General features: G+C 44.8%; 3 protein-coding genes across 3 annotated transcripts; 1 reads left to right on the forward strand and 2 right to left on the reverse strand.

The window, feature by feature from the left end:
- Nucleotides 1-10,069: 10,069 nt before the first annotated feature.
- Nucleotides 10,070-11,725, reverse strand: LOC143775174 (tripartite motif-containing protein 75-like). Its single transcript, XM_077263016.1, has 2 exons — nucleotides 10,460-11,725; nucleotides 10,070-10,081 (listed from the first exon to the last, which is right to left on the reverse strand). Exons 1-2 carry the CDS (start codon nucleotides 11,723-11,725, stop codon nucleotides 10,070-10,072), a joined length of 1,278 nt encoding a protein of 425 aa, XP_077119131.1.
- Nucleotides 11,726-23,128: 11,403 nt separating this feature from the next.
- LOC143777004 (E3 ubiquitin/ISG15 ligase TRIM25-like) lies at nucleotides 23,129-25,593 on the reverse strand. Its single transcript, XM_077266889.1, has one exon. The coding sequence runs from the start codon at nucleotides 25,580-25,582 to the stop codon at nucleotides 23,732-23,734; it is 1,851 nt and encodes a 616-aa protein (XP_077123004.1). The 5' UTR covers nucleotides 25,583-25,593; the 3' UTR covers nucleotides 23,129-23,731.
- Nucleotides 25,594-47,173: 21,580 nt separating this feature from the next.
- LOC143777020 (uncharacterized) lies at nucleotides 47,174-97,552 on the forward strand. The gene is made up of 9 exons (XM_077266913.1): nucleotides 47,174-47,299; nucleotides 58,061-58,140; nucleotides 71,257-71,383; nucleotides 77,372-77,412; nucleotides 88,239-88,339; nucleotides 88,472-88,580; nucleotides 89,267-89,316; nucleotides 89,548-89,614; nucleotides 97,030-97,552. The coding sequence occupies exons 2-9, from the start codon at nucleotides 58,081-58,083 to the stop codon at nucleotides 97,117-97,119; spliced, it is 645 nt and encodes a 214-aa protein (XP_077123028.1). The 5' UTR covers nucleotides 47,174-47,299; nucleotides 58,061-58,080; the 3' UTR covers nucleotides 97,120-97,552.
- Nucleotides 97,553-131,577: the final 34,025 nt, after the last annotated feature.

Raw genomic sequence — 131,577 nt, forward strand, 5'->3', positions numbered from 1 at the left:
CCTGTATGCATGGCTCATATTCACCCCCCTGTATGCATGGCTCATATTCACCCCCCCCATATGCATGGCTCATATTCACCCCCCCCGTATGCATGGCTCATATTCACCCCCCCTGTATGCATGGCTCATATTCACCCCCCCTGTATGCATGGCTCATATCACCCCCCCCATATGCATGGCTCATATTCACCCCCCCCGTATGCATGGCTCATATACACACCCCCCGTATGCATGGCTCATATTCACCCCCCTGTATGCATGGCTCATATTCACCCCCCCTGTATGCATGGCTCATATTCACCCCCCCCATATGCATGGCTCATATTCACCTCCCCCCCGTATGCATGCTCATATACACCCCCCGTATGCATGGCTCATATACACCCCCCCCGTATGCATGGCTCATATTCACCCCCCCTGTATGCATGGCTCATATTCACCCCCCCCTGTATGCATGGCTCATATTCACCCCCCCCATATGCATGGCTCATATTCACCCCCCCCCCCGTATGCATGGCTCATATTCACCCCCCCCCCCCCCCCGTATGCATGGTGGCTCTGGCTCATCTCCCATCCCCCCCTGTATGCGTGGCTCATCTCCCCCTCCCCTCCCTGTATGCATGCATGGTGGCATTGGTGGCTCTGGCTCGTCATCTCCCATCCCCCCCAACCCCCATGCGTGGCTCATCGGCAGCCTGGCCCGCCGCTCCCCATCTATCCTTGTGGCTGCCGCCTGCCGGGCTCCCCGATTCCTCCTCCTTCATCCTCCCCGGCTCCCCCCGTCCCTGGCTGTCATCATACTCACCTGGCTGTGTCACCTCACACCGCGCACGGTGCACAGAAGAACGGGATCCTCCACCTCTGTGCTGTGTCCCGGCGCAGCACCCTCGTCGGCCTGTATGAGCGGTCAGGTGGTACCGCTGATTTAAGGTCATGACCTTAATCAGCGGTACTATGTGACCGCTCACACAGCGAGGGTGCAGTCACTGCGAGCAGACCAGGCGTCGCTGGAGCAGGTGAGGTGAGTATGCATCAATCATAGTGTGTATGGAGTATGGGCAAGGAGGCAGCGGCGGGGGGGCGGCGGTGGCGGGGGGGCGTCGAGGGGGGAGGGGCTTAAGCCTTAAGGTGACCCCGGCCGGACCGGACTTTACATAAAAAAAAAAAAAAAGCACACACACCTGCTCAGGTGCCGCCCCCCCGCATGGCCCCGCCCTAGGCACGTGCCCTCAAGTGCCTAGTGGCAAATACAGCCCTGTATGGAGCGCAAATACTTGTGAAGTGTCTTCAACCAGTAGCGCCAAAAATTCCTCTGGACTTTGTTATAATTTGCCTAGATGCCCATGATTTCTTCTGAGCAGCTGTTGCAGCTGGCCTCTCCTGTATTTGGACCAACTCCATAGTCGGACGTCCCCCACCACGCCCCGCGCCATGACTGCTCACTGTGCAATTCCTCCAAAGTGAGGTTTCCAGGTTGGTATTACCAAAGAGTTACAAACCCATCTTAAAGTTATTGCGTTGGAAGGTTCCAAGATTATTTTTTCTGTGACGGCTTTGTGAAAACTATCTTTATCAGTCTGATAAAAGTGAATGGCGCAGTGGTCACACGTACACTCCTGCTCAATGTCCAAAGAGTACATTAGGACCCCGATCCCAGCAATCGGCTCTCCAACATTCATAAGTTAATCACTTATCCCGTAGATACGTGACAAGCCCTCACCTACTGTATCCTCACCCATCCCTTGTATACTGTGAGACCTCGCGGGCAGGGTCCTCTCACCTACTGTATCCTCACCCATCCCTTGTAGACTGTGAGACCTCGCGGGCAGGGTCCTCTCTCCTCCTGTATCCTCACCCATCCCTTGTAGACTGTGAGACCTCACGGGCAGGGTCCTCTCACCTACTGTATCCTCACCCATCCCTTGTAGACTGTGAGACCTCGCGGGCAGGGTCCTCTCATCTACTGTATCCTCACCCATCCCTTGTAGACTGTGAGGCTTTGCGGGCCGGGTCCTATGACCTACTGTATCCTCACCCATCCCTTGTAGACTGTGAGACCTCGCGGGCTGGGTGCTCTCATCTACTGTATCCTCACCCATCCCTTGTAGACTGTGAGACCTCGCGGGCAGGGTCCTCTCACCTACTGTATCCTCACCCATCCCTTGTAGACTGTGAGACCTCGCGGGCAGGGTCCTCTCTCCTCCTGTATCCTCACCCATCCCTTGTAGACTGTGAGACCTCGTGGGCAGGGTCCTCTCACCTACTGTATCCTCACCCATCCCTTGCATACTGTGAGACCTCGCGGGCAGGGTCCTCTCACCTACTGTATCCTCACCCATCCCTTGTAGACTGTGAGACCTCGCGGGCAGGGTCCTCTCACCTACTGTATCCTCACCCATCCCTTGTAGACTGTGAGACCTCGCGGGCAGGGTCCTCTCTCCTCCTGTATCCTCACCCATCCCTTGTAGACTGTGAGACCTCGCGGGCAGGGTCCTCTCACCTACTGTATCCTCACCCATCCCTTGTAGACTGTGAGACCTCGCGGGCAGGGTCCTCTCTCCTCCTGTATCCTCACCCATCCCTTGTAGACTGTGAGACCTCGCGGGCAGGGTCCTCTCACCTACTGTATCCTCACCCATCCCTTGTACACTGTGAGACCTCGCGGGCCGGGTCTTCTCTCCTCCTGACCAGTCGGAGACTTGTTTTTTTCTAGATTATTGCACTTGTTTTTATTATGTATACCCCTCCTCACATGTAAAGCACCATGGAATAAATGGCGCTATAATAATAATAATGTATAATAATAATATTATAATACAGGATACAATCTTTTACTTTTCAGTTTATATATCAAACACATTTATTGGGGTTTTCTTATAATGATTCTAAAATTGGAAAGCTAGTAGAAATCAGAAAGAGGAGGTGGAGGCATTTATTTTGTCTTTTTCTTCCTTCTCTCCTATAAAGTCACATTAGGAGATTAGATTGTATGATACATTTTGTTATTGTTACCGTGAAATATTATATAATGCTTTTTGTTTTAACATTTTGTAAATCCGCATTATGGAAGCAGAATGGAGACATGGGGCAGAATGGAGAGACATGAGGCCAGAAACGAGACATGGGGGCAGAATGGAGAAATGGGGGCAGAATGGAGAGACATGGGGCAGAATGGAGAAATTGGGGCAGAATGGAGAGACGTGGGCAGAATGGAAAAATGGGGGCAGAATGGAGAGACATCTGGGCAGAATGGATAAATGGGGGAAGAATGGAGACATGGGGCAGAATGGAGAGACATCTGGGCAGAATGGATAAATGGGGGCAGAATGGAGATACAGTGGGGCAAAAAAGTGTTTAGTCAGTCAGCAATAGTGCAAGTTCCACCACTTAAAAAGATGAGAGGCGTCTGTAATTTACATCATAGGTAGACCTCAACTATGGGAGACAAACTGAGAAAAAAAAATCCAGAAAATCACATTGTCTGTTTTTTTATCATTTTATTTGCATTTTATGGTGGAAAATAAGTATTTGGTCAGAAACAAAATTTCATCTCAATACTTTGTAATATATCATTTGTTGGCAATGACAGAGGTCAAACGTTTTCTGTAAGTCTTCACAAGGTTGCCACACACGGTTGTTGGTATGTTGGCCCATTCCTCCATGCAGATCTCCTCTAGAGCAGTGATGTTTTTGGCTTTTCGCTTGGCAACACGGACTTTCAACTCCCTCCAAAGGTTTTCTATAGGGTTGAGATCTGGAGACTGGCTAGGCCACTCCAAGACCTTGAAATGCTTCTTACGAAGCCACTCCTTCGTTGCCCTGGCGGTGTGCTTTGGATCATTGTCATGTTGAAAGACCCAGCCACGTTTCAACTTCAATGCCCTTGCTGATGGAAGGAGGTTTGCACTCAAAATCTCACGATACATGGCCCCATTCATTCTTTCATGTACCCGGATCAGTCGTCCTGGCCCCTTTGCAGAGAAACAGCCCCAAAGCATGATGTTTCCACCACCATGCTTTACAGTAGGTATGGTGTTTGATGGATGCAACTCAGTATTCTTTTTCCTCCAAACACGACAAGTTGTGTTTCTACCAAACAGTTCCAGTTTGGTTTCATCAGACCATAGGACATTCTCCCAAAACTCCTCTGGATCATCCAAATGCTCTCTAGCAAACTTCAGACGGGCCCGGACATGTACTGGCTTAAGCAGTGGGACACGTCTGGCACTGCAGGATCTGAGTCCATGGTGGCGTAGTGTGTTACTTATGGTAGGCCTTGTTACATTGGTCCCAGCTCTCTGCAGTTCATTCACTAGGTCCCCCCGCGTGGTTCTGGGATTTTTGCTCACCGTTCTTCATTCTGACCCCACGGGGTGGGATTTTGCGTGGAGCCCCAGATCGAGGGAGATTATCAGTGGTCTTGAATGTCTTCCATTTTCTAATTATTGCTCCCACTGTTGATTTCTTCACTCCAAGCTGGTTGGCTATTGCAGATTCAGTCTTCCCAGCCTGGTGCAGGGCTACAATTTTGTTTCTGGTGTCCTTTGACAGCTCTTTGGTCTTCACCATACTGGAGTTTGGAGTCAGACTGTTTGAGGGTGTGCACAGGTGTCTTTTTATACTGATAACAAGTTTAAACAGGTGCCATTACTACAGGTAATGAGTGGAGGAAAGAGGAGACTCTTAAAGAAGAAGTTACAGGTCTGTGAGAGCCAGAAATCTGGATTGTTTGTTTCTGACCAAATACTTATTTTCCACCATAATATGCAAATTAAATGTTAAAAAAACAGACAATGTGATTTTCTGGATTTTTTTTTCTCAGTTTGTCTCCCATAGTTGAGGTCTACCTATGATGTAAATTACAGACGCCTCTCATCTTTTTAAGTGGTGGAACTTGCACTATTGCTGACTGACTAAATACTTTTTTGCTCCACTGTACATGGGGGCATAATGGAGAGACATGGGGGCATAATGGAGAAATGGGGCAGAATGGAGAGACATGAGGCCAGAAACAAGAGATGGGGGCAGAATGGAGAAATGGGGGCAGAATGGAGAAATGGGGGCAGAATGGAGAGACATCTGGGCAGAATGGATAAATGGGGGCAGAATGGAGACATGGGGGCAGTATGGAGAGACATGGGGGCATAATGGAGACATGGGGCCGAATGGAGAGTCATGTGGGCAGAATGGAGAGACATGGGGGCCTAATGGATAAATGGGGGTAGAATGGAGACATGGGGGCAGAATGGAGACATAGGGGCAGAATGGAGAGACATGGGCAGAATGGAGAAATGGGGGCAGAATGGAGAGACATCTGGGCAGAATGGATAAATGGGGGCAGAATGGAGACATGGGGGCAGAATGGAGAGACATGGGGGCATAATGGAGAGATATAGGGGCAGAATGGAGAGTCATGTGGGCAGAATGGAGAGACATGGGGGCCTAATGGATAAATGGGGGTAGAATGGAGAGACATGTGGGCATAATGGAGAGATAGGGCAGAATGGAGAGTCATGTGGGCAGAATGGATAAATGTGGGCAGAATGGAGGGACATGTGAGCAGAATGAAGAGTCATGTGGGCAGAATGGATAAATGGGGGCAGAATGGAGAGACATGTGGGCAGTATGGAGACATGTGGACAGAAAGGAGATACATGGGGGCATAATGGAGACATAGGGCAGAATGGAAACATTTGGACAGAATGGAGAGACATGAGAGCAGAATGGAGACATGGGGCAGAATGGAAAGACATGTGGGCAGAATGGAGAGACATAAGGGCAAAATGGAGAGACATAGGGGCAGAATGGAGAGAAATCTGGGCTGAATGAAGAAATGGGGGTAGAATGGAGAAACATGGGGGCAGATTGGAGATGACATGGGGGCAGGATGGAGTCACATGGAGCCAGGATACAGTCACATGGGGAAGAATTAAGACTGTAGAGACGACATGGGGCAGGAGAGTGACGACATGGGGGCAGGATGGAATCACATGGGACCAGGATGAGAGAACATATGAGGCCAGGAAAGGGAGAAAACAAGGGCCAGGAATGAAACATGTGGGGTCCAGAATGGAGTACATATGGGAGCAGGATGTGGAACATTATTACTGTAGGGGCTAATTAAGAGATATTAAGAGACTATGCGCTATATACATAGCTCCTGTGTATAATGCCACCAGTGATCCCTGTATTACCTGTACACTGACACTGTGTACAGAGATTCTGTGTATAATGTCACCAGTGATCACTGCATTACCTTTACATTGACACTATATACAGAGCTCCTGTGTATGTCACCGGTGATCACTGTATTACCTGTACACTGACACTATGTACAGAGCTTCTGTGTATAATGTCACCAGTGATCACTGCATTACCTTTACACTGACACTATATACAGAGCTCCTGTGTATGTCACCGGTGATCACTGTATTACCTGTACACTGACACTATATACAGAGCTCCTGTGTATAATGTCACCAGTGATCACTGCATTACCTTTACACTGACACTATATACAGAGCTCCTGTGTATGTCACCGGTGATCACTGTATCACCTGTACACTGACACTATGTACAGAGCTTCTGTGTATAATGTCACCAGTTATCCCTGTGTTACCTGTACACTGACACTATGTACAGAGCTTCTGTGTATAATGTCACCAGTGATCCCTGTATTACCTGTACACTGACACTATGTACAGAGCTTCTGTGTATAATGTCACTGGTGATCACTGCATTACCTGTACACTGACACTATATACAGAGCTCCTGTGTATGTCACCGGTGATCACTGTATTACCTGTACACTGTTTTGCTTTAGCTTGGCTGGTTGGTTGTCAAAAATGGGGGGAACCCCATACCAATTTTTAAAATTATTTATTTAGATAATAAAAAAACAAAAGTGGGGACCCCTCTATTCTTGATAACCTGCCTTGCTAATGCTGACAGCTGATGTTTGCTGCCCAAAGCTGTCACTTTTGCCCAGCTGGTTATCAACAATACTGGGGAACCACCGCCGATTACTTAATTAATTATTTTAATTTATAGCGCAGGCAGCAGCTGATGACTACTCCCATCAGCTACCACCTGCTCTCACTGTTATTAGCAGCAGGAGGTGTAGGCTGATGGGAGTAGAAGTCCCAACAGCAACTGTCTGCTCTCACTGATGTCAGATAAATATGGCTGTCAACATTCTCCCCTACTCACACTGATCGCAGCGGGATCAGGGGAGAATAATGAGAGGTGTTTTCAGGCACCCAGCGCCGGTGAACAGTACCACTGCTTCCCAAGCGCCGGTATGAATCACACTGATAACACAGGGATGTCATCATCAGTGTGCATGTGTGCGGGACGTTTTGCGGCCCGTGATGCTGTTAAAAAATGGACATATCAGCTTATTTTGCCCACGGATACATTTTCCGTAGAAACACACTGACGTGTGCACAGACCCATTTGCTTGTATGGCTCTATACGTACCAGACACACTGACATCTGACAGAGGCCTAACAAGTAGCAGAGATCTTGACAAAAACAAAGAAAGTTGTAAAAGAAAATGTAATTGTACAGTGACTGTTATTTAGAAAGACATAAGACCCGATTTCCATTGTGTCAGCTCCACTTTACACTCATCAGAACATAGAGACGCCATGTTTTATTATCATTTTTTTATGGCATATAAATCAAAATAACAATAAATCGATCATTGATCTGTAATGATAAATCACACAAGTACATAATAACTGTTTGTAACATGGTGGGTTCTGGTGACATTTCCAGGTATTGTTTGGCAATCAAAGACAAGGTAAATTCTGGCAATGTTCCCGCACTAACTTTTTATCAAGTTATCACTGTGCTCCATTATATCACAACCAGGACCACATTATATAATTGTGATTCTACAATGGAGGGGCTGCAGGGGACACATACACAGCTTTCACCATTATGTTGCTGTTGATTTATAAATAATCGACCGTGGCCCGAATCTTTCTTACTAACACTTCATTGTACATTAACACAAACGCACAAAACAATAGAACAAAATTGCAATTAACAATAACTCCCACCACCACAAACTATATATAAATGCATGGTATCACCATAATCACGACCTGCAGAATAATGATATACTGTCATTTACAGCACATAGGTATAGACACGAAACCTCATAAATTGCTTTAAACCTCATAAATTGCCAAATGTGCTTTTTTTTCATCACACCTGACCATCAGAACATTATTAAAAAAAAAAATCAATATAATGTAAATACTCTAAGAATATTGTAAAATGCAACTCTAACCACCAGTTTAGTATATGTTCTACCGTGGAGGTGTGTATTAAGGACTTCCTGTGAACTACAGTATTACATCAAATCGGCATAAAATCCATCTTGGCATCTCTTTAACCCCCACTTTCTCACCAAACTCCACTTTTTTTACTTCTTTGTATGTCTGAAAATTGCAAAATTTACTGACATACCAATATTATCAGTCAGTTCTGTAAAAAGTACCTCAAAAAGATTGAGTCTTTGCAAAACCACATCCAATCTTGTTAATTTGGGGGACATTGAGGGCGAGGCTTAAATGTCTAAAGTTTTGCCTTCTCAGTGTTGGTATATATACATTGCATACAGTGCTTCTGAAATTCAGTGATATAGTAGGTGAATGCATAGAACTATTAGTTGCATATCTATAAAATGTAGCCTCACATTGTTCAGATCTGCCAGAGAGACACTTATTACAAGCAGGAGGCGGGGAGACAGTTTGAAGCTGTATCACATGGGTTAAACTGAGACTCTGCAGTGTGAGTGAAGAGAAGTTTTATGGCACTGATCTGTCACTGTTCTTACATAGGAGAAGTCACGGGTGTGTCAGAGGATTCAGACAGTCGCACTGCATCTAGATGCATAAGGTCTCTGTGTTTGGCCCTACAGACACCTTCTTAAACCCTTCTGACTCTTTAACCCAGTGGCAACCTTTTTTTGGCTCTAGTTGACACACCTGGACCTGGGTGTTTATAGACTCCCTGCCTGCTGCTGGGAGTTACCGGTGATACTTTAATTTCCCCCTATTGAGGATTGGAGCTATAGCCAGTCGGCTATCTTCCTATTTAGTATTGCTGGAGGACATCTTTGTTACATCTCTGAGTCAGCTAAAGATAAGTGTTCCTTGTATTCGTCTATCCCACCTGTTTTTAGTGGTAGTGGGGATCGACTAGTGCTCTCACTCCCAAAAAATAACAGATAGTTGACAGCACGTCAGACACATAGATGCAAGTCCTAGTTCCAATGGACCCCCATGGACAGCGTACATACCAAAGAAGCAGTGAAGGACAGCATCCAGTCCAGGTGAAATATCAAAATCAAATTCTTTTATTTGTTATATTTGCCACGTGCAAATAAAAGAATTTGATTTTGATATTTCACCTGGACTGGATGCTGTCCTTCATTGCTTCTTTAGTGCTCTCACTCCATCATTCCCTAAGTAGGGCTTATCGCCAGGGTCAGGCAGGGATTAGGTACCTGCTCGGCGATAGGTGCAGAACCTATATAGGGACATTTAGGGCAGAAAAGGTGACTTTAGATCTGCCTAGGGGTCTCCACTCGCCCCCCTTCCCTAGTGTTGGGTTCTCTTCCCCTCATCTCTTCGTGTTGCACTTAGTCTTTACTACACTGTGTGTGACAGGAACTATTATTTTTTTAACCAGTTTCCTTGCCCTCTACAATTCAGTAAAATGGCAGTCAGCTGGTCGTCATTTTGCAGAGTTGAAAAAAACAATATTCTGGAGATGTTGCACAAACCAATACGCTCATCTCTATTTATTTCCAGGAATGAAGCTGTGTTGATACATGAGAGCTAGCGATGACAGCAGGAGCCTGGATATAAACACGTCACATTAAGCCTGTATTACTAAAAGGGACACGAAGAGTCTGAAACTAGGAACAGATTGTAAACTTCAAATCAGAAAACATTGAGAATGAATGCGAAAATGAAGGTGGAAGCCTCAAACCTAATGTAACTCAATAACTACACCTAACCTGTACAAATTAGTTTTATCATGTCCTTATCTTTTAAGTGTTGAACTAGAGAAAACAGAAAAACATTAGCTCCTCTCACTATTAATTCCTGAAATATATTCTGTACCAATCAGATTTTTTAAACCCTGCTGCTTGATTTGATATCTTTATAGAACCTTCGTCTACAAATAACGCAGCATGTAGAGGCTCGGTGAAAGTGGCAGTGAAGGTGTGTAAGTGTCTGATGGGGTCACACAGCTCATAAAAGGACAACTGCCCGGCCTCATAATCCAGATATATCCTGACTCTACCACCGGAGATACAGTAAGGTAAATGTTTTGTGCGACCATCATACATCACTGTACTCTTGGAATTTTCGCTCCCTCCAGATAAACACCAGGACTCATAATGTCCAAAGAGAGACAAATATCCCCTTCTGCTTACACTGGGGTAACACATCCCCACCCTCCATGAATCTGAACTACTGATGTCCACATCCCAGTAATGTCGCCCTGAAGAAAACGTAGTGCTGCTTAGCACCTGGGGATGATATCTGAATCTTTCATCTGTATTATAACGATACCTTTTAATCTCTGTATAGTCTACACCTCTCAGGTCTTCAGATATATTAATGTTCTCATTTGCTGTCTTTACATCCAGTAATATGTCTGTAGGATCCTGATCATAGAAGGTCAGATTTACACCTGTCATTATATCAGATAATGTTTGTGATATGTGTGAGATCAGCTCCTTTCCCCAATTTTCTCCATGGTTTACGCAAAAGCCCTCATCACTTCTCGACTCCCCGAAACCATACACATCACCCTTGTCTGATTCCTGTAAGACAGTCAGTGGATCCGTCATGTTACACAGCTCTTCAATATCCTTAACCGTCTTGGACAGCTCACGCTTCTTGATTTCCAGCTTCTGGATTACATCAGACAGTGACATTGACACCTCATCTTCCCACCTGGAGAGTTGACTCAGGACCTTCTTCTCCAAGTCATCCACTTCTCTCCTTATGTCTACAAACAGGGTAGTGACTCTCTCGTTTGCATTTTCTTTGGTTTTTCTAAAGTGCTCCTCCAGACTCAGGACTTTTTCCTCAGTCTTCTCCTTCTTTGTTATCAGATTCTGCAGAACATTTCTCAGTGCTGCCTTCTTCTTCTCAGAGGCCTCATCCAGGGTCTCCACCTTGTGTCCTCGATGTTCTCCTGCTGAACAATAAACACAGATACAAGCATTGTCCTCAGTGCAGTAATATTCCAGGATCTTCTTATGGAAAATGCATTTCTTGTTCTTCAGGGAAGTGGTGGGATCAGTGAGGACGTGTTCTGGTCCTTTGCTGTGAGCTCTCAGGTGATTATCACACAGAGAAGCCTCGCAGTGTAGACAGGATCTAACAGCAGGTGCAGGAGAGTCCATACAGTAAGTGCAGCAGATCCCGGTGATCTCCTCCTGATGTGGCCGAGTAGACAGGAAGTTCTCCACCACATTACATAGAGTTATGTTCCTCTTCAGTGTCGGCCGCTCCTGAAACTCTTCTCTGCATTCAGGACAGGAATAAACTCCAGATCCGTCCTGTGTATTCAGGACCTGATCAATACAGACCCGGCAGAAGTTGTGTCCACATCTCAGGGTTACAGGATCTGTATACAGGGTCAGACAGATGGAACATTCCAGCTCCTTTCTTAGACCTGCAGTCGCCATCGCGGACAGCAGAAGGAAGTAGAATTCTCCAGCAAACACACTGTGTGTGATCCACTGTTATCAGAAAGGGAGCAGCTGAACCTGTCCTTCCGGTTGTATTTTCATGCTGCAAGTCCAGTGACACAGAGTATTTATTCTATGGTTTCACCAGGTTCTATGTGCTGTAAAGAAGTGTGTCCTTTGTAAAAATTACCAGTGTGTAGGTCATTAATTGTGAGAACTGTTTTAGACTTTGTCCGGTTTAATAAGTGTAGGTGTAAGTTGCCGGACTGTTGACCTTATACCCTTATATGCTTTCAGTAGTCATGATGACCTTATACACTTTTATGGTGTTACCGTTATTCACTTACTTTTTGTAAATTCCTGCAAGGTTCGGAGCTCAAGACTCGGTATAGGTACTATGGAGAGTGCCTTATCCTCTGGTGTACAGGGAATAGATGTGAAGGAAAGGTAACGGACCCTGGGTGCACTTCAGGATTGGAAGGGAAGTCTCTGTGGCTGAAGGAACCAGTAAACATAAGGGAAAGTCCAGGAGGAACAGATAGGAATGCTGAGAATGTACGGTGTTAAGGAAACAAGAAGCGTTGTGCTCGGTACTGATGAACTGTCCAGTAAACTTTTGGTTGTTAAAACAAACAGGGTACCCTTAATCTATATGCCGCGGATCCTGAAGATGGAGGTCTGAAGATGGTGAAGGTTTCCTGTAAAGTGCCAAGGCGTTATGGAGCCACAAGTCAACCACGGCTTCTGCCCTCGGTCACTTTACAAAGCTATTACTTTATTCTTCCAATTCCAAACTAAACTGATCTTGGATGAACATAAGAAATCAAGAGGGATCAAACACCACCGAAGACCATCAGCAACAGGAGGAGAAACAAATCAAGAATCAATACTTTAATTAATATAGTCTAAGTGAAAAAATTGTATAATTCACACCTTCAAGAATTGTTTTCTCACCAAGTAAACACCTAAGAACTGGTTATAACCTTTTTTTTTCACATTGCAGGTGGGGTCAGGAAATTCAGTGTTGTCTGGATGTAAGCAAGAATATTTTCCTCAACTGAGAGCAAGCAGAGATTTTTATTCTGCAATGATTAATTGTCCATCACATAAACCCCTCTAGAGAGACCTGATTCCGGATGTGATAGCTCGACCCTCCACTCATCAGAATGCTCAGACGCCATAAATTCTTATCATTGGTTTATTACATATAAATGATAATAACAGGAAACCAATCATTGATTTGTAAGGGTCAATCACACACAAGCTGTATATTTATGGAGCTAATGAAAACTACAACTTGTCCTACGAAAAACAGGTCCTAAAAGACGATGAATGAAAAATGAAGCAGCGGCACAAAAGCAAATGTAAAATATTGCTATTAATATATATACTCACACATAGTGAGAATAGACTTCTGATCAGACCCCAAGGCCTGATGCCAATAATGCAGTCGTCCAAGTGCTGTGTGCAGATTCTCCAGTGTATTTCTATGCTATGTAACTTCACATTGCTAAAAACTGACAAAGAAACTTATCTCAAGCAGGAGGCAGGAACACAGGCTAAAGCTGCATTGATTATAATATACTAGGACTCTGCAATGCGAAACGGCAGAGTGCCCTTTTATAGGACTCAGAGTAGATTAAGTGCAGTAACGCAAGTGCAAAGCCAGCGGTATCGCAGGAAACGTAAGGGATGATAACACTGGACATATTAGAAGGGGAAAAGGAGCCAAGATTGCAGACAACTTTTTTATTACACATCAGCTAAAACAGGAATACACAAGTGTATCTATATTATAATTTTGTAATAATCTATAAAACAACACAGTATCAAGTAAAAAATTCTGGAGTGCCCTTTTAACATTTTTAGTCACCTCCACACTGATTTGTCAATTTTCAAAATGTACTGGACCACGAAAGTGGAAGTGCGATGCTGATGAGCAATCTATCCCGAAGTACTTGAGATTGCCTGTGGAATTATTCAATAAAAGGGAGGGATATGGAGTCTTCTGCACATGTAAGTAAATACACAGCAATTTTTCAACATTTATTGAGTGTGGCTGTTCCTTCTTCTCTATTCTAATTACTGAACGTGTGCGCCTACCCTAAAGAGGCCGGGGAACAAGAGTCGAACGACTTCAATATTGTCGATCACGCTCGTTTAGCGGCCCGAGATCAGCGCAGATAAATACAACTGAAATGTTTCTGAAATGTGATAGTACAATATGTCAGCATTTGGGGCCCCACTTCAAATTTTTGCCCAGGGTCCCACTTTGTCTAAACCGGCTCTGGAGTCAGATTAAGGGTCTGTACCTATTCTGGGATAAGTATTAGTGTAGGGAGTCTGGTCTGGGGTCTTAAATTATTCTGAGATTTATTAGTGTTAGCATCAGGTATGGGGTCGCTATTATTTTTTGGGGGGGCCTGTCTGGGGTATGCATTCATTCTGGAGCCTGTATTAGTTTTTCGGATCTGGTCTGCAGTCTTGTTATTTTATGGTCTGTATTCTGGGGTCTGTGTTCTGTGGGTCTGTATTAGCTTTTGGGGTCTGGTCTTAGGTCTGTACCTATTCTGGGGTATGTATGCTATGGGTCTGTATTAGTTTTGCGTTTTGTATCTCTGGTCTGTAGTTATTTTGTGGTCTGTATTACTTTAAGGGGTCTGATCTGGGGTCTATAGTTATTCTTCAGTCTGAATATATTCAAGCAAAAACCTACGGCAGTTTAGATTATGTTAATGCAAATTAACGGTTTTATTGATGTGTCATAGACAGTCCTATGTAAGTTGAAGGGTATGTAAAGTAAGTAAAATATATGTAATAATATTGGACCTTTCAGCCCTCTTGTGCCTTGGTCACCCAAATAGCTGTACCACGTGGCACTAAAACCTCAAAAATATTTGCTTTTTTTCTCAGAAGTGCTGTTCAAAAGGTCTACTATAGCATTAATTCTGCAGGAGATGCATAGGAGGGTGTTATAAGTTTTGGTACATACGTATTTAAAGGAAACCTGCCATGAGATTGCCACTGCTTGAATCCCAGGCTGCCTATATTTGCCACTGCCTACAATATATGTTTTACACTGAAACAAACATACTTTAAAGTGGTTATCCTGGACTATTTTTATTTTCTTATGGGACTAAGACCTAGCATGCAGATAGTTGCTAACTACGTGCCTGTTGTGCCCGATGCCGATCTCTGCAAAGCGTTCAACGACTGCTCCTGTTGGGGATTCTGCGGCTTACAGTAACATCATGACGACAGAGTAGCTTCTCCTTTTCCCCTCTGCTCTGTCGACAGGTCATTGTAAAATGTTAAATTATTAATGACGGGCGACCCCCTGGATGTTCGGGTCCAGTGGGTTCGGACGAACATTTAACCCCTTCACCCCGAAGCCTGTTTTCACCTAACTGACACGGCCAATTTTTACAATTCTGACCACTGTCACTTTATGAGGTCATAACTCTGAAACGCTTCAACGGATCCTGGTGATTCTGAGATTGTTTTCTCGTGACATATTGTACTTTATGATAGTGGTAAAACTTCTTCGATATGACTTGCATTTATTTGTGAAAAAAACAGAAATTTGTCGAAAATTATGAAAATTTAGCAATTTTCAAATTTTTCGTTTTTATGCCCTTAAATTAGAGAGTTATATCACATAATATAGTTAATAAACAACATTTCCCACATGTCTGCTTTACATCAGCACAATTTTGGAAACATAATTTTTTTTTGTTAGGGAGTTATAAGGGTTAAAAGTTGACCAGCGATTTCTCATTTTTGCAACAAAATTTGCAAAACCATTTTTTTTACGGACCACCTCACACTTGAAGTGACTTTGAGGGGTCTATATGACAGAAAATGTCCAAAAGTGACACCATTCTAAAAACTGCACCCCTCAAGGTACTCTAAACCACATTCAAAAAGTTTATTAACCCTTCAGGTGCTTCACAGGAATTTTTGGAATGTTTAAAAAAAATTGAACATTTAACTTTTTTTTCACAAAATTTTTACTTCAGATCCAATTTGTTTTATTTTACCAAGGGTAACAGGAGAAATTGGACCAAAAAAGTTGTTGTACAATTTGTCCTGAGTACGCCGATACCCCACATGTTGGGGTAAACCATTGATTGGGCACATGGCAGAGCTCGGAAGGGAAGGAGCGCCATTTGACTTTTCAATGCAAAAGTGGCTGGAATTGAGATCGGAACCCATGTCGTGTTTGGAGAGCCCCTGACGTGCCTAAACAGTGGAAACCCCCACAAGTGACACCATTTTGGAAAGTAGACCCTCTAAGGAACTAATCTAGATGTGTGGTGAGCACTTTGAACCTCCAAGTGCTTCACAGAAGTTTATAATGTGGAGCCGTAAAAAAAATTAATATTAATTTTCACAAAAAATGATCTTTTTGCCCCAAATTTTTTATTTTCCCAAGGGTAGCAGGATAAATTGGACCCCAAAAGTTGTTGTGCAATTTGTCCTGAGTACGCTGATACTTCATATATGGGGATAAACCACTGTTTGGGCGCATGGCAGAGCTCGGAAGGGAAGGAGCGCCATTTGACTTTTCAATGCAAAATTGGCTGGAATTGAGATCGGAACCCATGTCGTGTTTGGAGAGCCCCTGACGTGCCTAAACAGTGGAAACCCCCACAAGTGACACCATTTTGGAAAGTAGACCCTCTAAGGAACTAATCTAGATGTGTGGTGAGCACTTTGAACCTCCAAGTGCTTCACAGAAGTTTATAATGTGGAGCCGTAAAAAAAATTAATATTAATTTTCACAAAAAATGATCTTTTTGCACCAAATTTTTTATTTTCCCAAGGGTAGCAGGATAAATTGGACCCCAAAAGTTGTTGTGCAATTTGTCCTGAGTACGCTGATACTTCATATATGGGGATAAATCACTGTTTGGGCGCATGGCAGAGCTCGGAAGGGAAGGAGCGCCATTTGACTTTTCAATGCAAAATTGGCTGGAATTGAGATCGGAACCCATGTCGTGTTTGGAGAGCCCCTGACGTGCCTAAACAGTGGAAACCCCCACAAGTGACACCATTTTGGAAAGAAGACCCCCTAAGGAACTTATTTAGATGTGTGGTGAGCACTTTTAACCCCCAGTTGTTTCACTAAAGTTTAGAATGTAGCGCTGTGAAAATCAAAAAATCATTTTTTCTTTCCACAAAATGATGTTTTAGCCCGCAATTTTTTTTCCCCCCAAGGGTAACAGGAGAAATTGGACCACAAAAGTTATTGTCCAATTTGTCCTGAGTACGCTGATACCCCATACATTGGGGGGAACCACTGTTTGGGCGCACGGCAGAGCTCGGAAGGGAAGGAGCGCCGTTTGAAATGCAGACTTAGATGGATTGGTCTGCAGTGTCATGTTGCATTTGCAGAGCCCCTGATGTACCTAAACAGTAGAAACCCCCCACAAGTGACCCCATATTGGAAACTAGACCCCCCACGGAACTTATCTAGATGTGTTGTGAGAACTTTGAACCAACAAGTGTTTCACTACAGTTTATCACGCAGAGCCATGAAAATAAAAAATATTTTTTTTTCCACGAAAATTATATTTTAGCCCCCACATTTTTATTTTCCCAAGGGTAACAGGAGAAATTGGACAACAAAAGTTGTTGTCCAATTTGTCCTGAGTACGCTGATACTTCATATATGGGGATAAACCACTGTTTGGGCGCACGGCAGAGCTCGGAAGGGAAGGAGCGCCGTTTGAAATGCAGACTTAGATGGATTGGTCTGCAGTGTCATGTTGCATTTGCAGAGCCCCTGATGTACCTAAACAGTAGAAACCCCCCACAAGTGACCCCATATTGGAAACTAGACCCCCCACGGAACTTATCTAGATGTGTTGTGAGAACTTTGAACCAACAAGTGTTTCACTACAGTTTATCACGCAGAGCCATGAAAATAAAAAATATTTTTTTTTCCACGAAAATTATATTTTAGCCCCCACATTTTTATTTTCCCAAGGGTAACAGGAGAAATTGGACAACAAAAGTTGTTGTCCAATTTGTCCTGAGTACGCTGATACTTCATATATGGGGATAAACCACTGTTTGGGCGCACGGCAGAGCTCGGAAGGGAAGGAGCGCCGTTTGAAATGCAGACTTAGATGGATTGGTCTGCAGTGTCATGTTGCATTTGCAGAGCCCCTGATGTACCTAAACAGTAGAAACCCCCCACAAGTGACCCCATATTGGAAACTAGACCCCCCACGGAACTTATCTAGATGTGTTGTGAGAACTTTGAACCCCCAAGTGCTTCACTACAGTTTATAACGCAGAGCCGCGAAAATAAAAAATATATTTTTTTCCACGAAAATTATATTTTAGCCCCCATGTTTTTATTTTCCCAAGGGTAAGGCTGGTTTCACACTTGCGTTTTTTTTAAAAACGCATGTGTGAAAAAACGCATGTAATCGCGGTAAAACGCATGCGTTTTTTTAGACGCATGCGTTTTTATAGAAAAACACAAGAAAACAAGAAAAAAACAAAAAACCCTAACCCTACCCCTAACCCTACCCCTACCCCTAACCTGAAATACGTGGCACTGAAATACGTGGCACTGAAATACGTGTATATACGTATATACGTATATAAGTGCCACGATATTTCAGTGGCCACGTATATAAGTGCCACGTATTTAAGTGCCACGTATTTAAGTGCCACGTATTTCACGTAAATGCCACGATATTTCAGTGCCACGTATTTCACTGAAATACCGTGGCACTTAAATACGTGGCACTGAAATATCGTGGCACTGAAATAACGTGGCACTGAAATACGTGGCACTGAAATACGTGGCACTGAAATACGTGGCACTGAAATACGTGGCACTGAAATACGTGGCACTATGACTGTCAGAAAATGTTCATTAAACGGTTAGGGATGAGTTTAGGGGTAGGGTTAGGGTTAGGGTTTGGATCCCTTTATCACCTTGATGGTGGTGGGTGACTTTTCAGTGTGTGTTCTGTTTTTTTTCTATAAAAACGCATGCGTTTTTAACGCAAACAAACGCGTTGAGATCGGACGCCATGTCGCGTTTGGAGAGCCCCTGATGTGCCTAAACAGTGAAAACTCCCCAATTCTAACTGAAACCCTAACCCCAACCCTAACCCTAGTCCTAACCCTAGCGCTACTTTCACACTAGCGTTTTTTTGCATACGTCGCAATGCGTCGTTTTGGCGAAAAAACGCATCCTGCAAAGTCATCTGCAGGATGCGTTTTTTCCCCATAGACTAACATTAGCGACGTATTGACACACGTCGCAAGCGTCGTGCGACGGTTGCGTCGTGTTGTGGCGGACCGCCGGCAGCAAAAAACGTTACATGTAACTTTTTTTGTGCTGACGGTCCACCATTTCCGACCGCGCATGCGCGGCTGGAACTCCGCCCCCACCTCCCCGCACCTCACAATGGGGCAGCAGATGCGTGGAAAAACAGCATCTGCTGCCCCCGTTGTGCGGCGCTTGCACAGTATGCGTCGGTATGTCGGGCCGACGCAGCGCGACGGCCCCGTACCGACGCTAGTGTGAAAGTAGCCTAACGGGAAAATGGAAATAAATATATTTTTTAAAATTTTATTATTTTTCCTAACTAAGGGGGTGATGAAGGGGGATTTGATTTACTTATATAGCGTTTTTTTGGGCGGATTTTTATGGTTGGCAGCCATCACACACTAAAAGACGCTTTTTATTGCAAACAATAGTTTTTGCATCACCACATTTTGAGAGCTATAATTTTTCCATATTTTGGTCCACAGAGTCATGTGAGATCTTGTTTTTTGCGGAACGAGTTGACGTTTTTGCTGGTACCATTTTCGGGTACATGACATTTTTTGATCGCTTTTTATTCCGATTTTTGGGAGGCGGAATGAACAAAAACCAGCAATTCCTGAAATTCTTTTAGGGGGTGCGTTTATACCGTTCCGCGTTTGGTAAAAAGGATAAAGCAGTTTTATTCTTCGGGTCAGTACGATTACAGCGATAACTCATTTATATAATTTTTTTATGTTTTGGCGCTTTTACACAATAAAAACTATTTTATATAAAAAATAATTGTTTTTGCATCGCTTTATTCTGAGAGCTATAACTTTTTTATTTTTCTGCTTAAGATGCTGTATGGCGGCTTTTTTTTTGCGGGACAAGATGACGTTTTCAGCGGTACCATGGTTATTTATATCCGTCTTTTTGATCGCGTGTTATTCCACTTTTTGTTTGGCGGTATGAGAATAAAGCGTTGTTTTTTGCCTCGTTTTTTTTTTTTTTTTTTTACGGTGTTCACTGAAGGGGTTAACTAGTGATATAGTTTTATAGGTGGGGTTGTTACGGACGCGGCGATACTAAATATGTGTACTTTTATTGTGTGGTGTTTTTTTTATTTAGATAAAGAAATGTATTTATGGGAATATATTTATTTTTTTTTTCTTTATTTAGGAATTTTTTTTTTTTTTTTTTTTACACATGTGGAAAATTTTTTTTTTTACTTTTTTACTTTGTCCCAGGAGGGGACATCACAGATCGGTGATCAGACCGTGTGCACAGCACTCGGTCTGATCACCGATGTGCCAGGCACATTGCAGGGGCTTGCCGGCGCCTGCTATGAGGATTCTCAGCAGACGCCGGCAAGCAGGGTCATCTTATGACCCGGAAGGAGTCCCGCGGCCATCTTGGATCCGGGGACTCCTTCCAGGTCACCGGAGCAGCGCGATCTCATCGCGCTGCTCCGGTGGGAGAGCGCAGGGAGCCCCCGTCCCTGCGCGATCCCCCTCTATGCCGCTGTCACTATTGACAGCGGCATCAGAGGGGTTAAATGCCCGCGATCGGCGACAGCGCCGATCGTGGGCATTGCTGCGGGGTGTCAGCTGTCATATACAGCTGACACCCGCACCCGATCACCGCGGCGCTCAGCGTGAGACCGCGGTGATCGGGGCGCCGTACTAGTACTGCGGCTGTCAGTAACGCAGTGCCGGCAGCGCAGTACTAGTACGGCGCATGTCGGGAAGGGGTTAAAAAGCATTCTGTTTGGGTACCACAAATGTACCCAAATCCGGAACCCATTCATATGAATAGGTGGGTCCGAACATCTGTTGTTTGCCACACTGTTATCTGCATGACAGTGCGGCAAACACTACCTCTGATCGGTGGTAAGATTATTACCAGCGGTCAGAGCGCTGCAGTTCCCATACTGTCAGATGACTGCATGAGCCAGCAGCTGTGACTGGCAGTAAAAGTTTGCCTCTGGTCACAGAGGCGTTCGGCTGATGAGAGCGTACTACTCCCATTAGCCTATGCTTGCTGCCGCTAATAACAATAAAAGCAGGCGCCATTGATGGCAGTATTCATCAGCCAGCCAATGGGCTACAAAGAAAAAAGAAACAATATGACGTGGGGTCTCTTCTAGTTTTGATAACCAGCCAGATGAAACTGAAAGCTGCAGGCTGCAACTCTCAGCGATCAGCTTTATCATGGCTGGATATTAAGAATAGAAGGGTCCCCATGCCATTTTTAAAAATTATTTAAATAATTAAAAAAATGGTGCAGGGTTCTCCCATTTTTGACAACCAGCCAAGCTAAAGCAGACAGCTGGTGACTGGTATTCTCAGAGTATAACTGTCTTTAGGAAAATAGAAAAAATTGGAGTCCGGCTCAACAGGACGTCTCCTACTCCCACCTGGGAGAACATCTTGCTATCACGGTTCCTCCTATCATTGTGTCTGGATGTTGTGAATGACAATTCTGTTGTCAATCTCGGACAGGGGAGTGCTGAGCTGTGTGTTGAGTTACAGTTTAGCCGTCCAATCAGGACCAGGGTGTATTTATGTGTCTTCTGTTCGGAGTAATTACCTAGCTATTTAGCCAGCTCTCTGCCAAATGTAGCTTTGCTCAAGAGGTGTGTGTTTGCTCTGTGTTCCTAGTCTGGTATTCTGATCTTTGCTGCTCAACCTTGGATACACCTTGACCATCCATTTGCCTAGCCCCTTTTCGTGATCTGCTACCTTCTTAGAATTCTGACCTAGGACTGTTACTCGACTATGCCTTTTTCTCACCCCTCTGTTTATGTTGCATCCTCCTGACTTTTGATCTCGGACCTCTTGACTACCCAGCCTCATGGTTTGTCCGAGAGTAATGACTTGCGTCACACTTGCCATATGTAAACTCGCTTTAGTTACTAGACCTCAATTTATTTTAGGAATTTCTTTAACTTTTTATCATCTGTTTCCACTTGGAACTAAGGGTGAATGTTCTGCCATCAACTATTGTATAACCCCCATTAGAAAAACAAAGTTCCTGACTCCCGCAGAGCCAATTCCACCCTCCACTCACAGGACAGATCATCACAATGCTCAGACATGTCTTCTTATCACTGGTATTTATTTAGCATAAAATCATAATAATAAAGCATCACTCATTGAAATTTAAGGGTTAATCACACAAGAACAAAACAATACTCTTAGCCTGCAGTAGAGATATAAGGGGGATGTCCACTGCTGGACAACCCCTTAACTATCGGCACAGAAAGGTGGGAAAAATAAAAAAGATCAACACTTACCTCCCAGACTGGCACCACACCTTCACACTTACTTCTGGACTTGTGAGGGCTTCAGCCATCATATGGCAGGGCAGGACATGGCAACCAGTGCAAAGGAATAGTGCCAGTACAGTAGTTGAGTATTGAGGGTTTTTTTTTATCTCCCTGTGCCAATTGATAAGGTTTTACAGTGGTGGACACTTCCTTTAACCAAGACCAAATGACAACTTTGACAAATCATGCTTTTTTTCTAATTGACTTCCTAAAACCTCAAATTCTTGGGCCTTGTTCAGACATCCATGATTTTTCTCATACATTAGAACATGGATTGTTGTTTGTCAGTGTCCTGGTTCAAAGTTTGGTCAGTTGTAAGTTTTCACTGATGAAACCATAAATCAATAAAAGCTAAACATCCCCTGTACATTGCTATGTTTATCATGGACGGAGCGAGGATTGTCTCCTGGTCCATCTGTGTCACATCAATGATTTTTATGGATTCATATGTATTGGTAATTTTTATCAAAAACAGAAGTGTCTCAGCAAAGAAATGCGTCATAAACTATGATGAGTGTTTCATAAGTAAAAAACACAGAGCACGGTCATGAAAAATGGATGCCTGAATGAGACTTAAGGTACCTTCACACTAAACAACTTTCCAACGAGAACGATAACGATCCGTGACGTTGCAGCGTCCTGGATAGCGATCTCGTTGAGTTTGACACGCAGCAGCGATCTGGATCCCGTTGTGATATCGCTGGTCGGAGCTAGAAGTCCAGAACTTTATTTGGTCGCTAGATCGGCGTGTATCGTCATGTTTGACAGCAAAAGCAACGATGTCAGCAATGTTTTTACATGGAGCGTGAACGATAAGTGAGTCGCCGTTACGTCACTGGATCGCTCCTGCATCGTTCTGGAGTTGCTGTGTTTGACGTCTCTACAGCGACCTAACAGCGACGCTGCAGCGATCTAGTTTAGGTCGGATCGTTGTCTATATCACTGGAGCGTCGCTTAGTGTAACGGTACCTTTAAGGTATAGTCCTAACTCAAAACATCTCTGACTACAAGGTCCAGTCTTACTGACATCACGCCACTACAACCGCCAAAACAGGGACCATCAGATTAGAAAATATATATGAACTGGAGCTATGAACATCCCACCATGAGGTTTATCGATGAAAAAGCACAATTTGTCATTCAGAAAATGTAATTCTACAGCTAAAAAAAAGGTAAAAAGTCATCACTCTTGCCAAGCGGTAACCGAACAGTATGTCAAAAAAATAGTAAAAGAAACATGTACTGTATATTTTTTCATTTCCCAAAAAAAAGTAATTTAGACTTAATTAAGCCCTACAATGGTGGTATCAAAAATAAAACTCTACATCCCAAGAAACAAGCTACAGCTAGAGAAAAATAAAACAAAAATGTATAGCCCTTGGAGTAGATTTCTTTCATTTCATCCTGATATCTTTATAGAACCATCACATACATATAACGCAGCATGGAGGGGCTCGGTGAAGGTGGCAGTGAAGGTGTGTAAGTGTCTGATGGGGTCACACAGCTCATAGAAGGACAACTGCCCGGCCTCATAATCCAGACATATCCTGACTCCATCACTGGAGATCTGGTGAGGTAACGGGATCTGTTCACCGTCATGCATTAATAAATACTGATTATAGTTATTGTATGCCTCCCCTCCATATAAAGCCCAGGATTTATTATTACAGCCATAGAATGACTTATAATGCCTCCTCTTTATACTGGGGTAACACATCCCCACGCACCACCGCCACGATTTACTCCTCTCCACATCCCAGTAATGTCGTCCTGAGGTAAATCCTCTTATGCTCATCACCTGATATTTCTGGAATCTCTCCGCTTTCCCTGGATAGTTTTCTGATATTTCTGTCCAGGTCGCAGTTTTCAGGTCATCTAATATAAGAATATCTTTACTAGCTGTGTTTACATCCAGTAATATGTCTGCAGGACCCTCCCCATACATCCCTATCGTTCCTTCCACCATTACTCTCCCTCCAGGACCTCCAGGCCTGACCATTACATCATCTCCTCTGTACTTTGCACCTGGTAAAGCTGGTCTGTGTCTGGAAGGAAATTGGAAGCTTGAGGAGCAAGGCCTTTCTCCGCTTTGTTTTGCAGGTGAGACAGTTGGTAGAAAAGTCATTATATCTGAGAGACCTGCATGTAACATCCCTCTAATTACATCGAACTCATGAATGTTAGCAGATCCCCCTGTATTCATATCACCTACATCATGTTTCTCTGTGTCCTCATCACCTTCGTTTTCTCCACTGGTAATGTCATCACCTCCATCATGCCCCCATGTGTCCTCATCACCTTCATCATGCCCCCCTGTGTCATCAGCCCCATCCTCCTCAGGATCACACAAGTCACCGATGTCTGGATCCTGTAAGACAGTCAGTGGATCCGTCATGTTACACAGCTCCTCAATGTGCCTCATCTTCCTGGACAGCTCGTCCTTCTTTATTTCCAGATTCTGGATCACATCAGACAGTGACAGTGACTCCTGCTTTTCCTGCCTGGAGATCTCACTCAGGATCCTCTTCTCCAGGTTGTCCACCTGCCTTCTGATATCTATAAACAGGATATTGACTCTCTCGGATCCTCTAGTTGCTTTTTCTTGAGCTTTTCTCTTGTGCTCCTCCAGATTCTGGACTCTTTCCTCTGTCATCTCTCTTTTGGTGATCAGTTTCTGCAGAACATCTCTCAGTTTCTTCTTCTTTTTCTCAGATGCCTCATCCAACATCTCCATCGAATGTCCCCGGTGTTGTCCGACCAAACTGCAGGACACACAGATACAAGCAGCATCATCAATGCAGAAATATTCCATAATTCTCTTGTGGACAGAACATTTCCTGGTCTCCAGAGAAGTGCTGGGATCAGTGAGGACGTGTTCTGCTGATTTGCTGTGAACTCTCAGGTGATTATCACACAGAGAAGCCTCACAGTGTAGACAGGATCTAACAGCAGGTACAGGAGAGTGAATGCAGTAAGTGCAGCAGATCCCGGTGATCTCCTGATGTGGATGAGAAGACAGGAAGGTCTCCACTGCATTACACAAAGCTATGTTCCTCTTTAGTGCCGGCCGCCTCCGAAACTGTTCCCTACATTCAGGACAGGAATAAACTCCGCACTGTTCTTGTGCATTCAGTATGTGATCGAAACAGACCCGGCAGAAGCTATGTCCACATCTCGGGGTTACAGGATCTGTATACAGGGTCAGACAGATGGAACATTCCAGCACCTTTCTCAGACCAGCAGACGCCATCACTGACTGAACTGAAGCAGGATGAACTGAAAGCTGAATCCTCCAATAAACAACCAGTGGGTGTGATCCACATTAACCAGAAAGGGAGTGACTTGTCTCTGGGATCTACAGTAGTTTAACCCCTTCAAGACCAACGCCTTGTGGTACCTGCAAATAGGCTTTTTAGGACACCGATGAAGCACTTAACTGGTACGAAGACAAAACCAGTAATAATAATAATAATTTTATTTATATAGCGCCAACATATTCCGCAGCGCTTTACAAATGATAGAGGGGACTTGTACAGACAATAGACATTACAGCATAACAAAAATCACAGTTCACAATAGATACCAATAGGAATGAGGGCCCTGCTGCTCGCAAGCTTACAATCTATAGGAAAAAGGGGAGACACGAGAGGTGGATGGTAACAATTGCTTTCGTTGTTCGGACCAGCCATAGTGTAAGGATCGGGTGTTCATGTAAAGCTGCATGAGCCAGTTAACAGCGTAAATAGAAATAGGGGCAATAGAAAGGGTTTCTTTCCCTGCGGGGGGTGTCTGGCACGCAAGAATCATATTAGGTCCACGTCCTTCACATCATCGAGCGGCCTTAAGAATTTTGACATCAGGGAATATATTACGTGCACAACCACACATGTCATATATTATGCCATGTGTGGTTGTGGTTTGATTTACATAGGATTGACATCACGTGAGTTACGGGTCAGAACCCGTGAACACGTGAGGGACATAGAGGCCGCTCGTGATGTGGACGACGTGGAGTCCCTAAAAACAATCCCCAGACACTTCAAATTGAAACATAAATGCAACTCAAAAGAATTGAAGGTCTGGGGAATTGATTGCGTTCATATGGGGATTAGAGGTGGTGACGCTCTACGTATTTTAAAGCAAAAAGAGTGTCGTTGGATAGTAAATTTAGATACAATGGTCCCTCGGGGACTTAATGAGCAATTGAGTTTTTCGTCATTTTTGTAGTTCTGTCATCTTTGGATTGATAATCACTGTTCTTTAACTCACTTTTAGTATTTTTATGTGATTTTAATCTCTTTTTCTTCTTGTCTTTTTTTATTTCATTCAGTGATATAGTCTTTATATGAACCTTTGATATGATATGTATTTAATCCTTTGGAAAAATCTAATCTGGATGTGGACCTTTGAATTCTCTGGAGCAGCACTGATGGATGTGATCTGATCTCAAAATTTTGCACTTTGTCACTTTATTGTTGAATATATATAGCTTTTTGTATTATGATTAATTATATTTATATTTTATATAATAATTCACTGTAATTAGGGTTGTTATCTAATATATAAAGCTGAATGTATGTATGTATGTGTGTATGTATGTCCGGGATTGGCATCTGAACCGTCGCAGCTACAGCCACAAAATTTTGCACAGTCACACGTCTGGACCCCGAGAGCGTCATAGGCTATGTTGTGAGGTGAAATTTTAACCCCGCGCTTTCCAATTCACCAATCAATTTTGCCCCTATCTACATAATGGGGAAAAAGTGAAAGGAAAAGTGTTGGAGGCGTCGCAGCTACAGGCACAAAATTTTGCACAGTCACACGTCTGGACCCCGAGAGCGTCATAGGCTATGTTGTGAGGTGAAATTTTAACCCCGTGCTTTCCAATTCACAAAACAATTTTGCCCCTATCTACATAATGGGGAAAAAATGAAAGGAAAAGTGTTGGAGGCAAATTAACAGCTGCCAGATGTGAACAAGGGGGACTTAAAGAATGAGAGCGATGGCGCCAAAGAGTATATACTGTACAGTTGCTAAGGTGGGGCCCCAACATGGGATACTCACCACACACGGGGATATGAACACACACAAAATGCGCCACACACTACCACGTGCTCGAACACATATACCACCCTCAGCGCACATTTCACCACACATACACCAACCTTGCCACATAAAAGTCGAAACACAAAAGTCGCCGCTCAAAACTCGCCACGCGCAAAACTCTCCACATGCAAAACTCGCCACGCGCAAAACTCTCCACATGCAAAACTCGCCACACGTGCAAAACTCGCCACATGGAAAACTCGCCACACGCAAAACTTGCACACGCGGAAAAATTGCCACATGCAAAAAAGTTGCAACACATGCAAAAGTTGCCTCACACAAAACTTGCACATACTCAAAAGGCACCACACATAAAACTCGCCACGCGCAAAACTCGCCATGCGCAAAACTTGCTGCACACAACTTGCTACACTAACCTGTCACATGCAACTCGACACACAAAAAGTTGCTACACGCATGTCGCCACACAAAACTCATCTCACAAAAGTCGCTACATGCATGTCGCCACACGCAACTCAACACACACAACTTGACACACGAAACTCGCCCTAAAACACACACAAGTCTGGTATTATCCTTCAAAAATAAAAATCTGATTAATAAGTAGACAAACTACAAGAGCAACAAATGTACCATATAGGAATCCGGCAGCTGTCAGTCACATGATCAGTCTATTATGTGTATGTGTGTTATGACCCCAGTGGACAGGGTCTCAGAGGAACGTGTAAGTCTGCGAGATTCAAAAATCCAGCTCATAGGGCTGTGGTAACTGGGTTGACCAAATAGCTACTCCTAACGCCAACACTAGAAGTAGCCGGGGATCATGCCTACGGTGATAGCTAGATGACTCGCGCCAGCCGGAGAATCTAACTACCCCTAGGAGAAGAAAACAAAGACCTCTCTTGCCTCCAGAGAAAGGGACCCCAAAGCAAGATACAAGCCCCCCACAAATAATAACGGTGAGGTAAGAGGAAATGACAAACACAGAAATGAACCAGGTTCAGCAAAGAGAGGCCAGCTTACTAATAGCAGAATATAGCAAGATAACTTATCTGGTCAACAAAAACCCTATAAAAATCCACGCTGGAGATTCAAGAACCCCCGAACCGTCTAACGGTCCGGGGGGAGAACACCAGCCCCCTAGAGCTTCCAGCAAAGGTCAGGATACAGATTGGAACAAGCTGGACAAAAATACCAAACAAAACAAAAGCAAAAAGCAAGGAAGCAGACTTAGCTTGAAATACAGGAACCAGGATCATAGGACAAGAGCACAACAGATTAGTTCTGATTTCAACGATGCCAGGCATTGAACTGAAGGTCCAGGGAGCTTATATAGCAACGCCCCTGAACTAACGGCCCAGGTGAGGATATAGGAAAAGACAGAAGCTCCAGAGTCAAATCACTAATGACCACTAGAGGGAGCAAAAAGCAAAATCACAACAGTACCCCCCCCTTAGTGAGGGGTCACCGAACCCTCACCACGACCACCAGGGCGATCAGGACGAGCGGCGTGAAAGGCACGAACTAAATCGGCCGCATGAACATCAGAGGCGACCACCCAGGAATTATCTTCCTGACCATAGCCCTTCCACTTGACCAGGTACTGAAGCCTCCGCCTGGAGAGACGAGAATCCAAGATCTTCTCCACCACGTACTCCAACTCGCCCTCAACCAACACCGGAGCAGGAGGCTCAGCAGAAGGAACCACAGGCACAACGTACCGCCGCAACAAGGACCTATGAAACACATTGTGGATAGCAAACGACACAGGAAGATCCAGGCGAAAGGATACAGGATTAAGGATTTCCAATATCTTGTAAGGACCAATAAAACGAGGTTTAAATTTGGGAGAGGAAACCTTCATAGGAACAAAGCGGGAAGAAAGCCACACCAAATCCCCAACACGTAGTCGGGGACCCACACCGCGGTGGCGGTTGGCAAAGCGCTGAGCCCTCTCCTGTGACAACTTCAAGTTGTCCACCACAAGATTCCAGATCCGCTGCAACCTATCCACCACAGAATCCACCCCAGGGCAGTCAGAAGGTTCCACATGACCCGAAGAAAAACGAGGGTGGAAACCAGAGTTGCAGAAAAACGGCGAAACCAAGGTGGCGGAACTAGCCCGATTATTAAGGGCAAACTCAGCCAACGGCAAGAAGGTCACCCAATCATCCTGATCAGCAGAGACAAAACACCTCAAATAAGCCTCCAAAGTCTGATTAGTTCGCTCCGTCTGTCCATTAGTCTGAGGATGGAAAGCAGACGAAAACGACAAGTCAATGCCCATCCTACTACAAAAGGATCGCCAGAATCTGGAAACGAACTGGGATCCTCTGTCTGACACAATATTCTCAGGGATGCCGTGCAAACGAACCACGTTCTGGAAAAACACAGGAACCAGATCGGAAGAGGAAGGCAGCTTAGGCAAAGGAACCAAATGGACCATCTTGGAGAAGCGATCACATATCACCCAGATAACAGACATGCCTTGAGACACCGGAAGATCAGAAATGAAATCCATGGAGATATGTGTCCAAGGTCTCTTAGGGACAGGCAAGGGCAAGAGCAACCCGCTGGCACGAGAACAGCAAGGCTTAGCTCGAGCACAAGTCCCACAGGACTGTACAAATGACCGCACATCCCTAGACAAGGAAGGCCACCAAAAGGATCTGGCCACCAGATCTCTGGTGCCAAAAATTCCTGGGTGACCTGCCAACACCGAGGAATGAACCTCGGAAATGACTCTGCTGGTCCACTTATCAGGCACAAACAGTCTGTCAGGTGGACAAGAATCAGGCCTATCAGCCTGAAATCTCTGCAACACACGTCGCAGATCTGGAGAAATAGCTGACAAGATAATACCATCCTTAAGAATACCAACAGGTTCAGCGACTCCAGGAGCATCAGGCACAAAGCTCCTGGAAAGAGCATCGGCCTTCACATTTTTTGAACCTGGTAAATACGAGACAACAAAGTCAAAACGGGAGAAAAACAATGACCAGCGGGCCTGTCTAGGATTCAGGCGTTTAGCAGACTCGAGATACATCAGATTTTTGTGATCAGTCAAGACCACCACATGATGCTTAGCACCCTCGAGCCAATGACGCCACTCCTCAAATGCCCATTTCATGGCCAACAACTCCCGATTGCCCACATCATAATTTCGCTCCGCAGGCGAAAACTTCCTAGAGAAAAAGGCGCAAGGTCTCATAACAGAGCAACCAGGGCCTCTCTGCGACAAAACGGCCCCTGCTCCAATCTCTGAAGCATCCACCTCAACCTGAAAGGGAAGCGAGACATCAGGCTGGCACAAAACAGGCGCCGAAGTAAACTGACGTTTCAACTCCTGGAAAGCCTCCACGGCAGCAGGAGCCCAATTAACCACATCGGAGCCCTTCTTGGTCATATCCGTCAAAGGTTTCACAATGCTAGAAAAGTTAGCGATAAAACGACGGTAGAAGTTAGCGAAACCCAAGAACTTCTGAAGACTCTTAACTGACGAGGGCTGAGTCCAATCAAGAATAGCTCGGACCTTGACTGGGTCCATCTCCACAGCAGAAGGGGAAAAAATGAACCCCAAAAAGGGAACCTTCTGTACACCAAAAAGACACTTTGAGCCCTTGACAAACAAAGAATTTTCACGCAAAATTTTAAAGACCATCCTGACCTGCTCCACATGCGAGTCCCAATTATCAGAAAAAACCAGAATATCATCCAGATAAACGATCAAAAATTTATCCAGATAGTTCCGGAAAATATCATGCATAAAGGACTGAAAAACTGAAGGGGCATTAGAGAGCCCGAAAGGCATCACCAAGTACTCAAAATGACCTTCGGGCGTATTGAATGCGGTTTTCCATTCATCCCCTTGCTTAATGCGCACAAGGTTGTACGCACCACGAAGGTCTATCTTGGTGAACCACTTGGCACCTTTAATCCGGGCAAACAAGTCAGACAACAGCGGCAAAGGATACTGAAATTTGACAGTGATCTTATTTAAAAGCCGATAGTCAATACAAGGCCTCAAAGATCCGTCCTTTTTAGCCACAAAAAAGAATCCCGCACCAAGAGTGGAAGAAGACGGACGGATGTGTCCTTTCTCCAGAGACTCCTTGATATATGAACGCATAGCGGTATGTTCAGGTATCGACAGATTAAACAGTCTTCCCTTAGGAAATTTACTGCCTGGAATCAAATCTATTGCACAGTCACATTCCCTATGAGGAGGCAATGCACTGGACCTGGACTCGCTAAAGACATCCTGATAATCAGACAAATACTCCGGAACTTCCGAAGGCGTAGAAGAAGCAATAGACACAGGCAGGGAATCCTCATGAATACCACGACAGCCCCAACTAGACACTGACATAGCCTTCCAGTCAAGGACTGGATTATGGGTCTGTAACCATGGCAGCCCCAAAACAACCAAATCATGCATTTTATGTAGAACGAGAAAACGTATCACCTCGCGGTGTTCAGGAGTCATGCACATGGTAACCTGTGTCCAATACTGCGGTTTATTTTCTGCTAATGGCGTAGCATCAATACCCCTAAGAGGGATAGGATTTTCTAATGGTTCAAGAATAAAACCACAGCGCTTAGCAAATGAGAGATCCATAAGACTCAGGGCAGCACCTGAATCTACAAACGCCATGACAGGATAAGATGACAGTGAGCAAATCAAAGTTACAGACAGAATAAACTTAGGATGCAAATTACCAACGGTGACAGGACTAACAACCTTAGATATACGTTTAGAGCATGCTGAGATAACATGTGTAGAATCACCACAGTAGTAGCACAAGCCATTCCGGCGTCTATGAATTTTCCTCTCATTTCTAGTCAGGATTCTATCACATTGCATCAAATCAGGTGTCCGTTCAGACAACACCATGAGGGAATTTGCGGTTTTTCTATCACATTGCATCACATCAGGTGTCTGTTCAGACAACAACATGAGGGAATTTGCGGTTTTGCGCTCCCGCAACCGCCGGTCAATTTGAATAGCCAGGGACATGGTATCATTCAGACCTGTGGGAATGGGAAAACCCACCATAACATTCTTAATGGCCTCAGAAAGGCCATTTCTAAAATTAGCGGCCAGTGCACACTCGTTCCAATGTGTGAGCACGGACCATTTCCGAAATTTTTGGCAATACACCTCAGCCTCGTCCTGGCCCTGAGACATAGCCAGCAAGGCTTTCTCTGCCTGAATCTCAAGATTGGGTTCCTCATAAAGTAAACCGAGCGCCAGAAAAAACGCATCAATATCAGCCAATGCCGGATCTCCTGGCGCCAACGAAAAAGCCCAATCTTGAGGGTCACCCCGTAAGAATGAAATAACAATTTTTACTTGTTGAGCAGAGTCTCCAGACGAACAAGGTTTCAGGGACAAAAACAATTTACAATTATTCCTGAAATTCCTAAACTTAAATCGGTCTCCTGAAAACAGTTCAGGAATCGGAATCTTGGGTTCAGACCTAGGATTTCTGGTAACATAATCTTGTATACCCTGCACACGAGCGGCAAGCTGGTCCACACTTGTAATCAAGGTCTGGACATTCATGTCTGCAGCAAGCTTAAGCCACTCTGAGGTAAAGGGGAAAAGAAAAAAAAAAAAAATGAGAGAGGGAAAAAAAAAACTCAAAATTTTCTTTCTTATAATCCCACTTCTGCAATGCATTAAACATTTAATACTGGCCTGGCAAACTGTTATGACCCCAGTGGACAGGGTCTCAGAGGAACGTGTAAGTCTGCGAGATTCAAAAATCCAGCTCATAGGGCTGTGGTAACTGGGTTGACCAAATAGCTACTCCTAACGCCAACACTAGAAGTAGCCGGGGATCATGCCTACGGTGATAGCTAGATGACTCGCGCCAGCCGGAGAATCTAACTACCCCTAGGAGAAGAAAACAAAGACCTCTCTTGCCTCCAGAGAAAGGGACCCCAAAGCAAGATACAAGCCCCCCACAAATAATAACGGTGAGGTAAGAGGAAATGACAAACACAGAAATTAACCAGGTTCAGCAAAGAGAGGCCAGCTGACTAATAGCAGAATAAAGCAAGATAACTTATCTGGTCAACAAAAACCCTATAAAAATCCACGCTGGAGATTCAAGAACCCCCGAACCGTCTAACGGTCCGGGGGGAGAACACCAGCCCCCTAGAGCTTCCAGCAAAGGTCAGGATACAGATTGGAACAAGCTGGACAAAAATACCAAACAAAACAAAAGCAAAAAGCAAGGAAGCAGACTTAGCTTGAAATACAGGAACCAGGATCATAGGACAAGAGCACAACAGATTAGCTCTGATTTCAACGATGCCAGGCATTGAACTGAAGGTCCAGGGAGCTTATATAGCAACGCCCCTGAACTAACGGCCCAGGTGAGGATATAGGAAAAGACAGAAGCTCCAGAGTCAAATCACTAATGACCACTAGAGGGAGCAAAAAGCAAAATCACAACAGTGTGTGAGCTAATATATACTGCCAGGGGGTGAGCTTACTGTAGGCTGGGGATTTATCAGGCTGCCAATTTAGCTTACAAATACTGAGGTAAAAATACTGACCAAATAACGTGTGAACGAGGTCTAATACAGGAGGAGATGACATACAGGTATATACTATATACAGGAGGAGATGACACACAGATATATACTATATACAGGAGAGATGACACACAGGTATATACTATATACAGGGGAGATGACACACAGGCATATGCTATATACAGGAGAGATGACACACAGGTATAAAGTATATACAGGAGGAGATGACATACAGGTATATACTATATACAGGAGGAGATGACACACAGGTATATACTATTTACAGGGGAGATGACACACAGGTATATACTATATACAGGAGGAGATGACACACAGATATATACTATATACAGGAGAGATGACACACAGGTATATACTATATAGAGGAGGAGATGACATACAGGTACATACTACATACAGGAGGAGATGACATACAGGTATATACTATATGCAGGAGGAGATGACACACAGGTATATACTATATACAGGAGCAGATTACCTACAGGTATATAGTATATACAGGAGGAAATGACATACAGGTATATGCTATGTATAGGAGGAGATGACATACAGGTATATACTATATACAGGAGGAGATGACACACAGATATATACTATATATAGGTGAGATGACACACAGGTATATACTATATACAGGAGATTACATACAGGTATATCTAATATATAAAGCTAAATGTGTGTATGTATGTATGTGTGTATGTCCGGGATTGGCATCTGCACCGTCGCAGCTACAGCCACAAAATTTTGCACAGTCACACGTCTGGACCCCGAGAGCGTCATAGGCTATGTTGTGAGGTGAAATTTTAACCCCGCGCGTTCCAATTTACCAAACAATTTTGCCCCTATCTACATAATGGGGAAAAAGTGAAGGGAAAAGTGTTGGAGGAAAATTGACAGCTGCCAGATGTGAACAATGGGGACTTAAAGAATGAGAGCGATGGCGCCAAAGAGTATATACTGTACAGTTGCTAAGGTGGGGCCCCGACATGGGATACTCACCACACACGGGGATATGAACACACACACAAAATGCGCCACACACTACCACGTGCTTGAACACATATACCACCCTCAGCACACATTTCACCACACACACACCAACCTCGCCACATAAAAGTCGAAACACAAAAGTCACCACTCAAAACTCGCCACGCGCAAAACTCGCTACATGCAAAACTCGCCATATGCAAAACTAGGCTCACGCAAAACTCGCCACACGTGCAAAACTCACCTCATGGAAAACTCACCTCATGCAAAACTTGCACACACAGAAAAATTGCCACATGTACAAAAGTTGCAACACATGCAAAAGTTGCCTCACACAAAACTTGCACATACTCAAAACGCACCACACATAAAACTCGCCATGCACAAATCTTGCTGCACACAACTTGCTACACTAACCTGTCACATGCAACTCGACACACAAAAAGTCGCTACACGCATGTCGCCACACAAAACTCATCTCACAAAAGTCGCTACATGCATGTCGCCACACGCAACTCAACACACACAACTTGACACATGAAACTCGCCCTAAAACACACACAAGTCTGGTATTATCCTTCAAAAATAAAAATCTGATTAATAAGCAGACAAACTACAAGAGCAACAAATGTACCATATAGGAATCCGGCAGCTGTCAGTCACATGATCAGTCTATTATGTGTATGTGTGAGCTAATATATACTGCCAGGGGGTGGGCTTCCTGTTAGCTGGGGATTTATCAGGCTGCCAATAGCAACCAATCACAGCTCAGCTTCTATTTTGCTACAGTTAATTAATCTGAGCTCTGATTGGTTAATATAGGCAACAAAGACATTCTCAGTATAACAAAGCTGATATATGTTGTGAAATGCTTCTATTAGCTTAGTTTTTGCCTTTTAATAATTACATTTCTATCTATTTGTTTTGTGGTTTTTGTGTGCAGAATAAATTTTTGTTAACACATTCTATTTTGCTAACAGCAGTCATTAACCCGGGCGAAGCCGGGTAGTACAGCTAGTATTTAATATGTACACATGATTTTAAATATATTGTATTTATGATCCAAATGGTGTTAATAATCATGCTTTTCAAGATCACTGATTAATGGGTATATGTGATGTACATTATTTATATTATAGTTGTATACCTTATATGTGGTTAATTGTATTGTGTATTTATGAATTGTTATGCTTTAGTCCGATGAGCTGATTCATTAAGAGGCTTGCCTTAAGGCTGAGTTCACACGTAGCAGAATTGCCGTGGAAATTTCCGCGGCAATTCTGCGCCTCCTGCCGCGGGTATATCGCATGCAGAATTTGCATGCATATACCCGCAGAAAACTAGCGTTTTGCAAGCATAATTAGCTTGCAGAATGCTAGCGTTTTCCAAGCGATCTGTAGCATCGCTTGGAAAACTGACTGACAGGTTGGTCACACTTGTCAAACATAGTGTTTGACAAGTGTGACCAACTTTTTACTATACATGCTGCCTATGCAGCATCTATAGTAAAAGATCGAATGTTTAAAAATAATAAAAAAAATAAAAAAAAAGGTTATACTCACCTCAGCGGCGTCCGTTTCTAATGCTGTGTGTTCAGGACCTTCCATTGACGTAGCGGTCACGTGACCGCGACATCATCGCAGGTCCTTCACACACACCTCGGAAGCCGCTCAGAAGGTCGGGCCGCCAGAAGGTGAGTATATCGCTATTTTTTATTTTAATTCTTTTTTTTTACCACTTATATGGTGCCCAGTCCGTGGAGGAGAGTCTCCTCTCCTCCACCCTGGCTACCAACCGCACTTGATCTGCTTACTTCCCGCATGGTGGGCACAGCCCCGTGCGGGAAGTAAGCAGATGAATGCACTCCTATGTGTGCAGAATCGCCGCGATTCCGCAATTTTAATGAACATGCTGCGTTTTTTTCTGGATTGCGATTCCGCTCAGGAAAAAAATGCAGCATGTGCACAAAAAATGCGGATTGCATTCTGTTACATAGGATGCTTAATGCTAGCGTTTTTTTCACGGTTTTATAGCGTTTTTATAGCGAAAAACCGCGAAAAAAACGCAAAAAATCTGCTACGTGTTGTGTGCACACGTAGCAGATTTTTTGCGTTTTTTTCGCGGCTTACTGTTCTTTGTTTTTTTGTTTTATGACACGTGGTGTTTGGTTGATTAGGCAGTGATCATGTGAAATACCTGCGTCTTTCCCCCTTTATATTGTTTGGATTCTAGCGCAGCTTCCAGAGATGGAGATCATTATGTTGCTAGTGCGCATGTCTCTGATACAGGCAATGGCCGCGGCATTACTTCCGGTGCCTCTTTGTGACGTTTGCGGGTCAGTGACGTCATCTGGGATTTCCTGGTGACCCGCATCGCCATATTGGCGCTTGGAGTGATGCGAACTGCGGCGCCCCGACGTCACAGACATGCGCCGCTAATTGGCAACACCGTAGACTATAAAGACAGGTTGTTAGGGATAAATACACCATGCGGGCCCCCCGAGGAAGCCGAGGGCGAAACGCGCGTTGGGGCGTGTTTTATCACTGATGGAGAAGGGTAAGATCTTTACATGAGAATAACAAGCTTTGCTGCATAGATGGGACTATGGGTCACCAGACTGTGGGATATTGCCCTGACATGTGTCCGCAGCACTAGGAGATGTGTTGTAATGCTCTGATTGATTTTTAGCACTGGCATTTTTTTGGCTCTAATGAGTAAATACAAGGACTTACTACTACTATTGTCAGAACTCATGTCCTCCTCCCCTCCATTAACGTGATAGTGGGTATTGTGGTGCACCTTGTCCTTATATTCGAATATCTCTGTACATGATATTTCTATTGTTATACTGTATTTTGTTCTTTTTAGTATATGAAATAAATGGATATATTTTATGGATAAATTCGAGGTGTTATACTTCATTTTTCTTGTGGTTGGGTAACAGCTAAATATGTAGCAGTACAGACACAGAGGGCTATTAACTGCATAAAGTGTATGAGAACATGATGCGAGGAACCTGATTATGGTTTAAGTTTTGTGAATGGGCCACACAGGGATAGTTAGGTTAATGCGTTGAGACGTAGGCCAGTCTGAACAAATGCATTTTTAGGGCACGCTCAAAACTGTGGGGATTGGGGATTAATTGTATTAACTTGTAGTGCATTCCAAATAATTAGTGAAGCACATGAAAAGTTTTGGAGACGGGAGTGGGAGGTTCTGATTATTGAGGATGTTAACCTCAGGTCATTAGCAGAACGGAGAGCATGGGTAGGGTGGTAGACTGAGACAATGAGGAGATGTAGGGTGGTGCTGAACCATGGAGCGCTTTGTGGATGAGGGTAATAAGTTTGTACTGGATTCTGGAGTGGATGGGTAACCAGTGTAATGACTGGCACAAGGTAGAGGCATCGGTGTAACGGTTGGTGAGGAAAATTATGCTGGCTGCAGCATTCAGGACAGATTGGAACGGGGAGAGTTTGGTAAGAGGGAGGCCGATTAGTAGAGAGTTACAATAGACCAGACGAGAGAAGACCAAGTCGAGGGAGTTTCCATCTTCATGCGTTGGAGAGTTAGTATGCTGTGAGAGGCCAAAAGAGGAGGTTAGAGATAAAAGGTGAGAAGCAGATGGGGAGAGGGGAAAAGCAATGGGGATGTTGAAATCACCCATGATGAGGGTGGGGATTTCACAGGAGCGAAAGTGTGGAAGCCAGGTGTCAAAGTGATCCAGGAACTGATGGGAGGGGCCTGGAGGATGAAACACACTGCCACTCGCATGGAGAAGGGGATGTAGAGTCTGACAGCATGGACTTCAAAGGAAGGGAAGACAAGTGAGGGTACTTGGGGGATAACTTGGAAGGTACATTTGTGTGAAAGGAGCAGACCAACGCCTCCACCTGCTCTGTTGTCTGAACTTCTGGTATGAGAAAAGTGTAGTCCACCATATGAGAGAGCATCAGCAGCGGTAGTGTCTGACTGCTGGATCCATGTTTCAGTAAGAGCCAGGAGGTTAAGAGAATAAGAAAGGAAGAAGTCATGGATGAAAGGGAGTTTATTACACACAGAGTGAGAATTCCAAAGGGCACAATTGAAAGAGGCAGAAGGCATGCATGGAATATTAATAAGGTTAGAGGGGTTTCTGAGTGTAGCAGTTAAGAGGTTAGACTTGCTATAACATGGGGGGTCGGGGTTGGGAGAGATGTCTCCTGCGACTAGGAGAAGGAGGATAGAAAGAGTGAGCAGATGGTTAAGTGATTTGTGAGAGTGTCTGTTGTGTTGGATGGTGGGACTGAATGGATTTGCGCTGTTAAGCAATGTGAACAGAGCGTGAGTGCTATACATAGGAGAAGAGAGGACAGAGGGGCCGATATGGATGGAGTGTAAAGAGTTAGTGCAAGGGCGGTGAATGTGAGTGACTGCAGCAGCCAGGATATCGATTATACAAATGCATATGGTGAATATTTGTTGTGTTCTAAATGTGCAGGGAATAGAATTATTTAATTGTCTTACCTGTCTCCTGCCCTGTCTAACTGCCATGTTGTAACTGCCAGTACTTTGATAATGTACTTCGATTAAATGTGCACGATTAATAGTGCACAAATCCCCCCCCCCCCACAAATGCTTCCCCAGGCAATGTCTGAATATATAGGAGGCTAGATCTACTTTTTTTTTTTTCTCTCGTTTGCAATCAATCAAATTAAGTTGAGGCAGCAGGACAAAATAAATGTAGTAAACAGATAAACAAATGTTCAGAACTACATGGATCATAAACCACTGCTTGCTGACAATGAATGGAGTAAAAAGACATGCAAGGTACTACAGTTCAGAGTTTGAATTATATGATTACCTGTATGAAGAGAATAGAGATGCGTGTTAGATTCATCATGTTGTAACTGCCAGTACTTTGATAAATGTACTTCGATTAAGTGTGCATGATTAATAGTGCCGAAAGTATCTTTTTCTTTTATGTTTTGTGTTGGGCAAAATAAGAAAAACAGAGAAGGAAAATTTATAGTTTCTATAGTCTTAATTTCCAGCATTTACTTTTTCACTTTTTTTTAATAATTGTAAAGTTTGAAATATAATCTCATGTTAGCTTGAATTTTGTTTTGCAAAATGTGTTTTATTTGAATCATAGAATGGTAGAGTTGGAAGGCACCTCCAGGGTCCTCGTGTCCAACCTCCTGCTCATTGCAGGATTAACTAAACCATCTCAGACAGATTTCTGTTCAGCCTCTGCTCCATCATAGGAGAACTCACCATCTCTCGTTGCAGCCTGTTCTACTCATTGATCACCTTCACTGTCAAAAAGTTTTTTCTAATATCTAATCTGTATCTTCTCCCTCTCAGTTTCAATCCATTGCTTCTTGTGTTTCCATGTGCAAATGAGAATAATGATCCCTCTACACTTTTTAAAAATGTGTTGCCCAGAACTGGACACAGTATTCCAAATGAGGTCTGACCAAGAAGGAGTAGAGGGGGAGAATTACTTCACGTGATCTAGACTCTATGCTTCTCTTAATACATCCTAGAACTGTGTTTGCCTTTTTTGCTGCTGCATCACACTGTTGACTCATGGGCAGTCTGTGATCTATCAGTTTACTCCAGTCTTTTTCACTCATGCTGTTGCTTAGTTCTATTCTTCCCATTCTGTAGATGGAATTTTCTCCATGTTAAATACCATTCTATTTGTCAATGCCCATTGTTCAAGCTTATCTATATCCTTCTGAATCCTTTCTCTTCCATTTGTCTTCTTTAGTGTTAGGGTACCGTCACACAGTACCATTTTAATCGCTACGACGGCACGATCCGTGACGTCGCAGCGTCGTATGATTATCGCTCCAGCGTCGTAGACTGCGGTCACACTTTGCAATCACGGCGCTGGAGCGATGCCGAAGTCCCCGGTAACCACGGTAAACATCGGGTAACTAAGCGCAGGGCCGCGCTTAGTAACCCGATGTTTACCGTGGTTACCAGCGTAAACGTAAAAAAACAAACCGTACATACTCACCCGTCGGTGTCCTTCAGGTCCCTTGCCGTCTGCTTCCTGCTCTGAGTGCAGCCGTACAGTGAGAGCAGAGCGCAGCACCGCTGCGCTCTGCTCTCACTTTCCGGCCGGCAGACAGTCAGAGCGGGAAGCAGACGGCAAGGGACCTGAAGGACACCGACGGGTGAGTATGTACGGTTTGTTTTTTTACGTTTACGCTGGTAACCACGGTAAACATCGGGTTACTAAGCGCGGCCCTGCGCTTAGTTACCCGATGTTTACCGTGGTTACAAGCGAAGACATCGCTGGATCGCTGTCACACACAACGATCCAGCGATGTCAGCGGGTGATCAAGCGACGAAAGAAAGTTCCAAACGATCTGCTACGACGTACGATTCTCAGCAGGGTGTCTGATCGCAGTAGCGTGTCAGACACAGCGATATCATAACGATATCGCTAGAACGTCACGAATCGTAACGTCGTAGCGATGGAAATTTCAATGTGTGACGGTACCCTTAGCTATCCTTCCTAGCTTTGCATTGTCTGAAAATTTAATTAGTTTACCTTCAATTCCCTTATCTAGATCATTTATAAAAATGTTGAACATCACTGGGGCCAGGACAGAGCCTTATGGCACCCCACTTGATACACTCTGAAATATATCTGATCACACTCACATTTGGAATGTGAGTGTGATCAGATATGGCCTTAGAGCCAATACACATGTGCAGTAGTCTTACTAACAAGGACCAGAGATGAACGAGTAAATTTAGATGGTATTGAATTCTACTCGAAATTTATAACAATCTGCTTTCGCCAAGATTCAGATTTTTTTTTGTAAATTCGCTCCTTGCAGAATCAGGATGATGCCATTTTTCTGAACTGTTAAAAGCCATCAAACCGTTAAAAAAAATCCTTATACTTACCCCTCCTGTTTCCAGATTTCTTCCACTAGGTCAGGTCTTCTGGCATTGATGGGGTCCAGGGAGGGTTCTGCAAAAGCATTCAAAAGATTCAAGGTGTCCTGCTATCACTGTGTGCCCCGTGATCTTGTGCTCAGAGGCGCAGAACCCTCCTGGGTCGTCATCAAAGCCATGAATACCAAACGAGCATGACAGACCCGAGGATTTCATTGTGATCAGCAGAGATCTGAAGATGTGGTAAGGTCTGGATGGGTTACGATTAGATGTGACGATTTTGGAGAGGTGAGTGGTGAGGTAAATGTAAGATTTTTTTATTTTTTACATCTTATGTTTATTTTGGTCTGGGATCTGGAGAGTCTACAGAGAATAATAAGGGACATTACAATTGAGGTGAATAACTTTTCCACAAATTGAATTTTTCAGGAAAAATTATCTCCTCATCTCTACTCTACTATATATAATACAGTATATGTAAACTGATTAGCTATCTGTGACCACACATTGTGTTAGTCCATAAAAAAGGATGTGACAGTGTGGATTACGTTTGAATACCAGCACGGTTCGGGATTTGTGCCCTTTGCCGAGTATAGAAGAATCTCTGTCACCCTTGGGAAGAGCTAGATACTTCTCCCTCGATTTGGCCAGTGACTACTGGCAAGTAGTGCAAGCAGGACCAGCCACAGACGACTTTCATCCTCACTGTTTCAGATCAATCAAATGCTGTTCAGGCTAATAAAAACATTTCAGCTGTCAATGGAGAGGTGTCTTGTAGACTTGAACTTTGAGGCGACGCTCATGTGTCTGGATGATATTATCATAAAATCATAGAATCATAGAATGTTAGACCTCCAGGGTCATCGTGTCCAATCCCCTGCTCAATGCAGAATTTACTAAACCATAATGTTTGAGAGTATTTTGCTAGACTTGGTCAAGTATTAGAGTTGCTTCAGAAATATGGATTGAAGATATAACCTCAAATGTGCCACCTGTTTCAGAAGGAAATCAAGTACCTAGGACATACGGTCTCCAGTGAAGGTGTGTACCCAACGATAGTGACTGCTGTGCAGAAGTGGTCTATACCCACAACGTTGTGAGAGCTATGAGAATTTCTGGGTCTTTTAGGGTACTGCATAAGAATCATCAAGGATTTCGCGATAGCTGTGGCGCCTCTGCATGAGCTACTGAGGGGGATGGGAGGAGGAACAAAAAGCAGCCAATCCAGTGGGTCTGAGGAGGGAAGAGGCCTTCTAGACCCTAAAGCTCACACTGATGAATGCTCCTATCTTGGCCTACGCAGACTTCTCCATTTGTGTTATACATGGACATGAGTCTCTCTGGGAGCTGTGCTGCCCCAGGTACAAGGACGAGGGTGGGTGATCGCCTATGCCAATTGATCCATACAGGATACGGAAAGAAATCTTGAAATTTATAGCTCATTCAAATTGGAATTGTTAACCCCTGGTATGAGCCATGACTCTCAAGAATCATGATAAGAACACTGACCAAATCGAGTGCTGGGAAGCCCACTAGATGAATGGGTGCAACTGCAATAGTCAGACCCAGAGCTATCAAAGTTAAGGAAGTGGGTGACCCTAGGTCAGAAGCCCAACAGAGAACAGAGGGTAGCCTTGTATATTGGTGCCTTACAGACTCTAAGACAATGGGAGTGACTCTGTATGAAGAATGGCCAGTTATTCGGGTGGATGCAGTTACTCAGAGAGTTCGGGACTATGTAGCAAGTAGTAATTCCAGAGGGAATGGTGCCAAGTGTGACGAAGGAGGCCCTTGACTGCAATAGCTTGTGCATTGGCCACAACTACATTGGGTGGTGGAAGACCTTTGTCGGAAGTTCCGGCAGTGTGAGTTGTCCAAGCTTCCAGACCAGAACAGAAGGCACCCACTCAGGTGATGAGGACTTCTGAGCCGCTGGAAGTGTTGCTGGTGGACTACCTCATTCTACCTATTGTGTCGTTCTACTTATTGTGTCCCCCTATTTCCTTATAGATTGTAAGCTTGCGAGCAGGGCCCTCACTCCTTCTTTAACTATTGAAATGTGAAATTATTACCTCATGATCATCTAGAGCTATCTGCTGAGACTTCATCCAAGTATACGCATGCCTATAGACGAACCCACTCTGATCAAGCGGTGTGTTTCCAAGGAGAGTAATGGAAGAACTGCATTGACTCTACGGCAAAGTGAATTCCAGAACAACACACTACCACCCTCAGGGAAATAAGACCTGTGAAAGCTTTAACAGAACGTTGTTACAGATGCTACAAACATTGGGAGACATCGGAAGAAGAAGTGTCCTGAATTTGTTCCAGAGTTAGTTTGGGTATACAACAACAGAGCTCATGCCCTACACGTTGCTATTTGGCTGTAATGGCCACAAAATAACTGAGATAGAACTTGATCCAGAGGAAGATTAAACAGGGATGAGTACATCCTCCTGGGTGCTGGAGCACCGGCATTGGTTGTAGACGCTGAGGTGATTAATTGAACAAAGATTTCAGGAGTCGGGTCATCTTGATGTGACCATGGTGCAGAAGACGCTCCTATAACTTAGAGATTGAATGCTAATATGAGCAAATCGCCCTAGGGACAAGTTGGATTACAGATGGGAGGTGACTCCCCAATAAGTAACAAGGAGAGTGCACCCCGAAAATTCAGTATATGTTGTCCGACCTGAGGGAGAAGTTGAGGCACAAGGAAGAGTGCTAGACCGAAACATGCATGTGTGGCTGAAGGGGAGAGAGTGACTTAACGTCTGAAAGAGCAGATGAATGCTACATCAAAGAGGTTTGCGGATGAGGATGAATGTTGGGTAGTACTTGTAGTGCCAAGAGAAGCAACACTACCACTCCAAGCTGATCCAGAGAATAGCTTAGAGACTGAACCCATGATGAGGATTGCCAGAAAGCCTGAATGTTCTTGAAGAGACAAACCAAGAGGGGCTAGTCTTCCACTCATGACGTATGCGGTAGACAATTTCATCTGGCAATATATTATGAGGTAACAGACCCCAAGGAGCATCCAAGGTCTGAAGTGATCCTTCTCACCCCAGGACTGGTGAGTTTAAAGAATGAGGAATATAAGGGGGTGGACAAAAAGAGAGATCCCTTCAGTTTGAGACCTAATGGAGTGTCTTATAGTAATCTATTGGTTAAATAGTGTTGTATGAGAGAAAGTACTGAGAGTCGCATCAGCAGAAACTTAAGATGACATACTTGGTTCCTGAGAGGGAGAGGATGAAACAGACAACAGATCAGGTGGTAGCTGTGATGCAGGTAATAATTATAAAAGACTCAGGAGGGTGGAGAAGAAACAAAGTCAACATCTGGACCTGTAGCAGCACAGACATGTGAGGCTGTTGAGTTGTCTTATAGCCAACATTATGAGAGAACAGATCCGAGTGAAGGAATCAAAAAAACAGATCCAAGTGAAGGAACCGAGAGACCAGATCCAAGTGAAGGAACCAAGAGATCAGATCCAAGTGACCAGAACCAGAGACTGGGAGATCAAAATCAAGTGAGCAGAGCCAAAGCCAAAAGGAAGACCACCAGGTTGCAGAAGAGGGATGTACATGTGAGCTATAACCTCCATTGTAGATGTACGGTACAAAAACAGGGGACCAGGGCAGTGCTTCAGGGGACGGAGGCTTCCAGTGTGAGGGGCATGGAAAGTGACACTTAGATCCGGGACTTGCGGCCTAACGGCGGAGTATCATAGACTCTTGCTAGGGCCTGTACCACATTTCATATTGCCTAGACAGTGACAACAGTTTGGGGCCCGATAGAGTCAGTGACACACTTAGGGTTAAGACATTAGGACCAAGATGCCTTTGACGATACTAGTGTTCAGCTGTACTAATAGGAATAGGTGTGCAGTTAGAATTGTGCAAATATTCAGAGTAGCCAAATTTACTGTATTTTCACTGTCCATTATATTAATTGATTTTGTTCCATAGGCAGTGGGACCCCATTAACTGTCTTAATCAAATAAATAAGTGTTGGATAAGTTGCCACGGTCTCCTCATTCTCTGTTCTGTTCCATTTGTGCACCTGTTAACATTGGTGCTGTCGGCAGGATGCAACACTCGAAATTGCAGACCAGTCGGTAACTGAGGCCATTTACTAATGTGGGACTGGGTTGAACATCTAAAGAGTATGTTAACCAGACCTGTCCATTAGCTTTCTCATGTCTCATCTATAGGAACTTGAATTACAGGAAAACATCACCCTGCGGTGATACAGGACACTTCCAGAACAATAGCCATGCTTCTATTCACTACACAGCTCCCAAAAAGTGTCGCTAGGTTCTAATTGACAGGTTAAATAGATTAATCTAGTGCACGACAGCTTTCTTGAAAAACCTGAGTAATCTTAGGTCACAAACCACAAAGTAAAAGTGTTGAGTTTGGGATGCGCTGGCAGAATGGAATGCCAAGATGCCCAGGTGCAGAAGTGGCTGAAATATTCCTGTATTAGAGAACAACGCGTTTCGAGAACAGTATGTTCTTTTCATCAGATCAAACCTTTTTGAGATTGTAATTCCAGCTACAATTTCGACAAATAGACACTCAGAAACAGATGGTCTCTTCAATGTACTATTTCCACAGCTACGAAGAGTGAATCGAATAAAGACAGTCAAGGAGAATTCTTACCGAGAGGTTTTTAGGCAAAGATTAAAAATGATAATAATTCTTGCAAAGGAGAAAAGGTGCGAGACTCTGATGGCTTGGACTTGGGATGAACGGATCCATGAAAACCCAACAAATTCATTCAGAATTTCCCAAAATTCGTGAAGTTAGATGAAATTGAATCTTGAGGATATTTTCTCCTCAACCTTCCCTACCCTTCGGCTTCCCACCCGGTCCACTAATCGTCTCCTCTTCTTTCTTCTTATCTCGCTGGGTCTTCGAGTAAATGACACCAGTGCCTGTCACCTCGAGTCACAATGCATCAGAACACCCAGAGGGAGAAGAAAAAGAAAGAGGAGCCGATTGAAAAATTTGGGGAGCAATTCGTAAAAAGAAAAAAAGAGTTGTAGAACATGAGTGGTTTCCTGTGTCCCTAAATTCATCACCCAATGGTCAACATCCTTCCTATTCTGTCCTTTATTAGGAGAATTTGGACAATTATCTCTCATAATATATTATGGAGCATCCATCCTGACTGGTATCACACATGGTAAGATTAGATACTTGGCTCAGCAGACGTCTCATACAGGAAAGGCAATCGGTGCCTCTGGCACTCAAGTTCCTGGTTGCTCAGCAGGCCTCCTCTTGTACTGGGGGAGGGCTCCAAACCCATCTCCATGACAGTCAGGTTGTATACATGGGGAGCTTTAGCAACTTCTCTACTCCAGAGTCTCAAACACACTGAGGGGAGGACACCGGAGGGTAAACAGTGGAATTAATTATTTTGGCACAAGATTAAGGTTAGTAATAATACTTCCCTTACTGATTGCGATCGGTTGCCTCACTGCGGCTTCTGTAATGTTCTCCTGCCAGGGTCGGTAGTCCAGGATGTATTGTTGGCCTCTGTGAAATAAAAGGATGAGAACAACTCGGAGATTTCTGTTACTCAGCAAATTATCATTGGTATGAAGGGTTCTGTGTCTCGATCATTGTGTCAAATTTCCAGCAACAGAAATCTCTAGATATTGTTAACAGGGTCTTATCACTGCATCAAGCCCTTCATTCAAGAAATTAGTGGTGGTCTAACACAGTGATACTCAAGCTGTGGAGCGGCGTTGCCAGTGAGACGCCCCCGAGTTTTCGGGAAGGCCAGCTTGTGATGGTAGGTATCATAGGAATCAGTGTATTTAGCAAAGTTATTTCTTTCAAACTTTTTCGGGAGCCTCTACCTCTGCAATGAGGGAAACTTTTGCAGCTGAACATACAACAGTGGTACAACATGCTTGATGTTACAGTTGACAGGTGGTGGCACAATGTGCCTGATGGTTATGGATCACAGGAGGTGGCACAATGTGCTTCATGGTTATAGATAGCAGGAGGTGGCACAATGTCCTTGATAGTTACAGATTGTAGGAGGTGGTACAGTGTGTTTGGTGGTTAAAGATCACAGGAGGTGGCACAATTTGTTTGATGGTTACAGATCACAAACGGTGAAACAATGTATTTGATATTTACTAGTGATGACCACTAATATTTAGAGATCACAGGAGGTGGCATAATGTGCTTGATGGTTTCAGACCAGATGAGGTGGCACAATGTGTTTGATGGTTACAGATCACAGGAGGTGAAGCAGTGTGTTTGATGGTTACAGACCACAGGAGATGGCACAGTGTGTTTGATCGATACAGATCACAGGAGGTGGCACAATGTGCTTGTTGGTTATAGATCACAGGAGATGGCACAATGCGCTTGATGGTTACAGATCACAAGTGGTGGCACAATGTGCTTGATGGTTATAGATCACAGGATGCGGCACAATGCACTTGATGGTTACAGATCACAGGAACTGGCACAGTGTGCTTGATGGATTACAGATCACAGGAACTGGCACAATGTGCTTGATGGATTACAGATCACAGGAGGTGGCATAATGTGCTTGATGGTTACAAATCACAAGAGATAGCACAGTGTGCTTGATGTGCTACAATCACAGGAGGTGGCACAATGTGCTTGATGGTTACAGATCACAGGAGGTGGCACAATGTGCTTGATGGTTACAGATCACAGGAGGTGGCACAATGTGCTTGATGGTTACAAATCACAAGTGGTGGCACAATGTGCTTGATGGTTATAGATCACAGGATGCGGCACAATGCACTTGATGGTTACAGATCACAGGAACTGGCACAGTGTGCTTGATGGATTACAGATCACAGGAACTGGCACAATGTGCTTGATGGATTACAGATCACAGGAGGTGGCATAATGTGCTTGATGGTTACAAATCACAAGAGATAGCACAGTGTGCTTGATGGGCTACAATCACAGGAGGTGGCACAATGTGCTTGATGGATTACAGATCACAGGAGGTGGCACAATGTGCTTGATGGTTACAAATCACAAGTGGTGGCACAATGTGCTTGATGGTTATAGATCACAGGATGCGGCACAATGCACTTGATGGTTACAGATCACAGGAACTGGCACAGTGTGCTTGATGGATTACAGATCACAGGAACTGGCACAATGTGCTTGATGGATTACAGATCACAGGAGGTGGCATAATGTGCTTGATGGTTACAAATCACAAGAGATAGCACAGTGTGCTTGATGGGCTACAATCACAGGAGGTGGCACAATGTGCTTGATGGTTACAGATCACAGGAGGTGGCACAATGTGCTTGATGGCTATAGATCACAGGAGCTGGCACAATGTGCTTGATGGTTACACATCACACTCTTAATTGCATGTTCATGTGACTGATCTTTAATCAGGGCCCAAGATCATGTGATGCCTCACAGAGAGTCAGGTTGTGATCACACTGGTTTTTCATGCAGTGCATCTCTGGGAAGCTACTTACTGCCTCACAGAGGAATTCTGCCTGGGGTTACACAAGTCACTTCGTATACAGAATATCAGCAGACAGTTTGACACAGGATAGGATTAGATACATAGCTCCACAGACAGTATCACACACACAATAAGATTAGATATACAGCCCAGTAGATATTATCACATACGATAGGATTAGATACACAGCTCAGCACAAAATATCACACTTAATAATATTAGATATACAGCTCAGGAGACAGTATCGTACATAATGGATTAGATACACAGCTCAGCAGATGGTATCACATATGATGGATTAGATGCACAGATCAACATGGTATCACACGGGATAGGATTAGATACATTGCTCAGCAGACAGTATCACAAAGGATAGGATTAGATACACGGCCTAGCAGTCAGTATTACACATGATAAGAATAGCTACACAGCTCAGCAGATGTATCACACAGAATAGGTAATCTGTGCCTTTGGCCTTCCTCTTGTATTGGGGGAGGTTGCCTCCTTTTGTTTTGGGGAGGTCGCTGGAGCGCCCGCTAGGGTCATGGGGTACTCGGGCCGGGTTTGGGGGAACTCAAAGGGGTGGTTACAGTGACAGTGACCCGGTCCGTGGCCCTGGGCGTCCAGTAAAAGGGATGAGCGGAAGTGGAGAATAAGTCTATAAAGGATAATTTGTGACGCCACCTGTGGTATTCGGCCAGGGATGGCTGACCCTTCTTAAAGGGGTCCACTGGGGCTGATGGAGATGCAGCAGAGTTGGTATAGCTCCCCGCAGGTAGAGCTTAGTCCCCAGGGCTACAGGTACAGTTGGTAAGAGGTATGATTGACGGTGGGGTGTAGGACTGAGGCTGCAGGAAATAGTTGAAGGACACAGGGATGGCAGTTTCCTTTATCTTTTACTGATGAAATGCAGGTACAGTCCGGGGTACAGGTAGCAGTTGGTGATGGGGTCTGGGCAGCCGGGAAACAGCTTGGGATCCACCTAACCAGGTGCGTTTGGAGGCCTTCCTTCTGCACTTTGTACTCTGACCCTTGCTGCCTGAAGCTCTGCACAAGTCCTCTCAGTGTCTGTACTCCCAACCCTTATGGCTGACAGCCTGAGCCTGTCTTGGGCACTGCCTTCTCACTGGCAGCCCCAGGCTCCTGACCTGCTGTGTTGCCTCTGGATGTCAGTTGGGGCCAGGAGACTTGGAATCTCCTGCCCTCCGGATTCGGTGGCTGTGTATGTAATCCTCTCCCCACCATGGACTCCGGTGTCCAGTCTCTTTGCGCTTTATCTTGGGGTGAGCCCAATTGCAGCTCCAGACCCCAGGCTCCTCTCTTGCTTCCGTTCCCTTCAGTGTCTCACACTAAACTCAATAACTCCGCCTCCAGACCAGAACTTTTAGGGAAGCTACCCTGAAACCGGCTTTAGAGCTCCCCCTTCTGGTCTGGAGTTAGGAAGGTGCAGTATGTTTGGATTACCTGATTAGGGGATCCCTCCTTGTGTCCAGGCATGACATCACCACCCTCGTGAGGAAGGCAATGCAATTGTGGCAACTGGACTCCTGGGGTGCCACATTCCCCCCGGGTACAATTCAGTAATCATGGGCTGAGGAAACACAAAGAAAACATTATAACAGGTGAACAATTAATAAAGTTTACAGGGTTTTTAAAAAATATAAAAAATTACAAAACCAAAACAGTCAGAATTGACCAATTACATTCCTGGGGCAACACTGGTCCACTTGTGTTCCCTCCAGACTTTTGAGTTGCCTAGGTGGGAACCGCCCCAACCCACCCTTGCTTCGTTCCCGGGCATGGCTACGGGACTCTGTTGGTGGGCCTGGTCTTCGGCCACTGCAGCGGTTTATTTCCTAGGCCAAACCAGGGTAACTATGTACAAACAAAGGGTCCTGACCACACCTAGTCCTGTGGCCCAATTGTCGTTTTCCAGGTTATGATGCATTTTTACAAGTTCATACAGTAGTCTCTGTAGGTAATCACTCTTTAACGGTTGCAAACTTATACATTTTAACTTATTTACACATTTTCAAAACATTCACATTTTAGTCACATTTTAGTCCTTATTTTAGTCCTTACACCTGGCTGGGATCTGACCTCTGGTACTACGGGTAGATCTGCGCAGTACAGGTGTTGATAGTGTCCTGACCGGATTCACTGTACTTTCTATCACTGGTGTAGTGTGCTCACTATGAGCTACGCTACTGGTGATTCTACGCAGCACAGGTATACCTGATCTTCTACGACTGCTCCTGCTCTCTGTGGGCATGACATGTTCACCGTTGGCAGGGGGTGGACTCTCCTCCTCGCTGCTGGTGTGGCATCTGCTGCTTGAGCTTGTGGGTCTTCAGGTTGGTCTAGAGTCTCTGCTACTTTAGGTGCAGTAGGTTGGGGAAAGATCAGGGCAGGTACTACGATGGCTTGGTTTACCTGTGTCCATGACTGGGGAAAATCTCCAAGAATGGTATGGATCAGGGCCGGACTGGCCATAGGGCACTTCTGGCAAATGCCAGAAGGGCCGGTGCCAGTGGTGGGCTGCTCAATCCGCCGCCCCCGCCGTCGCATTCAACTATACCGGCGTATAGACGCCGGTACAGTTGAATGCAATGATGGAGGAGAGAGCGTCTACAGACGCTCCTCTCCCATCATTCCCCGCTCTGCCTCTGACACTGCGGGTGCGCGATGATGTCATATCATCGCGCACCTGCTGTGTCCCGGGCAGACTGCAGCTGCTGAGACAGGAGCAGGAACCAGGAAGCAACGCGGGGCACGAGGAGAGGTGAGGAGAGTTTTTTTTTTTTCTGGACTGTGGGGCCATTCTCGGAGGAGGTGAGGGGAGGAAGAGAAGAGATGTGGGCTGTATATAGTTCTCTGTGGGCTGTGCTCTGTGCTGTATACTACTGTGGGCTGTATATAGTTCTCTGAGGGCTGTGCTCTGTGCTGTATACTGCTGTGGGCTGTATATAGTTCTCTGTGGGCTGTGCTCTGTGCTGTATACTGCTGTGGGCTGTATATAGTTCTCTGTGGGCTGTGCTCTGTGCTGTATACTGCTGTGGGCTGTATATAATTCTCTGTGGGCTGTGCTCTGTGCTGTATACTACTGTGGGCTGTATATAGTTCTCTGTGGGCTGTGCTCTGTGCTGTATACTACTGTGGGCTGTATATAGTTCTCTGTGGGCTGTGCTCTGTGCTGTATACTGCTGTGGGCTGTATATAGTTCTCTGTGGGCTGTGCTCTGTGCTGTATACTGCTGTGGGCTGTATATAGTTCTCTGTGGGCTGTGCTCTGTGCTGTATACTGCTGTGGGCTGTATATAGTTCTCTGTGGGCTGTGCTCTGTGCTGTATACTGCTGTGGGCTGTATATAGTTCTCTGTGGGCTGTGCTCTGTGCTGTATACTGCTGTGGGCTGTATATAGCTCTCTGTGGGCTGTGCTCTGTGCTGTATACTGCTGTGGGCTGTATATAGTTCTCTGTGGGCTGTGCTCTGTGCTGTATACTGCTGTGGGCTGTATATAGTTCTCTGTGGGCTGTGCTCTGTGCTGTATACTACTGTGGGCTGTATATAGTTCTCTGTGGGCTGTGCTCTGTGCTGTATACTGCTGTGGGCTGTATATAGTTCTCTGTGGGCTGTGCTCTGTGCTGTATACTGCTGTGGGCTGTATATAGTTCTCTGTGGGCTGTGCTCTGTGCTGTATACTACTGTGTGCTCTGTGCTATATATAGTTCTCTGTGGGCTGTGCTCTGTGCTGTATACTGCTGTGGGCTGTATATAGTTCTCTGTGGGCTGTGCTGTATATATTACTTTGTGGGCTGTGCTGTATATATTACTTTGTGGGCTGTGCTGTATATATTACTCTGTGGGCTGTGCTGTATACTACTGTGTGGACTGTGCTGTATACTTCTACGTGGGCTGTGCTGTATACTACTGTGTGGTCTGTGCTGTATACTACTGTGTGGTCTGTGCTGAATACTGCTGTGTGGGCTGTGTTATCTACTACGCGAGCTGTGCTATAGTATGCAGGCTGTGCTGTATACTATGCGGTTTGTGCTATATAATATGCGGGCTTTGCTATATACTATGGGGAGTATATTATATTCTATGGGGGAGGCCATGTTATGTACTATGTGGCTGTGTTATATACTATTGTGGGGGTATATTATATTCTATGGGGGAGGCTGCGTTATATACTATGGGGGGCTGCATTATATTCTATGGAGGGCTACATTATATATTATGGGGAGGTGGGCTGTATTATATTCTATGGGGGTTACATACTCTGGGGTGGCTGCATTATACTCTGTGGGGTGGCTGCATTATACTCTGGGGTGGCTGCATTATACTCTGGGGTGGCTGCATTATACTCTGGGGTGGCTGCATTATACTATATGTGGGCTGCATTATACTGTATCGAGGACTATGGGGAATACGTTATACTATATGAAGAACTATGGGGTGCATTATACTATGGGAAGTGAATTGTACTACATGGATGACTGTGGCGGTGCATTATACTATATGGAGCACTATGAGGATTGTATTATGCTATATGGAGGACTATGAGGATTGTATTATGCTATATGGAGGACTATGAGGAGTGTATTATACTATGTGGAGGACTGAGCAGTGTATTATACTATATGGAGGACTATGGAGCACATTATAATATATGGAGGACTATGGGGTGTATTTTACTAAACAAGTAAAATGCTGCATATTCGGATTGTTTTTGCTGGAACAAAAAACCTTGTTGTCAGCAGCACATTGCCAGTGTAAACTGTAGATGTGCTGCTTATAACATGATACTGTATGGTGATCTATTAGTGATCGTTCTGTCTCATCATTATTCCTCAGCTGGTGGAAAGAGGCCGGGAAACAAGCGTTGAACAACTTCAGTATTGTCGATCAAACTCGTTTAGTGGCCTGAACTCAGCGCACGTAAATACAACAGAAAGGCTTCTGTGTGATGTGCAATATGTTAGCATTTGGGGACCCATTTTAAACTTTGCCTAGGGCCCCACTTTGCCTAAAACCGGCCCTGCCTACAAGTGTACAAAGATATTATACAGTCACCATGTGACAAGTGGGCCTGTGTAACTTCAAATGCCAGGGCTGAATTTTAGTCCCAGTCCGGCCCTGGTATGGATTGTCTTTTCCTTCTCTTCTATGGGTTGAGGGGTATCTTGGTCTTTCTCTCTGTCTCTCAGTTGGTCAGGGCATACCTTCAGATGATCTCTTGATACTGCTGTTGAGGTTTCTCCTCCATTTTGACTGATGAGGCACACCTTGGTGTTATCAAAGTTTGAGGGCATGACGGTGTATGGTTCAGCCTCCCACTGATCATCCAGTTTGTGCATTCTTCTTTTGACAACTTGTTCTGCCTTCCTCCATGTATGATGCTGTGTGGATTCTAGCATACAGCTAAACCTTCATCCAGTTCCTCAGTAAACAGACTGTGTAGGTTCTTAAGTCTATATTTATTGAGATGGTGAACGATGAACAACAATAGTAGATGATATTGTGAGATATGCGATATAATAGATAATCAAGTAAAAACGGAATCCGCTTATCAAGAGCAATGATCTGCAGGAAGAGAGAGCCAGGAACGTAAGATTCAAGGTGCGGGGGAAAATGACTACTCTTGGGAAACCAGGGGGGCGGTTCTAGTCAGAACACAAGCTTAAAGCGAAATGCTCCTGGATACAGGAACAGGATAAATGTGTACCTAATGACCCCTTAATGGTGACAACTGGTACTACATTGTGAATTAACTTGCTGCACGTTAATGGGAAGAACAGAACTTGTTCTCCAGGTGACAAGGGAACTGCAGGGGTGTGCTGATTATAGTTTCTCTCCTGCCTCTGTCTTGCTTAGGACAAACTTCTTTCCACGCATTCCTTTACTTTACGGTATTTCTGTTACCGCTCTGTATCCCAGTCTGCATCTGGTGATGTTGTGTCAGGTGTCAAGACTCCCATGTCGAAGTCAAGTATTTACTGAATACCCGCTCATATTCTCGGACCACCTGGTAAGCCACACGCTTTTGGTGCACAGGAGTGGAATCAGTGCCTTCATGTAACTTCTGACACCAATCCTCCAGCTGTTCTGCAGAGCCATTGTCCTCGCTGTTGTACATTTGATAACCTTTTTTGGTTTTTCAATTGTTTTTAGATTTGTCTGTTGCTTGTCTAACTTTTATTGTCTCAATAAAACTTAAAAATAGTTAATTGTCGTACCGTTTGTGGTGATCCTTGCCTTCACACGCTACTTTTTCCTCTTTATTTGTCTCTATTATACATATTAATAACGCCACCATATATTGTATATTTATGTATTGACTAGATGGTGGCCCGATTCTAACGTATCGGGTATTCTAGAATATGTATGTAGTTTATTTATGAAGATTTCAGAATAATGCAATGAATACACAGGATTCGGCCAGCTGCGACCAATTAGCGAAGCGTGGTTAAAATCCCGCCCCAATTCACAGACGGACTGCGTCTGTCGCTGATTGTTCACAATTTACGTAGTAAATAACACAGCCATGTAGTATACTGCACAGCCTATGCAGTATATAACACAGCCCACGCAGTATATAGCACAGCCCACACAGTATATAACACAGCCCACGCAGTATATAACACAGCCCACGTAGTATACAGCACAGCCACATAGTACATAGCACAGCCTACATAGTATATAGCACAGCCCATGTAGTATATAACACAGCCCATGTAGTATATAGCACAGCCACGTAGTACATAGCACAGCCCACGTAGTATATAACACAGCCACGTAGTATATAGCACAGCCACGTAGTATATTGCACAGCCACGTAGTATATAACACAGCTCACGCAGTATATAGCACAGCCCACGCAGTATATAACACAGCCCACGTAGTATATAGCACAGCCCACGTAGTATACAGCACAGCCCAAGTAGTATATAACACAACCCACACAGTATATAACACAGCCATGCAGTATATAACAGCCCACGCGAGACCGCTATGACATCTGGAGTCATTGCCGTAAAGCATTCTTGGGACCGGAGCGTCATGAGGAGCGGGAAAGGCTGCCGCAGACGCCGGAAGGTGAGCATATAATGATTTTTTTATAGTTATTATTTTTAACATTATATTTTTTATTATTAATGCTGCATAGGCAGCATTAATGGTAAAAAGTTGGTCACACTTAGAGGGTTAATGCCACGTAGTATACAGCACTGCCCAAGTAGTATATAACAGCCCACACAGTATATAACACAGCCCATGCAGTACATAACAGCCCACATAGTATATAGCACAGCTACGTAGTACATAGCACAGCCCACGTAGTATATAACACAGCCCATGCAGTATATAACACAGACCACGTAGTATATTGCACAGCCCATGCAGTATATAACACTGCCCACATAGTATATTGCACAGCCACGTAGTATATAGCACAGCCCATGCAGTATATAACACAGCCCACATAGTATATTGCACAGCCACGTAGTATATAACACAGCCCACACAGTATATAACACAGCCCATGCAGTATATAACTCTGCCCACGTAGTATATAACACAGCCCACGTAGTATATAGCACAGCCCACGTGGTATATAACACAGCCCACGTAGTATATAGCACAGCCCACATAGTATATAGCAATGTGGGCACCATATCCCTGTTAAAAAAAGAATTAAAATAAAAAATTGTTATATACTCACCTTCCGGCGGCCCCTGGATCCAGCCCAGGCCTTTAGCGATGCTCCTCGCGACGCTATGTTCCCAGTAATGCCTTGCGGCAATAACACGTGATGATGTAGCGGTCTCGCGAGACCGCTGACATCTGGGGTCATTGCTGCAAAGTATTCTTGGGACCGGAGCGTCGCGAGGAGCGGGAAAGGCTACCGCAAACGCCGGAAGGTGAGAATATAATGATTTTTTTTATTATTATTATTTTTAACATTATATGTTTTTATTATTGGTGCTGCATATGCAGCATCAATAGTAAAAAGTTGGTCACACTTACAGGGTTAATGGCAGAGCTAACGGACTGCTAAAACGCTATGTGGGCGCTGAATGGAGGGGAGTAGGGAGGGGACAATTCACAGCCGGACTGTGCCTGTCACTGATTGGTCGCGCTCAGCCGGCCGCGACCAATCAGCGAAGCGGGATTTCCATGACAAACAGACGGAAGTGGACCTTATAATAATAATAATAATAATAATAATAATAATTATATATACCTTATATATACCTTAGACAATTATATAGATTGGACTCGCTTATGTCTGAATAATATTGCAACACAGTACACGTGAATAGCACATTTATTACACACAAATAACGCCGCCTTATACTGTATATTTATTTATTTTACTTGCTTCTATAAATAATACTGCAACACCATGCATATGAATGATACCACATTTATTACACATAAATAACAACGCCATATGCTGTATAGAAATAATTCTGCTACAGTTTATGTAAATAATATATCATTTACTATCCATATAAATAATGTTGTTATGTCCTGTGCTTTAATGGTTTTCCTCTTGCTCTGTGTTTGTTTATGGGGTCTGATGTCTGTATGTTATGGGGTAAGAGCTTTGCGCTTAGTGTTTGGTCACTTCCTAGAATGTTTCTGATGTTCTTTCAAGCATCTAGTTAATATGAACGTTCTCTGTATTTCCACCTATCGTCCACTAGAGGGCAGCATTGATGCAGGAATGCAGTCTCCACACACTGACTTCCCTTCAGTTCTGAGCCAGGATCAGGATTTGCCCCAAGTAAGGAAATAACTTTACTACCTGTTACATTTTAACCTAATGTCAATAAGTGGTTGGACGTCTGATAGAAAGACTCCGAATCCCCTGCGCGGACATAAGACATGAGCGGGTCGCCTTCTGCCACAACTGGAGGGACCTCTCTGCACATAGCGTAAATTTATCAATAGGATTATAAATCCATAGACAGTGAGCTCCCCCTAGTGGTGACTGCAGGCGACCTGGATTTTGTCATTTATTCTGTTTTGTGCTGGGGCGGCATGTTGTCTAATCTGTGATGCTTTATAAAATACGTCCTGCATAGATTCACCCTACAGATGTGCAAATCTGCTGTGATGGCCATAATGCAAGAGACCGTGACCTGTGGTGACCGTACTCCAAGAGACCGTGACATGTGGTGACCATACTCCAAGAGACCGTGACCTGTGGTCACCGTACTCCAAGAGACCGTGACATGTGGTGACTGTACTCCGAGAAACCGTAACATGTGGTGACTACTCCAAGAGACCTTGACATGTGGTGACCGTACTCCAAGAGACCATGATATGTGGTGACTGTTCTCCAAGAAACCGTAACATGTGGTGACCGTACTCCAAGAGCCCATGACCTGTGGTGACCGTACTCCAAGAGACCGTGACCTGTGGTGACCGTACTCTAAGAAACCGTAACATGTGGTGACCGTACTCCAAGACACCGTGACATGTGGTGACCGTACTCCAAGAGACCATCACTTGTGGTGACCGTACTCCGAGAAACCGTAACATGTGGTGACCGTACTCTGTTATGACCCCAATGGCGAGGGTCTCAGAGGTACGTGGAAGTCTGCAGAATACAAAAATCCAGCTCATAGGGCAGTGGTAACTGGGTTGACCATATATCTACTCCTAACGCCAACACTAGAAGTAGCCGGGGATCATTCCTACGTTGATTCTAGATGACACGCGCCAGCCGGAGAATCTAGCTACCCCTAGTAGAGGAAAACAAAAGACCTTTCTTGCCTCCAGAGAAGGGGACCCCAAAGCTGGATAGAAGCCCCCCACAAATAATAACGGTGAGGTAAGAGGAAATGACAAACACAGAAATGAACCAGGTTTAGCACAGAGAGGCCCGCTTACTGATAGCAGAATAAAGAAAGGTAACTTATATGGTCAACAAAAACCCTATCAAAATCCACACTGGAAATTCAAGAACCCCCGAACCGTCTAACGGTCCGGGGGGAGAACACCAGCCCCCTAGAGCTTCCAGCAAAGGTCAGGATATAGATTAGGAACAAGCTGGACAAAAATACAAAACCAAAACAAATAGCAAAAAGCAAAAGGCAGACTTAGCTGATATAACTGGAACCAGGATCAGTAGACAAGAGCACAGCAGACTAGCTCTGATAACTACGTTGCCAGGCATTGAACTGAAGGTCTAGGGAGCTTATATAGCAACACCCCTAACTAACGACCCAGGTGCGGATAAAAGGAATGACAGAAAAACCAGAGTCAAAAAACTAGTAACCACTAGAGGGAGCAAAAAGCAAATTCACAACAGTACCCCCCCCCCTTAGTGAGGGGTCACCGAACCCTCACCACGACCACCAGGGCGATCAGGATGAGCGGCATGAAAGGCACGAACTAAATCGGCCGCATGAACATCAGAGGCGACCACCCAGGAATTATCCTCCTGACCATAGCCCTTCCACTTGACCAGGTACTGAAGCCTCCGCCTGGAGAGGCGAGAATCCAAGATCTTCTCCACCACGTACTCCAACTCGCCCTCAACCAACACCGGAGCAGGAGGCTCAGCAGAAGGAACTACAGGCACAATGTACCGCCGCAACAAGGACCTATGAAATACATTGTGAATAGCAAACGACACAGGAAGATCCAGACGAAAAGATACAGGATTAAGGATTTCCAATATCTTGTAAGGCCCAATAAAACGAGGTTTAAATTTGGGAGAGGAGACCTTCATAGGAACAAAGCGGGAAGAAAGCCATACCAAATCCCCAACGCGTAGTCGGGGACCCACACCGCGGCGGCGGTTGGCAAAGCGCTGAGCCCTCTCCTGTGACAACTTCAAGTTGTCCACCACATGATTCCAGATCCGCTGCAACCTATCTACCACAGAATCCACCCCAGGACAGTCAGAAGGCTCCACATGACCCGAAGAAAAGCGAGGATGGAAACCAGAGTTGCAGAAAAAAGGCGAAACCAAGGTGGCGGAACTAGCCCGATTATTAAGGGCAAACTCAGCCAACGGCAAGAATGTCACCCAATCGTCCTGATCAGCAGAGACAAAACACCTCAAATAAGCCTCCAAAGTCTGATTGGTTCGCTCCGTCTGTCCATTAGTCTGAGGATGGAAAGCAGACGAAAACGACAAATCAATGCCCATCCTACTACAAAAGGATCGCCAGAACCTAGAAACGAACTGGGATCCTCTGTCTGACACAATATTCTCAGGGATGCCGTGCAAACGAACCACGTTCTGGAAAAACACAGGAACCAGATCGGAAGAGGAAGGCAGCTTAGGCAAAGGAACCAAATGGACCATCTTGGAGAAGCGATCACATATCACCCAGATAACGGACATGCCCTGAGATAGCGGAAGATCAGAAATGAAATCCATGGAGATATGTGTCCAAGGTCTCTTCGGGACAGGCAAGGGCAAGAGCAAACCGCTGGCACGAGAACAGCAAGGCTTAGCTCGAGCACAAGTCCCACAGGACTGCACAAATGACCGCACATCCCTTGACAAGGAAGGCCACCAAAAGGACCTGGCCACCAGATCTCTGGTGCCAAAAATTCCCGGGTGACCTGCCAACACCGAGGAATGAACCTCGGAAATGACTCTGCTGGTCCATTTATCCGGGACAAACAGTCTGTCAGGTGGACAAGACTCAGGCCTATCAGCCTGAAATCTCTGCAACACACGTCGCAGATCCGGAGAAATAGCTGACAAGATAACTCCATCTTTAAGAATACCAACAGGATCAGCGACTCCAGGAGCATCAGGCACAAAGCTCCTAGAAAGAGCATCGGCCTTCACATTCTTTGAACCTGGTAAATACGAGACAACAAAATCAAAGCGGGAGAAAAACAATGACCAGCGGGCCTGTCTCGGATTAAGGCGTTTAGCAGACTCGAGATACATCTGATTTTTGTGATCAGTCAAGACCACCACACGATGCTTAGCACCCTCGAGCCAATGACGCCACTCCTCAAATGCCCATTTCATGGCCAACAACTCCCGATTGCCCACATCATAATTTCGCTCGGCAGGCGAAAACTTCCTGGAGAAAAAGGCACAAGGTTTCATAACAGAGCAACCAGGGCCTCTCTGTGACAAAACGGCCCCTGCTCCAATCTCTGAAGCATCCACCTCAACCTGAAAGGGAAGTGAGACATCGGGCTGGCACAAAACAGGCGCCGAAGTAAACCGGCGTTTCAACTCCTGGAAAGCCTCCACGGCAGCAGGAGCCCAGTTAGCTACATCGGAGCCCTTCTTGGTCATATCCGTCAACGGTTTCACAATGCTAGAAAAATTAGCGATAAAACGACGGTAGAAGTTAGCGAAACCCAAGAACTTCTGAAGACTCTTAACCGACGAGGGCTGAGTCCAATCAAGAATAGCTCGGACCTTGACTGGGTCCATCTCCACAGCAGAAGGGGAAAAAATGAACCCCAAAAAGGGAACCTTCTGTACACCAAAGAGACACTTTGAGCCCTTGACAAACAAAGAATTTTCACGCAAAATTTTAAAGACCAACCTGACCTGCTCCACATGCGAATCCCAATTATCAGAAAAAACCAAAATATCATCCAGATAAACAATCAAAAATTTATCCAGATACTTCCGGAAAATGTCATGCATAAAGGACTGAAAAACTGAAGGCGCATTGGAGAGCCCAAAAGGCATCACCAAGTACTCAAAATGACCTTCGGGCGTATTGAATGCGGTTTTCCATTCATCACCTTGCTTAATGCGCACAAGGTTGTACGCACCACGAAGGTCTATCTTGGTGAACCACTTGGCACCTTTAATCCGGGCAAACAAGTCAGACAACAGCGGTAAAGGATACTGAAATTTGACAGTGATCTTATTTAAAAGCCGATAATCAATACAAGGTCTCAAAGATCCGTCCTTTTTTGCCACAAAAAAGAATCCCGCACCAAGGGGGGAAGAAGACGGACGAATATGTCCTTTCTCCAGAGACTCCTTGATATATGAACGCATAGCGGTATGTTCAGGTACCGACAGATTAAACAGTCTTCCCTTAGGAAACTTACTGCCTGGGATCAAATCTATAGCACAGTCACAGTCCCTATGAGGAGGCAGTGCACTGGACTCAGACTCACTGAAGACATCCTGATAATCAGACAAATACTCCGGAACTTCCGAAGGCGTAGAAGAAGCAATAGACACAGGCAGGGAATCCCCATGAATACCACGACAGCCCCAACTTGAGACTGACATAGCCTTCCAGTCCAGGACTGGATTATGGGTCTGTAACCATGGCAGCCCTAAAACAACCAAATCATGCATTTTATGTAAAACCAGGAAACGTATCACCTCGCGGTGTTCAGGAGTCATGCACATGATAACCTGTGTCCAATACTGCGGTTTATTTGCTGCCAATGGTGTAGCATCAATACCCCTAAGAGGAATAGGATTTTCTAATGGTTCAAGAGTAAATCCACAGCGCTTAGCAAATGACAGATCCATAAGACTCAGGGCAGCACCTGAATCTACAAACGCCATGACAGGATAAGACGACAGTGAGCAAATCAAAGTTACAGACAGAATAAATTTAGGTTGCAAATTACCAACGGTGACAGGACTAACAACCTTAGCTATACGTTTAGAGCATGCTGAGATAACATGTGTAGAATCACCACAGTAGTAGCACAAGCCATTCCGGCGTCTATGAATTTTCCGCTCATTTCTAGTCAGGATTCTATCACATTGCATTAAATCAGGTGTCTGTTCAGACAACACCATGAGGGAATTTGCGGTTTTTCTATCACATTGCACCGAATTAGGTGTCTGTTCAGACAACACCATGAGGGAATTTGCGGTTTTGCGCTCCCGCAACCGCCGGTCAATTTGAATAGCCAGGGCCATAGTATCATTCAGACCTGTGGGAATGGGAAAACCCACCATAACATTCTTAATGGCTTCAGAAAGGCCATTTCTAAAATTAGCGGCCAGTGCACACTCGTTCCAATGTGTCAGCACGGACCATTTCCGAAATTTTTGGCAATACACTTCAGCCTCGTCCTGCCCCTGAGACATAGCCAGCAAGGCCTTTTCTGCCTGAATCTCAAGATTGGGTTCCTCATAAAGTAAACCGAGCGCCAGAAAAAACGCATCAATATCAGCCAATGCCGGATCTCCTGGCGCCAGCGAAAAAGCCCAATCCTGAGGGTCGCCCCGTAAGAACGAAATAACTATTTTTACTTGCTGAGCAGAGTCTCCAGATGAACAGGGTCTCAGGGACAAAAACAATTTACAATTATTCACGAAATTCCTAAACTTAAACCTGTCTCCGGAAAACAGTTCAGGAATCGGTATTTTAGGTTCTGACCTAGGATTTCTGATAACATAGTCTTGTATGCCCTGCACACGAGTAGCCAGCTGGTCCACACTTGTAATCAAGGTCTGGACATTCATGTCTGCAGCAAGCATAGCCACTCTGAGGTAAAGGGGAAGAAGAAAGAAAAAAAAAAAAAACTCAGAATCTTCTTTCTTATAATCCCTCTTCTGCAACGCATTAAACATTTAATACTGGCCTGGCAAACTGTTATGACCCCAATGGCGAGGGTCTCAGAGGTACGTGGAAGTCTGCAGAATACAAAAATCCAGCTCATAGGGCAGTGGTAACTGGGTTGACCATATATCTACTCCTAACGCCAACACTAGAAGTAGCCGGGGATCATTCCTACGTTGATTCTAGATGACACGCGCCAGCCGGAGAATCTAGCTACCCCTAGTAGAGGAAAACAAAAGACCTTTCTTGCCTCCAGAGAAGGGGACCCCAAAGCTGGATAGAAGCCCCCCACAAATAATAACGGTGAGGTAAGAGGAAATGACAAACACAGAAATGAACCAGGTTTAGCACAGAGAGGCCCGCTTACTGATAGCAGAATAAAGAAAGGTAACTTATATGGTCAACAAAAACCCTATCAAAATCCACACTGGAAATTCAAGAACCCCCGAACCGTCTAACGGTCCGGGGGGAGAACACCAGCCCCCTAGAGCTTCCAGCAAAGGTCAGGATATAGATTAGGAACAAGCTGGACAAAAATACAAAACCAAAACAAATAGGAAAAAGCAAAAGGCAGACTTAGCTGATATAACTGGAACCAGGATCAGTAGACAAGAGCACAGCAGACTAGCTCTGATAACTACGTTGCCAGGCATTGAACTGAAGGTCTAGGGAGCTTATATAGCAACACCCCTAACTAACGACCCAGGTGCGGATAAAAGGAATGACAGAAAAACCAGAGTCAAAAAACTAGTAACCACTAGAGGGAGCAAAAAGCAAATTCACAACAGTTCTCCAAGAGACCATAACATGTGACCGTACTCCAAGAGACGTGACATGTGGTGACAGTACTCCAAGAGACCGTGACATGTGACCGTACTCCAAGAGACCATGACTTGTGGTGACTGTACTCCAAGAAACCGTAACCTGTGGTGACATTACTCCAAGAGACCATGACTTGTGGTGACCATACTCCAAGAGACCATGACTTGTGGTGACCATTCTCCAAGAGACCGTGACCTGTGGTGACCGTACTCCAAGAGACCATGACTTGTGGTGACCATACTTCAAGAGACCATGACTTGTGGTGACCATAATCCAAGAGACCATGACTTGTGGTGACCATACTTCAAGAGACCATGACTTGTGGTGACCATACTCCAAGAGACCATGACTTGTGGTGACCATACTCCAAGAGACCATGACTTGTGGTGACCGTACACCAAGTGACCATGACTTGTGGTGACTGTACTCCAAGAGACCATGACATGTGGTGACCGTACTCCAAGAGACTGTGACATGTGGTGACCGTACTCCAAGAGACCATGACTTGTGGTGACCATACTCCAAGAGACCATGACTTGTGGTGACCATACTCCAAGAGACCATGACTTGTGGTGACCGTACACCAAGTGACCATGACTTGTGGTGACTGTACTCCAAGAGACCATGACATGTGGTGACCGTACTCCAAGAGACTGTGACATGTGGTGACCGTACTCCAAGAGACCATGACTTGTGGTGACCGTACTCCAAGAGACCGTGACATGTGGTGACCTTACTCCAAGAAACCGTGACATGTGGTGAGTGGTGACAGTACTCCAAGAAACCATGACATGTGGTGTCTGTTCTCCAAGAAACCGTAACCTGTGGTGACATTATTCCAAGAGACCGTGACCTGTGGTGACCGTACTACAAGAGACCATGACTTGTGGTGACCGTACTCCAAGAGACTGTGACATGTGGTGACCGTACTCCAAGAGACCATGACATGTGGTGACCGTACTCCAAGAGACCATGACATGTGGTGACCGTACTCCAAGAGACCATGACTTGTGGTGACTGTACTCCAAGAGACCATGACTTGTGGTGACCATACTCCAAGAGACCATGACTTGTGGTGACCATACTCCAAGAGACCATGACTTGTGGTGACCATTCTCCAAGAGACCGTGACCTGTGGTGACCGTACTCCAAGAGACCATGACTTGTGGTGACCATACTTCAAGAGACCATGACTTGTGGTAACCATAATCCAAGAGACCATGACTTGTGGTGACCATACTTCAAGAGACCATGACTTGTGGTGACCATACTCCAAGAGACCATGACTTGTGGTGACCATACTCCAAGAGACCATGACTTGTGGTGACCGTACTCCAAGTGACCATGACTTGTGGTGACTGTACTCCAAGAGACCATGACATGTGGTGACCGTACTCCAAGAGACCGTGACATGTGGTGACCGTACTCCAAGAGACCGTGACTTGTGGTGACCGTACTCCAAGAGACCGTGACATGTGGTGACCTTACTCCAAGAAACCGTGACATGTGGTGACAGTACTCCAAGAGACCATGACTTGTGGTGACCGTACTCCAAGAGAGTGTGACATGTGGTGACCTTACTCCAAGAAACTGTGACATGTGGTGACAGTACTCCAAGAAACCATGACATGTGGTGTCTGTTCTCCAAGAAACCGTAACCTGTGGTGACATTATTCCAAGAGACCGTGACCTGTGGTGACCGTACTACAAGAGACCATGACTTGTGGTGACCGTACTCCAAGAGACTGTGACATGTGGTGACCGTACTCCAAGAGACCATGACATGTGGTGACCGTACTCCAAGAGACCATGACATGTGGTGACCGTACTCCAAGAGACCATGACTTGTGGTGACTCTACTCCAAGAGACTATGACATGTGGTGACCGTACTTCAAGAGACCGTGACATGTGGTGACCGTACTCCAAGAGACCATGACTTGTGGTAACCGTACTCCAAGAGACCGTGACATGTGGTGACCTTACTCCAAGAAACCGTGACATGTGGTGACAGTACTCCAAGAGACCATGACTTGTGGTGACCGTACTCCAAGAGACTGTGACATGTGGTGACCTTACTCCAAGAAACTGTGACATGTGGTGACAGTACTCCAAGAAACCATGACATGTGGTGTCTGTTCTCCAAGAAACCGTAACCTGTGGTGACATTATTCCAAGAGACCGTGACCTGTGGTGACCGTACTACAAGAGACCATGACTTGTGGTGACCGTACTCCAAGAGACTGTGACATGTGGTGACCGTACTCCAAGAGACCATGACATGTGGTGACCGTACTCCAAGAGACCGTGACATGTGGTGACCGTACTCCAAGAGACCATGACCTGTGGTGACCGTACTACAAGAGACCATGACTTGTGGTGACCATACTCCAAGAGACCATGACTTGTGGTGACCATTCTCCAAGAGACCATGACCTGTGGTGACCGTACTCCAAGAGACCATGACTTGTGGTGACCATACTTCAAGAGACCATGACTTGTGGTGACCATAATCCAAGAGACCATGACTTGTGGTGACCATACTTCAAGAGACCATGACTTGTGGTGACCATTCTCCAAGAGACCGTGACCTGTGGTGACCGTACTCCAAGAGACCATGACTTGTGGTGACCATACTTCAAGAGACCATGACTTGTGGTGACCATAATCCAAGAGACCATGACTTGTGGTGACCATACTTCAAGAGACCATGACTTGTGGTGACCATAATCCAAGAGACCATGACTTGTGGTGACCATACTTCAAGAGACCATGACTTGTGGTGACCATACTCCAAGAGACTATGACTTGTGGTGACCATACTCCAAGAGACCATGACTTGTGGTGACCATACTCCAATAGACCATGACTTGTGGTGACCGTACTCCAAGAGACAGTGACGTGTGGTGACTGTACTCCAAGAGACCATGACTTGTGGTGACCATACTCCAAGAGACCATGACTTGTGGTGACCGTACTCCAAGTGACCATGACTTGTGGTGACTGTACTCCAAGAGACCATGACATGTGGTGATCGTACTCCAAGAGACCGTGACATGTGGTGACCGTACTCCAAGAGACCATGACTTGTGGTGACCATACTCCAAGAGGCCGTGACATGTGGTGACCTTACTCCAAGAAACCGTGACATGTGGTGACAGTACTCCAAGAGACCATGACTTGTGGTGACCGTACTCCAAGAGACTGTGACATGTGGTGACCTTACTCCAAGAAACTGTGACATGTGGTGACAGTACTCCAAGAAACCATGACATGTGGTGTCTGTTCTCTAAGAAACCGTAACCTGTGGTGACATTATTCCAAGAGACCGTGACCTGTGGTGACCGTACTACAAGAGACCATGACTTGTGGTGACCGTACTCCAAGAGACTGTGACATGTGGTGACCGTACTCCAAGAGACCATGACATGTGGTGACCGTACTCCAAGAGACCATGACATGTGGTGACCGTACTCCAAGAGACCATGACTTGTGGTGACTGTACTCCAAGAGACCATGACTTGTGGTGACCATACTCCAAGAGACCATGACTTGTGGTGACCATACTCCAAGAGACCATGACTTGTGGTGACCATTCTCCAAGAGACCGTGACCTGTGGTGACCGTACTCCAAGAGACCATGACTTGTGGTGACCATACTTCAAGAGACCATGACTTGTGGTAACCATAATCCAAGAGACCATGACTTGTGGTGACCATACTTCAAGAGACCATGACTTGTGGTGACCATACTCCAAGAGACCATGACTTGTGGTGACCATACTCCAAGAGACCATGACTTGTGGTGACCGTACTCCAAGTGACCATGACTTGTGGTGACTGTACTCCAAGAGACCATGACATGTGGTGACCGTACTCCAAGAGACCGTGACATGTGGTGACCGTACTCCAAGAGACCGTGACTTGTGGTGACCGTACTCCAAGAGACCGTGACATGTGGTGACCTTACTCCAAGAAACCGTGACATGTGGTGACAGTACTCCAAGAGACCATGACTTGTGGTGACCGTACTCCAAGAGAGTGTGACATGTGGTGACCTTACTCCAAGAAACTGTGACATGTGGTGACAGTACTCCAAGAAACCATGACATGTGGTGTCTGTTCTCCAAGAAACCGTAACCTGTGGTGACATTATTCCAAGAGACCGTGACCTGTGGTGACCGTACTACAAGAGACCATGACATGTGGTGACCGTACTCCAAGAGACTGTGACATGTGGTGACCGTACTCCAAGAGACCATGACATGTGGTGACCGTACTCCAAGAGACCATGACTTGTGGTGACTGTACTCCAAGTGACCATGACTTGTGGTGACTCTACTCCAAGAGACTATGACATGTGGTGACCGTACTTCAAGAGACCGTGACATGTGGTGACCGTACTCCAAGAGACCATGACTTGTGGTGACCGTACTCCAAGTGACCATGACTTGTGGTGACTGTACTCCAAGAGACCATGACATGTGGTGATCGTACTCCAAGAGACCGTGACATGTGGTGACCGTACTCCAAGAGACCATGACTTGTGGTGACCATACTCCAAGAGACCGTGACATGTGGTGACCTTACTCCAAGAAACCGTGACATGTGGTGACAGTACTCCAAGAGACCATGACTTGTGGTGACCGTACTCCAAGAGACTGTGACATGTGGTGACCTTACTCCAAGAAACTGTGACGTGGTGACAGTACTCCAAGAAACCATGACATGTGGTGTCTGTTCTCCAAGAAACCGTAACCTGTGGTGACATTATTCCAAGAGACCGTGACCTGTGGTGACCGTACTACAAGAGACCATGACTTGTGGTGACCGTACTCCAAGAGACTGTGACATGTGGTGACCGTACTCCAAGAGACCATGACATGTGGTGACCGTACTCCAAGAGACCATGACATGTGGTGACCGTACTACAAGAGACCATGACTTGTGGTGACCGTACTCCAAGAGACTGTGACTTTTTGACCTTCTAATTTCAGTACCTACTAAAAACGATCTTCAAAGGAGACCATTTGTGATGTAGATGGGACCCCTCTATCAGGCTCTGACACAGCCTGAGGACTGTGTATATAGCACCACTTCTTATAATTTTGCTTATGGCGGCGCTCCACATTCCCTGGTAATATTGTCAGGCGTGGAGCGTGAAGGCATGTTATTTATTGCGTGTCACTCTATGACAGTACTTCCTTAGTTGTAGTTGTCATATATGCTTTTGATTGGTCAATTTTCAGAATAGTCTTGATCCTTTTTCTTTTTAACCTTTTGTTGTTGTAGAGTCTGTGCTACTCCTTCACGTATCTGGCAATCCTGAAACCTATAGCAGATATGATAGCACACAATTCATACCTGTCGATTTTTTTGCTCTTTTTTTCCTCCGTCTTCTCATTTATAGGTAGGAGGTGAGGTTGTTTATGGTTGAACTGAGGGGGGGAGCATTCATGTCTTCCTGGAGGGCAGATAATACAGCGAGGAAGGAAAGCACACAAAGAGAAGTTGAGGGAGAGCGGGTGAATCACATAGACTGTGTATGAGTGTGAAGAGGAAGTAGAGAACCCACTACAGACTCGGGGAGGGAAATCAAACATTTCCCACCACAATAGAGCTATAGAAGGAGAAATCAGCCCAGGAATGAAGCTGTGCTCAGACATAAGAACCTTACATCCAACCTGTATTACTGGGAGGAACCAAAAGAAAGAAGTCTGAAACCAGGAGCAGGTTGTCATCTCCATATCAGAAGGTCTGAGAATGAATAAAGAAGCCGCCCGGAACCTTTTTAACTCTTTAAGTGTAGTGCTAAAGATGTGCCTTTGCGTGAAATGAGTGTGCAGTTTTCATTTTTGCCACCAGATGTCAGTGCTGAACCTAGCGGATGCAACAAGTGCAGCTGCGTCTCCCCATAGACAGCAGTGACAACAGTAACCACATAAGGGTGTAAGGCAAAAAAAACCCCAAAACCTACAATTCCCGTCACCAAGCGATGGGTCGCAGGATGGCGGTAATGTTCCGCAGCTAATCAGACGGAATGGTTGTACCGCGTGGCACCATGGTGTACCCGCTGTGCATCCTCTCCACCTGCTTTGTTATGACCTGGAGGTCGCAGGTGATGCTCTAAAGCCGCAGCTGCTCCCTCAGAAATCACTGTCAGCAGCATGAGTACGAGAAAGCGGAATAAACCTCAGGAAGACAATGCTGCGCTCTAATTCCGCCACTCTCGGCAATTAAGTTGTGGGGCAAACCTCTCGCCTCGCCGCCTCTGCTCTGCGCAAGCAACCTGAATTCTAGAAAATGAGGTCCCTGCTGAGGAGAAAGCGGAAAACGCTGATACTTCTACTCCAGTCACAGCCAAAGCTGCACTCAATGTGATGTCAGCAGCTCCTGCTGGTTCAGTGTCTGCATATTACACTGCTGATATCAGGCAGCTACTGGTAGAATTCTGAGTGCAGCTCTGGACGTGGCTGGAGGATAAAGCTTCAGGCTTTTTATAAAGGGATGTACATTTTTTTCTGTCCTTTTGTCATTTCAGAGCCACCGCGCCGGTCACTTTGAGCATGTGGCGCACATGAACGTGATCGACAGCGAATCGCCGAGATTCAGGATTCCAGCCAAGATTTCTTTCCTTAAGTTGTCGGTGGAAGAAGCGGATCCCGCAGGTAAAGAGGAGCGGCAATGGGTCACAGAGTAGATCCAGTCCATCTAACGTCAGGTGCAGCAGAGCTGAGTGTGTCAGGTGCAGCAGAGCTGAGAGCGTGAGATGCAGCAGAGCTGAGTGCGAGAGATGCAGCAGAGCTGAGTGTGTCAGGTGCAGCAGAGCTAAGTGTGTCAGGTGCAGCAGAGCTGAGTGCATGAGATGCAGCAGAGCTGAGTGTGTCAGATGCAGCAGAGCTGAGTGCGAGAGATGCAGCAGAGCTGTGTGTGTCAGGTGCAGCAGAGCTGAGTGTGTCAGATGCAGTAGCGCTGAGTCCGTGAGATGCAGCAGAGCTGTGTGTGTCAGGTGCAGCAGAGCTGAGTGTGTCAGGTGCAGAAGAGCTGAGTATGTCAGGTGCAGCAGAGCTGAGTGTGTCAGGTGCAGCAGAGCTGAGTGTGTCAGGTGCAGCAGAGCTGAGTGTGTCAGGTGCAGAAGAGCTGAGTATGTCAGGTGCAGCAGAGCTGAGTGTGTCAGATGCAGCAGATCTGAGTGTGTCAGGTGCAGCAGTGCTGAGTGTGTCAGGTGCAGCAGAGCTGAGTGTGTCAGGTGCAGCAGAGCTGAGTGTGTCAGGTGCAGCAGAGCTGAGTGTGTCAGATGCAGCAGATCTGAGTGTGTCAGGTGCAGCAGATCTGAGTGTGTCAGGTGCAGCAGATCTGAGTGTGTCAGGTGCAGCAGGGCTGAGTGTGTCAGGTGCAGCAGAGCTGAGTGTGTCAGGTGCAGCAGAGCTGAGTGCGTGAGATGCAGCAGAGCTGAGTGTGTCAGATGCAGCAAATCTGAGTGTGTCAGGTGCAGCAGAGCTGAGTGTGTCAGGTGCAGAAGAGCTGAGTATGTCAGGTGCAGCAGAGCTGAGTGTGTCAGATGCAGCAGATCTGAGTTTGTCAGGTGCAGCAGATCTGAGTGTGTCAGGTGCAGCAGAGCTGAGTGTGTCAGGTGCAGCAGAGCTGAGTGTGTCAGATGCAGCAGATCTGAGTGTGTCAGGTGCAGCAGAGCTGAGTGTGTCAGGTGCAGCAGAGCTGAGTGCGTGAGATGCAGCAGAGCTGAGCGTGTCAGGTGCAGAAGAGCTGAATGCGTCATATGTAGCAGAGCTGAGTGCGATAGATGTAGCAAAGCTAATTGTGCCAGACTCTTCTGGATGTTTGTTAAGTCCTTCACATTTCTATTCTAGTTTTTGTATCTGTTTGTCAGTAAGTTGGGTGTAAACGGATACTTTTGCCAATAATGGTTGTCACAAAGTTGTCAGAAAACTTTCCAAGGCTCCTGAATGACAGGTGAAATTTGCTGAGTTCCTTTGAACTTCGGGGGAATCTTCTTTTTCATTTTTTCTTCCGTCTCTGGTGTCTGCGCTGTTACGTGTGACGGGAATTCTCAGGGGAAAGTGAAATTTCTGTTCCTCAAATGTCAATGATATTCCTGATCGGAATAGTAATGTGGCTGCGACAGATCTCCGGGAGCAATGAGGAATGAGGAACGAGGAAAAAAGAACGAAGAATGAGGAACGAGGAAGGAAGAATGAGGAATGAAGAACGAGGAATGAGGAACAAGGAATGAGGAACGAGGAACGAGGAATGAAGAAAGAGGAATGAGGAACGAGGAATGAGCGAGGAATGAGGAACGAGGAATAAGGAATGAGGAACGAGGAAGGAAGAATGAGGAACGAGGAATGAGGAACGAGGAATAAGGAATGAGGAAGGAAGAATGAGGAACGAGGAAGGAAGAATGAGGAACGAGGAATGAAGAGTGAGGAATGAGGAATGAAGAACGAGGAATGAGGAATAAGGAATGAGAAACAAGAAATGAGGAACAAGGAAGGAAGAATGAGGAACGAGGAATGAAGAGTGAGGAAAGAAGAACAAGGAATGAAGAGTGAGGAATGAGGAACGAGGAATGAAGAATGAGGAACGAGAAATGAGGAGCGAGGAATGAGGAATGAAAAATGAGGCATGACGAATGAAAAATGAGGAATGAGGAACGAGAAATGAGGAATGAGAACCGAGGAATGAGGAATGAAGAACGAGGAATGAAGAATAAGGAATTTGGAACAAGGAATGAGGAACAAGGAATAAGGAGCAAGGAATGAAGAATGAAGAACGAGGAATGAAAAATGAGGAATGAGGAATGAAGAGCGAGGAACAAGAAATGAGGAACGAGAAACGAGGAATGAGAAACGAGGAATGAGGAATGGGGAATGAAGAACAAATAATGAGGAACTAGGAACGAGGAATGAGGAATGAAGAGTGAGGAATGAGGAATGAAAAGTGAGGAATGAGGAACGAGGAATGAGGAGCAAGGAAAGAAGAATGAGGAATGAGGAACGAAGAATGAAGATGAGGAAGGAAGAACGAGGAATGAGGAACAAGGAATGAGGAATGAGGAATGAGACATGAGGAACAAGGAATGAGGAATGAATAATGAGGAATAAGAAATGAGGGATGAACAACGAGCAATGAGAAATGAAGAATGAGGAATGAGGAACGAAGAACAAGGAATGAAGAAGAACGAGGAACAAGAAATGAGGAATGAGGAATGAAGAACAAGGAATAAAGAACAAGTAATGAGGAACAAGGAATGAGGAATGAGGAACAAGGAATGAAGAGTGAGGAATGAGGAATGAGGATTGAGGAATGAAGAGTGAGGAATGACGAATGAAAAACGAGGAATGAGGAATGAAGAACGAGGAATGAGGAATGAAGAGTGAGGAATGAAGAATGAGGGATGACGAATGAAGAATGAGGAACGAGGAATGAGGAACAAGAATCGAGGAATGAGGAATGAAGAACGAGGAATGAGGAATCAAGAGCGAGGAATCAGGAACGAGGAATGAAGAACAAGGAATGAAGAACGAGGAATGAGGAATGAAGAACAAGGAATGAAGAATGAGGCATGAAGAACGAGGAATGAAGAATGAGGAATGAAGAACGAAGAATGAAGAATGAGGAATGAAGAACGAGGAATGAAGAATGAGGAATGAAGAACGAGGAATGAAGATCAAGGAATGAAAAAGAGGAACGAGGAACAAGAAACGAGGAATGAGGAATAAGGAATGAAGAACTAGAAATGAGGAATGAAGAACGAGGAATGAAGAATGAGGAATGCTTCTGTCAACAGACGAATAAAGGAAAAAATGATGAGAATCCCAAAACAAAGGAACAAAACAATCAAATCATGTATGTCTGTAAACAGGGAGCTCCCCCTAGTGGTGGCTGCAGACAGAATGTTATCATGTATTTCTGTATACAGGGAGCTCCCCCTAGTGGTGGCTGCAGACAGGATCTTATCATGTATCTCTGTATACAGGGAGCTCCCCCTAGTGGTGGCTGCAGACAGGATCTTATCATGTATCTCTGTATACAGGGAGCTCCCCCTAGTGGTGACTGCAGACAGGATCTTATCATGTATCTCTGTATACAGGGAGCTCCCCCTAGTGGTGACTGCAGACAGGATCTTATCATGTATCTCTGTATACAGGGAGCTCCTCCTAGTGGTGGCTGCAGACAGGACCTTATCATGTATCTCTGTATACAGGGAGCTCCCCCTATTGGTGGCTGCAGACAGGATCTTATCATGTATCTCTGTATACAGGGAGCTCCCCCCAGTGGTGTCTGCAGACAGGTTCTTATCATGTATTTCTGTATACAGGGAGCTCCACCTAGTGGTGACTGCAGCCAGGATCTTATCATGTATCTCTGTATACAGTGAGCTCCCCCTAGTGATGGCTGCTGACAGGATCTTATTATTTATCTCTGTATACAGGGAGCTCCCCCTAGTGGTGGCTGCAGACAGGATCTTATCATGTATCTCTGTATACAGGGAGCTCACCCCAGTGGTGTCTGCAGACAGGTTCTTATCATGTATTTCTGTATACAGGGAGCTCCCCCTAGTGGTGGCTGCAGACAGGATCTTATCATGTATCTCTGTATACAGGGAGCTCCACCTAGTGGTGGCTGCAGACAGGATCTTATCATGTATCTCTGTATACAGGGAGCTCCCCCTAGTGGTGTGAATTACACTTGGTCAGAATTATAAATTATCCTATTTAAATGATATAATATATGTATGATTAAGAGACAATGCAGAATATCAGAGGACTCTGCCCAGAAGGCCGGCTCGAGGCCTATGTTTTCATATCATGTTTATTGATTTTGGGAGCAAATGCCCTTTTGCACCTTAGATTTTCCAGCATCACCCTCGGCTCTGTCGATTAAACCGAGCAATTAAAATGAGAGTTTCTGATTGATTTTTCCCCTCACCACGGACACATTGACTCGCTCTGCTTTGCTAATTGGGGGATAATAATTGAATAATGGATTGAAATTTTGCCAAGGAAAATTAATTAGGAAGTGACATGATATTTTATCACAAATCTCGATATCTTCCTCTGCTCGGAGGTTATTTGTTTGTGGGAAGCCGGCGCTGGTGGCGTCTTCTCTCACCTGTCTCGGAAACACAATTAACGGTTCCTGTCCCTCAGGGATGCAGGTAACGGTGCTCACTGGCTGGGTGTAAAATCTTTATTATTCTGGAGGCAGTGCCGTCTCGGTTATTGTTCGCCAGTGAATTATTTATTTCTTTTTTTTTGCAATAAAAAATATTACTCAGCTGCAATACCAGACTTAGCCTTCTTGACAGGGGTGGCGCTGTCTTTCATAGAAAGCTGCCATTTTTTCTAATCCCAGATAGAAAGACATAAATAAAATCTCTTTACTTTTAGTCACCGGCCAAATTCAGAATTCTCCTTTTAATGCATTGTTGGAGTTCAGAGATGACAATGGCTCGATGGGTGAAAATGATAATGACCAGTGTGGTGTCAAATGAGATGATTTTTGAAGTGTCAGGGCAAGAAAAATTACTCTTGAAGACCCCAAATAGTGATGACATCTTTCATTTTACCCAATGAGGTTAGGTTTTCCCCAGGTGAGGTCTGAATTTGGACCTCATGAAGAAAATTTGTCCAAACGCTTGTCTATGTCTCCTTACCCCCCCCATATCCATCAGCCTGGAGAACAAAAGTATCAAGCGTTTGATATCTCCACCAACATCATCTGTCCCACCAAATTGGTGGGAATCTAGTGTGTATTGTGGCTTCAATATGATCTGGAGAAGTCCCTAGGCAATCAAAAAACGAGCATTTACGATAAGTCTTCTGATGGGCAACTTGGCCAAAACCAGAAGGTGGTCAAAGGCCGACCTTCGAAAGCCAAACACTGGGACGACATGAGCTTTTAAAGGTTCTTAATGTCTATTTTTCCATGTATCCATTGGACCCTTCCACCATGACCATAGTGGATGTATCCATTAGACCCTTCCACCATGGCCATAGATGATGCATCCATTGGACCCTTCCACCATGACCATAGTAGACACTGTGAATTTTTTAGTCCCAGTGAACCCAAGTCAGAAATTTTCAACAGTTTTTTATCTCCTGATGGGTTATTTTATCTTCTGCTCTTCACCATTTGACTCGCAGTGACTAATAAGATAATTGAAGAAGCTTAATGGTTGACGTAGACTGCCTATGGTAATTTCCGTTATTGAAAAAGGATGAAGAAATTATGCGCCGAGAATTAGGATATGTAGAGAAACCTGGGTCACATTAACTCCACCTTGTAGATAATGGGGCACTGGTTCATCATCAGACGTCAGCGCTTGGAACACAACGTACAACTTTTTGTTTCTTGGTTAAGACGCATCTATAATTATGGGTGAAATTAGATCTAAAAATATCTATAATTTCAGGCTAAAATGAAAGTGCATTAGATCAGTGACGAGGTTGTGACGGAAAAGCCTCTCAGGGAGCCTTTCTTTCCACTTTTGCCGGCTAGGTTACTACGTGGCTAGGATATGATTCATTCATGGGATCCTGGCTTTCTGAAAGCGCCTTGTTCTGTTTTTGGACTCATCTGTAATTATCGCCTCCCCTGCAGTTCCATTTTTTCTCTTCTTCTTTTTGATTCAGGGCTCAGAGAGAAGAAAATCAATGCGTCAGCCCCGGCAGTGGTGAGTACCCAAGAATAATGGGACTTTATTCTACTACTTTGCATTGGGTTCTTTTTGTTAATGGTAAGCTAGTAGTAGAGTAGAAAGGACGAATCTCCCCTGAATATGGTGGGCATGTCAAAGAGATGATGGGCAAATTAAGGTAGCCTTGTGAAATTTGAGATATCCAAGGAGAACAAGGATGGGGCAATTTGATTTTGTCTCCTTCCTTCAGGAGACATCTGTGGTTTGATCAAGTTATCAACAACCTTTGTGGACAGATCTGTTTCTGTCTTTTTGAACCTTATTGGCAAAGTCTAGATTAACAATGTGGATGGATCAAGCAAAAGGGGACCATAAAGGAGAGACATTTCCATAGCAAAGGGGCAGTCACTCTAATCCTCCTTCTCTTGGGAAAGTATCTATTCCCAACCCCTATTGTGCCCCTGAATAATTGAGCTCAGTCGTAGGAATGAAAAAAAGTTGAAGCTTCTGTGACGCCCAAGGGATTCGCCATTTCTTTAGGCAGCCTAGGCGGTCTCCATTTTGTTCTGAGCATGCCATGAGAGTTTGCAAATATGACATTATCCATGGAGAAGAAGAATGGGATAACTTAGGGAAACCTGCTATGTGAGCCTTCCCTAAACAGTTGTCTTGGTTGACTCCTTTTGATCCTCCTACCTGGAGAAGAAGATTGGGGTAACTTAGGGAAACCTGCTACGTGAGTCTTCCTTAAGCAGTTGTCTTGGTTGCCTCCTTTTGATCCTCCTACCTGGAGAAGAAGAAGGGGGGTAACTTAGGGAAACCTATTACAGGAGCCTTCCCTAAGCAGTTGTCTTGGTGCCTCCTTTTGATCCTCCTACCTGGAGAAGAAGAATGGGATAACTTAGAGAAACCTGCTACGTGAGCCATCTCTAAGGAATTGTCTTGGTTGCCTCTTTTTGATTCTCCTACTTGGAGAAGGAGAATGGAGTAATTTAGGGAAACCTGCTACATGGGTCTTCCATAAGCAGTTGTCTTGGTTGTCTCCTTTTTTATTATTATTATTATTATTATTATTTATTTATATAGCACCATTGATTCCATGGTGCTGTACATGAGAAAGGGGTTACATACAGAGATATAAATATCGTTTACAGTAAACAAGTTTACAGTGACAGACTGGTACAGAGGGGAGAGAGGACCCTGTCCTTGCGGACTTACATTCGGCGCTGGCGATGGCGAGGCGGCAGAATGGTTATTGCAGGCTGTAGGCTTTCCTGAAGAGATTAATTTTCAGGTTCCGTCTGAAGGATCCGAGGGTGGTGGATAGTCGGACGTGTTGAGGCATGGAATTCCAGAGGATGGGGGATATTTGGGAGAAATCTTGGAGGCGGTTGTGTGAGGAACGAATAAGTGTGGAGGAGAGTAGGAGGTCTTGGGAGGATCGGAGATTACGTGAGGGAAGGTATTGGGAGATTAGTTCAGAGATATAGGGAGGGGACAGGTTGTGGATGGCTTTGTAGATCAGTGTTAGTAGTTTGAACTGGATTCGTTGGGGAATTGGGAGCCAGTGGAGGGATTTGCAAAGGGGAGAAGCAGGGGAGTAGTGAGGAGAGAGGTGGATTAGCCGGGCAGCAGAGTTGAGGACAGACTGGAGTGGTGCAAGAGAGTTAGCGGGGAGGCCACAGAGGAGGGTGTTGCAGTAGTCGAGGCAGGAGATGATGAGGGCATGCAAAAGAGTTTTGGTAGATTGTGGGCTGAGGAAGGGACGGATTCTGGCAATATTTTTGAGTTGAAGGTGACAGGAAGTGGCAAGAGTTTGAACGTGCGGTTTGAAGAACAAGGCAGAGTCGAGAGTTACCCCGGGGCAGCGGATTTCAGGTGCGGGAGAGAACGTGATGCTGTTTACCATAATAGATAGATCAGGTAAGGGGGATACGCGAGATGGGGGAAAGTGTTGTGAATTAGACTTTTTTTGGCTCCCTCTTGTGGTCACTAGTGATATGACTCTGGGATTGTCTTTCCTCAGTTTGGCACCCACCTGGGTCGTTAGTCCAGGGGTGTCGCTATATAAACTTCCTGTATTCTCAGTCCTGTGCCTGGCATCGTTGTAATCAGTTCCTTTCTGTTTGCTCCTGTCTGCTGGTCCTGGATCTTGCAAGATTAAGCTAAGTCTTGCTTCCTTGTTTTTTGGTTTTTTGCATTGCTATTATTTTTTGTCCAGCTTGTACTAAATGTGATTCCTGATTCTGCTGGAAGCTCTAGGGGGCTGGTGTTCTCCCCCCGGCCGTTAGACGGTTCGGGGGTTCTTGAATATCCAGCGTGGAAATTTTGATAGGGTTTTTGCTGACCGTATAAGTCATCTTACTATATTCTGCTATTAGTCAGTGGGCCTCTCTTTGCTAAATATCTAGTTCATTCTTACGTTTGTCTTTTCTCCTTACCTCACCGTTATTATTTGTTGGGGGCTTGTATCCAACTTTTGGGGGTCTTTTCTCTGGAGGCAAGAAAGGTCTATCTTTTCCCTTCTAGGGTTAGTTAGTTCTCCGGCTGGCGTGAGACGTCTAGAACCAACGTAGGCACGTTCCCCGGCTGCTGCTATTTGTGGTGCTAGGATTAGATATATGGTCAGCTCAGTTACCACTGCCCTATGAGCTGGTTTTTTGTGTTTGCAGACTTGGTATGTATTTTTGAGACCCTCTGCCATTGGGGTCATAACAGTATGCCAGGCCTAGGTTGAATGTTTAATGCATTGCAGAAGTGGGATTACAAGAAAGGAAAGTCTGAGTTTTTTTTTTTTTTCTTTCCTCTCTTTTTTCCTCCCCTTTACCTCTGAGTGGCTTGTGCTTGCTGCAGACATGAATGTCCAGACCTTGATTACAAGTGTAGACCAGCTTGCTGCTCGTGTGCAGGGTATACAAGATTTTGTTACCAGTAGTCCAATGTCTGAACCTAAAATACCTATTCCTGAGCTGTTCTCTGGAGACGGATTTAAGTTTAGGAATTTCAGGAATAATTGTAAATTGTTTCTATCTCTGAGACCTCGTTCATCTGGAGATTCAGCTCAGCAAGTAAAAATTGTTATCTCTTTCTTACGGGGCGACCCTCAGGATTGGGCCTTCTCGCTAGCGCCAGGAGATCCGGCATTGGCGAATATTGATGCGTTTTTTCTGGCGCTCGGATTGCTTTACGAGGAACCCAATCTTGAAATTCAGGCAGAAAAAGCCTTGCTGGCTATTTCTCAGGGCCAGGATGAAGCTGAAGTGTATTGCCAAAAATTTCGGAAATGGTCCGTGCTTACTCAGTGGAATGAGTGTGCTCTGGCCGCAAATTTCAGAAATGGCCTTTCTGAAGCCATTAAGAATGTGATGGTGGGTTTCTCCATTCCTACAGGTCTGAATGATTCCATGGCGCTGGCTATTCAAATTGACCGGCGTTTGCGGGAGCGCAAAGCCGCGAATCCTCTGGTGGTGTTGTCTGAACAAACACCTGATTTAATGCAATGTGATAGAATTCAGACCAGAAATGAACGGAAAAATCATAGACGTCAGAATGGGTTGTGTTTTTACTGTGGTGATTCTACACATGTTATATCAGCATGCTCTAAACGCCTAACAAGGGTTGTCAGTCCTGTCGCCATTGGTAATCTGCAACCTAAATTTATTTTGTCTGTGACTTTAATTTGCTCATTGTCCTCCTACCCTGTTATGGCGTTTGTGGATTCAGGTGCTGCCCTGAGTCTTATGGATCTGTCGTTTGCCAAGCGTTGTGGTTTTGTTCTTGAGCCATTGGTAAATCCTATCCCTCTTAGAGGTATTGATGCTACGCCATTGGCGGAAAATAAACCGCAGTTTTGAACACAGGTAACCATGTGCATGACTCCTGAACATCGGGAGGTGATTCGTTTTCTTGTTTTGCATAAAATGCATGATTTGGTCGTTTTGGGTCTGCCATGGTTACAGACCCATAATCCAGTCTTGGATTGGAAGGCAATGTCTGTGTCAAGTTGGGGCTGTCAGGGAATTCATGGTGACTCCCCGCCGGTGTCTATTGCTTCCTCTACTCCTTCGGAAGTTCTTGAGTATTTGTCTGATTACCAGGATGTATTCAGCGAGTCCAGCTCCAGTGCTCTTCCTCCTCATAGGGACTGTGACTGCGCTATAGATTTGATTCCAGGTAGTAAATTTCCTAAGGGAAGATTATTTAATCTGTCTGTACCTGAGCATACCGCAATGCGTTCGTATATCAAGGAATCTCTGGAGAAGGGGCATATCCGTCCATCCTCTTCCCCTCTTGGTGCAAGATTCTTTTTTGTGGCCAAGAAGGACGGATCTTTGAGACCTTGTATTGACTATCGGCTTCTGAATAAAATCACTGTTAAATTTCAGTATCCTTTGCCTCTGTTGTCGGACTTGTTTCCCCGGATTAAAGGTGCCAAGTGGTTCACCAAGATAGATCTTCGTGGTGCGTACAACCTTGTGCGCATTAAGCAAGGAGATGAATGGAAAACTGCATTTAATACGCCCGAAGGTCATTTTGAGTACTTGGTGATGCCTTTCGGGCTCTCTAATGCTCCTTCAGTGTTTCCGTCCTTTATGCATGATATTTTCCGGAAGTATCTGGATGAATTTATGATTGTTTATCTGGATGATATTCTGTTTTTTTCTGATGATTGGGACTCGCATGTAGAGCAGGTCAGGATGGTGTTTCAGGTTTTGCGTGAGAATGCTTTGTTTGTTAAGGGCTCAAAGTGTCTCTTTGGAGTACAGAAGGTTCCCTTTTTGGGTTTTATTTTTTCCCCTTCTGCGGTGGAGATGGACCCAGTCAAGGTCCGAGCTATTCATGATTGGACTCAACCCACGTCAGTTAAGAGTCTTCAGAAGTTCTTGGGTTTTGCTAACTTTTACCATCGTTTTATCGCTAATTTTTCTAGCGTTGTTAAACCTTTGACGGATATGACCAAGAAAGGTTCTGATGTTGCTAACTGGGCTCCTGCAGCCATGGAAGCTTTTCAAGAGTTGAAGCGCCGGTTTACTTCAGCGCCTGTTTTGTGCCAGCCTGATGTCTCACTTCCCTTTCAGGTTGAAGTGGATGCTTCTGAGATTGGGGCAGGGGCCGTTTTGTTGCAGAGAGGCCCTGGTTGCTCTGTAATGAGACCATGTGCTTTCTTCTCTAGGAAGTTTTCGCCTGCTGAGCGGAATTATGATGTTGGCAATCGGGAGTTGCTGGCCATGAAGTGGGCATTTGAGGAGTGGCGTCATTGGCTCGAGGGTGCTAAGCATCGTGTGGTGGTCTTGACTGATCACAAGAATCTGATGTATCTCGAGTCTGCTAAACGCCTGAATCCTAGACAGGCCCGTTGGTCATTGTTTTTCTCCCGTTTTGACTTTGTGGTCTCGTATTTACCAGGTTCAAAGAATGTGAAGGCTGATGCTCTTTCAAGGAGCTTTGTGCCTGACTCTCCTGGAGTCGCAGAACCAGTTGGTATTCTTAAAGAGGGAGTAATCTTGTCAGCCATTTCTCCGGATTTGCGACGTGTGTTGCAGAGATTTCAGGCTGGTAGACCTGACTCTTGTCCACCTGACAGACTGTTTGTTCCTGATAAGTGGACCAGCAGAGTCATTTCCGAGGTTCATTCCTCGGTGTTGGCAGGGCATCCGGGAATTTTTGGCACCAGAGATCTGGTGGCTAGGTCCTTTTGGTGGCCTTCCTTGTCACGGGATGTGCAGTCATTTGTGCAGTCCTGTGGGACTTGTGCTCGGGCTAAGCCTTGCTGTTCTCGTGCCAGCGGCTTGCTCTTGCCCTTGCCTGTCCCGAAGAGGCCTTGGACACACATTTCCATGGATTTCATTTCAGATCTTCCGGTGTCTCAAGGTATGTCTGTCATCTGGGTGGTATGTGATCGCTTTTCCAAGATGGCCCATTTGGTATCTTTGCCTAAACTGCCTTCCTCTTCCGATCTGGTTCCCTTGTTCTTTCAGAATGTGGTTCGTTTACACGGCATTCCTGAGAATATCGTGTCTGACAGAGGATCCCAGTTTGTTTCCAGGTTCTGGCGATCCTTTTGTGCTAAGATGGGCATTGATTTGTCGTTTTCGTCTGCATTTCATCCTCAAACTAATGGACAAATGGAGCGAACTAATCAGACTCTGGAGGCTTATTTGAGGTGTTTTGTTTCTGCAGATCAGGATGATTGGGTGACCTTCTTGCCGTTGGCTGAGTTTGCCCTTAATAATCGGGCTAGTTCCGCTACCTTGGTTTCGCCTTTTTTTTGCAACTCTGGTTTCCATCCTCATTTTTCCTCGGGACATGTGGAGCCTTCTGACTGTCCTGGGGTAGATTCTGTGGTGGATAGGTTGCAGCAGATCTGGAATCATGTGGTGGACAACTTGAAGTTGTCACAGGAGAAGGCTCAGCGTTTTGCCAACCGCCGCCGCGGTGTGGGTCCCCGACTTCGTGTTGGGGATTTGGTATGGCTGTCTTCTCGATTTGTTCCTATGAAGGTCTCCTCTCCTAAATTTAAGCCTCGCTTCATCGGTCCTTACAAGATATTGGAAATCCTTAATCCTGTGTCCTTTCGCTTGGATCTTCCGGTGTCGTTTGCCATTCACAACGTGTTCCATAGGTCTTTGTTGCGGCGGTACGTTGTACCTGTGGTTCCTTCTGTTGAGCCTCCTGCTCCGGTGTTGGTTGAGGGCGAGTTGGAGTATGTGGTGGAGAAGATCTTGGATTCTCGTCTCTCCAGGCGGAGGCTTCAGTATCTGGTCAAGTGGAAGGGCTATGGTCAGGAGGATAATTCCTGGGTGGTTGCCTCTGATGTGCATGCGGCCGATTTAGTTCGTGCCTTTCACGCTGCTCATCCTGATCGCCCTGGTGGTCTTGGTGAGGGTTCGGTGACCCCTCCTTAAAGGGGGGGGTACTGTTGTGAATTAGACTTTTTTTGGCTCCCTCTTGTGGTCACTAGTGATATGACTCTGGGATTGTCTTTCCTCAGTTTGGCACCCACCTGGGTCGTTAGTCCAGGGGTGTCGCTATATAAACTTCCTGTATTCTCAGTCCTGTGCCTGGCATCGTTGTAATCAGTTCCTTTCTGTTTGCTCCTGTCTGCTGGTCCTGGATCTTGCAAGATTAAGCTAAGTCTTGCTTCCTTGTTTTTTGGTTTTTTGCATTGCTATTATTTTTTGTCCAGCTTGTACTAAATGTGATTCCTGATTCTGCTGGAAGCTCTAGGGGGCTGGTGTTCTCCCCCCGGCCGTTAGACAGTTCAGGGGTTCTTGAATATCCAGCGTGGAAATTTTGATAGGGTTTTTGCTGACCGTATAAGTCATCTTACTATATTCTGCTATAAGTCAGTGGGCCTCTCTTTGCTAAATATCTAGTTCATTCTTACGTTTGTCTTTTCTCCTTACCTCACCGTTATTATTTGTTGGGGGCTTGTATCCAACTTTTGGGGTCTTTTCTCTGGAGGCAAGAAAGGTCTATCTTTTCCCTTCTAGGGTTAGTTAGTTCTCCGGCTGGCGCGAGACGTCTAGAACCAACGTAGGCACGTTCCCCGGCTGCTGCTATTTGTGGTGCTAGGATTAGATATATGGTCAGCCCAGTTACCACTGCCCTATGAGCTGGTTTTTTGTGTTTGCAGACTTGGTATGTATTTTTGAGACCCTCTGCCATTGGGGTCATAACAGGAAAGATGATGAGTTTGGTTTTGTGTACATTGAGTTTTAGGAAGCGAGAGGTGAAGAAGGAGGATATGGCTGCCAGACACTCTGGGATTCTGGACAGAAGAGAGGCAACATCTGAGCCAGAGAGGTTGATCTGAGTGTCGTCCTCATACAGGTGGTACTGGAAGCCATGGGACTTTATGAGTTGCCCTAGGCCAAGGGTATAGATGGAAAAAAGTAGGGGCCCTAGAACAGAGCCTTGAGGGACTCCAACAGAGAGAGGGTGGGATGAGGAGGTAGTGTGGGAGTGGGAAATGCTAAATGTGTGGTCAGAACGGTATGAGGCAATCCAGGACAGGGCAAGGTCTTTGATGCCAAGAGAAGAAAGAATCTGTAGCAGTAGGCAGTGATCGACTGTGTTGAAAGCAGAGGACAGGTCAAGTAGGAGGAGGATGGAGAACTGTCTGTTAGCTTTGGCTGTGAGTAAGTCATTAGTAATTTTTGTCAGGGCAGTTTCGGTGGAGTGGTGGGGGCAGAAGCCAGATTGGAGGTTGTCAAGGACAGAGTTAGATGAGAGGTGTGAGGAAATTTGAGCTTGGACAAGCTGCACAAGGAGTTTTGAAGCAAACGGGAGCAGTGATATGGGGCGATAGCTGGGCATAGCAGTTGGGTCAAGGTCAGTTTTTGTGAGGATGGGTGTGATGGTGGCATGTTTGAAGGCAGAGGGGAAGGTACCAGAAGAGAGCGATAGGTTGAAGAGATGGGTTAGGGCTGGAATGAGCATGTTAGTGAGGTTGGGGAGCAAGTGGGAGGGGATGGGGTCAATTGCACAGGTGGTGAGGTGTGATTTGGAGAAGAGGCGAGTAAGCTCTCCTTCAGTGATGTTGGAGAGGGAGGTTATTAGGGAAGGGCAGAGGTCTGGTTTATGGAGTGGTTGGGGTGGTGGAACAGTTAGGGTTTGCCTTGTTTGGTCCATCTTGTTTTTGAAGTAGGTGGCAAAGTCCTCGGAAGAGATGAGTGGAGTTGGAGGTGGCAGTGGTGGGCGGAGGAGGGAGTTAAATGTGCTGAACAGTTGTTTTGGGTTGTAGGATAGTGAAGATACAAGGTTAGTGAAATAAGTCTGTTTAGCGGAGGTGAGGGCTAATTTGAAGTCAAATGTAGCTTGTTTGAAAGCAGTGAAGTCGTCTGGCAGGCGTGTTTTCTTCCAACGTCGCTCTGCAACCTTGGATGCTTGTCGACGTTTTTTTGTGAGATTGTTATGCCAAGGTTGCCTATTGGTTCGTCTCACTTTGCCATGCATGAGAGGGGCGACTGAGTCTATGGCTGATGTGAGAGTGGAGTTATAGAACACGGTGGTGCTGTCCGTGTCGTGGAGTGAAGATATGGAGGACAGGGGTAGGAGAGAGTCTGAGAGTCTGTGAATGTCTAGATGTGCGAGGTTTCTGCGTGGATGTGGTAATGTCTGGATATGGGGGGCAGGTGAGGAGGACAAGGATGAGAAGGTGAGTAGATGGTGGTCAGATAGGGGGAAGGGAGAGGTTGCGAGATTAGATAAGGAACAGAGGCGGGTGAAGATGAGGTCTAGTGTATGTCCGTCTGTGTGGGTGGCTGTGGAGGACCAATGGGTGAGTCCAAAGGATGAAGTAAGGGCCAGTAGCTTGGAGGCTGCTGGCTGGCGGGTGTCAGTAGGGATATTAAAGTCCTTTTGATCCTCCTAGCTGGAGAAGAAATATGGGATAACTTAGAGAAACCTGCTACGTGAGCCATCCCTAAGCAGTTGTCTTGGTTGCCTTTTTGATCCTCCTACTTGGAGACGAAGAATTAATTAAGTAGTTGTCTTAGTTATCTCCTACCCTCTGGACAGGTCCCGTTCTTGCCCTCAATGTGCCTTTGGGCACCAGTGCTTGAAGTCATGCACAAAAAAAATGTTGAAGCTTCTTCAAACTGGAATTTGCTAACTTTCAGAAAGTTTTAGAAGTGTCCATTTTTCCAGGATAGATCGCATGAATCACATTATCTATGGAGAAGAAAAATGGGGTAAATTAGGGCAACCGGCTATATGAGCCCCCCATTCTAAGCAGTTGTATTGGTTTCTTCCTGCTCCCAATTTGTCTGGGAGCTTGAGATCATGACCATAAAAAAGCTTGAAACTTCTCCAGTGTCCGTGGAATTTGCCAACTTTCAGGGAGTCTAGGTGATCTCCCTTTTTTCCAACAGCCTCCTGGACATGTCGGGAGAGTTTGGTGTAATCTAAGGCAAATGGTTGCATATGTCCCCTTAAACAGTTGTCTTGGATTCCACCAAGATCTTTCTACCCTTAGTAAAGTCTCAGTTCCTGCCCTGAATGTGCCTCTAGATATCAAGTTATTAAAACTTCCTACAAAGGTAACCGAAGACAACTGTTTGCGGACAGCTTTGTTTTGATCTGTTGGATCTCATTAGCAAGGTGTTGGCTAGTTATGTATGATACTGGACTTCTGGGACTCCATAAATAGGGGATCTGCTTAGGCTACGTTCACACGTTCAGTTTTTTCATCAGTTTTTTTTCCTGTCCTGTTTTGAAAATCCGCAGCTAAAATTCAGCGCTGATTTCAGCTGCGGATTTTGATCCTTTTTCTTCTGCGGATTCCACTGCGGGTTTCCAAATGCAGTTTCCTATTGGTGCTGCTGGAAACCCGCAGCGGAATCCGGAGAAAGAATTGACATGGTACTTTTTTTTTCCGCAGGCAAATCCGCGCGGATTTTCCTGGGGAAAAAAGGATCGTCGGCACAGCGGATTTTGTTTTCCATTGGGTTACATTGTACTGTAACCTACATGGAAAACGGATGCGGATCCGCAGCTGAAATTCCGCTCCGGATCCGCACCAAAAAACGCACCGTGTGAACATAGCCTTAAGGCTGGATGCTCACATCAATGTATGGACTAATGATGCATGGACCGGCCGAGGATCTCCTGACCTTAATTCGATTGCCCCATCTATGGCTATGAGACTGTTGTGTTTGAGTCAGAAGAACCACGTCCGGTTTGTGAATTGTGGTCCATACTTGGCCTCAAAAAACAGAATCCGGCATTGGGTCATCTCTTTAATTATTTCCCATTGGGTGGTCAAAGGCCATCTCAAGTGGCCAGAGAGGAGGGCTGTACCTATATGTAAAGCACGGACGTCAAATTTAGTTATGATATATTCTCTCTAATTTTTGTAGGAAGTGGACATTTGTTCCAAACTGCTAGAACAAGTGAAAAAAGATGTGCACCTAAGTGACGGGAAAGAGAGAAACGGACCAGAAAATTCTACGACCTCCTGGTAGGTAACGACATTGAGACTTTTTTAAACTAAAGGAAAATCCGTCCAGATAGAATTTTCCTAATCCTAATTGTAGAGCAGTATAATAATCCGGCATGCGCCTCTAACCTCTGCCTCCGCTTCATTGTATAGCTCCTCGGCCAAAGAGAGAAGGAACAGCAAAGGAAGACGAGAGGAAAACGTCAACAGGACCCAGAAAAGTGACCAAGAGGATGTAGAATGGGCCAAGGCCAAGGAAAAGGTTAGAAGTCGGACATCAATGTGATACATTCAACTTTTCGAATTTGTGCCATGGCGCCCTCTTAAAGTGACTTCACTATAATATGTATCGAGAAACCCGATCCCACTGATCGTTAGAATCCAGGGTCCACAGAGCTTTGAAAGCACAACAACTGTTTGTTTTTCTTCTTCTCTTCTGATCTGAAAAATACAACTTTCGCATTTCGGAATCGCTCAGAGGTCCAAGAGGTTGGACCTCCATCAATTTGTGAGGCGATATCCTAAAAGTAAACTAATATTTATTATTCCTCCTTTTAAAGGGGTTTTCCAGAAATAGTCTTAACGTCAGTCATCAATGTGTGATTTGTCGAGGTTCAACCTTTACAAAACTCCGTAGAAAACATGAATGAGATAAAGCCTCAGAACCAGGCACAGAAGCGTATCTGTACTTTGGGCTGTGCCTGGTTCTGAGGCTTTATCTAATTCAGAAAAGACTGACAGGTCACCATTGGGGTCTCTGGGGTAGGACCCTAGCTAAGCACAAATTAATAGCCTATCCTAATGAAGAACAAGACACTACCTCAACCAAATGTGACCTCGACTAATTTTTTAAGGTCAGTGGTGGTGTTTTTTGGTGATGCAAAACTTAACTACCCATGGTAAGTGAATACTAAGCTCTCAATCTTTCTTATTGATCTTGTATCACAGGTTGAAGTCTTCTTGGATTTTCCCGGATCGGTGGCTGCTATGGAACATAGGTAAGATTCGCTGTGTCCAGATCAAAGATAATTATCATCTATGTTTTTATTCAGAAACAGCGCCACTACTGTCCCCAGGCTGTGTCAGGGATTGCAGCTTAATGGCATTAACATCATACCAGACAGAGGCCACGTGTTATATTTTTGGTGCACGTGTATCTGGTGTTCCCACTATATATTTATTGTTCAGTGTTGGCGCATACATTATAATTAAATGTCTTTATCATGTAGAAATCAATCCAAGGCCCACGGATCTTCAGAGAACTCCTCAAAGAATGGCGGAGGAAGAGGTCAACCGGTGAGAATCAAGTCATGTGTCTCCCAGAAATTATTATTTTGATAGATACCTTAATATAATTTCTACATCTTCTTGTATACAGGGAAGTGCACCATGCTGGTATAACCTGGGCATCTCCTATATATATAATTATATATGTACAGCTGGTATAACCTGGGCATCTCCTGTATATAATTATATATGTACAGCTGGTATAACCTGGGCATCTCCTGTATATAATTATATATGTACAGCTGGTATAACCTGGGCATCTCCTATATATAATTATATATGTACAGCTGGTATAACCTGGGCATCTCCTGTATATAATTATATATGTACAGCTGGTATAACCTGGGCATCTCCTATATATAATTATATATGTACATCTGGTATAACCCGGGCATCTCCTGTATATAATTATATATGTACAGCTGGTATAACCTGGGAATCTCCTGTATATAATTATATATGTACTGCTGGTATAACCTGGGTATCTCCTGTATATAATTATATATGTACAGCTGGTATAACCTGGGTATCTCTTGTATATAATTATATATGTACAGCTGGTATAACCTGGGCATCTTCTGTATATAATTATATATGTACAGCTGGTATAACCTGGGCATCTCCTATATATAATTATATATGAACAGCTTGTATAACCTGGGCATCTTCTGTATATAATGATATATGTACAGCTGGTATAACCTGGGCATCTCCTGTATATTATTATATATGTACAGCTGGTATAACCTGGGTATCTCCTGTATATAATTATACACTCACCGGCCACTTTATTAGGTACACCTGTCCAACTTCTTGTTAACACTTAATTTCTAATCAGCCAATCACATGGCGGCAACTCAGTGCATTTAGGCATGTAGACATGGTCAAGACAATCTCCTGCAGTTCAGACCGAGCATCAGTATGGGGAAGAAAGGTGATTTGAGTGCCTTTGAACGTGGCATGGTTGTTGGTGCCAGAAGGGCTGGTCTGAGTATTTCAGAAACTGCTGATCTACTGGGATTTTCACGCACAACCATCTCTAGGGTTTACAGAGAATGGTCCGAAAAAGAAAAAAAATCCAGTGAGCGGCAGTTCTGTGGGCGGAAATGCCTTGTTGATGCCAGAGGTCAGAGGAGAATGGGCAGACTGGTTCGAGCTGATAGAAAGGCAACAGTGACTCAAATCGCCACCCGTTACAACCAAGGTAGGCCTAAGAGCATCTCTGAACGCACAGTGCGTCGAACTTTGAGGCAGATGGGCTACAGCAGCAGAAGACCACACCGGGTACCACTCCTTTCAGCTAAGAACAGGAAACTGAGGCTACAATTTGTACAAGGTCATCGAAATTGGACAGTAGAAGATTGGAAAAACGTTGCTTGGTCTGATGAGTCTCGATTTCTGCTGCGACATTCGGATGGTAGGGTCAGAATTTGGCGTAAACAACATGAAAGCATGGATCCATCCTGCCTTGTATGGAGCATCTTTGGGATGTGCAGCCGACAAATCTGCGGCAACTGTGTGATGCCATCATGTCAATATGGACCAAAATCTCTGAGGAATGCTTCCAGCACCTTGTTGAATCTATGCCACGAAGAATTGAGGCAGTTCTGAAGGCAAAAGGGGGTCCAACCCGTTACTAGCATGGTGTACCTAATAAAGTGGCCGGTGAGTGTATATGTACAGCTGGTATAACCTGGGCATCTCCTGTATATAGTTATATATGTACAGCCGGTATAACCTGGGCATCTCCTGTATATAATTATACATGTACAGCTGGTATAACCTGGGTATCTCCTGTATACAATTATAAGTACAGCTGGTATAACCTGGGTATCTCCGGTATATAATTATATATGTACAGCTGGTATAACCTGGGCATCTCCGGTATATAATTATATATGTACAGCCGATATAACCTGGGCATCTCCTGTATATAATTATATATGTACAGCTGGTATAACCCGGGCATCTCCTGTATATAATTATATATGTACAGCTGGTATAACCTGGGCATCTCCTGTATATAATTATATATGTACAGCTGGTATAACCTGGGTATCTCCTATATATAATTATATATGTACAGCTGGTATGACCTGGGCATCTCCAGTATATAATTATATATGTACAGCCGGTATAACCTGGGTATCTCCGGTATATAATTATATATGTACAGCTGGTATAACCTGGGTATCTCCTGTATATAATTATATATGTACAGCTGGTATAACCTAGGCATCTCCTGTATATAATGATATATGTACAGCTGGTATAACCTGGGTATCTCCTGTATATATTTATATATGTACAGCCGGTATAACCTGGGTATCTCCTGTATATAATTATATATGTACAGCTGGTATAACCTGGGCATCTCCTGTATGTACGGTAATTATATATGTACAGCTGGTATAACCTGGGCATCTCCTGTATGTACGGTAATTTTATATGTACAGCTGGTATCAGTTCTACATGTTCTTGTATATAGTGGTACGGACCATGCTGGTATAACCTGGGCGTGGGAGTCTTCACATGAGCACTTCTGTGTCCTTCCTGTCAGATGTGGGATGGTTTTGCAGACACTGGGTCCTTCTGTCCTCATTTTGGGAGGATAAACCCAGAATTTCTGATCTCAGCGTTCCTTGTCTGGTTCCCATCAGCTGAGATTCCCGCAGGGTTTATCGGATCATTTGTCCCATTTGGTGCCGTCGTTATGATGACACCTGCACAGAATTAGGTCGGGACCCATGTGGCCATGACAAGACGTGTGGAAGCGATGACTTCACTCACGGCTGATGCTTCCGTCAGTAGCGCAGGACATTTGGGTGTACTGGCCCTTTAAGATCTGGAAATTCTAAATCACTTTGTCGCTGCATAAAGAGTTTTATTATAATTTGAGATTTCATCTTCTCCATTCACACCCAAAGCTGCTTTCAAAATGATTTTGGCTGCCTTTGTCTATAGGCAGGTGTCAGTCATGTGACCTGGCATAACCGCTGGTACCCATGGGTAATAAAACAGAATCTGCGACAATCAGTTACATGCACCTCTGGTCCCGGCTCTGTGTGTCAGGGTCTGCATTGGGGCCTTTTAGGGATCTGGTGTCTGGATTTAAGAGTTTGGTCTGAGGTCTGTACTTAATTATGGGGTCCGGTCTGGGGTCTGTATCTTTTGGGGTGTGTTATATGAGGTTTGCATTTTTTAAGGGGACTAGTCTAGGGTGTGTATTTAGTTAAGGACATGACCTGGTAGCAGGTACTATTAGTCTAGATGGGTCTGTATTTATGCAATGAGGACTCTTAGTTTAGGTTCTGGCCTGGAGATCTATTTACAATTGTGCTCAAAAGTTTACATACCCCGGCAGAATTTTTTCCTTTTTGGCCTTTTTTTCAGAGAACATGAATGATAACACCAAAACTTTTCCTCCACTCATGGTTAGTGGTTGGGTGAAGCCATTTATTGTCAGACTACTGTGATTTCTCTTTTTAAACCATAATGACAACGCAAAACATCCAAATGACCCTGCTCAAAAGTTCACATCCCCTGGTGATTTTGGCTTGATAACATGCACAGAAGTTGACACAAATGGGTGTGAATGGCTCCTAAAGGTAACATCCTCACCTGTGACCTGTTTGCTTGTAATCAGTGTGTGCATAAAAGCTGAGTGAGTTTCTGGGATCCAGACAGATTCTTGCATCTTTCATCCAGCCACTGACTTTTCTGGATTGTGAGTCATGGGGAAAGCAAAAGAATTGCCAACGGATCTACGGGAAAAGGTAGTTGAACTGTATAAAACTGGAAAGGGATACAAAAAGATATCCAAGGAATTGATAATGCCAGTCAGCAGCGTTCACACTGTGATCAATAAATGGAATATCAGGGTATCTGTAAAAACAAAACCACAGTCAGGTAGACCAACAAAAATGTCATCCACATCTGCCAGGAAAATTGTTCAGGATGCAAAGAAAAACCCACAAATAACATCAGCTGAAACACAGGACTCTCTGAAAACTAGCGGTGCGGCTGTTTCAAGATGCACAATAAGGAGGCACTTGATGAAAAATGGGACAGAAGAAAGCCATTACTGCGCAAATGCCACAAAGTATCTCACCTACAATACGCAAAACAGCACAGAAACAAGCCTCAAAACTTCTACAACAAGGTAATTTGGAGTGATGAGACCAAAACTGAACTTTTTGGCCACAACCATAAACGTTACATTTGGAGAAAGGTCAATAAGGCTTATGATGAAAGGAACACCATTCCTACTGTAAAGCATGGAGGTGGATCACTGGTATTTTGGGGATGTGTGAGCTACAAAGGCACAGGAAACATGATCAGAGTGGAAGACAAGATGAATGCAGCACGTTATCAGTAAATACTGGAGGCAAATTTGCACTCATCAGCCTGGAAGCTGCGCATGGTACATACTTGGACGTTCCAACATAACAGCAATCCAAAACACAAGGCAAAGTTGATCTGTCATTGGCTACAGCAGAACTAAGTGAAGGTTCTGGAGTGGCCATCTCAGTCTCCTGACCTCAGTATCATTGAGCCACTCTTGAGAGATCTCAAGCGCGCAGTTCATGCTAGACAGCCCAGGAATTTACAGGAACTGGGAGCTTTATGCCAAGAAGAGTGGGCAGCTTTCCCATCTGAGAAAATAAAGAACCTCATCCACAACTACCACAAAAGACTTCAAGCTGTCATTGATGTTAGAGGGGGCAATACATGGTATTAAGAAATGGGGTATGTGAACTTTTGATTGGGGTCATTTGGATGTTTTGGGTTGTCATTAGGATTTAAAAAGAGAAAACACAGTAGATGACAATAAATGGCTTCACCCAACCATGAACCATGAGTGGAGAAAAGTGTTGGTGTTGTCATTCATATTCTCTAAAAAAAAGGCCAAGAAAGCAAAACTTCTGCCGGGGTATGTAAACTTTTGAGCACAACTGTATTTGGGGTCTGTATTTATTTAAAGGTCTGGTCTAGGTTCACTGATCTTCTAAGTCTGATCTGGGGTCTGTGTTTATGGGTTTTCGGTTAGTCTAGGGATTCTGGCCGGGGTCTGTATTTATTTAGGGTATGATTTCAGGTCTCTATTAGTTTAGGAAGTCTGGTGTGGGTCTGTTTGTATTTACTTGTTTGGGGTCTTCATTAGCCTCGTGGTCTGGGTTCTTTATTTAGGGTCTGGTTTGGGGGTCTCTATTAGTCCAGGGGGTCTGGTCTATAGTCTGTATATATTTCGGGGATCTAGTCTGAGGCTATAACTGGTTGATGGCCTCTGATCTTTATACTTCGTTCTTCAGTATCTCTCTGAATACTCTGTATGACTCTCGCAGACGGATACAGCAGAGTGCCAGCTTTGGCGTGTAGCGTCCCTTGCCCCCGGGCAGTCAGAGCCCTCAGTAGTGTCAGCAGCTGCTTCCCTCCAGCCATCCTGGATCAGGGGCCCCCTGGGGCCGATTGTTGAAGACTTAAAATAGAGACCACAGGAGATTAAACTTTGTGTCAAGCATCAAGGTGACCGGCGAGGCGACTCCCGAGAGACATAACCTCCAGGCAGCTGATGACAAGCGTCACATTATACATATGGAAAAAAAATCACAAAATCTAATAAAATCCCACATTGCATTGACGCGTTTCGCTCAGTACATTGCTGGGAGGCTCAGGTGGCCTTCTGCCCAGTAATGCAGATGGTCGTCCATGGATTCCCAGAGTAGGGTAGATGGTGGGGCTGCGGGGTACAAAGAAAATCCTTCCTGGCTTCAAACGCGGAGCAACAACCTTTCTAGAAAAAAAATATAGACAGCCCAAACTGTAACTTTAGCAGCTTTTCATTCTACAAAAGTATCCAGACCCCTATTAAATAGTAAATCAACTGTCACAACAATCTAGGCAGAAAGTTCCACAGTGACACTAAGTTCAGAGTAATGAATCCCCTGGTCTTACCGAGAAGAATCCCCTGCTCTTAACGTGAAGAATCCCCTGCTCTTACAGTAAAGAATCCCCTGCTCTTACAGTAAAGAATCCTCTGCTCTTACAGTAAAGAATCCTCTGCTCTTACAGTAAAGAATCCCCTGCTCTTACAGTAAAGAATCCCCTGCTCTTACCGTAAAGAATCCCCTGCTCTTACAGTAAAGAATCCCCTGCTCTTACAGTAAAGAATCCTCTGCTCTTACCGTAAAGAATCCCCTGCTCTTACCGTAAAGAATCCCCTGCTCTTACCGTAAAGAATCCCCTGCTCTTACCGTAAAGAATCCCCTGCTCTTACAGTAAAGAATCCCCTGCTCTTACAGTAAAGAATCCTCTGCTCTTACAGTAAAGAATCCCCGGTTCTTACAGTAAATAATCACTTGCTCTTATCGTGAAGAATCCCCTGCTCTTACAGTAAATAATCACCTGCTCTCACAGTAAAGACTCCTCTGCTCTCACAGTAAATAATCCTCTGCTCTTACAATAAAGAATCCTCTGCTCTTACAGTAAATAATCACCTGCTCTCACAGTAAAGACTCCTCTGCTCTCACAGTAAATAATCCTCTGCTCTTACAATAAAGAATCCTCTGCTCTTACAGTAAATAATACCCTGCTCTTACAGTAAAGAATCCTCTGCTCTTACAGTAAAGAATCATCTGCTCTTACAGTAAAGAATCCTCTGCTCTTACAGTAAAGAATCCCCTGCTCTTACCGTAAACAATCCCCTGCTCTTACAGTAAAGAATCCCCTGCTCTTACAGTAAAGAATCCCCTGCTCTTACAGTAAAGAATCCCCTGGTCTTACCGTAAAAAATCCCCTGCTCTTACAGTAAAGAATCCTCTGCTCTTACAGTAAAGAATCCCCTGCTCTTACAGTAAAGAATCCTCTACTCTTACAGTAAAGAATTCCCTGCTCTTACAGTAAAGAATCCCCTGCTCTTACAGTAAATAATCCTCTGCTCTTACAGTAAATCCCCTGCTCTTACAGTAAATAATCCCCTGCTCTTACAGTAAAGAATCCTCTGCTCTTACAGTAAATAATCCCCTGCTCTTACAGTGAAGAATTCCCTAATTGTAAAGTAAAGAATGCCCTGCTCTTGCAATAAAGATTCCCCTTCTCTTACAAGAAATAATCCTCTGCTCTTACAGTAAATCCCCTTCTCTTACCGTAAATATTCCCCTGCTCTTACAGTAAAGAATCCTCTGCTCTTACAGTAAATAATCCCCTGCTCTTACAGTAAAGAATTCCCTAATTGTAAAGTGAAGAATGCCCTGCTCTTGCAATAAAGATTCCCCTTCTATTACAAGAAATAATCCACTGCTTTTAGAGTAAAGAATCAGTATGCAAGGGTTTTAGCCGAAGTTGGGGACTTCCTCCTTTAGCCCATTATATTGACATTTTTGGATTTTTTGTGATTTTTATGTGTTTTTTTTTACTGTTTCCAGGACTCCATTCCCAACACCAGACACAACGCCAACTTCTTGAGAAACCATGAAAAGGCCACCGAGGCCATACTACTGAGTTCCCAAAGTTAGAAGAACAAACGACCTCGAGCCGTGGACTCTCCAGGATCTACCATGAAGCCTCGAAACCAAGGTGCCAAGATGGTGGAAAAACCTTCCAGCCTTGTAGACAGCATAGCACCGGAGTCCGATACTGGCACCGAAAGGTGACCTTGTTGAGAGATCCCGTCATGATCCCGTGTTGCGTATCATGGGAAACAGTCATTTTTGTAGCATTATCTCACAGGAACGGGGAACTGTTTGTCCTTTTTGACCTGAGAGTCTCCATCTAAATTTGTAATCGTTATTGTCCTTGAAGTTTGGACTTGAGTAAAGTGAAATAGTTTGGCTGCTATGGACCTTGTGCCAGACCCCTCACGCTACATTTGTGAGGGAGATCCGTTTTTGGACTTGGCTTTAGTAATTACATTTTTCCTAAATAAAGTTTTAGGTGGAGAAACCCTTTAAAAATTAACACAGCGTTAACTTGTATATATTTTGGGACATTCCAACTTTTTGCTTCTGGCGATGGCTTACTGTACAACCTAATATTACATCACATTGTGCAATGATGAGCCTGATTAGAGACAGCCAAAACTGTTCCCAGTGTCTTGTGGAGAAAGATCATTAGCAAACCCATTAATTCTTCATCATTGGTAGATTCATTCTTCTTCATAGGTGGGATTTTTCTGCTTCCTCCTGGGTGGAGCCAGTCTCTTTCCAAATTGGAGAAGTCATCCTGCTGCTTCATGAGTAGGGTAATCTTCTATTGGTGGAGTCATGCTTGTTCCTCATAGGTGCTTCCTTGTGGGTTCTATATCCTCATGGGTGAAGTCATCTTGTTTCTTCATGAGTAGAGTTATCCTGGTTCCTCATGGGTGAAGTCATCTTGTTTCTTCATGAGTAGAGTCATCCTGGTTCCTCATGGGTGAAGTCATCTTGTTTCTTCATGAGGAGAGTCATCCTGGTTCCTCATGGGTGGAATCATTCTGCTTCTTCATAATGGGAGTTTTCTGCTTCCTCATAGATGGAGTCACTGTCTTTCCTCACTGGAGGAGTACTGTAATCCTGCTGCTTTAGGAGTGGGTAATACTTCTCTATTGGGGAACCAAGTGTGTTCTTCATAGGTGCTTCCTTGTGGGGTTTTATTTCCTCATGGGTGAAGTCATCCAGTTTTTTTCATGAGTAGAGTCATCCTGGAGCCTCAGGAATGGAGTCATTCTGCTTCCTAATTGTTGGACTCATGCTGCTTCCTCATAGTTGAAGTCATTATTTTTCCTCATACTTCCTCGTAGGTGGAGTCATTCTGCTTCCTCATAGGTGGTGTCATTCTGCTTTCTTGTAGGTGGAGTCATTCTGCTTCCTCATAGTTGGAGCCATTGTTGTTCTTCATAGGTGGAGTCATTCTGCTTCCTTGTAGGTGGAGTCATTTTGCTTCCTTGAAGATGGAGTCATTCTGCTTCCTCATAGTTGGAGCCATTGTTGTTCTTCATAGGTGGAGTCGTTCTGCTTCCTTGTAGGTGGAGTCATTTTGCTTCCTTGAAGATGGAGTCATTCTGCTTCTTCATAGTTAGAGTCATTGTTCTTCCTCATAGGTGGAGTCATTCTGCTTCCTTGTAGGTGGAGTCATTCTGCTTCCTCATAGGTGGAGTCATTCTGCTTCCTTGTAGTTGGAGTCAGATGGCGTCATTCTGCTTCCTCATAGGTGGAGCCATTGTTGTTCTTCATAGGTGGAGTCATTCTGCTTCCTCGTAGATGGAGTCATTCTGCTTCCTCATAGTTGGAGCCCTTGTTGTTCTTCATAGGTGGAGTCATTCTGCTTCCTTGTAGGTGGAGTCATTCTGCTTCCTTGAAGATGGAGTCATTCTGCTTCCTTGTAGGGGGAGTCGTTCTGCTTCCTCATATGGGAGGTCATCCTTCTAGTCCTTTCCATAGGGGTTAGCAAAAGAGGGGGAACCAACCCAAGGGTTGCAATACTCTTCTATCTTACATGGTATGATGGGAGAAAAAATTGGCACAAAATATAAGAAAGGGTGCACTCAAGCTGTATTGGATAAACAGAGGGGGGTGCAGTGCCTAGTCCAATAATGTATATGGCAAAGAAAAGAAAAAAAGATTGGACTACAAACAGGCCAGCACAACCACAAGGAATATAAAAATACCAAATAGTTTATTAAACACCACAGCAAAGGACATCTAAAAACATTAAAAATACAACAAGTGTGTACAAAACACCCCTAATCACACATAATATGTCTGCAAGAAATATTTTAACATAATATAGTAAGATAAATAGGGCTGGCAGTATAAATCACCACATGTTTGCAAAGAAGCATATATATATATATATATAATAGCTGAAAAGGGAGAGGTCTCTATAACGTGCAAAAGACCTGTAGATAAGGAAAACCAAACCCTATGTGCTGCACTCCCTATAGATGTATCAGCATAGTGAGCCTAAAAAAAAAAATAAAAAAAAAATTAATTATATATATGTCCAAAAGCTCACCAAAAGACCATCAACCAGGGTAGAAAACAGTCAACAAGATTGATAGCCCATGCAAACAATGAAAGCGATATAATGCCGTATATACTCAGCTGAATGTGGAAGAAAATAAGCCGAAGCCCACAGATAAACTGGCTCTAAAATGCCATGCAGCTATCCATGCCCTAAGTGACTGGCATGGAATCAGAAAAGGGTGTGTGGAGAGAACCCCACGCGTATCGCCGCCGCAGCCGCTTCGTCAGGGGAAGTGGGTGCTGGGATGAATAACTCACGTATAAATGCAGATGATCATCATCAGAAGTGTGCACAGCTGCGTCTCACAGGGGCGGGAGGTATAGACCAGAAGACGAGCACTGGTTCAGAGTTAAAAAAAAACAAAACAATGCTTCCTCATAGTTGGAGCCCTTGTTGTTCTTCATAGGTGAAGTCATTCTGCTTCCTTGTAGGTGGAGTCATTCTGCTTCCTTGAAGATGGAGTCATTCTGCTTCCTTGAAGATGGAGTCATTCTGCTTCCTTGTAGGGGGAGTCGTTCTGCTTCCTCATATGGGAGGTCATCCTTCTAGTCCTTTCCATAGGGGTTAGCAAAAGAGGGGGAACCAACCCAAGGGTTGCAATACTCTTCTATCTTACATGGTATGATGGGAGAAAAAATTGGGGCATTAACTTTCTGGACTGGGGCCCCATTTTTTTAAACAATACATTTTTATTGAATTTTTCAAATAGGGTGAAGAAAACCTCAATACAGACATATTGTTACAGCATACGTACAAGAGGGCATAGAAACATTTAACAAACAAACAAGCAACGGGGCAGGAGGCAAGGGGGGGGGAAGCCCGAGGAGGGGGGTATATTATGTGACTGGGGCCCCATTTTGATCCCTTTGGAAACCACACATGACTTTGCCCAAAGTTGTCAGGGCCCAATATGTCAGTAAAATGGACCTTATCACCTCAATGATGGAGATGGCAGCAGCTCTGGATCTCTGGGAATTTGTATTCATGTTGAAGAGGTTGAAACAGCGCCACTCCTTTACATAGGTTGTTTCTGGTATTGCAGCTGAAGTCCAGTGAAGTGAATACGGCAGAGCTGCATACAGCATGTGATCTGGTGGCGCTTTTTGGGAAGAAAGCAGCCATGTGGTTTTACCAAATTGCCGATTAGATGCATTCAAAAAGCCACATCTGCACCATTAATACGCCCCCTACAGGCTATAATGAGGGGGTCACGGGCATCATCATATCCTTATGGTGGGTTTCACCACCACAAGTCATCACCTGTAATGATATTAAAGTCCCGAGCCGGTAATCCTGGACCCTCTTGTATGGAGGGTCGGTAATTTCCTCCTTAAATCCTCTGTGATAAGTTATGACCGTCACTAATAACATTATTCCAGGAGAAGTCATTGCATCCATTAGATTTCTGATTAGGATGCAGCGTCACGATCTCCGCTCCTGGATTGTGCTTTGCAAATTCCAATTCTTGCGACTGGAACTTAAAGGGGTCAGCGTACGAAATATCTCATCAGGTATAATCGTGTAGAAGGTAGTCACATCGTTCATATTTATTTAAAGGGACATTGCTCTTAAAAAATGTGTCTTATACTCCAGTCACATCCAAAGCTGCACATAAAATTCTGTTCAGCTTTAGTACTTAAAACTGCATGAATCCCTAAGTAATACTTTTCTAAGTAAATTTTGCAAATACTGAAATATATGCTCCAGTCACGTCCAAAGCTGCGTCCGGAATGCTGAAATCTGTATTGAGTTACATGTCTTATACTCTAATTAGGTCCAAATAAGACTTCAAAATTATGCTAGTAGCTACTTGGAGACTGTTTTGATTGGTCGAAGAAATTTGTGTCTAGGGTGTATTTGCTGGGAGTATGATGGCATAGGAGCAGTAGCCCTAACCCTGACCCTAGGCCAAAACCTAACCGTAACGCTATCCCTAACCCTACATCTAACCCTAGCCCTAACCCTATCTCTAATCTTAGCACTAACTCTAGTCCTAAACCTAACCATAGCCCTATTGCTAAACCTAACCCTCCAACCAAAACTAGCCCTAACCCTAGCCCTAACCCTCCATCTAACCCTAGCCCTAAACTTAGCCCTATCTGTAGTCCTAAAGCTAACCATAGCCCTATTTCTAAACCTAACCCTCCATCCAAACCTAGCCCTAACCCTAGCCCTATCTGAAGTCCTAAAACAAATCATCGCCCTATCGCTAAACCTAACCCTAGCCCTAACCCTCCATCTAACCCTATCCCTAACCCAATGTCTAATCCTAGTTCTAACCCTATCCCTAATCCTAAACTTTACCGTAACCCTAACTCTAGTCCTAAACCTAACCATAGCCCTATTCGTAGTCCTAAACCTAGCCCTTTCCATCCTTCTAACGCTAGTCCTAACCCTAGCTCTATCCCTAATTCTTAACCTGACCATAGCCCTATACCTACTCTTAAACCTAACCATTACCCTACTTCTAACCCTAGCCCTAAGCCTAGTCCTACACCTAACCTTAGGCCTAACCATAGTCCTAACCCTAGCCCTATCCCCAGGCCTGATGTAACCCTTACCTTACTTCTATTTCTAGCCCTAAGCCTAGTCCTAAACATAGCCCTAAGCCTAACCTTAGTTAAGGTTAAGAAAAAAATATAAAAAAGTTAACACAGTACTTATTAAAGAGGTTTCCCAGTACTTTTATATTGATGGCGACACCCAGCACCCCCCACACCCCTGGTCAGCTGTTCTTGGTGCCGGCTGCAGCTAGAAATGATCAGTTGTGGAGTGGAGCAGCCAATGACAAACTCATCTCCCTACGCCTGGAGTTTTTCTGCTTCCTCGTCATTCTCTTGCAAAACCCAAATGCTGAGACAATGATTGGGGATTTTAGATCGTCCCCTGTAATTAGCGAACGTTCAGTATCATTAATATCAAGAAAGAATTTGCACAGCGGTGAAATAATTACATCTGCTGCGTACGACCTGCAAATCCTCCTCACATACAGCTCTGCTACAACGCCAGCAGTAAGGGAGGTCGGAGGCTGGAAGTGCCAAGACAAGAACCAAGTGTTGGGGAAACGGCAATTTCCCAGAGGTGTAACTTGAGGAACCCCCAATGAAAAATCTGCCACCAGGTCCTCACCTACAATGTTATATATGGGGTTGTGGGTGGTCGCAAGGAATGGATGGTCATACGGAATGGGTGGTCGTAGGGAATTGGTGGTCGTAGGGAATGGGTGGTCATAGGGAATGGGTGGTCATAGGGAATGGGTGGTCATAGGGAATGGGTGGTCGTAGGGAATTGGGGGTCATACGGAATGGGTGGACATAGGGAATTGGTGGTCGTAGGGAATGGATGGTCATACGGAATGGGTGGTCATAGGGAATTAGTGGTCGTAGGGAATGGATGGTCATACGGAATGGGTGGTCGTAGGGAATTGGTGGTCGTAGGGAATGGATGGTTATACGGAATGGGTGGTCGTAGGGAATGGATGGTTATACGGAATGGGTGGTCATAGGGAATTAGTGGTCGTAGGGAATGGATGGTCATACGGAATGGGTGGTCGTAGGGAATTGGTGGTCATAGGGAATGGATGGTCATACAGAATGGGTGGTCGTACTGTATGAGTGGTCAACGGAATAAGTGGTCGTAGGGATTGTGTGGTCGTAGGGAATGGGTGGTCATGGTCAGGGATTGCAATCCCGATTGGTTCCATATGAGACTTATATGTTGTGCAGTGAGCAGGGGGTGACTGGTGAGGAACGGAACATTTATGGGGTAATTTCCAGGTATTATCAGGGGACAATCATTACCTCTCCGCTTTTATGTGTCCTACTTTACTTTGGCTTCAATTTATTTGCAGTTTGGTTGCCAGTGACAACCTGGGCTTTTATCATCCGCAGCGCTCCGCCGTGAGTGAGAGCTTTCATTACCTCCTCCCCCCCGAATTGTCCTTTACAAACAGGCGGCAAAAGAATCAATATGCAACGCTGCAATAAATCAACCGCTTATCTCTAGCAAGCGGGAACAGAAAACTTCCTTCTCGAGTGAGGAAATTAACCTTAAAGGGAATGGCCACCCTACAAAATCCTGTGCTGATGAATACCTTAATAACTTTTTTTTTGTTACACAGTCCAAATCACTTTCAGAGTTTTACATGTTAAAATTTTGGCTACCTATAGTCACCAGTAGAGGGAGCTCACTGTAAACTGCATCATTATTGAGGCAAAGTATAAATCTGTATGTAGTGAGCTCCCTCTAGTGGTGGCTGTGTAAATCTGTATGTAGTGATCTCCCTCTAGTGATGGCTGTATAAATCTGTATGTAGTGAGCTCCCTCTAGTGGTGGCTGTATAAATCTGTATGTAGTGAGCTCCCTCTAGTGATGGCTGTATAAATCTGTATGTAGTGAGCTCCCTCTAGTGGTGTCTGTATAAATCTGTATGTAGTGAGCTCCCTCTAGTGGTGCTGTATAAATCTGTATGTAGTGAGCTCCCTCTAGTGGTGACTGCCTAAATCTATATGTAGAGAGCTCCCCTAGTGGTGGCTGTATAAATCTGTATGTAGTGAGCTCCTTCTAGTGGTGACTGTATAAATCTGTATGTAGTGAACTCCCCTAGTGGTGGCTGTATATATATGTATGTAGTGAGCTCCCTCTAGTGGTGACTGTATAAATCTGTATGTAGTGAGCTCCCTCTAGTGGTGACTGTGTATAAATCTGTATGTAGTGAGCTCCCTTTAGTGGTGACTGTATAATCTGTATGTAGTGATCTCCCTCTAGTGGTGGCTGTACATACATGCATGTAGTGAGCTCCCCTTTTGGTGACTGTATAAATCCGTATGTGGTGAGCTCCCTCTAGTGGTGGCTGTATAAATCAGTATGTGCAGCATATCACAATATCACACTTGTCACTTTTATATATACTGTATATATATATATATATATATATATATATATATATATATATATACACTCACCGGCCACTTTATTAGGTACACCATGCTAGTAACGGGTTGGACCCCTTTTGCCTTCAGAACTGCCTCAATTCTTCGTGGCATAGATTCAACAAGGTGCTGGAAGCATTCCTCAGAGATTTTGGTCCATATTGACATGATGGCATCACACAGTTGCCGCAGATTTGTCGGCTGCACATCCCAAAGATGCTCCATACAAGGCAGGATGGATCCATGCTTTCATGTTGTTTACGCCAAATTCTGACCCTACCATCCGAATGTCGCAGCAGAAATCGAGACTCATCAGACCAAGCAACGTTTTTCCAATCTTCTACTGTCCAATTTCGATGAGCTTGTACAAATTGTAGCCTCAGTTGCCTGTTCTTAGCTGAAAGGAGTGGTACCCGGTGTGGTCTTCTGCTGCTGTAGCCCATCTGCCTCAAAGTTCGACGCACTGTGCGTTCAGAGATGCTCTTAGGCCTACCTTGGTTGTAACGGGTGGCGATTTGAGTCACTGTTGCCTTTCTATCAGCTCGAACCAGTCTGCCCATTCTCCTCTGACCTCTGGCATCAACAAGGCATTTCCGCCCACAGAACTGCCGCTCACTGGATTTTTTTTCTTTTTCGGACCATTCTCTGTAAACCCTAGAGATGGTTGTGCGTGAAAATCCCAGTAGATCAGCAGTTTCTGAAATACTCAGACCAGCCCTTCTGGCACCAACAACCATGCCACGTTCAAAGGCACTCAAATCACCTTTCTTCCCCATACTGATGCTCGGTTTGAACTGCAGGAGATTGTCTTGACCATGTCTACATGCCTAAATGCACTGAGTTGCCGCCATGTGATTGGCTGATTAGAAATTAAGTGTTAACAAGAAGTTGGACAGGTGTACCTAATAAAGTGGCCAGTGAGTGTATATATAGGCTAATAAAGTCCACTTTCTTCATCATTTATTGGAGTGCTGCTTCCTTTTTTCTTTTTTATTGCTTATACAAATGTATATATTTCTCTGAAGGGCCCTGCACCCTGAATTTTTCTATATGGTGCTCCGTTTTTTTCTTCTATATATTTTATTATATATTTTTATGGAACAACATCGGAGATCTATCACTGGGATACAATGTACAGTGGTCAGTGTGCAGCTTTCTGTCAGCACTAATTATTTGCTGTAAATCTGGTTGAAACTTTGACATTTTCTTAATATTTTGTGGTAAAGAACGATTATTGGATAATGTGGCTTTAAGGGCAATGATACACTTGAAAGTTACAACACCTAGGCGAGGCACAACATCTTCATGGTTTCAATACACACAAGTTATAGTTATAGAGCTGAACTGAAGCAACTATAACCAAAAAGTGTGTAGCCCTCTCGCTCAGGTCCCTGCTCACTTCATAGTAGTCAAATTCGACAACTATTACTACACATAAGCCACACTAGCCACCAAATTTCAGATGGATATTCCTCCTTGCTTAGGATGTATTCTATAGAATCTTGCTAGTTCTCACCCAGGTCCTATCCTGTTGGGCCAATCTCCTCTTGCTAGTTCTCACCCAGGCTCTATCCTGTAGGACCATTCTCTTTATTCATCAAACTCTACTCTCCCCAGGCCAATTTAGTCTATGTCAATGACCACAGCAGATTCCATCAGCATTAACCCCCCTCAGGCTGACATTAATCTCAAACTATCCTGATTCAGTGGTGGTCAGTACAGAGCACGGCATGCCACCCTCCTCCAGGGCCAACCTCCCTAGCCCCGCAATAACAAGTAGTCCTAGCTCACAATCTGCTCTTGTAGCAACCAGGCATTGTACTTCTCCTCTTCCAAACATTTGGACTAGTCAATGTCCATACAGCTTTCCTCAAGAAGATGTCAAAAATTTCCCTCAAACCCATGACCCATTGCTGACCACCTTCATCTACGCCCCTTCTACACTTATTCAAACCTTTTGAATGTACGAATGGATGCTGATAATGGAGAACCCAGTGTCATGCAAAAGAACCACCTGGAAACATTGCTTTTCGAGACGTTCTTATGAATTCTTGGGAAATTGACCAACTTCTGGGAGGTGTCAGTTTTTTGGATAGATTTGGCAAGAATAGGCTGTGCTAGGCCACTTCAGCGCCTTCCTCTGGATCTGCATTCTCATACATCTCAATCATCCAGATTCCAGATTTGGAAAGTCCTGAATTTGAGCAGCTATCCTTCTGTCCAAGGAAGTAGCTGGCTTGAATGGCTTTGAAATTTTGTCTTTAGAACAAAGACGTAATTGAATATGATAATGTAGAGGGGAATCGTTAGGTTCTGGCTGCACCATTCCCTTGTCACTACCGAGACTTGGAGTAGGAGGCGAGATGACACCACCTCATCGACCCGATGTCTGATCAAAATGCGTGTTTGGATACTGTCGAGGCATCATACAGTGTGTGAAGGCTGCTGGGATATCATAATGTGTATGGGACGCACTGTGGGGGCATCATACTGTGTGGGGCATCCTGGTATCTGGGGGAACTGTAGAGGAGTCTTTGCATGGAGGAATCATACTGTGTGGTGGTGACTGTGAGGGCATCATACTCCATGGTGGGGGACGTGAGGGCATCATACTATGTGGGGCATCATACTGTCTGGGGGAAATGTGGGGGGTAACTTTGCATGGAGACATTGTGAGGGTGTCATATTGCATGGAGATACACTGTCAGGGCATGATATTGTGTGGGGGAAGCTATGGGAGCATCTTTGCATGGAGGCACTGTGGTTCCATGATACTGTGTGTTGGGGAACAGTTTGGGCATCACACTGTGTTGGGAAATGTGTGGGCATCTTTGCATGGAGGCAATATCAGGGCATCATACTGTGGGAGTATTGTGACGGCATTATACTATGTGGGGCATTATACTTTCTGGGGGGAAATATGGAGGCATCTTTGTGTGGAAGCACTATGGGGATATCAAATTGTGGGGCGGACTGTGGGGGCATCTTTGCATGGGGTCACGGAGTCATCCTACCGTGTAGTGGGGAGGAATAGTGCAGTTATTACACTGTGTTGTGGGAATTATGGGGGTATATTTGCATAGAGGCACTGTGGAGGCACCACACTGTGTGGGGGGACTGTAGGGGCATGCTGTTGCGTGGTGGGGAACTGTAATGGCATGGTATTGCATGGGAGGAACTCTGGGGGCATGTTTGCATGGAAAGACTGTGGACGCATAATACTATAAGTGTGGCACAATCCACTATGGGGGCATCATACTGTGTGGGGGACCTATGGGAACATCATACTGTTTGTGTAAGAGATCGATGAGGAATCATCAATGTGTGTGTGTGATGAACCTTGGAGGTTCTTATTGTGTCAAGGTCAAAAAAGGGGTTTTACGCTATGTGGAAGCAGTAAGGTACTTTTTAGGAGCACTATTGTTGTGCGGGCGCATAAAAAGGACTGAGGGAGTGGTTTAGCTGTCAAAAAATAAATTGCCACTGTGCCTGTCAGAAAAGGTGCCCCTTTCTCCTGTCCTTCATAGCTGGGAGGTATAAATACTTTACATCACACATTCCCCTGTTGGCATGTATGCATTGCAAGTAGGGTGCAGCTGTAGGGATTGCAGAGTTAGCAGAAGATTTGGGTTGCAGAGGGAGCAGAAGATCTGGCTTGCAGATATAGCAGAAGATCTGGGTTGCAGAGGGAGCAGGAGATCTGGGTTGCAGAGGGAGCAGGAGATCTGGGTTACAGAGGGAGCAGAAGATCTGGCTTGCAGATATAGCAGAAGATCTGGGTTGCAGAGGGAGCAGGAGATCTGGGTTGCAGAGGGAGCAGGAGATCTGGGTTACAGAGGGAGCAGAAGATCTGGGATGCTGAGGGAGCAGAAGATCTGGCTTGCAGATGTAGCAGAACATCTGGGTTGCAGAGGGAGCAGAAGATCTGGGATGCTGAGGGAGCAGAAGATCTGGCTTGCAGATGTAGCAGAACATCTGGGTTGCAGAGGGAGCAGAAGATCTGGGATGCTGAGGGAGCAGAAGATCTGGCTTGCAGATGTAGCAGAAGATCTGGGTTGCAGAGGGAGCAGGAGATCTGGCTTGCAGATGTAGCAGAACATCTGGGTTGCAGAGGGAGCAGAAGATCTGGGATGCTGAGGGAGCAGAAGATCTGGCTTGCAGATGTAGCAGAAGATCTGGGTTGCAGAGGGAGCAGGAGATCTGGGTTGTAGAGGGAGCAGAAGATCTGGGTTGCAGACGTAGCAGAAGATCTGGGTTGCAGAGGGAGCAGATGGTCCTGGGCCCCGTATATGAGCCTGTTGATTGGCCAATCTGCCACTATAGTAGTCCCCTATATTATAAATGGCCCATTGCAGATCTGGGGGCTGTTAGATAATTTTCGTTGGGGTCTAGAAGCCATGTTATAGGGGGCGCTCCACTGCTAATTAGATTACATTATTGTGGCTGTTATATCTATAGCGGTGGAGACAGCCGCGACCTTGCCCCGTGGGTCGGGAGCATTACGGTGTCACCCGCAGGACTCTGCTCTATAATGAGCCCTGACATTAAACCTCAGCGGATAGGAATTTCCAAGAATGAAGTGCTTAGAAGAACACCACGGAAACATCCATTAAAGGGGAGAGCGCGGTTTATTTTGGCGCCGGAGGTCGTGGCAGCGGCGGCTTTTCTCTGATTGCGATGGATAGAAAATAATATAATAGCTCGTTATTACAGATTCCCGAGGGCGAGTCTACATAGAAATCTCAGTGCCGAGTGTCAATTCTATAAATATACAGTAAGGGCGGGCGTCCGCGTAGCAGGTCATTGTCCTAGTGGCGTAATGGCGAAATATGAGCTCATTAGTGGCAGATCCAATCTATACATCTAATCAGTGCGACGCGTCTACCTATAGCTAACATTCTGGTGCATCATGCATTCTCGAGACCCCAGACCCCAGCAAGTCTGTGCAGCATGGAGAAGTAGTCTATTGTACAGCGGCCTGAACGTCTCCTGTACGTTAAACTGCATGTTCTCGTACGGTGATCACCCAGCATGCTTTGCCTGGATTTCGGTGGTGGGTGGATAAATCAGTCTTCTACCACTCTTTCCACATTCTGTGCTCAAGAACAAGTCTCGAGCTGCAACCATTTTTTCACTAGATGAAAAAGACCGAACTCCTGGAACTGGGGAGGTTTATCCCTCTCGTAGCGCCAGAGGTGTACCCACTGTGCCCAGACTGCCAGAGTGACGCCCAAACCTGCCAGCTTATACTTCTAGGCATCCTGTAGGGCAAGGTCGTAGTGTGCTTTTTATGGTTCTGCGGTAAGGTATGGAACTAGAACCTCTGCCCATTGCTCTGGGGCAGCTTCTCTATGCCTGCCACTCTCCCAAATACAGTGAGGGAAGCCAGACATAGTCCTCCAGAGTCATATTCTGTAAGGCCTCCTGTACTGTTCGCTTCTCCAGGTTACCTTCACTTTGACTGCCAGGTGGTGCCATCCCCCGGATGCAGACAATTTCTGCTAGGTGAGCCATCTGCTGCTGAACCTGCTGCAACTGCTGCTGAACCTGCTAAAGCTGCTGCTGAACTTGCTGTAACTCCTGCTGCTGAACCTGCTAAAGCTGCTGCTGAACTTGCTGTAACTCCTGCTGCTGAAGCTGCTGTAACTGCTGCTGCTGTTTTAGATTATATTTACTGACAAGGACAGAATGTCGTGACCCTGGCAATTTAATTGTACCGAGGCCCAGAAATTTCTAACAGCAGCCTTGCCATAGAGTATATCAAAAGGTTCAGCCGAATTTTGATGTGGTCATAAATCAGCTGAGAGGAGCTCAGAAAGAAACAAACAGAATGAGCTCACTGAGTGATTCTCAGTGAACTCATTCTGCAGTCATCAATGTGGAGGAAACAAAGGGCTTGTAATAGTCAAACGGGGCAAAATTTAGAATGAAACATGACTGTAAAAATTATATATAGCCCAAAATACATGCAATTAAGTAAAAGAATATATATTGGTAGTCACTCAGCTTTTCCAGGATTTGATAAAACTGGTAATTGACTGATTTTGTTGTACTCTTGAGGGGTAATGCTCTTTCGGCCCGCCACTATAATTTGCTGTCTCCTTGATATGACAAGCTGAGGAGTACGAGAACATTGCAGCTCTCGCCCGGCGTGTGCCCTCCTAGCCTGTACTTATCTGTGCCACGTTCTCATCTCACGCCGGCTCTCGAACAAAGCTTTCCGCTTCCTCGATCCCGGCCTGACGCAGCTGCGCTCCCAACATATTTAATTCATGACCCAATTATCACTTCCACATCCGAGCAGTCGTCTCCGTCGCTGCCGCCAGGGATCAGCGGCGGGTGGGTGCATTACCCGGGGACGTAACCCTATGGTGCGGGTTCACAGGCAGCAAGAGGCAAAGAAATGTTGTATTCTTTAAATGACCACATTCACTTTCACAGTATCATGTTCTGGAAAAAAAAATCAATTGTGGTGAAATCCTGAAAAAAAATGTAATACCGCCATTGGGTGTTCTTATTATACAGCTAGTGTTGTAATTAGAGTCCGATGGGCCCCCGGAGCAAATTTTGGACCTCAATCCTCACCCGCACCGTGGTCAGATGTATGGGTCCTTGTAACCTATAATGACCTGCGTGTTCACCCCCCATGTAATAATCACTCCCATCGTGGCCCCCCCATCCTGTAATAATGTCTCTAATCCTAGGCCCCTTCCTGTTATAATATCTCCTCAGCCTCTCGCTATTATAATGTCCTCCATCGTGGGACCCTTCCTGGTATAATGTCCCCCTTCCTGCTATAATTAGCCTCCGCCTGGACCCCTTCATGGTATCATGTCTCCTGTCCAATGCGCCTTACTATAACAATGTCCCCCAGTCCGGTATAATGAGCTCCTTTCTGGTATAATATCCTCCATCCTTGGCCACTTCCTGCTATAATGATGCTCATCCTGGTATAATGTCCCCCATACTGGTCCCCCTTCCTAGTATAATGCTCCCATCCTGGGCCCCTTCCTTGTATAATGTCACCCATCACTGGCTCCTTTGTGTTATAATGCTCGCCATTCTGGGCCCCTTACTGGTAAAATGTTCCCCATCCTGGGCCCCTTACTTGCATAATTCTTCCCATCCTGGGACCCTTCCTGGTATAATATTCCCCATCCTTGGCCCTTTCCTGGAGTAATTCTCCCCATCCTGGGTCCCTTTCTGGTATAATGTTCCCCATTCTGGGCCCCTACCTTGTATAACGTCCCCCATCCTTAGCTCCTTTCTGTTATAATATTCCCCATCATGGGCCCATTCTTGGTATAATGTTCCCATCCTGGGTCCCTTCCTTGTATAATTCTCCCCATCCTGGGTCCTAACCTTGTATAATTCTCCCCATCCTGCGCCCCTTCCTTGTATAATTCTCCCCATCCTGGGCCCCTTCCTTGTATAATTCCCACCATCCTGGGCCCCTTGTATAATTCCCCCATCCTGGGCCCTTCCTTGTATAATTCCCCCATCCTGTGCCCCTTCCTTGTATAATTCTCCCCATCCTGGGCCCCTTCCTTGTGTAATTCCCCCATTCTAGGCCCCTTCATTGTATAATTCTCCCCATCCTGAGCCCTTTCCTTGTATAATTCCCCCATCCTGGGCCCCTTCCTTGTATAATTCTCCCCATCCTGGGCCCCTTCCTTGTGTAATTCCCCCCATCCTGGGCCCCTTCCTTGTATAATTCTCCCCATCCTGGGCCCCTTCCTTGTATAATTCTCCCATCCTGGGCCCCTTCCTTGTATAATTTCCCCCCATCCTGGGCCCCTTCCTTGTATAATTCCCCATCCTGGGCCCCCTCCTTGTATAATTCCCCCCATCCTAAGCCCCTTCCTTGTATAATTCCCCCCATCTTGGGCCCCAACCTTGTATAATTCCCCCATCCTGGACCCCTTCCTTCTATAATTCCCCCCATCCTGGGCCCCTTCCTTGTATAATTCCCCCCATCCTGGTCCCCTTCCTTGTATAATTCCCCCCATCCTGGGTCCCTTCCTGGTATAATGCTCCCATCCTGGGCTCCTTACTTGTATAATTCTCCCCATCCTGGGCCCCTGCCTTGTATAATTCTCCCCATCCTGAGCCCCTTCCTTGTATAATTCTCCCATCCTGGGCCCCTTTCTTGTATAATTCTCCAATCCTGGGCCCCTTCCTTGCATAATTCTCCCCATTCTGGGCCCCTTCCTTGTATAATTCTCCCCATCCTGGGCCCCTTCCTTGTATAATGCTCCCACCCTGGGCCCCTTCCTTGTATAATTTTCTGCATCCTGGGCCCCTTCCTAGTATAATGCTCCCATTCTGGGCCCCTTACTTGTATAATTTCCCCCCATCCTGGGCCCCTTCCTTGTATAATTCCCCCCATCCTGGGCCCCTTCCTTGTATAATTCTCCCCATCCTGGGCCCCTTCCTTGTATAATTCTCCCCATCCTGGGCCTCTTCCTTGTATAATTCTCCCCATCCTGGGCTCCTTCCTTGTATAATTCTCCCCATCCTGAGCCCCTCCCTTGTATAATTCTCCCCATCCTGGGCCCCTTCCTTGTATAATTCTCCCCTACCCTGGGCCCCCTCGTATAATTTTCCCCATCCTGGGCTCCTTCCTTGTATAATTCTCCCATCCTGGGCCCCTTCGTTGTATAATTCCCCCATCCTGGGCCCCTTCCTTGTATAATTCTCCCCATCCTGAGCCCCTTCCTTGTATAATTCCCCCTATCCTGGGCCCCTTCCTTGTATAATTCTCCCCATCCTGGGCCCCTTCCTTGTATAATTCTCCCCATCCTGAGCCCCTTCCTTGTATAATTCCCCCCCATCCTGGCCCCCTTCCTTGTATAATTCTCCCATCCTGGGCCCCTTCCTTGTATAATTCTCCACATCCTGGGCCCCTTCCTGGTATAATGCTCCCATCCTGGGCTCCTTACTTGTATAATTCTCCCCATCCTGAGCCCCTTCCTTGTATAATCCCCCCCATCCTGGCCCCCTTCCTTGTATAATTCTCCCATCCTGGGCCCCTTCCTTGTATAATTCTCCACATCCTGGGCCCCTTCCTGGTATAATGCTCCCATCCTGGGCTCCTTACTTGTATAATTCTCCCCATCCTGGGCCCCTTCCTTGTATAATTCTCGTCATCCTGGGCCCCTTCCTTGTATAATTCTCCGCATCGTGGGCTCCTTCCTTGTATAATGCTCCCATCCTGGGCCCCTTGTATAATTCTCCCCATTCTGGGCCCCTTCCTTGTATAATTCTCCCATCCTGGGCCCCTTCCTTGTATAATTCTCCCCATCCTGGGCCCCTTCCTTATATAATTCTCCCCATCCTGAACCCCTTCCTTGTATAATTCTCCCCATCCTGGGCCCCCTCCTTGTATAATTTTCCCCATCCTGGGCTCCTTCCTTGTATAATTCTCCCATCCTGGGCCCCTTCCTTGTATAATTCCCCCATCCTGGGCCCCTTCCTTGTGTAATTCCCCTCATCCTGGGCCCCTTCCTTGTATAATTCTCACCATCCTGAATCCCTTCCTTGTATAATTCCCCCATCCTGGGCTCCTTCCTTGTATAATTCTCCCCATCCTGGGCCCCTTCCTTGTAAAATTCTCCCCATCCTGGGCCTCTTCTTGGTACAATGCTCCCATCCTGAGCCCCTTCCTGGTATAATTCTCCACATCCTGGGCCCCTTCCTGGTATAATTCTCCCCATCCTGGGCCCCTTCCTTGTATAATTCTCCCATCCTGGGCCCCTTCCTTGTATAATTCCCCCATCCTGGGCCCCTTCCTTGTGTAATTCCCCCCATCCTGGGCCCCTTCCTTGTATAATTCCCCTCATCCTGGGCCCCTTCCTTGTATAATTCTCACCATCCTGAGCCCCTTCCTTGGATAATTCCCCCATCCTGGGCTCCTTCCTTGTATAATTCTCCCCATCCTGGGCCCCTTCCTTGTAAAATTCTCCCCATCCTGGGCCTCTTCTTGGTACAATGCTCCCATCCTGGGCCCCTTCCTGGTATAATTCTCCCCATCCTGGGCCCCTTCCTTGTATAATTCCCCCCATCCTGGGCCCCTTCCTTGCATAATTCTCCCATCCTGGGCGCCTTCCTTGTATAATTCTCCCCATCCTGGGCCCCTTCCTTGTATAATTCTCCCATCCTGGGCCCCTTCCTTGTATAATTCTCCCATCCTGGGCCCCTTCCTTGTATAATTCTCCCCATCCTGGGCCCCTTCCTTGTATAATTCTCCCATCCTGGGCCCCTTCCTGGTAAAATGTTCCCCATGCAATTCTGGCATTTTAATTATTATTTACTTATTTTTAATTAAACATATATATTTTACTTTTTATATAATTTTGGGAATATTTAAAACTATTTTTAAACCCCCTAGGGGACTTGAACATGTGATCACATTTTGTTAAAATATTTTAATTTCGCAGTATATGGTGAAAAGAAGGATCTCTAATAAAACCAGCTCCGTACACGGCGTCACTCGTCAGGGGGGGGGTTAATTTCGGCTTATACAATACTTATAAGAGGCTTATGGAGGGGCTTTTCATAGATTTCACTTGGAACTGTGTAATACTATATTCTGCCAGTGGTGGCGCTGCAGGAAATCAGCAGAAAAACAATTATGATTACACATTTATTATGAGTAGTTACCAGTGTTTGCCTGTAGGGGGCGATAGAGAGTCACACAAATTCTGTAATAATAACATATAGGTTGATAGGACGACAATTACCCGGAGACGCTCTCATATTTCTCAGCTTTTCTCCTGTCATTTCTTATTGCCGGCTGGGATGTACTTGACATTTCAGGTCGATGAACAAGTCGTAGAATGGCCGCTCCGTACTCATCCGGCTATTAGTACTGGAAGGATAATGAGTTGTTGTTTTTTCATGACATCTGAATAAAATTGGCTCTTGTATAAAGAACAGCAAAACTGAAAAAGAGGACCCCCTTTACTGTACCCCAAACTGCCAATTCCATAATGTCTGTATTTGTCTGCATACAGTCACTGTGTACATACATTACATTACTGATCCTGAGTTACCTCCTGTATTATACCCCAGAGCTGCACTCACTATTCTGCTGGTGCAGTCACTGTGTACATACATTACTGATCCTGAGTTACCTCCTGTATTATACTCCAGAGCTGCACTCACTATTCTGCTGGTGCAGTCACTGTGTACATACATTACATTACTGATCCTGAGTTACCTCCTGGATTATACCCCAGAGCTGCACTCACTATTCTGCTGGTGCAGTCACTGTGTACATACATTACTGATCCTGAGTTACCTCCTGTATTATACTCCAGAGCTGCACTCACTATTCTGCTGGTGCAGTCACTGTGTACACACATTACATTACTGATCCTGAGTTACATCCTGTATTATACCCCAGAGCTGCACTCACTATTCTGCTGGTGCAGTCACTGTGTACATACATTACATTACTGATCCTGAGTTACATCCTGTATTATACTCCAGAGCTGCGCTCACTATTCTGCTGGTGCAGTCACTGTGTACATACATTACATTACTGATCCTGAGTTACATCCTGTATTATACTCCAGAGCTGCGCTCACTATTCTGCTGGTGCAGTCACTGTGTACATACATTACATTACTGATCCTGAGTTACATCCTGTATTATGCTCCAGAGCTGCACTCAGTATTCTGCTGGTGCAGTCACTGTGTACATACATTACATTACTGATCCTGAGTTACCTCCTGTATTATACCCCAGAGCTGCACTCACTATTCTGCTGGTGCAGTCACTGTGTACATACATTACATTACTGATCCTGAGTTACCTCCTGTATTATACCCCAGAGCTGCACTCACTATTCTGCTGGTGCAGTCACTGTGTACATACATTACTGATCCTGAGTTACATCCTGTATTATACTCCAGAGCTGCACTCACTATTCTGCTGGTGCAGTCACTGTGTACATACATTACATTACTGATCCTGAGTTACCTCCTGTATTATACCCCAGAGCTGCACTCACTATTCTGCTGGTGCAGTCACTGTGTACATACATTACTGATCCTGAGTTACATCCTGTATTATACTCCAGAGCTGCACTCACTATTCTGCTGGTGCAGTCACTGTGTACATACATTACATTACTGATCCTGAGTTACATCCTGTATTATACCCCAGAGCTGCACTCACTATTCTGCTGGTGCAGTCACTGTGTACACACATTACATTACTGATCCTGAGTTACCTCCTGTATTATACTCCAGAGCTGCACTCACTATTCTGCTGGTGCAGTCACTGTGTACACACATTACATTACTGATCCTGAGTTACCTCCTGTATTATACTCCAGAGCTGCACTCACTATTCTGCTGGTGCAGTCACTGTGTACACACATTACATTACTGATCCTGAGTTACATCCTGTATTATACCCCAGAGCTGCACTCACTATTCTGCTGGTGCAGTCACTGTGTACATACATTACATTACTGATCCTGAGTTACATCCTGTATTATACCCCAGAGCTGCGCTCACTATTCTGCTGGTGCAGTCACTGTGTACATACATTACATTACTGATCCTGAGTTACATCCTGTATTATACCCCAGAGCTGCACTCACTATTCTGCTGGTGCAGTCACTGTGTACATACATTACATTACTGATCCTGAGTTACATCCTGTATTATACTCCAGAGCTGCGCTCACTATTCTGCTGGTGCAGTCACTGTGTACATACATTACATTACTGATCCTGAGTTACATCCTGTATTATACTCCAGAGCTGCACTCACTATTCTGCTGGTGCAGTCACTGTGTACATACATTACATTACTAATCCTGAGTTACATCCTGTATTATACTCCAGAGCTGCACTCAGTATTCTGCTGGTGCAGTCACTGTGTACATACATTACTGATCCTCAGTTACCTCCTGTATTATACTCCAGAGCTGCACTCACTATTCTGCTGGTGCAGTCACTGTCTGTGTACATACATTACATTACTGATCCTGAGTTATATCCTGTATACTCTGCGCTTACACTGAACAAGCAGGGAATGCTGGGAGATTTCAGCTCTGAAGCCTGCAGCTTTGTGAATGCAGCTTTTCACTACACTTCTCATGGAGCTCAGGGTGTGATAGAAGTGTAGCTGCAGCTTTGGATGTGACTGTACGTTATTGTAGATGGCTCCCTCAATGGTGGAGCGCCTGGTGCTGACATTCATGCTCCGTACTCAACAGGAAGGATCAGGCATCGATCCCGAAAAGCAAAACCTCCTCATGTATTGATTCAAAAAACCTTTGCATCCACTGTATGAACGGAGAGCAGTGGCCGTTCATCTTCTGAGGAGTCCACAAGGTGTAAGAAACATGTCCGGCCCCCTCTATGAAACCAAAACCCACTGTCACATGGGGCACGAAAGAAAAATTGTAAAAAAGAGACAAAAACTCCCCTGCTGGTGACTGTAGCCATAATAATGGCCTGTAATAATGACCCTCATTTTGCTGGAAAAATAATTCTTCTCACCTTCCCACACTTCCCCGACGCGCGTTTTCCTTTTTTACATCCTGCACAGAAGCCAACAACTGATTTCGGCATGCCTGCTATGGGCGACGCAAAATGTCACTGCTATGTGCCTCAAGTGACTGGCGCACCGATGCACGTCCAGCTGAAATAGTCGCGAACCCCTCTATAACACGGGCCAAATCGTGGAAGCACCCTCTTGTTTCGCCCCTGGCACTTGGGTATTTGTAGGGCACAGTAACACGTTGGAGTTTCCTCAGGATTGCCCCATAGTAATCGTTCTCGGTTCTGGGGAGAACGCTCGGGGTGACCAGCTTTTAGGACTCGGCACATGGGGAATAAGACGTCCATATTTGCTTTTTCTCCCCCGTCGGTAATTAGTAGATGAAAGAGCGCGTCCGTAAATGACAGCAACCTTAGAAGTCGCCGCCGACTCTTTTTTTTTTACTTTGGTCTTTACAGATATCTCCACTCTCCGGCCATCACCATCAAAGAACTTTTCACTCCGAGACCAAATATTGTGCGGAGAGACGGGAACATTCTAATTAGCAGATCAGTAGATACACAGCGCAGACGTGGGTCTAATGGCCTCTCTTTGTGTCCCGGTATCGGCTCATCTGTCTCGGCCATTGCCCGGCAATATTGATATGTTTCAGGCAAATAATGGATTCTGTTAAAATTTATGAACAGAAGATGATTACAGCTGGGAAAAAAAAATCACAAGAAGTTCCAACAAGACGTAAGGACTACCGGGGGGAGAGGACAACCGGTCTCGGCCCATGTCCTGGTCATCTCTGGGGCCCACTAAGCTCCATAATGTCCTGACGTCGCGGGGCCAAGTAAGTACCAGAGGCTCCGAGGATACCAGGTGTGAAGACCAGCCGGCATGGAGGACAAGAGAGGAGGTCAAACCAAACCAGCGTGAATCGAATTGTTCGGTTATTTTAGTACTTCAGTTTTTCCCCCTAAATTTCCTAAAAATTCAAGGCCATGAAACGTCAAACATTCCTGGTCTTCCGGGAGTCCTCTGTGTTTGGAATATGAAGCATTTGGCCAAATTTTCCCCATCTAGCCACACCCACTTTACAGACCACACCTCCTCCGCTTCCCGCTCAGTGTGCACCACGCCCCCTTTTACAGGCCACGCCCACTCCACGCTTCCTGTACATTCCGATTCCCGTTTCCTGACTATCATCCCGGCATCATGTACAAGAAATCTAAAAGTTTAGCCAACTCTTCCCTAAGTCTAATTTTCTTTCCGGGAGCCTCAGGGAAACTTGGGGAGTTGGAAAATGTGATCAAAATTCAGTGATGTAACTAAAGTCCTATGGGCGCAGGGGCAAAATTTGGCCAGCATGTTGGTCAGATGTATGGACCCCTGAAATAATGCCTTCCATCCTGGCCCCTATTCTGTAATAATGTCCCCAGCCCTGAAATAATGTCCCATTCCTGGCCCCATACTGTTGTAATGTCCCCCATCCTAAGTACCTTTTACTAATAATGTCCCCCATCCTATAGGAATTCACCCCATCCTGTAATAATGTCCCCCATCCTGGCTCCGCCCTGTAATAATGTCCCCCATCCTGGACACCTTACTGTAATAATGCCCCTTCCTGTTAGAATGACTCCATCCTATAATAATGTTCCCTATACTGGCTCCATCCTGTAATAATGTCCCCATCCTGGCCACATACTGTAATAATGTCCTCATCTTGGCCACATACTGTAATAATGTCCTCATCCTGGACCCCTTACTGTAATAATGCCAACTTCCTGTTAGAATGTCCCCATTCCTGTAATAATGTCCCCCATCCTGGCCCCGTCCTGTAATATTGTCCCCTATGCTGGCCCCTACCTGTAATAATGTCCTCTATCCAAAGTCCGTTCCAGTAATAATGTTTCCAATCCTGCAGTAATGTCCCTCTTTCTGTAGTAACTCCCCAACCCGTAATAATGCCCCCTTTCCAGGCCCAATCCTGTAATAATGTCCCTATCCTGGCCTCTCCCTGAAATAATGTACCTTGTCCTGTAATAATGTCCCCAGTCCTGGCGCATCCTGTGTTAATATTCCCAATCCTGTCCCCATCCTGTAATAATGTCCCCCGTTCTGTAGTAAAGTCCCTATCCTGTAATAATGTCCCCTATCCTATCCTCGTCCTGTAATAATGTACCCATCCTGGCCTCATCTTGTAATAAGGTCCCTCGTCCTGTAATAATGTCCCCTGTCCTTATCTCTTCCTATAATAATGTCATCCATCCTGTAATAATGTTACCCATCCTGTAGTAATGTCCCCCACCCTGTAGCAATGCCCCCATCCTGTAATAATGCCCCTTATTCTGGCCCTTCCTATAATAATATCCCTCATTCTGTAATAATGTTCCCCCATCCTGTAATAATGCCCATTATCCTGGCCCCATCCTGTAATAACGGCCCCATCCTGGATCCTTTCTATAATAATATCCCTCGCTATGTAATAATGCTCCCCATCCTTAAATAATGTCCCTTTGTCTTGGCCTCATCCTGCAATAATGTCCCCCTTCCTTACCCCGTCCTGTAATAATGTCCCCTATCCTGACTCCATCCTATAATAATGTCCCTTGTCCTGGCCTTATCCTGTAATAATGTCCTCTATCCTGGCCTCATCCTGTAATAATGTCCCCGATCCTGACTCCATCCTATAATAATGTCCCTTGTCCTGGCCTTATCCTGTAATAATGTCCCCTATCCTGGCCCCTTCCTGTAGTAATGTCCTCTATCCTGGCCTCATCCTGTAATAATGTCCCCGATCCTGACCCCATCCTGTTATAATATTCCCTGTCCTCTATCCTGGCCTCATCCTGTAACAATGTCCCCTGTACTGGCCTTATACTGTAATAATGTCCCCTATCCTGGTCTCTTTCTGTAATGTCTCCCATCCTGAGCCCCTTCTTGTAGTAGTATCCCTCTCCTTCTAAAAAAAATAAACCAATTATCCTCACCTTGCTCCTTGCTCCTGTGGCCTCTATTGCTGATGCAGGGGGGTTGTCAGCGCATGTAAATAACGCCATACGCCCCCCGTCAGCATGCTGACCTCAGAAGCCGGCCTCTGATAGGCCGGTGGCCACCATAGCTCTCGCAGTGCAGGGAGTTGGCGGATCTCTGCACCGCAATACATTTGAGCTGCCATATTAAGGGGATCACCCCTCTTAGGCTTATTCCAGGTCCCCTTTAAGCTTTCTGGCTTGTTTCTCGTGTTGCCATGTTCTCCGGTCTGTGTTCCTTTCCCCACCTGTTTGCAGTAACCATGGTGACAAGGCAATTTTGGCTTCAAAAATGACTATAATGAAAAGTGAACACTTCATGAAAACTTCCCAGATGTTACATTCGGGGAGATGCCATCCATCGGCTATATCAGAAAAATTAATGATGACTTGCCCACCAGGGCCAATATGCCCCATCAAAAAGGGGACCCATGGTCAGAGGCAGAAAACCCACATCTTAGTGCCTAGCAGGGGTATAAAGGGCAGGATTTACCATTAGGCAGTGATTGAGGCAGCAAGTCATAAAGGTAACATGAATGTCCCTGGTGGTCAGGGTTTATGAATCTCGGGGGTCCTGGACTTAGGACATTAATGCCAAAATCCCTGGTGGTCTAGTGCAGTGAAAGCATTTCTGGTAAAGTCCTGGGGTCCAGGGTAGAACATCACTCGAGGTTTTGGGCCATGGAGGGGAAAGATCTTTACCACTGGATCATAAAAACTAACATCCCTGGTGGTCTAGAGTAGTTAAGGGTTTTATGGTATGATCTCCGATATCTAGGGCACAGAAGGGATTCATTTTCTGCATCACGGGGGTTCTGGAGCAATAAAGAGGGTTAATATCTCCATCCCTGGGAGGCTAGGGTAATAAAGAGGTCAAAGTTATCAATAATGAAGATCTAGGGTGTTGAAGGTAGTCTGATACCATACCTGGTGGTCCAGGATAGTGAGGAGTTTAATGTTAGCATTCAGTATAATCTGGGGCATTTAAAGGGTTATTGCCAACATCTCTGGTGGTCTAGGGTAGTTAAGGATAAAGATAACATCTCTATTGGTATGGAGTAGTCAAGAAATTTAAGGTCACATCCCTGGTGGTCTAGGGTAATCAAACAGTTAAATGTGACATGCCTGGTGGTCTAGGGTAGTCAAGGAGTTTAAGGTGACATCCCTGGTGGTCTAGGGTATAAAGACGTTTAAGGTAACATCCCTTGCGGTCTAGGGTAATCAGTTTAATGTGACATCCCTGGTGGTCTAGGGTAATCAAGCACACTAAGATGGAATCTTAGGTGGTCCAGGCTAATAAAGCAGTTTAAGGTGACATCCCTGGTGGTCTAAGCTAATCAATAACTTTAAGCTGACATCCCTGGTGGACAAGGGTATAAGGAACTTTAAGGTGACATCCCTGGTGGTCTAGGTGGTCTATGGTATAAGGACCTTTAAGGTGACATCCCTGGTGGTCTAGGTGGTCTATGGTATAAAGAACTTTAAGGTGACATCCCTGGTGGTCTATGGTATAAAGAACTTTAAGGTGACATCCCTGGTGGTCTAGGTGGTCTATGGTATAAGGACCTTTAAGGTGACATCCCTGGTGGTCTAGGTGGTCTATGGTATAAAGAACTTTAAGGTGACATCCCTGGTGGTCTATGGTATAAAGAACTTTAAGGTGACATCCCTGGTGGTCTATGGTATAAAGAACTTTAAGGTGACATCCCTGGTGGTCTAGGTGGTCTATGGTATAAGGACCTTTAAGGTGACATCCCTGGTGGTCTAGGCTAATCAAGGAGTTTAAGGTCACATCCCCAACATGTAAAGTTACTATAATGTAATCTCCAAGTATATAGCTCGTCGGGGCAGCGATTCTGTGCGGCGTAGCTGCGTACACTATACGGGAACCGTGCACTCAGACAGTGTAGTGTAAACAGTGACGACCGCTCCATTCACAGCGACACATGTTATTTTCACACTTATCCGGCTAATGAAGTGAATCCCTCGGGATAATTTGTGTTGAGGATTTCGGCGTCTTTCTCCGTAATGAGACATACTGCGCTCTCTGCGCGAGACTGAAGTCATCAGGAATGAACCAAAGTGTTTCGACTCCACTTGACAGGAAGAGAAGAAAGTAACACATGAAAGGAGCAGAAGTGGAGAGTATTCGAAATGTTATCGCAAAATGTATCGAGCGCGGAAACGGAACGCTCAGACGAACGAAATAAGGGAAAAGAAAACAGCAGCAGAATGATAAGACTACAGAGAAGAGAGCACTCTACTGATCACATGTCCACCCCGAGAGCATTCTAGTGGTCTCCGGACAATACCGAGAAATATGTGGTGGTCTTTGTATAATACGAAAGAGAGAACGTTCTTACAATCCCCTCACAAAGTAGAGAACATTCTGGTGTTACCATAGAGCATTCTAGTGATCTCATCAGAAAGTAGAGAGCATTGTAGTGATCTCATCAGAAAGTAGAGAACATTCTAGTGATCTCATCACAAAGAGAACATTCTAGTGATCTCATCAGAAAGTAGAGAGCATTCTAATGATCTCATCACAAAGTAGAGAGCATTCTGGTGATACCATAGAAAATTCTAGGATCTCAGTACAAAGTAGAGAACATTCTGGTGTTACCATAGAGCATTCTAGTGATCTCATCACAAATTGAGAACATTCTAGTGATCTCATCACAAAGAGAGCATTCTGGTGATACCATAGAGCATTCCAGGATCTCATCACAAAGTAAAGAGCATTCTAGTGATCTCATCACAAAGTAGAGAACATTCTAGTGATCTCATCACAAAGAGAGCATTCTGGTGATACCATATAGCATTCTAGTGATCTCATCACAAAGTAGAGAACATTCTAGTGATCTCATCACAAAGAGAGCATTCTGGTGATACCATATAGCATTCTAGTGATCTCAGTACAAAGTAGAGAACATTCTAGTGATCTCATCACAAAGTAGAGAACATTCTAGTGATCTCATCACAAAGAGAGCATTCTGGTGATACCATATAGCATTCTAGTGATCTCAGTACAAAGTAGAGAGCATTCTGGTGATACCATATAGCATTCTAGTGATCTCAGTACAAAGTAGAGAGCACTCTAGTGATCTCATCACAAAGTAGAGAGCATTCTGGTGATACCATAGAGCATTCTAGGATATCATCACAAAGTAGAGAGCATTCTAGTGATCTCATCACAAAGTAGAGAGCATTCTGGTGATACCATAGAGCATTCTAGTGACTTATCACAAAGTAGAGAGCATTCTAGGGACCTCAATACAAAGCAGAAAGCATTCTAATGATGTCAATACTGTTGCAGAGTGCGTTTTCTTGCAGTCACGCTGTAGTTAGGAGAGCTTCAATCAGCAAGATATCTTGAGTAAACAGTATTTACTTCATACTGGTAAACATGAGATACAATTCAGTGTCACACAGACCATGCACTGAACACAATACACATTCAAGAAGAAGAAGAAGAAACAGGAAGTAAGATAACAACCAACAACAGAGAGTTTCCCTCTCCACATTACAGCAAGTATATAACTTTACACACTATCGCCATCTGCTGTCTGGTTAGTGTAAAGTCCTCCTTTCACTTATAATAAGTCCTAATCTGTTGCATATGCCAACACCCTTTCTCAACAGTAAGGACTTATTCAATCAAACCCAACATTTTTATTAGTCTCTGATGTTTACCAGCATTCAACGCCTTCGTGAAGATGTCTGCTGTCATTTCTTCAGTAGGACAGTACTCTAACTTCAAGACTCCTAGTTCCTGATGATCTCTCAAGAAATGATATTTCACATCAATATGCTTGGTTCTTGGATTGACTCTTTCCATCTGAGCAAGAACAAGACATCCTTGATTGTCCTCTTTCAGTTTTGTTGGTGCCAACTGTGGTTGTCCTAATTCTGTCAACAATTGTCTTAACCACAGTACTTCTTGACTCGCATGTGCTGCGGCAACATATTCTGCTTCTGTTGAAGACAGTGTCACAATTGACTGTTTCTTACTTGTCCAACTTATTGGTCCACCTGAGAGAAAAAAAATATGTCCACTGGTAGATCTTCTGTCAGTTGGATCTCCAGCCCAATCTGCATCAACATATCCTGTTAGAATGCAATCATCACTTGTGGGTAATTTCAGCTTAACATTGCTAGTTCCTTTCAAATAACGCATTACTCTCTTCATGGCGTTCCAATCAGCTTTATTTGGTTTTGATACCTTTCTACTCAGGATTCCTACTGCTGCTGCGATGTCTGGTCTTGTAACGGTCGCTAGATACAGTAGTTTTCCTATTGCTGTTCTGTATTCTTCATTATTTGGTAGCATATTTTTTTCACTGTTCATCTCTTTGAGATAATTAGTTTCCATTGGAGACTTTACTGTTTTTGCATCCTTTAATCCAAATTTTTCTGTTATGTCTTCAATCATGTGGTTTTGATTCAGTAGGAAACTTCCGTCTTCTTCTCTTTCTACCTGTATTCCTAGATATTGCTTTATATTTCCCAAGTCTTTGATTTCGAAATGTTGCTTCAGGATTTTTAGAAAGTTTTCGTTATCCCTTTCTTGTTCAAAACAAATCAAAATGTCGTCTACATATATGAGTATATAAATCCATCTATTACTCAGCCTTTTTGTGTATAAGCATGGATCAGCTTTGCTTCTTTGACATTTTTCATTTGTAAGTACTTCCGTGATTTTGTCATTCCACGCTTTAGCTGCTTGCTTTAAACCATATATGCTTTTCTGTAGTTTACAAACTTTGTTTGGATTTCTTTCATCTTTGAATCCTGGGGGTTGTTCCATATAAATGTCTTCTGTTAAATCTCCATTCAGAAAAGCTGTCTTTACATCCAGATGTCTCAGTTGCATCTGATTCATTGCTGCAACTGTAAGTAAAGTTCTTATTGTAGTGTGCTTGACAACTGGAGCAAATGTCTCATCATAGTCTTCTCCATATTTTTGAGAATACCCTTTAGCTACGAGTCTTGCTCGGTATCTTTCAGCTGTGCCATCTGTTTGGTATTTAACTTTAAAAATCCATTTACATCCTATGGTTTTTCTTCCTTCTGGTAAATCTGTTAGTGTCCATGTATTTGAATCTTGCATGGATTTAATTTCTGTTTCTGTTGCTTCTATCCATTTATTAGCTTCTTCTACAGGAAGGTTAGATATGTCTTCCCAAGAGGTAGGCTCATAGATTTTTCTTGTGCTTGTCTTGTATGAGAGACGTTTTGGTGGTTTTCCTTTGTTCTCTCTCATTGAACGTCTTGGTTCTGTGTCTGTTTGTAGTTGTGATTCTTCACTTTCAGTATTTTGTTCTTCATTAATTTATGCATCTTTCTCATCAGATATTTCTTCAGTTGTGTCACTATTAGTTTTCTCATTTTTTGTTTCAACTGAAATCATAATATCTTCATTTAAATCTTCAATGAATGTCACACTGTTACTCACCGTAACTGTCTGTTTTGGGATCTAGGATTCTGTATCCTTTGCAATTCTCACTATATCCAACAAATATTCCTTCCATGGATCTGTTTTGAAGTTTGGAACGTTTTTCTGTTGGAATGAATATGAAAACTTTACATCCAAAAACTTTTAAATGATTGACACTTGGTTTCATACCTTGCCACAGTTCATATGGAGTTTTCGTCAGTTTTCTGGAAAAAAGTCGGTTCTGTAGATATGTAGCTGTCATTGCTGCCTCACCCCAATATTTCTCTGGTAGTTTGGAATCCGTCAGCATACATCTTATCATTTCTGTTAGAGTTCTGTTTTTTCTTTCTGCTACTCCATTTTGTTCAGGTGTGTATGGAACCGTTTTCTGGTGTTCTATTCCATTTTTCGTAAGTAGTCTTCTATTCTGTGACCTGTAAATTCACCTCCATTATCACTTCTGATGACAATTGGCTTCCGTTGAAATTTGTTACTTGATCTTGTTACATAGTCTACAAGTTTATCAAAAACTTCACTTTTGTTTTTAATTAAGTATGTGACTGTGTATCTTGAGTAATCGTCTATAAAAGTCAACATGTATCTATTGCCTCCTGATGTAGTCAGTTTCATGGGTCCACATACGTCAGTATGCACCAAATCAAGTGGTCTTTCGCTTTTCATCTCACTTTCTTTTGGAATAGATATCCTTGTGGCTTTGGATTTTATGCAACATTCACATCTTATGGTAATTGAGCAATCTGATATCTTTAAATCTTTTGTCAATTCTTTTCTCTGTAGCTCCCTTATACTGTCAGGGTGTCTATGTCCTATACATCTATGCCACATGTGAATACAGTTTTTGTGATCATGTGTACATACCTTCATCTGTTCCTTTGGTGTGTCAAAATGATATAATTGTTCATCTGCCTTGACTTTGGTTATCACCTTATTTCCTGCAATAATTGCACACTCATTGTCTTTGAATTTCACTGTAAGTCCTTTTGCTGTTAAACGTTTCAAAGACAATAATCCGCCTTCCAAGTTTGGAACATACAACACATCTTGTACAAGTATCTTTGAATCTTGTCCGAACTCGTTTGAACAATTTAGCATACCTTGTCCGATACCTTCTGCGGTTATTTTGCTTCCATCTGCAAGATAAATGGCTTCTTTCTTATCTAAATCAAGATCAGTAAAGAAATTCTTGTCACTTGTCATATGACTCGTTGCTCCTGAATCAATAAACCAACCAAGTGATGATTTCTTGTCTGTTACTTTAAATGTGCCATTCCAATTATTCTCACATGAATCGGAAATTGTGTTTCTTATTAATTTCTGTGTATGCTGTTTATGTTGTAATTTTTGTTGTTCTGCTTTCCATATGGTACAGTCTTTCTTTAAATGACCTTTTTTCTTACATCTGAAGCATTCTCTTGTCTCTTTATTATAGGGTTTTTTGAATTCTGTAGCTTTAAGAGCGTTTTCACTGTCCTTTTCAGTAGAAGAATCATTTCTTTGTACTATTCTTCTCTGATATTCATCTATTAGTCTTGTTTTCACAAAATCTAATGTAATGTCAGTTTCTGGTCTCGTCTCAAGGGCATTTATCAAGGCTGTATACGAATCTGGTAAACTGCACAACAATATAGCTGCTACATGACTTTCTTTAACATCTTCACCAATAGATCTTAGCTGTGATATCACTTCCATCATTGAGAATATGTGCTTCTGCATATCGTCATTTGCACTCAATCACATACTGTACAGCTTTCTTAATAAAAATAACTTGTGATTCAAGCTAGGTCTTTCATACAGTTTTCTTAATGCTTCCCACATTCCCTTAGCTGTTTCTTCATTTCTTATATGTATTAATTGAGCATCATCCACTAATAAGCTAATGGTGGCTTTAGCTTGCATATTCTTCTTATCCCATGTCTGATTATCTTGATCTGATCTTGCTGTAACAATTACTTCCCATAGATCATCCTTAGATAACAACATCTCTACTCTGAATTTCCATAACTGATAATTTTCACTATTCAGTTTAGCTACTGTAAATGTCAGTTCTGTGTTACTCATCATCTTTATATAGTCTTACTTGTTTAGAGAGTTGTACTGAAGATATTCTCCTGTATGTCCAGCTCCTGGGAAGATGAATTCCGCTGTCACTCTGTATCTGGATTTCCTTCTGTTTACAGAGCTTATCTGTGTGCTCCGTTGTTATCTGGGGTTATAAACCAGGATCCTTCTGCTGGGCTTGTAGTACAGATCTGTAGTGTCTGGGGTGCCTGGGCCCATAACCTGTTGCAGAGTGCGTTTTCTTGCAGTCACCGCTGTAGTTAGGAGAGCTTCAATCAGCAAGATATCTTGAGTAAACAGTATTTACTTCATACTGGTAAACATGAGATACAATTCAGTTTCACACAGACCGTGCACTGAGGCAATACATTCAAGAAGAATAACATGAAGAATCAGGAAGTAAGAAAAACAACCAACAACTGAGAGTTTCCCTCCCCACATTACAGCAAGTATATAACTTTACACACTATCGCCATCTGCTGTCTAGTTAGTGTAAAGTCCTCCTTTCACTTATAATAAGTCCTAATCTGTTGCATATGCCAACAAATACAAAGCAACAAGCATTCTAGTGATCCCAGCACAAAGCAGAGAGCATTCTAGTGATCATAGTACAATGCAGAAAACATTCTAGTGATCACAGCACAAAGCAGAGAGAATTCTAGTGACCCCAATTCAAAGCAAAGTGATTCCAGTACATTCAGGTAATATTCTAGTGATCCCAGCACAGAGCAGAAAACAGTGATCCCAGGACAAAGTAGGGAGCACTCTAGTGATCTACAGAGCAGGGAACATGCTAGTGATCTACCGAGCAGGGAGCAATCTAGTGATCTACAGAGCAGGGAGCATTCTACTGATCTACAGAGCAGGGAGCATTCTAGTGATCTACAGAGCAGGGAACATTCTAGTAATCTACAGAGCAGGGAACATTCTAGTGATCTACAGAGCAGGGAGCATTCTAGTGATCTACAGAGCAGGGAGCATGCTAGTGATCTACAGAGCAGGGAGCATTCTAGTGATCTACAGAGCAGGGAACATTCTAGTGATCTACACAGCAGGGAACATTCTAGTGATCTACAGAGCAGGGAACATTCTAGTGATCTACAGAGCAGGGAACATTCTAGTGATCTACAGAGCAGGGAGCATTCTAGTGATCTACAGAGCAGGGAGCATGCTAGTGATCTACAGAGCAGGGAGCATTCTAGTGATCTACAGAGCAGGGAACATTCTAGTGATCTACACAGCAGGGAACATTCTAGTGATCTACAGAGCAGGGAACATTCTAGTGATCTACAGAGCAGGGAGCATTCTAGTGATCTACAGAGCAGGGAACATTCTAGTGATCTACAGAGCAGGGAACATTCTACTGATCTACAGAGCAGGGAACATTCTAGTGATCTACAAAGCAGGGAGCATTCTAGTGATCTACAGAGCAGGGAGCATTCTAGTGATCTACAGAACAGGGAACATTCTAGTGATCTACGGAGCAGGGAGCATTCTAGTGATCTACAGAGCAGAGAACATTCTAGTGATCTACAGAGCAGGGAACATTCTAGTGATCTACAGAGCAGGGAACATTCTAGTGATCTACAGAGCAGGGAACATTCTAGTGATCTACAGAGCAGGGAACATTCTAGTGATCTACAGAGCAGAGAACATTCTAGTGATCTACAGAGCAGGGAACATTCTAGTGATCTACAGAGCAGGGAACATTCTAGTGATCTACAGAGCAGGGAACATTCTAGTAATCTACAGAGCAGGGAACATTCTAGTGATCTACAGAGCAGGGAGCATTCTAGTGATCTACAGAGCAGGGAACATTTTAGTGATCTACAGAGCAGGGAACATTCTAGTGATCTACAGAGCAGGGAGCATTCTAGTGATCTACAAAGCAGGGAACATTCTAGTGATCTACAGAGCAGGGAGCATTCTAGTGATCTACAGAGCAGGGAACATTCTAGTGATCTACAGAGCAGGGAACATTCTACTGATCTACAGAGCAGGGAACATTCTAGTGATCTACAAAGCAGGGAGCATTCTAGTGATCTACAGAGCAGGGAGCATTCTAGTGATCTACAGAACAGGGAACATTCTAGTGATCTACCGAGCAGGGAGCATTCTAGTTACCTACAGAGCAGGGATCATTCTAGTAATCTACAAAGCAGGGAGCATTCTAGTGATCAACAAAGCAGGGAGCATTCTAGTGATCTACCGAGCAGGGAGCATTCTAGTGATCAACAAAGCAGGGAGCATTCTAGTGATCTACAGAGCAGGGAGCATTCTAGTTACCTACAGAGCAGGGAGCATTATAGTGATCTACAGAGCAGAGAACATTCTAGTGATCTACAGAGCAGAGAACATTCTAGTGATCTACAGAGCAGGCAGCATTCTAGTGATCTACAGAGCAGGGAACATTCCATGGATCTACAGAGCAGGGAACATTCTAGTGATCTACACAGCAGGGAACATTCTAGTGATCTACAGAGCAGGGAACATTCTAGTGATCTACAGAGCAGGGAGCATTCTAGTGATCTACAGAGCAGGGAACATTCTAGTGATCTACAGAGCAGGGAACATTCTACTGATCTACAGAGCAGGGAACATTCTAGTGATCTACAAAGCAGGGAGCATTCTAGTGATCTACAGAGCAGGGAGCATTCTAGTGATCTACAGAACAGGGAACATTCTAGTGATCTACGGAGCAGGGAGCATTCTAGTGATCTACAGAGCAGAGAACATTCTAGTGATCTACAGAGCAGGGAACATTCTAGTGATCTACAGAGCAGGGAACATTCTAGTGATCTACAGAGCAGGGAACATTCTAGTGATCTACAGAGCAGGGAACATTCTAGTGATCTACAGAGCAGAGAACATTCTAGTGATCTACAGAGCAGGGAACATTCTAGTGATCTACAGAGCAGGGAACATTCTAGTGATCTACAGAGCAGGGAACATTCTAGTAATCTACAGAGCAGGGAACATTCTAGTG

This window comes from Ranitomeya variabilis, chromosome 5 (assembly GCF_051348905.1).
Source record: "Ranitomeya variabilis isolate aRanVar5 chromosome 5, aRanVar5.hap1, whole genome shotgun sequence".
Classification (NCBI taxonomy): domain Eukaryota; kingdom Metazoa; phylum Chordata; class Amphibia; order Anura; family Dendrobatidae; genus Ranitomeya; species Ranitomeya variabilis.

Coding starts and splice junctions, on each gene's coding strand:
- LOC143775174 (XM_077263016.1), bottom strand. CDS start 11,725: ATGGCGACTGCAGGTCTAAGAAAGGAGCTGGAATGTTCCATCTGTCTG.
- LOC143777004 (XM_077266889.1), bottom strand. CDS start 25,582: ATGGCGTCTGCTGGTCTGAGAAAGGTGCTGGAATGTTCCATCTGTCTG.
- LOC143777020 (XM_077266913.1), top strand. CDS start 58,081: ATGCAGTCTCCACACACTGACTTCCCTTCAGTTCTGAGCCAGGATCAG. Junction 71,384..77,371: donor GGAAGAAGCGGATCCCGCAG/GTAAAGAGGAGC, acceptor TTTTTGATTCAG/GGCTCAGAGAGAAGAAAATC. Junction 88,340..88,471: donor GAAAATTCTACGACCTCCTG/GTAGGTAACGAC, acceptor TTCATTGTATAG/CTCCTCGGCCAAAGAGAGAA.